This window comes from Microcaecilia unicolor, chromosome 3, assembly GCF_901765095.1.
Source record: "Microcaecilia unicolor chromosome 3, aMicUni1.1, whole genome shotgun sequence".
NCBI classification, from domain to species: domain Eukaryota; kingdom Metazoa; phylum Chordata; class Amphibia; order Gymnophiona; family Siphonopidae; genus Microcaecilia; species Microcaecilia unicolor.
In genome coordinates this window covers 132326569-132470747 of record NC_044033.1, presented here as the reverse complement: position 1 = coordinate 132470747, position 144179 = coordinate 132326569, and the positions used below count along the sequence as shown (strand labels likewise).

At 41.7% G+C, this 144179-nt stretch overlaps 1 protein-coding gene across 3 annotated transcripts; it reads right to left on the bottom strand.

Annotated features, from left to right (window-relative positions):
• Positions 1–42222: 42222 nt before the first annotated feature.
• On the bottom strand, positions 42223–104014 carry ETAA1 (ETAA1 activator of ATR kinase). 3 transcript variants are annotated; one of them, XM_030196368.1, is made up of 6 exons: positions 103546–104014; positions 95925–96062; positions 87980–88056; positions 64987–65105; positions 50648–52812; positions 42223–45222 (listed from the first exon to the last, which is right to left on the bottom strand). In XM_030196368.1, the coding sequence occupies exons 1-6, from the start codon at positions 103817–103819 to the stop codon at positions 45110–45112; spliced, it is 2886 nt and encodes a 961-aa protein (XP_030052228.1). In that variant the 5' UTR covers positions 103820–104014; the 3' UTR covers positions 42223–45109. The 3 variants fall into 3 exon arrangements, with proteins under 3 accessions (XP_030052228.1, XP_030052230.1, XP_030052231.1); XM_030196370.1 differs by having other exon boundaries at positions 95925–96059; XM_030196371.1 differs by lacking the exons at positions 64987–65105; positions 103546–104014 and having other exon boundaries at positions 95925–96057.
• Between the last annotated feature and the right edge of the window lie 40165 nt (positions 104015–144179).

Sequence of the window (144179 nt, the reverse complement as noted above, 5' to 3'; positions counted from 1 at the left end):
TTGGAACTGCAGAACTCTTAAATGATAGTAATAAGAGGTCTTCTGTATATTCAACACAGTAAACATAGTCCCATTTCTAGTCGGGACAAAACTCTACAGTAATATCAATCGTGAAGATGAAAAAAGTGCATAGTATCCTTTGCTCTACCAATGCCGTTGTCAGTGAAAACCCGCCAAAACAATTGTCAATTCTTCTCAGACAGCCTGTCAAGCGTGGATATATGTAGTGTGTGTTTGGAATGAAAGGAGAGTGCTATGGTGCCACCTGCCCAGTTTGTGCATGATAATAGAAAAATTAGCCCAGGACCAGAAAAAAAATCCTTAAAATACTGGCACCTTAAAAATGGGCTTTGCACATGGGAAAGTCCTGAATTAAAATGCACTAAGCCCATATTTTAGCATGTTTTAGTAAAAGGGCCCCTTGATTTCACATGAAATTTCAACCAAGAAACAAATCAAAAGTAACCTTATTTTGATTACCCCAGCTCAGCTTGGGTGTATCAAAGGGTATACCCAGCCACATTTATAATCAGGCTTATCACTTTTAAATTTGTCCAATTTGATCTTCTTAAGGACATTTCTAAAAGTAACCTATTCACGTTAAATTCACAAACTTTGAATGACACATAAGTTATGACAATTTTGTGACTGAAATTTATGTATTTATTTATGCATTCTTGTATCCCACTATTATCCAAAAACAAGTATTGGTTCAAAGTGGCTTACAATTTACGTTCTGGTCTAAATTACATGATTGTTTACAATTGCCAAATTGTGATATTGATTTACATTTAGGAAGTGAGTAACAATTAGGAAATGACTAGAAGTGGGGGTATACAGATAGGAAGTGGAAAGTTCTTGACAGTTGACTACTACTACTACTCATCATTTCTATAGCACTACTAGACATTTTAGTTGTAGAATTTTTTAAAGAGGTAGGTTTTCAGTTCTTTTCTGAACTGGAGATAGTTGGTGATGCTTCTTGTGATTATTGGTATTGAGTTCCACCATTTGGAACACAGGTAATTAGATCCAGCCATGTATATGGTTTTGTAGACATTCCTCTAGTACAGAAGATATGTTGGATTCCTCCTAGTCAAAGGGAAGTTAGCTGGGTTGCCTCCCACGGTCAGATCTGAGCCTGGATATTCAATTCTGGGCCATTTCTGGTGACTGCTATTGAATATCCGGTTTATTTTTGACTGGTTTAACTTTAACCGGCCAAGTCGATATTCAGTGTTGGCCAGTTAAGTTTAAACAAGCTATTGATAGGCCTGCTATTTCAGTGGCCCAATTTGGCCGCCAAATTTACCTCCTTGTTTACTAAGCCGCGCTAGTGGCTGCCATGCGGCAATGCCAACATCCTATTCAAAGAGAATGGGTTGTGTCGGCATTAGTGCATGGTAGCTGCTAGCTGGCTTAGTAAATGGGGGGGGGGGGGGGTTAGTCGGTGATGTGCTGAATATTCAAGGATAACTGGCTATATTGTGCTGTATAGCTGGTTATCCGCTACGTACTGATCATGAATATTCAGCGGGAGATAGGCTATCTATCGCTGTATATTCACAGATAACCAGTTAAGCACTATTTAACAGGCCAGTTAAATAGTGCTGAATATCGGTTGGATTGATTCTCACATCTTAACCTTTTTTTTGGTAAGCAAGGATCTAAAAGAGACTGTGGGTCCTGTTTACTAAGGTGCGTTAGTGTTTTTAGTGCGCCTACACTTAGCGCACACGCTAACCATGTAGGCGCCTATAGGGATATTGTAGGCACATACATGGTTAACGTCCGTATATGGTTAATGCGTGTTAAAAACATTAACGCTAAGCCTATAACGCTGCTTAGTAAACAGAAACCTATGAACTTTAGTTTATCTGTGTTACACAATATGTCTCATACTGAATAGCAAGTCTTGCAGTCTCTTATGTTTGATTGCTACCTAGGGGTCTGTTTACTAAGCCGGACTAGCAGCTTTGCTGACACAGCGCATTCAAAATGAATGGGCTGTGTCGACACTAGCGCATAGCTAGCTGTGTTAGCGGCTTAGTAAATCCCAGAGCTAAAGCCTGGATTCAGTAAATGGTGTTCAAAATTCAGCGCTAAAATAAATCGGTGCTGAGTGGTACTCTATAATGAGTGTTCCAGGATCAGCACCCTTTACTGAATAGAGCATAGCGCTGGGATCCATGCCCAACTTTGGGTGCGAGGAGTTATACCAACTGAAACCAGGTATAAATCTTTGCACAAAATTGCATTTTAAGGGATTGCCCCTGACTCGCCCATGGTCCTCCCATGGTCATGCCCCTTTACAGATCGATGTGGAAACACTTAGGCGTTATTCTATAATTTGGTGCATATGTTTTAGCATGGATCTGTCATTTCTGCCCTGTTTCAGTGCCTTGCACCTGTTAGAATGCTTTTCTGTGCTGAAAATTCAGCTTGGAAGCAGCGCCTATTGTTATTGTAAGCCCATAATTAATGCGACAGTAAAATACAGTAAGGCTTTCTCTCTCTCTCTCTCTTTTTTGTAGGTCATGTTCTAAAGTCAATAGTGTGCGGGAACTATTCAAGAAGCAGTAAGTGCTCCCACATTAAGTCTGTGTTATCCAGTTAGGGCACGCTAATCAGAATGCGCCAGATAGATAACACTTCCATGACCATTCTCTGCCCATGACATGCCCCTTCCAAAAAAATATATTTAAAAAATAATGCACAGTTAGCGCATGGAAAAGGGGAACTTACTACAAAAGGGTTTATTGTGTTTTGCAGTAAGCATTTTCTCATGAACTAGGGCTTAACACCCTTTAATAAAAGGCCCTAAGCTAGCTAACGAGTTGTTATTATATTAAATCAAGATGGCAGTCTCCTGAGCTCTAAATTGCTCTTGCCTAATCTGGCTCCATTCCTAAAATGGCCACCAAGACTTTTAGTGGCAATTTTGAAAAACTGCTGCTAAAGCTCACGGTGGCCAGTTTGGCAGCAGAGATGGACATGGAGACAGCAACAGTTAATCATTCTTACTCTGGTTAGGCCACTAGACCATCAGGGCACCTGAGATAGATATGGGGGGAGCTGGATGACGAATGGGTCCCGGGTGGGGGAAGGGAGGCTGTTAGAGGCAGTGGCAGTGGGAATGAGGGGGGAAAGGAGGCTATGTGTATAGCGGTGAAGGCAATGGGGATTGGTGGGGGGGGGGGGTCAGTTTTGTTGGAATGTAATTGTATTTTACATGCATTGCCTGTCACCTATTATTTCTCTGTGATTACTCTGTGACCTCTGATGTGAATTACTTAGAGAGGTCACACAGCTATGCAACTTCCTGTGGGGGTCAGATGCAGCACATGCAGCACATGGAGCACATGGAGCTCATGATCTCTCCTAACCTGAGAGGATCTATGGTGGTGTGAGCATCCATTACCATCTAAGCACATGGAAGGAGCTGATAATACAAATGTATAGTAATATGTATATATAAGCCTGTCTGATTATAATCTAACTACAAACTGTGAGTAAACAGATGTTTTGTTACTTCAACTTTAAAGTGACTCAGCAGCGAATTATTCAGGGGTGAATGAGAGAGAGATGAAGAAAGAAATTAACATTTCTAAAGCTGAAGCTGTGTGTACTAAAATCTGCTAATTATTTACTACAAATAATCCAACAAAAGGGTTATGGGCCCAGGGGCTCAGGAATTGAAAAAGAAGAGAAATATTACCAGGCAGAAAAAAAGGCCACATTTTTCTCTTAAGTTTTAAAGGAAAGATTCAGTCTGTCTCTCTCTCCCCCCACACAGCAGACAGAAGGCTAAGAAAATGGCTGAGGGAAGAAATTCACCATTGTTCTATTCTCTCAAGGTGCCTAGATTAACTGAGTTTAATTATCAGCAGTGGGAATTAAGATTCATATGTTTCCTTCGAGCAAAAAGATTAGATATATGCTTAGACCAAGACAGAACAGCTGAAAATATGGCTGAATGGGACAATGCAAACTATTATGTGAAGTGCATGCTTTTGGAAGCTCTCTCAGAGAAACAAGCCATATTAGTGGAGGGAAAAGATACACCAAAGGACATTTTATATAAACTGAGAACTATGTATGCAACTACATATGCAAAGCAGCAACCAATTTGGTTGGCAGAGTTGAATGAAACCAAATTAAGGGATAAAAGTAAATGTAATGATCACATTATGCATCTTATGTCTTCATTTCAAAAGTTAGAACTTTCTGGAATTCCCATGTGTGATGCATTGAAAAGAGCATTTCTCTTTACCTCACTATCAAAGAAGTTTGATGTTTTTAGGTCTGTAAATGAGGCCATTGAAGGGCAATCTTTTGAACAGGCAACATCAAAACTAAGGCAGGAATGCATAATAAATGATTCTGAGGAGATGTGTTCTCAAAGTCAGTCAGAGAGAAATGAAACAAATTTCTTGGCAAAGAACAGAGGAAGGCGGAGCTATGGGAAAACTCCACCCAAGGGCAAGCTGATTTGCTACTCATGTGGAAAGGAGGGACATGTATCTAAATGGTGTAAGGAAACACAAAACACTCCCTCTAGCTCACCTAAGCCAATGGAACTAAAGAATTTTCAAACCAGGAAATGTATGAAGGACAAAGATAAACACAAGGGCTTTCTAATGGCAGAAAAATCTTTGACTATGGTAAATAATAATTCAAATGAAAGTACTTGGATTTTGGATTCAGGGAGCACATGCCATTTAACCAATTGTAAGAATTTCTTTCAGGAAATGTGTCCAGAGGAAGGTATTCTTAAAACTGCAAACGCAGGGACTGCTAAGATCCAAGCAAAAGGTATTGGATTCTTAAAATGCAAAGTGTCTAATGAAGTTAAAGAAATTCCTGTAAGTGATGTCTTGTATATTCCCCAAGCAGTTTGCAATATGCTTAGTGTATCTACATTAGATAAGAAGGGATTTGTGATTCATTTTGAAAACAGTAAGTGCACAATCTCTAAAAATGATGAAGTGTATGCTGAAGCTTTTATGCATAATGATGTTTATAAGCTGAACATTTCAGGTGAAGCCTCACATATGGCGCAAGTAAGGAAGAATGATGGTAAATGTAGTCTGGAAATCTGGCATCGCCGCCTGGGACATCGTGATTCTAAGGTGATCCAGGATCTTTACAGTAAGCAACTGGCCACCGGCATTCAGATAAGTGCAGATGCTGGTAAAATGGAGAAATGCATAGACTGTGTTACTCAAAAAGGTGTGAGACCCTCATTTCCTGCATACACAGGAAATAGGAGTAATAAAGTGCTGGACTTAATACACAGTGACTTATGTGGACCGTTTAATATCCCATCATTGGGAAATAACAGATTTGTGCTAATATTCTTGGATGATTTCTCTAGATATTGTGTGGCCTATTTGCTGAAAGAAAAAAGTCAAGTCACAGACATGCTGAAGAAATACGTAGCCATGGTGAGCAACAAATTTGAAAGAAAACCAAAGGTTCTTCAGACCGACAATGGTGGTGAGTTCACTTCACAAAGCATGCGCACATTTCTAGAACAAGAAGGCATTCAGCATATCACAACAGTAGCTTATACACCAGAGCAAAATTCTGTTGCAGAGAGAAAATTTAGGTCACTTGTGGAAATGACCAGATGTATGCTGTCAGATAGCAATCTCCCTAAAAGACTATGGGGGGAAGCAATTCTCACAGCAGTGTACCTACAAAACAGAATGCCAACTAAAGGCGCTGAGCGCACACCACATGAGACATGGCATGGTAGGAAGCCAAACCTGTCACACATAAGAACATTTGGAAGTACAGCATATGCTCATGTACCAAAGCAAAGAAGGCATAAGCTGGATTCCACAACAGAAAGGGGCATTTTAGTTGGCTATGCTCCAGGACACAAAGGATATAGAATTTTGAATCTGAAAACTGGCATTGTTGGCATAAGACATGTTACATATTTTGATGAAAACAAAAGGGTTGATAAAGGCTGGATTATCCCAGATGAGCCTTATCATCCAGAATATGAAACTAGAACCATAATAGACATGCCAGTGTATATAAGTGCCATACCAAGGCAGATGTCTGAAAGCAACTCATCTGTATCTAACGAGGAACAGGCAGAGGAAGCAGACACAGAAAGGATCATTGAAGAAGACAGTACAGTTGGAGAAGGGGAATCAATTGGAGAAGAACTCTCAGATTTAGAGGATGCGGAAAGGTCGGACCAACCTGTAGTCAGACGCTCATCCAGGGAAAACAAAGGTGTTCCACCCCCAAGACTGTCTTACCTAACAAAGTCAGCAGAAGCTCAAGAGCCCTTAACATGGGATGAGATTGAGAAAATGCCAGCAGAAGAAGCTGCTGAATGGCGTAAAGCTGCACAAGAAGAAATTGATGCATTGGATAAAAATAATACTTGGATTCTTACAAAATTACCTCCTGGCAAGAAAGCTATAGGATGCAAATGGGTATTCAAGTTAAAAAGGAATGCACAAGGAAAAGTGGAAAGGTATAAAGCCAGATTAGTGGCAAAGGGATATCTTCAAAAATATGGAGAAGATTTTGATGAAGTGTTTGCACCTGTAGTGAAACACACGACAATTAGAACACTTCTGAGCATTGCAGTCTCAAAAGGCATGCAAGTCAACCACATTGATGTGAAAACAGCATTTCTTCACGGAGAAATAACTGAAGACTTGTATATGGAACAGCCAACAGGTTTCATAAATACAAAACAAAGACAGCTAGTGTGTAAATTAAACAAAGGTCTTTATGGATTAAAGCAAAGTGCAGAATGTTGGAATGACAAATTGCATGAAATATTGACAAATTTAGGATTTAAGCAAGGTGAAGCAGATAAATGCTTGTACACTAGGTGCACAAATGGACAATATGCATACATTTTAGCTTTTGTTGATGATCTGCTCATTGCAAGCAAAAGTGAGCAAGAGTACAAGGACATTGTAAAGTGTTTAAACCTGAATGTTGAGATAAAAGAACTTGGAAATGTGTCATACTATCTTGGTATAGAAATTGAGAAACAAAATGATGGTTCTTATCTTCTAAGCCAGAAGCAGAAAATAAATGAGCTTATTGAAAGTTTAGGTATGCAAGATGCCCAAGTTGTAAGCACTCCCATGATCACTGATTTTCTGAAGGATGAAACAGTAAGAGAACCTTTACCAGATAACATCCAATATAGATCAGCCATAGGTAAGCTTTTATATCTAGCTACCACATACAGGGCTGATATAGCAAATGCAGTAGGAATTTTGAGCAGAAGGGTCAGCTCACCTACCAAATCAGATTGGACTGCAGTTAAAAGGATGGTAAGGTATTTAAAGGGTACCATTGATTGTAAATTAAAGATTTCAGCCAATAGTAATCCAAAACTAATATGTTACTGTGATTCAGATTGGGCAGGGGATCATTCTGACTATAAATCCACAAGTGGATATGTGTTTATGTATGGAAATGTACAAATTTCATGGGCCAGTCATAAACAAAGTATTGTGAGTTTGTCTTCTACAGAAGCTGAATATGTGGCCGTATCGGAAGCGTGCAGAGAACTGATGTGGATTGAAAAACTTTTGCTGGATTTCGGAATAGCTGAACAGAGACCAATCCAGATAATGGAAGATAATCAGAGCTGCATCCGACTGTCACAGAATGACAAGGTTCAGTCACGCACCAAGCACATCGCAACGAAATACCACAACGTGCGAGAGTTGGCGAAAGAAGGGGTCATCAGTCTACACTATTGTCACACCAGTGAGATGACAGCTGACATCATGACCAAACCGTTACCCAGAGAACATTTTGTGAATCTGCGTATAAAGCTTGGACTTTGTATGAATAAATAATTGCATGACAGTTATGCATGAGAAGGGGTTTGTTGGAATGTAATTGTATTTTACATGCATTGCCTGTCACCTATTATTTCTCTGTGATTACTCTGTGACCTCTGATGTGAATTACTTAGAGAGGTCACACAGCTATGCAACTTCCTGTGGGGGTCAGATGCAGCACATGCAGCACATGGAGCACATGGAGCTCATGATCTCTCCTAACCTGAGAGGATCTATGGTGGTGTGAGCATCCATTACCATCTAAGCACATGGAAGGAGCTGATAATACAAATGTATAGTAATATGTATATATAAGCCTGTCTGATTATAATCTAACTACAAACTGTGAGTAAACAGATGTTTTGTTACTTCAACTTTAAAGTGACTCAGCAGCGAATTATTCAGGGGTGAATGAGAGAGAGATGAAGAAAGAAATTAACATTTCTAAAGCTGAAGCTGTGTGTACTAAAATCTGCTAATTATTTACTACAAATAATCCAACAAGTTTCAGCCAAACATGCCCTGCATTTTTAGCTGAAACCCAAATCTGAATTTCAGACTGGTTTTGCTGCCAAAACCGAAATTGAAATTCAGTTGGCCTCTATATGGATATCTAAAAACTGCTTTTCAGATGTCCAAAACATGAATAGAGCTTCTAAAATAAGGGCCTTTGAGTTTGCAAAAACAAAATGATGAAACACGTCTTCAGGATTGCCTATCCAGAGAGCTTGTACAGCTTCATAATTTTGATTTTAGAACTTCAGGTTATATTGACCAATAGACAAGTATATTTTGTATGTATATGTGATCTGCTAATGAATGTCATATTATTGTTACCAATTTAGAAGTACAGTGATAGGATATAAATGAAATAAATGTGTATGGCTATAGATTTCTAAATGTCTAAGGAGCCCTTTTACTAAAGCTTAGCACAAGCTTAGTGCATGCTAACAGATATTAGTGCTAAAAAGCCCATTATATACCTATGGGTTTCTTAAAATTTAGCTAAATAAAAAGTCCCTAAATTAGTATTATATTGTAGAAATTTTTCTGTGGTTATTCTAATTTTCAGTTCTTTCTCTGAACCACTGGAAATTTTAAAAAGAAAAACTTAAATGGCTGCAGGGGGTGGATGTGTGAATGACGCTTGGACAGTTACACCGGCTGTAAAGAACTAAAGGGGTCTTTTACTAAAGCTTAGCTTAAGTTATCTGTAGCAGGGCCTATGTTATTCCTATGGGCCCTGCTGCAGATAGCTCGAGCTAAGCTTTAGTAAAAGACCCCCTAAGGCTGGTTCAAGGCAGACTTCGTAGGTCTGTATCTGAATATGGCAATCTGGTTTAAGATAAGCTGGAAAGGGCTTCAATGGCACCTTCAGTAGCTAGAACCGAGGACAGTGTTGGGCAGAGTTTTATGGTCTTTGTCCCACAAATGACAAAACAGATATGGTTAGGCTGGAGTGGAACATAAGGATAGAGCCGGGTGAATTTCTACAATCTATGTTCCAGAAATGCCAAAGAAAGACTCGTGATAAAGTATATAATATCACATTCATTGTTGATTTAATCATGAATTGATAATGAGTGTGACTGTTGGGTAGACTGAATGGACCATTCAGGTCTTTATCTGCCGTCACTTACTATGTTACTATCCAGCTCATAATCGAAAGTGATCTCCAGCCATTTCCCGACACAAATCGGGAGATGGCCGGCGATGTGGGAAAAGCGGCGAAATCAGTATAATCGAAAGCTGCTTTTTTTGACAGCATCGCCACTTTCCCGTCGCCTCGCCGGCGAAAGTTCAAAGGTGCGTGTCAGCGGCGAAGCAAAGACGGGACATGGGCAGGTATGTGCGTGGCTACCAGATAGCCGGATTTCACCGATAATGGAAAAAAAATACGGCGTTAAGCAGTATTTCGCCGGGTTTACTTGGTCCTTTTATTTTCACGACCAAGCCTCAAAAAGGTGCCCAAACTGACCACATGACCACTGGAAGGAAGCAGAGATGACCTCCCTGTACTCCCCCAGTGGTCACTAACCCCCTCCCACCAAAAAAAACCCACTTTAAACACTATTTTTCCAGCCTGTATGCCAGCCTCAAATGCCGCACCCACCTCCATGACAGCAGAATGTGTTCTGTCCTCCGACAGCCTTTTCCTGCTTGTGATGTGGCTCTGGGGTGAGTGTGGCACCTTTTCTGTTATTTGCACTGCAGAGTCACATCAGCAATGCATTGTGGTGGGTGTAGGTATTGGTAGTTGGTAGGCTCTACGCCCCTGGTGCTTTCCCCCTGCTTACTGGGTCAGAGTGTGCCCTGTTTTGTTTCTTGTTGTAGTCCATGCGGTAGAGGACATTTTTGTAAGCCAGTTTTAGTTCCCTTTCCTGTGTTACCCATGTTACAGAACGTAGTTATTACCTTGAATGGTGCTGAAAGAGGGCATTGTACACCATTGTGCCAGCTCTGACCTACTGCTAATCTTAGTACCAGGGGACTCTTTGCCAGTGGGGCACAACCTCTGATCTGCAGTTAACCGTGAGTAAACGTGCATATTTCAAGAAAGGACTTTTTCAGAGAGATTAGTCTTCAGGTGTGAACTGGTGTGCCAAAGTTATACAGCAGCAATAAGTCCTAGAGACTGTATACAGGTCCCTGGAGCAGTTTTAGTGGGTGCAGTACATTTGTGGGTAGTGGGTTTTGGGGGGGGGGTTGGGGGGTTCAGCTCCCAAAGTAAGGGAGCTATGCATGTGGGAGCTTTTCTGAAGTCCTAGGGAGCCCGGTTGGTGTCCTGGCATGTCAGGGGGGCCAGTGCACTAAAAATGCTGGCTCCTCCCATGGCCAAATGCCTTGGATTTGGCCGGGGTTTGAGATGGCCGACATAACTTTCCATTATCGCTAAAAAACGAAGCCGGCCATCTCAAATCTCGGCCAAATCCAAGGCATTTGGCTGGCCGGAACCGTATTATCGAAACAAAAGATGGCCGGCTTGGCCAGCTGTTTGCAGCACCGCCAAAATACATCGCCGGCCATGTATTTCGCCAGCGCCGTTCGATTATTCCCCTCTATGCTACTATGATTTATTGACTTTGTCATCTCCACTGTTATATCTTCAGTTATTTTATAAAGTAAGCACATACATATGTAGAGTACAGGCACACATTTATACCTTCTTTGGAGCATGTGTAAATTATAAGCAAAAAACGTTTTTGCACCATTAAAGGCAGTTCTGAAAACATATTTGTAAAGGTACATATGATGCTACTTTCAAATGCAGCATTTGCAACCTCTTACTATGTTCCTATATGCTGATAGAAGGTGTGATGCCATTTGACAACTGTGAATTTTATTTAGACATTTATGATATTAGTTGCTGGCTTTCTGTGATATTTGGTAACTAAATCCTTTTTTTTTGTGATATGCCTTTATAAAATAATCATATAATAAGCACTTTACAGATGAGCTGTACAAAGTTGCTGAACAACACAAAAGTGAAAAAAAAATCAAATAAAAAATACAGTGTACAGTCTCAATTATTCAACCTTCGTTAATCTGACCAGCCAGCTTATTCGACAGACCCCCCCCCCCCCCCCTCCCATGACATTGTTGCATCTATTTCTAGTAAAAATCTTAGGGTCCCTTTTACTAAGCTGCGTAAGCGTCTACGCGCACACAATGTGTGCCAAAATGGAGTTACCGCCCAGCTACCATGTGGCTCTTGCGGTAATTTCATCTTTGGCGCATGTCTGATACGTGCATCTGAAAAATCATTTTTATTTTCGGATGCTCGTAATGGACACACGCCAAGTGGCATTTGATGTACATAGGTCATTATCACCCTGTTACAGTGTGAGACTTTACAACTAGGTCAATGGCTGGCAGTAAGATCTCAGACCCAAAATGGATGCATGGCAATTTTGATTTTGCCGCACGTCCATTTTTGGCAAAAATGTTAAAAAGGTATCTTTTATAGGTGCGCTGAAAAATGGATCTGTGCACGCCCAAAACACACACCTACACTAGTGCAGCCCATTTTTCAGCGCACCTTAGTAAACGGACCCCTTAGGGTGTGCTAACCATGTAAATGCCTATAATATTCCTGTGGGCATCTACATGGACTTTACATATGGTTAGCACATGCTAATTTTTAGCATGCACAAAAAATGCTAGCGTACCTTATTAAACAGGGTCTAAGCCTCTGTTTATACATTGTTTGAGGGATTTATGTAGTGTTTTCCATATTCTGACTTTACACTTATTCAACAACGGGTCGGTCCGTTTACATTGGATAATCGAGACTGTACTGTAGTTAAAATAAATTACCCTCCACAAACGCACATACACACACACATAATTGAAGATAGCTTGCTTATTAAAAATTTTTAGTGGTAGCCTGGGTAAAAAAAAAAAAGCTGCATTCAAATGTATTTATTCATTTAAATGTATTAACTGCCTTAATGAAGAAATTCATTCAAGGGGGTGAAGCTGGATATACACAAATTACACTGCGGTAACACTGTAACCATAACTCAGAAAGAAAATGAACACTGGTGACTCTTAACTTTTCCCACAAATATACCTGTCTACACTGTAATTACAAAGATTTGGAAGGTGTAGCTATGATAATATCATATGCTGACCCTAAGGAATCTGATTTTTTACATTGCTGTGTCTCATCGACAATGTAATATCTCGTGAGATTGTTTGTAACATTGGCTAGCCAGTATTTTCATTGGCATTCTTAAGATTGTGATTTATGTTTAAAATGTTTTTCAGAGCTCAAACACACAAGCTCTTTTATTTGCCTTGTGTTCAGGAAGACTATTTCGGCTCCACCCAAGCAAAGTCTCATATTTTGCAAGAAATTAATCATTCCACAGTAAAGTAGCTACTGAAAAACTGCCAAACACCATAAACATTTGGCAAAAATGCATTCAAACCATTTATATAGAGAGCAATTGAAGCTTATGGCTTCTCTAGCCAACTAAATTTTTACTATTAGTTCTAAAGCTTTTCATAAAAAAAAAAAATGGTATCTTAATGGAGAACACATAAAAGCTTCCGATAAACAATGAAAAAAGTAAAAACCTTTTAAAATATGCAGCAGGCATCAACCTTTGATATTTTTGTTTCTACCAGGTGTCACGAACAGTCACTGACTAATGTTGCATGAACTTGGGAGCTGTTCATTCGTATTCTACTATGCTAAGAGATTTTTGAAAGTTTCACACTACATATGCATGTACATTTATGCATATGTAGTCAGTATGCACAAAAGTATACACATATATCAAAGAGGCAATCCTGTGGACAGAACACACAATGACATGGACATTTTTGTGTTTAAAAAATTATGCACATACTATTCTCATCAATTTCCAAAGATTTTACATGCACAGATTGTTTGAAAATTGCCCCTTATGGGGGAGATTTGATAAACCTTTTTCCACATATACAGTGTGTTTCACAAGCTGAAAATGGTTCTTTAAAAAATGTATGTCTTTATACATGTATAAAAATAAGGCATGCCACAAGATTGTGTCTACTTTTATGGGATCTGCATGTAGTCATTGTTGAGGATGTAGTTTGGACAGTTTTGGGACAGACTTGTACTTATGTATTTTATCAAAATACATGTACATACACACAGGATACAAATACTTAACATTTATACTTTATTCCGAGCTGGTGTAAATTTGTGTGAGGGAAAAGCAGAGAAGAGAGGGTTCCAAATACACCAAGAAAACAGAACAAGCCACAAAGCACAAAAGGACCTTCAGGAACAGGACAAAAAGAAGTTCTTTATTGAAGAGACCAGGCTATGTTTCGATGACCAAGTGCCTGCGTCAGGGGTCACATAAACGTTCAGTATTAATGAATTTCACAGCAGCACCACTGTCGGAGGCTACATATTAACACTGTATACTCCTCTCGTTAGTATATGATGCTGCCCTTATAATATTGCAAGCATAACAGTCATGCTAGAGTCCGTGAAATATAAATGCGCTTCTAGACAATGCAACTCCTTTGTCCTGTTATCTGAGACCCCCTTTTACTGAGGTGCTCTCACGTTTTTAGCACACGCTAAAATTGGGCACACGCTAAATGTTAGAGATGCCAATGCATTCCTATGGGTGTCTGTAATATTTAGCATGCTTCCAATTTTAGCGGGCACTAAAAACGTGAGTGCACCTTAGTAAAAGACACCCTAAGAGCGTTATCTGGAAAAATCGCCAGAACTAAGTAAACCGTCCTTTCTGGGCCTGATTTACTAAGCTTTTGTCCTGTCTATGCAAAAAAAAAGTTTTATTATAGATGCCCTAAACATAAAAATGTTACTCACTGCAGTTATTGTTTCCTTTGCTTAATTATAGGAACAAAATTTTCCATTTTTCAAAAATGAAATAAGGATGAGAGAATGCAGTTTTTGGCACTTAAATTTGAACAATAGATTTTTGGGACTGCTCAGAGGACACTTTTATGCCAGACATAGAGGGGCATAATCGAACGAAAACGTCTATCTCCATGGGCGTTTATCTCCAAGAACGGGTCCATGAAGGGGCGGACTGAACCGTATTTTAGAAAAAAATAGACTTCCATGTTTTATTCAACAATTTGTAAGCTGGGCGTTTTTGCTTTTCAGCGATAATGGAAAATGAAAGCGCCCGGCTCAAAAACAAATAAATCCAAGGCATTTGTTCGTGGGAGGGGCCAGGATTCGTAGTGCACTGGTCCCCTTCACATGCCAGGACACCAACCGGGCACCCTAGAGTGTACTTTTACAAAAACAAAAAAAAAGGTAAAAGAGCTCCCAGGTGCATAGCACCCTTCCCTTGTGTGTTGAGCCCCCCCAAATACCCCTCAAAACCCACTGCCCACAAGTCTACACCATTACTATAGCCCTAAGGGGTGAAGGGGGGCACCTACATGTGGGTACAGTGGGTTTGGGGGGGTTGGACGACTAAGCATTAAGCAGCACAATTGTAACAGGTAGGGGGGATGGGCCTGGGTCCACCTGCCTGAAGTCCACTGCACCCCCTAACAACTGCTCCAGGGACCTGCATACTGCTGCCAGGGAGGTGGGTATGACATTTGAGGGTGAAAACAAAAAGTTGTGAAACATCATTTTTTGTGGTGGGAGGGGGTTAGTGACCACTGGGGGAGTCAGAGGAGGTCATCCCCGATTCCCTCTGGTGGTAATCTGGTCATTTAGGGCACTTTTTGGGGCCTTATTCGTGAAAAAACAGGGTCCAGGAAAAATGCCCTAAATTCTAGCTACAAACGCAAACCTTTTTTCCATTATCGGCGAAAGGCGCCCATCTCTGTTCGAGTGATAACCATGCCCCAGTCCCGCCTTCACCACGCCTCCGACACGCCCCCGTCAACTTTATACGCTTCCGCGATGGAGTGCAGTTGAAAACGTCCAAGTTCGGCTTTCGATTATACCGTGTTATTCGTTTTTGTGAGATAAACGTCCATCTCCCGATTTAGGTCGGAACTTGGGCGTTTTTCTCATTCGATTATAAGCAGGATAGTGGCTTCTATTTAAAAATGTCCCTCTAATTGAGAATGTTTTCACACTATTGCACTTGCTTAGGAGTGTAAAATCTAAAATTGATCCTTTGCTCTTACTTATCACCATCCTTCCTAGGGTGCTTTAATTATTCTAGTGATGACAAATGGGCTCACTTTCGAAAGAGAAGGATGTCCATCTTTCGACATAAATCGGAAGATGGACGTCCTTCTCACAGAGATGTCCAAATTGGTATAATCAAAACCCGATTTTGAACGTTTCCATCTGCAGTCCGTCGCAAGGACGTCCAAAGTTCAAGGGGGCGTGTCGGAGGCGTAGCAAAGGCAGGACTTGGGCATGCCTAACACTTGGACGTCTTTGACCCATAATAGAGAAAAACAAGGACATCCCTGACGAACACTTGGACGTTTTCACCCGGATGGGATTTTTTAACGAATAAGGCACAAAACGTTGCCCGAAATGACCAGATGACCACCAGAGAGAATCGGGGATGACCTTCCATTACTCCCCCAGTGGTCACTAACCCCCTCCCACCCTCAAAAAACATCTTTAAAAATATGTCATGCCAGCCTCTATACCAGCCTCAGATGTCATACTCAGGTCCATGACAGTGCATGCAGGTCCCAGGAGCAGTTTTAGTGGGTGCAGTGCACTTCAGACAGGTGGACCCAGGTCCATACCCCCCCCCCTCTACCTGTTACATTTGTGGAGGAAACAGTGTGCTCTTCAAAACCCACCACAAACCCACAGTACCCATATATAGGTGCACCCCTTCACCCTTAAGGGCTATGGTAGTGGTGTACAGTTGCGGGTAGTGGGTTTTGGGGGGGTTTCGGGGGGCTCCGCACACAAGGTAAGGGAGCTATGTTCCTGGGAGCATTTTATGAAGTCCACTGCAGTGACTCTTAGGGTTCTCGGTTGCTGTCCTGGCATGTCAGGTGGACCAGTGCACTACAAATGCTGGCTCCTCCCATGCCCAAATGGCTTGCATTTGGATGTTTTTGACATGGACGTCTTTGATTTTGAAAATCGCTGAAAGTCAGAAATGTCCATGTCTAGGGACGTCCAAATCTAGGGACATCCAAATTTAAGGATTTGGATGTCTCTGACGGTATTTTCGAAATGAAAGATGAACATCCATCTTTTTTCAAAAATATGGGTTATCCTGAGCCTGGATTTCGCCATTTTGCAAGGACGTCCAAATCGCAACTTGGATGTTTCTTTCGAAAATGCCCCTCAAAGTTCTCTATTTTGTTTTAGTGGTATTACTCATAGTCCTCGTTGTTCAATAGTTCTATATTTGCAGTTTTGCTGACGAATGTTTCACTAAAACAATGGATTCTAGAAGATGTAATCTTTCTCAAGCAATACTTCAACGTACAGGAATGGTATAGAAACTGACAACCTACATAAGCTTTTCTAGCAAAAAGGTGCCAGTACTCACATGCAGGGCTACCCTTAAGGGTTGGAGTAACCGCTTAGGGACTCAACCCCACAATAGACACACCTCCTGCAACAGGCCACAGAGTCTATGAAAAGGTTGCATTGCAGATATTATTCCAGTTGTAGGAAACAAGAATAGGCTGGACTGCTGCAAATCCCTATACAGAAGCTACATACTTGCAAAAAAACTTTGCCTTGGTTACATGCAAAATACGGACAAATCCTTACTGACCACAGAATAAAGGGTCCTTTTACTAAGCTGCGATAAAAGGGGGCCTACGCTAGCATCAGCATGTGTTTTGACATATGCGGAGGCCCCCTTTTATTGCAATGGGTAAAAGGCTGTCTTTTTTGCTGGAAAAGAAATGGCCATGCGGTAAGTGAACCACTTGCCGAGTGGCAATTGGGGGGGGGGGGCACTTACCACCACCCGGGTAAGCACCAGCGCAACAAAAATAGAAACATTTTTGTAGTTACAGAAATGGCGCACACTGGGGTTGGGAACTACCACCAGGCCCCTGTGGTAGCCCTGTGGTAGTTCCAGACTGTTACACAGCAAACCTGATGCCGCATGCCAACCCTTTAGTAAAAGGGCCCCTAAATGTTTTCAAATGGTCGCACACTAATGGTCATAACTGATATTTTAGCTGCCTGGTTACCTCAAATTCAAAACCTTCAATTGTTATCTTTGGAGGATGCGGTAAAGAAATGGGATTCCTCGTCTCAAACTTTTGGTCAGGTGGACCCATTGGAGGAGAGGTATAAGAATAGGTCAGTTATTGCTCCCTGGTTTACCCCAGAGTTGCAAGCTTTAAAACAAAATTTGAGGTATTTAAAGTGGGCCTGGCAAAAGCTTTTGTCGGGAGAGGACAAAATGTGGTTTCCAAAAGAATTGTGTCAACATCAAAAGGTAGTGATAGAGGGGCATATTCGAATGGCGCTGGCCAAATAGATGGCCGGCCACCTTCAGGGCTGGCTCTGCAAAGGGGCGGAGCAAACCATATTTTTGAAAAAGATGGCCGGCCATCTTTTCTTTCGACAAAATGGTTGGAGCCGGCTAAATCTCAGCATTTAGGTCAAATGTTGAGATCGCTGGGTTTAGAGATGGCCGGCTTCGGTTTTCGGCCATAATGGAAACCGGGTCCGGCCATCTCAAACCCGGCGAAATGCAAGGTATTTGGTCATGGGAGGAGCCAGCATTTGTAGTGCACTGGTCCCCCTCACATGCCAGGACACCAACCGAGCACCCTAGGGGGCACTTCTAAAAATTAAAAAAAAAATTAAAATAGCTCCCAGGTGCATACCTCTCTTACCTTGGGTGCTGAGCCCACCAAATCCCCCCCAAAACCCACTCCCCACAACTCTACACCACTACCATAGCCTTAAGGGGTGAAGGGGGCACCTAGATGTGGGTACAGTGGGTTTGGGGGGGGTTGGAGGGCTCCCATTTACCACCACAAGTGTAACAGGGGAGGGGGGGGTGGGCCTGAGTCCACCTGCCTGAAGTGCACTGCACCCACAAAAAACTGCTCCAGATACCTGCATACTGCTGTCAGGGAGCTGGGTATGACATTTGAGGCTGGCTTAGAGGCTGGCAAAAAAATGTTTTTAATTTTTTTGGGTGGGAGGGGGTTGGTGACCACTGGGGGAGTAAGGGGAGGTAATCCCCGATTCCCTCCGGTGGTCATCTGGTCAATTGAGGCACTTTTTTGAAGCTTGGTTGTAAAAATAAATGGACCAAGTGAAGCTGGCGAAATGTTCGTCCATTATCGGGCGAAGCCGGCCATCTCGTAACCACGCACCGTCCTGCCCTGCCTTCTGTACCCTGCCGACACGCCCCTTTGAAGTTTCGCCGGCTCCATGACGGAAAGCAGTTGGTGCCGGCCAAAATCGGCTTTCGATTATACCAATTTGGCCGGGTTCAGTAAATGGCCGGCCATCTCCCGATTTGTGTCGGAAGATGGCCGGCGATCTTTTTCAAAAATAAGCTGGTTAGTGACTAAGAAAGAATATTTTGATAACATGATTTCAACTTCTATAGCTGAGTCTATAGAACCTTTTTCAGTGGTGAAGAAGTTAACTGCTAATAAAGAATCGTGCCCCATTTTCCTAAGGCTCTTGGTGCTTCTGTGGTTTTTTGTATATACCACAAAATCAGGAATTTGGTTTCATTGTTTGCAGATGCTTTCCATTCAAAAGTTTTAGACATTACTCAAAGGTTTATAGGATTGCCTTTTCCATGATCAGAGGTGGATTTTACTTTTGGAACCACTTGGGATGAGTTTACTTCAGTGTCCCAGATGCAAGTGTCGACTATAATCTCAAAGTTGATACCTTTTGCAAATTGGATGTTTGTTCTGCCACCATTTTTAAGGCTATGAGAGATTCCATTGCGGGAATAATTAGTGAGTTAGTAAATAGGTCGCTGGCTGAGGGAGTTATGTATTTGGCCTTGAAAAGGGCGTCAGTTACCTCATTATTGGAAAGTAAAAAGTTGGATGTGCAGATGGCAGTTAATTACTGTCCAGTGTCTTTGATTCCGTTTTTGGCACAGGTGTTAAAAAAGATGGTGTTTCACCAGCTGCAAGATTATATTGAGCCTCATAATCTTTTGAATGTTTATCAATTTGGATTCAAGCCAAAGTGTAGTACAGAAACTTTTCTAGTATCAACTCTTGATGTGATTAAGATGGGTTTTAATAATGAAAGCAGTATTTTATGGTCAGATTAGATGTCTTGTTGGTATTTGATATTATTGACCATCAAGTGTTGCTTAAGAAGTTAGAAAAGTTTGGATTGAGCAAAGTGGTGTTAAACTGGTTTCAGTCATTCCTAGAGAACATAGTATTTCAGGTTTAGACACACTGCAATACATCAGCTCGGAAAGTGGTTTTGTCAGGTGTATTACAAGGTTCAGCTTTATCTCCAGTGTTGTTTAATTTATATATTACACCTATTTGTAAAGTGTTGGCTGGTCTTGGATTGCATTATAGACTTAATGCAGATGACTTACAATTTTTCTTCCTGGTTGAAAGCACTATTGATCCTCATTGGTACATCTATCAGATATAATTACATTGATTCAGAAATGGATGACAGTGAATAGATTGCAATTAAATATGGGTAAAACACAAGTTGTGTTGCTGTTAAGGCTTGGGGTGACAAATTGTCCTTTGAATTTTCAGGTTGATGGCTACATGCTTTCTATTTTGAAAGAAATTAAGTATCTGGGGGTTTGGTTGGACACTATACTGTCCATGAAGAGTCATATTGGCTATGTTATTAAGACAGTGTTTTTCAAATTGAGATTATTACGTAGGTTGCAGGATTTGCTTTCATCTGGGAATTTTCAATCAGATTTACAAGCCGTGGGTTTTCCTCATTTTGATTATTGTAATGTGTTGTTATTTGGTTTGCCTTGATATATGTTGTGAGTGCTCCAGGTTGCTCAAAATGTAGTGGTGTGGGTGCTTGTAGGTAAATCAATTAGGGAGCATATTACAGCTACTTTAGTATCACTGCATTGGTTACTGATTGTGTATAGGATTGAATTTAAGGTACTGACCTTGATTTTTAAAGCATTGAGTAATGTAGGTTCCCCTTGGCTGGCATCAGTTCTAACAAAGTACAGGCCTTCTCATTCTTTAAGGTCTGAGAATAAGTGTTTGCTTGATGTCTCAAGTTTTTGATTTATTAGCATATTAGATCTTCAGGCTATGACTTGCCAGTGGAAATATGTAAAGCTGAAACATTGCTTAGCTTTAGACAGCAGTTAAAAACATTGTTATTTTCAAAAGCATTTGTGGAGGTGGGAAGTTTCCCGGGTTTGTGAGGTAGAGGGGCAAGCATGTGGCTATGGAAACAATTTTAATTTAATGTAATTTAATTTTTTGCATTTATCATCAGCTTATCCATTAAGTTCTAGGCAGAGTACAATCAACTAAGATTTAACAACCAAACAATCATTTTACACAGAACTGAAGAAAAAAACTAGATTACAGGTAGGTGCGCATCAACGATGAAACATTTTTACAGAGGACTGAATAGTGGGGACAATTAACCTGGACTCAGTAAGGTACAGTCATTTCCAGAAGGCTGTAAGCACGTAATGTGGTTACATGATTGGGGTAATATGTAAGAGCTGATATATGATTAGGTGTGGGGTGGGAGATATAAGATTTGTTGGTCTTTATCTAGGTTTAGAAGGAGTTCAGATAGTATGTTACTACTACTACTACTTAACATTTCTAGAGCGCTACTAGGGTTATGCAGCGCTGTACAGTTTAACAAAGAAGGACAGTCCCTGCTCAAAGGAGCTTACAATCTAAAGGACGAAATGTCAAGTTGGGGCAGTCTAGATTTCCAGAATAGAGGTAAAGTGGTTAGGAATAGAGGTAAAGTGGTTAGGAACTGAAGGCGACATTGAAGAGGTGGGCTTTGAGCAAGGATTTGAAGATGGGCAGAGAGGGGGCCTGGCGTATGCACTCAGGGAGTTTATTCCAAGCATGGGGTGAGGCGAGGCAGAAAGGGTGGAGCCTGGAGTTGGCGGTGGTGGAGAAGGGTACTGAAAGGAGGGATTTGTCTTGAAAGCGGAGGTTACGGGTAGGAACGTAAGGGGAGATGAGGGTAGAGAGGTAATGAGGGGCTGCAGATCGAGTGCATTTGTAGGTTAGTAGGAGAAGCTTGAACTGTATGCGGTACCTGATCGGAAGCCAGTGAAGTGACTTGAGGAGAGGGGTGATATGAGTATATCGGTCCAGGCAGAAGATAAGACGTGCAGCAGAGTTCTGAATGGACTGGAGGGGGGATAGATGGCTAAGTGGGAGGCCAGTGAGGAGTAGGTTGCAGTAGTCAAGGCAAGAGGTAATTACAGAGTGGATGAGAGTTCGGGTGGTGTGCTCAGAGAGGAAAGGGTGAATTTTGCTAATGTTATAGAGGAAGAAGCGACAGGTCTTGGCTATCTGCTGGCTATGCGCAGAGAAGGAGAGGGAGGAGTTGAAGATGACACCGAGGTTGCGGGCAGATGAGACGGGGACGATGAGGGTGTTATCGACTGAGATAGAGAGTGGAGGGAGAGGAGAAGTGGATTTGGGTGGGAAGACAATAAGCTCGGTCTTGGTCATGTTCAGTTTCAGGTGGCGGTTGAACATCCAGGCAGCAATGTCTGATAAGCAGGCCGATACTTTGGTCTGGGTTTCCGCAGTAATGTCTGGTGTGGAGAGATAAAGCTGGGTGTCGTCAGCATAAAGATGATATTGGAAACGGTGAGATGAGATCAGGGAGCCCAGGGAAGAGGTGTAGATTGAAAAAAGAAGGGGGTCCAAGGACAGATCCCTGAGGAACTCCAACAGAGAGCAGGATGGGGGTGGAGGAAGAACCATGAGAATGTACTCTGAAGGTACGGTGGGAGAGATAAGAGGAGAACCAGGAGAGGACAGGGCCCTGGAACCCAAATGAGGACAGTGTGGCAAGAAGTAAATTGTGATTGACAGTGTCAAAAGCAGCGGATAGGTCGAGGAGGATGAGGATGGAGTAGTGACCTTTGGATTTGGCAAAGAACAGGTCATTGCAGACTTTAGATAGTGCCGGTTCTGTCGAGTGTAGGGGGTGAAAGCCGGATTGAAGTGGAATAAAGGATGGCATGAGAGCAGGGAAAATCAAGACAACGGCTGTGAACGGCGCGTTCAAGTATCTTGGAGAGGAAGGGTAGGAGGGAAATGGGGCGGTAGTTGGAGGGGAATCATGATCATTTCTATGCTGAATAGAAGTCAGAATTCTGATTGCATCGGATCTAATAGTTGGTGTTGATCTAAGTATTCTTGCAGTTGGTATGCTACTATTGCCTCCATTATTTTTGTGATGGTGAAAATGTTGGCTACCGGGCAGTAGTTATTTGGATTGTTTCTGTCAAGTTTCTCCCCTTTGAGCACTGGGGTTAGAATGATTCTGCCTAATTCCTCTGGAAAAGTTCCTTTCCTCAGCATGGCCTGTATCATGTCAATATATAGACTGTTGACTATGAGGTTGCTGTTTTTAGGAGGTCTTCTTGAAAATGTGCCAGAAGCGATTTTCCGGGTAGTTGTCTTCGGTGAGGCCAGGTTTTATAGATTCTGGGTTTGGAGTTTTCGGAATTGAGTTTATTAGTTTTTTTGATTTGGTTTGGAATAATTTAGATTGTTCCTCAGTGGTTAGGTTTGTTCTTGTATGTGATTGTGTCAGTTTTGTGAGCGATTTGACCAGCTGAAATAAGGTGCGAGTAGAGCCGCAGCTTTCTGAGATTCTGCGGGAGTAGTATTTTTGTTTTTCTTGCCTTATCTTTTCTTTGCATTGACTGATTAGTGTTCTCCATGTGGATTTACCTGGGTTTTTTTGTCTTTAGGCAAGTTCACTCGAGTTGTATGCATGATTTCTTCAGTTGTCATATTTCCTGGGTGTACCAAGGATTTGTGGCTGCCCTAGGGATCTTTTTCAGTTGTAGTGGTGCTATTTCATCTAGGGTGTGAATCATTGTTTGATTCCAAGTAGAGACCATTTCTTGGGGAGAGAGGTTTAGGTTCTTTGTGTATTCTAGTTGTTTTTCAGTTAGTTCCCATAGTTTGCTTTCATCTATCTTGCCTCTGGAGAGGATTGTTTTCCTGCTGGGTTTTTCCCCATTTGGTCTGCATGACAGGAATAGGGAATTCTTGGACGTACTGATCAGACCAAATGAGAAATGATTTGGACCACCTGTTTCTTATCTGTTCCTATATTTGTGATGGTGTGGAAATAGCATCAATCATATGGCATCCTTTGTGGGATTGACCTGTTTTGACTAATTTGAGATCTAGCTCTTGTAGGGAGGTTGTGAATGATTATATGTCCTTGCTCTCTGTATCTTCAAGAAGTATGTTGAGGTCTCCTATAATAGTGGTTGAAGGAAGGGATGTGAGGCTTTGTGTAATGAAGGATTGAAGCTCTTCCATAACAGTATAACAGGGGCCTGGCAGTTGGTATAGCACTATTGGGCCTGGGTGTGGTTGTGTGTACGAGAGAGGGGTGGTATTTTCAGAAAAAGTTCTTTAATACCCTTTCCTATTTGACTGTCTATTAGTTCAAAGGAAGAGCGATAAATTACTGAGACTTCTCCTGTTTGTTGTGCCTGTGAATTGAGTGGATAATATAATTCAGCGGGAGTAATTGCTGCTGGATCGTAATGTCTTCTGGTGTTAGCCAAGTTTCCACTATGCAGATAATATCATAGTTCTTCTCTTTGATGATATCTCTAATGGAGTTGGTTTTGTTTTTAGTGGATCTGGTGCTGAAGTAGCCTATGTTGAGTACCTCTTGATCTGTATCTGTGAGTGATTGTAGTGTTACTTTAGTTGTGTGAATTGGTTTGATAAATCTGTAGTTCTCGAGTATGTTGGTTTTGTTCTTAGTGGATCTGGTATTATAGAAGCTTATATTAAGTGCCTCTTGGTCTGTATGAGTGAGAATTTGTTGATTTATTTTAGTTGTGTGAGTCAGTTAAATAAATCTGTAGTTTGTGGACATTTCAGATCTTGTGTTTGGTTCTAGGATCTTTGTTGTGGCAGTGGAGAATGGAATTGGTATCTCTTTGCAGGAATTAGGTTGTGGTGCCTGACGGCTGCCCTATGGTGAGGTGTGTATATTGTTTTGGGTGTGTTTGCTAGCCTAATGTGACTCCAGATTGGTATATGTTGGGCTAGGGTCATTTTGGTGTGTGTTATTGATTTTGCGGTTGTGGGTTGAATTAGTTCTGGGTTGTGGGTAGGGTTGGTTCGGGTTATGAGTCACTCTTGTGTTTGGAGGGGTTGGTCCTAATTAGGTCCAGATTGTGGGAAGGGTAGTATGGGTTGTGGATCACTCCAGTGTTTGGTTGGGCAGTATTGTTATCTCCTCTTTTACAGTTAGGATCATGTGTTGTCTCCTTGTCTGGTTGGTTGGGTGGTATTGTTATCGCCTTGTTTACAGCTGGGATAAGGTGTTATCTCCTTGTGTGTTTGCTGTAGTGGATCTGTGCTCTCACTCGGTTCTGTGCATGGCTCTGTGTCCCACATGGGACTGTGTGATCGACTTCTGTGTAAAGGTCTGTGCGCTCATGTGGATCTGTGTGGATCTGTGTGGATCTGTGTGTCCCTGTGGTTAGTGGGCATGGGGGGGCCTATGTAGGGGTAGGACTGGGTTTTAGCCACCTGTGTAGGATAAGTAGCTCCAGTTGAACAGGAGGGGCTCAGGGATGAGTTGGTCTGGAGATGGATACAATTAAGTTGTTCCACTGGATGCTTTCTATGCGAGCTCTCCATGTGGCCTGGACTGTTGCTTTTCCTGGCTCCTACTTCATCACTCTCGGTTTGCTGTGGTGAAGGCATCTACTTCGCGGTTGAGGGTGAGTTTTGGAACCTTGTTGCACTGAGTCATAGCGAAGAGGATAGTGTCTCAGGTCCTATTGCGCCAGGTCCTGGGTGTGGTTTTCGGTAGCATGCTGGTGTCTCAAGAATCCTATTGTGCTGGCCTTGCTTGGGTGTTTTGGGTGCTGTCTCGGTTCGTGTGGAGGCATCTCGGATCCTATTGCACTGGGTCCTGGGTGTGGCTCACACTTTTGACAGAGTGGGGGTGTCTCAAGAACCCAATTGTGCTGGCCCTATGAGTCCTGGGTTGGGGACTGCATCTTGGGTACCTTGTTGCACTAGGGTTAGGGGATGGTGACATCTACTTACAGTTCAGCTTCTGGTGTCAGGTTTTTCCTGCAGTCTTTCACTGTCCCCACTTTGTTGCTGGGCAAGCAGTGTTCACTTACAGTTCGGTTCCTGAGTTCAGGTCCTTTCTGATTATGTGGACTATGTTATAATATGTCTGTCCGAAGATCGATGTAGGACAAACAGCGAGACAATTTCACACCAGGATGAGTGAACACAGAAGTGCAGAGAAATGTCTCAAAAGGAAAAGCCAATGGTTCAACATTTTGTAACTTGTGATCATCTGGTCTTCTGTCCGGTGCAGTATAGCAGTATATTGGACCATTTACCCTGTTGAGAAAAGGGGGCAATTGTAAATCTCTGCTGCTTAAGCGTGAACAGGAGTAGATTTTTAAACTGGAGGCAGAGGAACCAAATGGACCCAATAAGAAAATAAAGTGGCAGCATTTGTTCTGAAATGCTGGGTGGTTAGATAGGATTGTTTTTTCTATTAGTTCTGTTTGTTGTATAAGATTGGAAAATAAAACATTTTCTTTTTTAGATACATTTTCTGGAGGGTCCTCTAGGTATCAGTACATGGGGTTTCTGATTTACTATAGTTAGCCGTGATTTGATTTTAATGACATCATCCCTGTCAATTCTAAATGGTGAGAGTGAGTCAGCGGCCATGTTTTGGGTGCTGGTTCATCGAGCCAACAGCAGCGCTTTGAGTGAGTTCACATATTCTGAGTGTTTTTGTAATGAGTGCCCAAAGTTTCTTTAAAATACAATACCATTGTATTTTGTAGCAGTCTCATATGAACCCTTGTTAATGGTAATACTTCCAAGGTGGCTGCCATCAAGCCAAATACCTCATGTAACCCTATTAAACAAGAAACAAATTGAAGGGCTTATTTCCAAATAAGTGCTTTAAAAATAAACTCCACAGTGTCCCACCCCATGGAAACTATTGGGCTCAGCCTACTTCTCTTCTATGGCACTTCCCTCAGGTACTGTAGTCATCTCTCTCTCTCTCTTTCTTTGTATCAGTTGCTGGGAAGTCCTCTCTCAGGAGCACTCCCTAGAGATTTCATACCTTGGGGCCTCGCTGATCTGTTCTATGTCAGGGTATTTAACCACATTCTTGCCTGAGCCCTGCCCCCTCTCAGCAGATGTAACTCCACCTACCCTAAGGTGGCTCACTCTGTCAGTGAGAGAGTGATCCTATGGTAACCCCACCATGTATCACCCACTCCCTCACAGGCACTACAAAATAGATGGAATTTCTTCTAAGCCCCTAATAACACCGAGGGACTGGGATCACCACCCCAACTGGAGTAGGGTGGGCAAAGTTGACCTTACCAATGCCAGTTTGTATGGTGCCTTGCAAGGAGATTCCAAGAAATAAAACCTGCAAGAGGGTGGGAAAATTCTACCTGCAACCATCTTGGTTGGTCTCTAAAATCCATTGATCTGAAATTATTTTGGCCACTCTTCCAAACACCCTATGAAGCTTCTGTCTAATAGGATATGGAAAGAGAAGACCTGGACCCATCATTGCAAAGAATGGGAGACATTGGAGGAATAAGGAGCCTCACCAGGTCCTTTCTTGTCACCTGAAAAGATAACTGTTGTTTGATAAAAACCTGGACCTCTGGAATAGAGGTAGACATACCTGGCCCACATCATTTCACATTCCTAAGATGGGATTGGCACTGCCCCAAACAGAAAGCTGTTTTAGACTTCTACTCCAATTTTTCATGGTCTTCACAAAAAATCAATTTGCCACGAAAAGGCAATTTAGTAAGTCTAGACTTAGATGCATTGGCTGCAGCCAGTGTCTGAATCAGAACAGACCTCTGGCATAAGTACATAAGTATTGCCATACTGGGAAAGACCAAAGGTCCTTCAAGCCCAGCATCCTGTTTCCAACAGTGGCCAATCCAGGTCACAATATACCTCGCAAGATCCCAAAAGTACAAAATATTTTATACTGCTTATCCCAGAAATAGTGAATTTTCCCCAAGTCCATTTAATAATGGTCTATGGAATTTTTCTTTAGCAAGCCGTCCAAACCTTTTTTAAACTCCGCTATGCAAACCACTTTTACCACATTCTCTGGCAATGAATTCCAGAGTTTAATTACACGTTGAGTGAAGAAATCTTTCTCCTATTCGTTTTGAATTTACTACATTGTAGCTTCATCGCATGCCCCCTAGTCCTAGTATTTTTGGAAAGCGTAAACAGATGCTTCAAATCTACCCGTTCAACTCCACTTATTATTTTATAGACCTCTAACATATCTCCCCTTATCCACCTTTTCTCCAAGCTGAACAGCCCTAGCCGTGTTAGCCTTTCCTCATCGGGAAGTCGTCCCATCCCCTTTATGATTTTCATCACCCTTCTCTGCACCTTTTCTAATTCCACTATATCTTTTTTGAGATGCGGCGACCAGAATTGAACACAATATTCAAGGTGCGGTCGCACCATGGAGCGATACAAAGGCATTATAGCATCCTCATTTTTGTTTTCCATTCCTTTCCTAATAATACCTAACATTCTATTTGCTTTCTTAGCCGCAGCAGCACACTGAGCAGAAGGTTTCAACGTATCATCAACGATGACACTTAGATCCCTTTCTTGGTCCATGACTCCCCACCCCAACCAGCGTATCTTCCTCTCTCTTGCCTTCCCCTTATGCATCTGGCTCTTTCTCCCACTGTGGGTTCAGCATTTGATCCCCTCTTTCTTTATCCCCTTGTCCAGCATCTCTTTCCCTTCCCTCTAACTCCTCCCACACCCATAGGTCCAGCACCTCTCTCCCTTCACTCCAGCCCTCCTTGCAGGTCCACATCTCTCTCTCGTCCCCTCAGCTATCCCCTGCATATCCAGCACCTCTGTCCCTTTCTCCAGCCCCCTACATCTAGCACCTCTCTCCCTTTCCTCGAGCCCTCCCAAATGTCCATCCAGCACCTCTACCCCTTCTCTTCAACCCCCTGCATATCCAGCACCTCTCCCCTTTTTCTCCAACCGCCTGCATATCCAGCACAAGTCCCCTTCCCTTCAAACCCCTGCACATCCAGCACCTCTGCATCAGTCCCCTTTTCCTTCAACCCCCTGCACATCCAGTACCTCTCCCCTTCCCTCCAACCCCCACCTACATATCCAGCATCTCTCTCCCTTCCCTCCAGCTCCCCTTGCAGGTCTGCATCTCTATCCCATTCCTCCATCCCTCCCCTGCATATCCAGCACCTCTCCCCTTCCCTCTAACCCAATGCATGTCCAGCACCACTTCCCTTCCCTCTAACCCCCTGCATATCCAGCATCTCTATACCTTCCCTCCAACCCCCCTTCGCAAGTCCAGTACTTCTCTCCCTTCCCTTCCCTCCAACCCCCTGCCCTTTGCAAGTCCAGCACATCTCCCTTTTCTTCAGACCCCTCCCCCCCCAGGGCTAGCACACCTTCATGTCTTTCTTACCCCCCCCCCCACAAGTCCAGCACCTCCATGTCTTCCTTATCCCCCCAGTCCAGAACCTCCACGTCTTCCTTAACCCCCTGTGCAAGTCCAGCACCTCTGCATCTTCCTAACCCCTCCCCCAAAGGTCCAGCACCTCCATGTCTTCCATACCACCCCCGAAAGTCCAGGACCTCTCCCTTCCCTTCAGCCTCCTCCCCTCACAAGGCCAGCACCCCACTGTCTTCCTCACCCTCTCCCATCCCCGTTGCAGTGCTTGCATTTAACGCTATCGACACTGCCTGGCAGCAACTCACAGACACAGCATCCTATTCTGGGGCCTTTCCTCTGCCACATCCCGCCCTGCGTAAAGAGGAACTTGCATCAGCAAGGAAGAGGAAAGGCCCCAGAGCAGGACACTGCATCTGCGTGGAATTGCTGTCAGGCAGCACTGATAGAGAAGTGCAAGCACTGTGGCAGGGGTGGGAGAGGGTGAGGAAGACACAGAGGTGCTGGAACTGTGGAAGGGACTGGGAGGCTGGAGGGATGGTGAATCTTATGTGGCTGTGCTTCTGAGTGGGCCCAACCCACCCATAGCTAAGCCCCTGACCAGAAGCGCCCGGTGTTTTCTCTGTCTACTCTGATGTTTTCTGCAACTCTAGGAGGCAGGAGCAGAACTGCCCTTATGCTGACTTCCAAGCTCCATAACAGGAGCAACATTTAACTGCCTCAGCGGCCAGGCTAGAGATTGTGTGAGAAAAGCCATAGCTGAGAGAGGGCGAACCAAAAGCAACACACCATGAAGAAAGCCAGAGGAAAGGATAAGTAATGTTCATTCTTACCCATACGTCTGCAATGTCACTTGAAAGAAATTAACGTGCAGCTCACAAAATACCTTCTTGACTTTTTAGTATAAGGAACACTTGTGCTACAGCTACTTTGTAATTGCTGCTTGTTATTTTTCTTTTATTTTTAAACAGGCAGTAGGATGGAGGAGGAGGGTAGGTTAGGGACTAAGTCCCACAAGGTATACCCCTAAATAGAATACAGAGGACCAAGCCTTTTCCCCAACTCAACTGCACTATCAACACCAGACCAGGCGCAAGCATCCACAGCAGAGACTAGGAACTGCAGTTAGAACATCTACCACCTGCTGGAGATAGAGAAATAATAAATTGGAGCAGCTGCACACCATTCTGTATGACAGAGCTCAGTTTGGTGTTTTCAATCTCCACCTGTTGGTAGAGGGGAATAACCCACAAGTTATGGACTGATCTGTGTGACATTAAGGAAAATATGGTTTGGGTAAAGTAGTATGGAATTGGATGACCTTCTTCCCCAATCTATAAATTGCTGATCAGGGAAATTTGCCCTTACATCTTAATCATACACCTAGGTAGCAATTATACCAGCGATTTAACTGGGAGACAGTTAGTCAATACCATCAGGAACAACTTCGCACAACTCATATAATGGATACCTGGTATATACATTTTCTGGTCTGTGATTGTCCCTTGACCTCAGTGGGCTCCATTTTGCAAAACTTGAGAAACAGATTGGCATATCTGTACAGCAACTAGGTTGTATCCATATAAGGCACAATTGGCCTTTGGTCAAGTGTATCGAAGAATACCATCACTCACTTTAGCTTTGCAGCTATATTAGCCACCATGATGAGCACCAAAGTTAAAACGGGTAGAGTTGTTTTTAGGAGGTGAGGATGTGGCCATGTGTCGTATATTCAGGCCCACCATGAGCAGAGAGAGAAAGTAGGGGATCAATGACTGTTAGCATTCCAGATCTAATGCTGGATTGTCTGGTATCAGGGCTGCAAAGCAGTGGTAAGGCACTACTTTTGTAACTCTCAACTAGAAACTAACCAGGCTCAGAAGGTAGGGGATCTTGTTTGGTTGGGGCAGGTCACTCAATGCCCTGGACACTTCCAGCAAGAGCTACATTTCTGCTTTCATGCAGGGTCAGCCCTAGTACCAGGCAAACTATAGGCAGCCACCTAGTGTTGCTCACGTTTAGGGGCAGCAAAATCACTCCCTCCTATCCCCTTCCCCCCAGCATCTCTCCCACTCTTTCCCTGCTTGCAATCTGGCATCTCTCCCTCCCTTGAACCCCCCTCCCCATATGATGCAACATCCCTCCCTCTCTCTTAATCCCCATTTCTAAGTCTATCTTCAAACGTGTCTTTACTTCTGGAGGTTACCAGCTACAGCAGCAGCAAGTCTCACATGCTACCTGTGGCCAACCCTGTAATTTTTCCTCTGATGCGTCCTGCCCTGCCAGAAATAGAAGTTGCATCAGAAGAGGTGGGATGCATCATAGGGAAGGCTGCAAGCAGTATGTGTGAAATGTTGTTGCTGCTCCTGCCCTCTAGAAGTTTAAAGTCACACCAGGGGGATGGTTGAGCAGGAGAGATATCAGATGGTGGGCAGGGGGAGGGAGAGATGTTGGACTATGGATGAGAGGGAAGGGATGGAGAGATGTTGGACATGGGAATGGATGGCAAGATAGATATTGGACAATAGAGGGGGGCAGGGGGCTCACCATGAGGGGTGGGGAACACAGACATGGGCATCAGAAACTCCTAGGCCAACCCTGCTTGCATGGAACATAGGCACAACATTATGTTAAAATATATGCTACCTGGACTCTCTCCTTTACATGTCAAGTTAGGTGGAAGTAGGGGGGGGGGGAGGAGGCAGAGGCGGAGGCTGTAGTCATGGATACCCCAATTATCTGTTTTGCATAATGAAGCAGCATCCATGTCATCATCTGTATTGTGTAATGAATCAGCCTCTTAAGGCTTCCTGTGATATGAGAAAAATATATTGGAAAGGCAAAAAGCATGTTTAATGATACTTTAAAAATTCTAGTATTATATTCTGATATGTGCCATACAAAATAATTCTTAAAACAAACTCATCATTGAAAAGATCAGCAAATTTAATTCACTGTTAGCAATATATCTTTAATTGTTCATTTTAGTCAAGCATCATTTAAACACAAGTCAATTTGCAGTTTCATTAGTGTACAAAAAAGGCCTGGAGTCTATTCCAATAGAAAAAAAAAAAAAGGAAACGAAGGAGAAAATAATCCTGGCAAATTTTCATATAGAATGTTAATCCATTAATTAAATTTATGTACCAAACAAGAATTAATGTGGTCTGCAATTTGAGCAAAAGTCATCTTGCCAAGAAGTGCATTTTGTCATATCTTCCCCTCCAGGAAAACCTCCTTAACAAGCTTTGTGGTATAATATCCTGGCAACTAATGGAAAGCTTTGAAACAATATTCACAGACCATTTGCTCTGATAACATTTGGAAATTTGTTTTTCCTTATTATACAGTCTACTGTAAGCACAGTACCCTCAATGCCCAGCCTTTGGAAATTAACCATTACAGTTTGATATACCAGGGAGTGGTTTATAGTCTTATGTATCAACATGTTGGCTAGTGCATATTTTTTAACAAACTTTATGAAGAGATTTAAGACACCTTCCATTTACCATATTAATTTACACAGATTAAAATTGAGGCAATATTCATGTGCAAGCTAACCTTCCATAAAACTAAAATTATACCATCGTAATCCACAATCCAATGACTGTTTAAATTGGTCAGAAAGTCACAAATAGTGAGTATGTACTACACATACACCAAGATGACTTATTAAGCTCTAATTGAGCATAAAGCCAGAAGTTTGTGTTCCATGAATTATGTATTTTGATTTTTATATTGAAAGTTAGTTGTCTGAAACTAATCTATTTATTACTTTTTTAATCACGCTCCCCGCCCAAAAAGCATCACTCAAAAAAATTAAATACAAACCAAAACTACATAGATTTTACAATATATGATATAATACTTTGTGCAGTGTATTTCAACCTGCACCTCATCTAATTTCATATAAATTTGACACATCAGTGATTTTGACCTATAAGAGATAAAATAGTGGCTGAATATTGGTAAGCTAATATTCAGAAAATGTTTCCATGCCCAAATCCTCCAATAATCAGAAAGTATCTGTAGTCAAATCCCTACCTCTTCTGCAATAAGTAAAATTCAATATGTACCAGGTAATAAATGGAAATAAAATAACACAAAAGAAGATGATACCTTCAAAGACAATACCTTCTTCTTCAAGTCAGAAAAGCTAAGGAGTCCTTTTATAAAAGAGCAATAGCATTTTTAGCATGAGCCAACAATAAGCATGCGATAAATGCTAGAGATACCCATATTTATTTATTTATTGCATTTGTATCCCACATTATCCCACCTCTTTGCAGGCTTAATGTGGCTTACAATTCGTCGTATATATTCCTATGGGCATTTAGCATGCACTAAAAACTCTACCACACCTTTGTTAAAGACCTCACTAAGTTACTTACCTGTAGAGGGTGTTCTCCAGAACAGGAGGCATATATTCTTACAAGTGGGTGACATCATCCATGGAGCTCGGTGTAGACACAGTGCACTCTCATTTTAACAGCATAACAATAGTAAAATAACCAATAATGAACATAAATACAATAAATGAGGTAAACTTAAACAGTAAATTGAAACCTAATAATAGAACTACCATGAAACAGTATCAAAGATATACACATTTAAAAGCACTGGAATTCAAATACCAGAGATATAATACAAGGTTGGTATAATGCTAATGATACACCTAATAAGCATGCATTAGAACATTCAATTAACATAGATATGATGCTAAAGACTTTTTACAATACTACTTACCATGTAGCTGAGGGACCAAGAGCAGATATATAATGGGAACAAGATGCGTGGTACAGTCAGTTGGAATAATTTGATGGTTAGCTAAACTCAAGACAAGTTCTTTGTATAGTTAAGAGATAAGGAACGGATCTAAGTTACAGTGTGTGTAGCAAGCTAGTCCAGGTGCAAAATGGGTGTATAGTCAGTCAGCTTTGTAGAAGAGCCAGGATTTCACCTGCTTGCTGAAATAAAGGTAGTCTTGAGTTATATGTAGCCCCTCTGGGAGTAAATTCCAGAGCGTGGGGGCTACTCCTGCAAGCGGGTATCACATCGAATAATTTCTTTTGATGAGGTTACAGATAGTGTTGGTCCTTGAGAGGACCTTAGAAGTCTTACAGGTGTGTAAAGGGCTAACATTCTTTAAGTACTCTGGCCCATTTTGTCTGAGGAGAGTTTTAAATGTAGCCCTGTAAGGTACTGGTAGCCAGTTTAGCTTTTGCTGGAAGGGTGTGAGATGTAGTCACACCACTTGCAGTCTTCTATTAGTTGTGCTGCAGCATTCTGAATTCGTTGGAGCTGATACAAACTCTTTTTTGGTTTGGCCAGTGTACAGGGCATTACAGTAGTCTAATCGTGATGTTATCATGGCATGGACCACTGTGGTCTGACTCATCTTTTCAATACATGAAGAAAGATTTTGTAGCTGCCATGATGGAGACAATTTTTGAATGTTGTTTGAATTTGTGGGATCAGAGTGAATGATGAGACTAGCAGTATCCCAAGATTCCTGACCTGTGATTTTAGGAGGAGTTCATGCTTCACAAACGATATTTTGAAGTTGGGTATTTGCCCATTTGTGTTTGGTACTCAAAGAATCTCTGCTTTATTTGGTTTCAGGCAAAGTTTGTTGTTATTTCTGAGTTGCGGTTAGGCAGGCAGTCAGTTTACTCAAAGCTGTGGGTAGATCTGGTTCAATGGGAATGAGTAGTTGCACATCAGCATAGATGTAGAATTTTGTGTCCATTGAAGCAGCTCAGCCAGAGGCTTGAGGTAGATATTAAATAAAATGGGAGACAGTATGGATCCATGTGGCACCCCACAGTCCATTGCCCAAGGTAACGATGTGCTGTTGCTGAAGAGAACTAATTGTTGTCTGACAGATAGGATTTAAACTGTGCCACTGATACCTATTTCTGCCAGTCTTGTAAGCATGATATTATGATCCATGGTGTCAAAGGCTGCCACAAAATCGAGCAACACTAGTATCGAGGCAGATCCCCTGTCACCATTTCTGTGCAGATCATCAAGAAGGGACACAAACTGTTTCTGTTCCATACCCAGGTCTGAAGCCAGATTGATATGGATCTAGGCAATTGCTTTTAATTAGCCAGTCGTTGAGTTGACTGCAGACATATGTTTTGCCATGAAGGAATGCTAGAGACTGGTTGGTAGTTTTCGAGCTTGTCCTGGTCTAGTGAGCTCTTTTTCAGTAGGGGGCGTACCATAGGTCATTTTAGTATTGTTGCCAGCTGCCCTTCCGTAAGAGAGGAGTTAACAATTTTAGTGGCCTCTTCAATGAGGCCTGTGCTCGCTCATTGTACAATCTTTGCTGGGCAGGGATCAAGAGAAAAGGTTGTAGGCTGTAGACCTTACATGATATGTTCAAGGGCCTCCTATGTGACCTGGTTCAATGAGTCCCAGAAGGCTGTGCATAGTGGGGAAGAGGGAGTGTTCTCTTCATTAGCTGGTAGGAGCTTTGATGGGACTATCTGTAGGTCCTGATGGAGACCTTTAATTTAGTTGGCAAAGTATGTGGCAAAATCATTACTGGTTAGTTGTGACTGGGAAGGCTGGTTCTGTTGTGGGATTTGCAGTAGGCTTACTATTTTAAATAGCTGCTTGGTTGAATTTGCAGCTTGTTCTATGTGTTGAGAAAAATATTGGTTTTTGGCTGTTATGTCCTGGCGGTACATTGCCATGTGTTTCTTACAGTTGATCCTGTCTTCATCTAGGTGAGATTTCCTCCATTTTCTTTCAAGTTGGCGTCCTTGATGCTTAAGGATCCATAGTTCTGGGGAGAACCACAGGGAACATTTGTTTGCGGATCAAAGACCTTCTTTAGAGGGACCATTTTTTCTAATGCCATTGCTAAGCATGCATTCCAGATATCAACCTGATCTGACATGGTCATCATCTTTTCATCCACATGGTGGTAGGACAAGGCCTCTAGGAAGTTTTCAGCAATCAGATTTCTCATGTCTCAGATTTCCTTCCAAACTTTGTTTGAGTCCATCTCCATCTGTTTTATGTAGTCCTTAATAGAAAATTTGATTAGGAAATGATCAGTCCATGATAGGGGTGTTATCTCTATGTCAGCAGCCTTGTCCTCCAAGATGTCGACCCCTTTGCAGAACACCAAGTCTAGCATATGGCCCTTTTCATGGGTTGGAGCTTTGATCACCTGAATGACTCCTAGAGCTGTCCTCGTATCAACGAAGGCAGCAGTAGTGGTGTCTGGAGTTTCGATGTGTAGGTTCAAGTCTCCCATGATCAGTAACATTGGGTAGCTCAGGGTTACCTCAGTCACCAGATTCAGCAGTTCTTGCACAGATGATGTGGTGGTGGAAGGTGCTCTGTAGACCAGGAGAAGCCACATTGGTTGTCTCCTAGCTGGATTAGCAGGCATTCTGACTCAGACAGGTGGGGGATGGAGACTCTGCACAATTTGTCTCTCGGATCAGGACTGCTACCACTCCACACCGCTTCCCTTGTTTTGGTTGGTATAAGATAGTGAATCCTGTGGGGCATAGTTCAGCCATTTTCATCCAGCCAGGTCTCAATTATTCCCAAGATGTCTAAGTGGTATTCATTGATGACATCAAGGATCATAGAAAATATTTTATTGGCTGATCTGGCATTTACTAGGTCCAAGTTACCAAGTACTGGTCTGTTTATGGTTGTAGATGTAATTTTAGGGGTTACTTGATGGTGGTAGGCAGGTATTCATATGGGTATAGCTAGACACAAGTTTTGCCTCTTGAGTTTGTTATCTTCTAGGCAGATGGAGGAGTCTATTGATTCTTCTTCCCCAGATCACTGGTATGTCTGAAGATTTTTGGTTTACTAGAATAAAGCACATTCTTGTTTAAAGTAAGATTACAGAGCCCTCTTCAGTATAATCAAAAGCCAGCCTGTCTTTGGTAATAATTAACAGTGGAATGTTAATTAGGCAGACAGTGCTTGATGAAGGTCTGAGTCCCTTTGAAGTATCAGCTTCATAGGAAGAGGTGCTCTGTTTGCTTCAATAAAGACTTCATGTTTAAAATGAGATATGCAATCAGCTAATTCTACCTATATTTTGTGCTTTTAAATCTTGAAACAAGGTAAAATAGTTTTAAACGTTCAGTACCTATTATTTAATATGTAGAAAGACTTCAAGCAGTTTATAGAAGTGATAAACAGTATGGTGATTGCAGCACAAGATGTATGAGAAGAGCCCTGATGACTTTTTTTTTAAATTTTTTATTTATGCTTTACAATATACTTATAAGTATTACACTTGAAGAGAAAATCAGACTTAAATATTTCTATATATTATAGTAACCCATTGAAATACTTGAGGAAAATTAAATATATGTGAAAGAAAAATTATAACAAAGAATATTGTAGTACTAGTCTTCTTTAGACCTTAAAAAGTGGGGGAAGAGTATAGTTCAACATTCTTCAGGAGATAAATTGGGTATGAAATCAAAGAAATGCTTTGCACCCACACAGACTAATTTTTCATATTCTCAATCTAGACATCAATTTGATCTCAGCTTCTTATCATTTATAAAGGTCTTTAAGTGTTCTGGGTCAAAAAATATATATTTGAGCCCAATATATTTTACCACACATTTACAGGGGTAATTAAGATGAAATGAGGCTCCTATAGCCAAAACCTCTTTCCTTAAAGTCAAGAAAAGTCTTCTTCTATCTTGCGTTTGTTTTGTAACGTCCATATAAATCCAAATCTTTTCGCCATAAAACTGAAGTTGGGAATTTCTAAAGTATAATCGCTTAATCGCTTCTAAATCTTATTCAAAAATGAAAGAGGCTATTAAAGTCTTACGTTCCAAAATTTCAAATGAAGAAGATTCTAGATTATCCATTAAGTTCAATTGATCTTGATTTTTTCCTTTTTCAGTCTGTTGTTCCATATTTAGAGCTTCATCCAATTTTTTTTAATTCATTATATAATATACTCGATTAACTGGAGGAATATGTTCTGAAGAATACTTTAAATTTTCTATTAGGTATTTCTTGAAGGCGTCTAGAGGGGAAGCCCCATAAACACAGGAAAATTAAGAAATCGCAAATTCAATCTGCGATTATAATTTTCGATTTGTTCTATTTTCCTGTGCGTCCAATTCTTGTCCTTAATAGATAAAGTTGAAAATTCTTGTAATTTCTTTACCTCTTCCTTTATTTCATTGGTTTGGTTGTAAGAATCTTTTTTTATGGCTTCTAACGATTTGGAAAATAAATCAACAGTACTTACTAACGAAGCAATTTCCTCTGTTGTGCTGGTCAATTTGGTGTCAAGTTGTTGTAACGCCTTCCAGATGCTGTCTAAGGTAACCGCTGTCGGCTTCACTAGTGGCACCTTAAGTTGGTTGAGTGGGCTCGAAGAACCCAATCCTCTGCTGAGCGCCCCTTTCGAGGGTATCTCCTACATCGCTTCCCGACGGAGGAATCACTAGCTGAGATGATGATCCAGTAGGAGGAGGCGGCGGATTGAGAACCGGAGGTGACAAAGAAACGTCCAGCCCTAAATCTCTCAGTTCTCCTACCGAAGAGACAGCAGGGCGTCCTCCGGTTTCTAAGTCTGGGGTCCTCACGGCAAAGCTCTCAATAGTTCGCTGCGATGGAGAGGAGGTTCGAACTGAAGGGGCAGCAGTTCTTACCAAACCTTTACGTTTTGTGTGAGGCATATTGGAAAACAGGAAAATCTTTTTAACTCGCAGCATTCACTAAAGGAGATATGTCGCAGGGTTAGTGTGCCGCCATCTTAAAACTCCGCCCCTATAGCCAGAAAGTTGAGTGAGCCCTGATGACTTGAATATGTATACCCTAGAAGAAGAGATAGGGATGATGAGATACACACATTTAAATATTTGAAAGGTATTAATATACAAACAATCCTTTCCTAGAGAGGGTGTTTTCCAGCACTGCTTCTCTTCTGTTGCTGTCTTCGTGTTTCGTCGGAGGAGTCTCGTCTTGACGCAGGTCAGCTGTTATTTGCCGGCAACCTCTCTCCTGTCAGCTGATCGGCCATGGCATACGATGGGTCCATTGGTGAAGTGGAGCTGCCAGGCTACGTGTGCTGGAGCATGCCAGAGTTGCTGGCCCGGCAGGCGGAGTTCGCGGCCAGGTGCTCTCCATCTCCCTCTTCATCCTCAACACAGCCGGTTCAACGTGATGCCAATCTGCAAGGCCGCAGTTCTCACCTACACTGCTTGTCTCAGGCATGTTACTACTTTCTTGGCTTGATATCCTGTTCGCCTGCCTTACAGTCTCAGCGAGTCAAGACCTGATTTTAGACATTTTCCTTCCTTCCTTCCTTCTCTTTTTTCTTTCCTTTCCCTGCCTACTTATTTGCTTTAAGATTGTATTTATATTCCCTTCCTCCCTCCCTTCCTTCCACCTTCCCGATTCTCATTGTAATTAATTTATTTTATTAGTTCATTGTAAGCCGCTTTGGGGCTGCAAAACTGTGGCAAAAGGCGGGATATAAATGACCTAAAATAAATAAATAAAGCAGTAGAGGACATTGAGAGGTTGCAGGGGGGTCAATTTAAGAGTAACATCAGGAAAGTACCTTTTCAGAGAGGGTGGTAGATGCCTGAATTCCCTTTTGTAGGAGGTGGTGGAGACAATAATGGTAGCGTAATTTTAAAAATGTGTGGGATAAACACAAATGATTCCTATATGGAAAGAGAATAGACAAATGCAAAGTGATGCACATTGGAAAGAATAATCCAAGTCATACTTACTTGATGCTAGGGTCCACCTTAGGAGTCAGTGCCCAAGAAAAAGATCTAGGTGTCATTGTAGACAATACATTGAAATCTTCTGTCCACTGTGCGGAAGACAGTAAAAAAAGCAAACAGGATGCTAGAAATTATTAGGAAAAGGATGGAAAATAAGACGCAGAATATTATAATGCTCTGTATCAGTCCATGGTGTGACCTCACCTTGAGTATTGTATGCAATTCTGGTCACCATATCTCAATATAGCGGCATTAGAAAAGGTTCAAAGGGCAGCAACCAAAATGATAAAGGGGGTGGAATTCCTCTCATATGAAGCCAGGCTAAAGGAGGTTATGCTCTTCAGCTTGAAAAAGACATAGCTGAGGGGGATATTATAGAGGTCTACAAAATCCTAAGTGGTGTAGAATAGGTACAAGTACATTTTTCTTTTTTTTTTTTTTTTTTTACTCTTGCAAAAAGTAGAAAGCCTAGAGGACCCTCAATGAAGTTACATAGTAATTATTTTAAAAAAGAACAGGAGGAAATATTTTTTCACTGAATGGTTAAGCTCTGGTTAGCTCTTTCACCAGAGAATATGGCTACAGTGTTCTGTATATCTGGTTTAAAAAAGGTATTAGACGTTCCTGGAGGAAAAAGTCCATAGTTTGTTATTGAGATAGACATCAGGGAAGCTACTACTTGCCCTGGGATTGGTAGCATGTAATGTTGCTAATAATTGGGTTTCTGCCAGGTATGTGTGACCTGGATTGGCCAGTGTTGGAAGCAGAATACTGGGCAAGATAGACCACTGGCCTGACTCAATATAGCATTCTTATGTTTTTATGTTTATGTAAAACAAACAGTGCTTCACAGTTCAACAAACATCAGTTACAAACATGGCAAAACTGGAGCTCACATTCAAAAAACAACTATCCACAACTAGAAACACATTAAGAAAAGGGGGGTAGAAAGAGGAGGTGGAGAAGTAAAAAAAAAAAAAAAAAAAAAGAGGGGGGGGGGGGTGCTGGAGGATACAAATCCAGACATGGAGCATGCATAGGCCACAAAATACATCAACCTCAGTGTTTATCTCTGTACCGAAGCAAAATAGGACACCAGTGGCAGCCATTTTTCCCTATAGGAAGCGAAGCGAGAAGATTTCTTCGCCAGATGTAATTGAACTGTGGTGCGCTCTTGCTTGTATTATGATAAAATCCAATAAAAGATATTAAATATAAACAAACAGTGCTTAGACGGTGACTCCAGTAATTGGGAAATAAGGCCAGACTTCTACGGTCTGTGCCCAGATTATAGCTAGACAGATCTAGATATGCTGAAGTGGGGCTTTGACAGGAGCGCCAGTAGTTGGGGAATAAAGTCAGTTTTGGGCAGACTTCTACGATCTGTGCCCCAATTATGGCCAGGCAGAACCAGATGAGCTGGAGTAAGCGTCAAAAGCAACTCCAGCACCGGGCACACTTCTATGGTCTGTGCCCCGAAAATGAGAAGGACAGATCAAGATCAAATATGTATATGTTATATCACTTCATACCATATGCTATGAGTTTACCTTGCTAGGCAGACTGGATGGACTGTGCAGATCTTTATCTGCTGTCAGCTACTATATACTATCCCCCAAAATTCTATACATGGTGCCTTAAGCTGCGAGTGCTAATTTGGCAACATGGCCAAATTGCACGCACAACTTAATTAACAAGCTAATCAGCGCTGATAATTGGTACTTAATTAGCAGCCCTAATTGGCTTTAATTAGGATTTACACAAAACTTTCTAGGCATATTGTGTAAATTCTAATGCACACAGTGGAAAAGGGGGCATGGCCATGGGCATGGAATTGTCAGGTTGTGGGAGTTTCAGAAAACTATGTGCAGTATTATGGAATATACCCAATCTGTGCCTGACTTAGGAGCAGGCATTTCGGCTTGGTTTTAGGTGGTCTAAATGGGTGCGCCTAAATTTTAGTTGCAAGAATGGCGCATAAGCGTATTCTATAAACTAACTTTAGGCATAGTTTATAGAAATCATGCTAACCACATTTTTTAATGTCAAATTTTTAGGCGCCATTTATAGAAATTGGCCCTATGTGTATATTGTTAATTTTAATAATAAAGGTAAAACAGGAAAAAGTAGAAATAAATGCAGATCACAAATCACTGCATATATTTGAATTACGAAGCAGGTGTTTATTAATTTTTACAGTTATTTTACAAAACAAAGTTGTTTATCCAGATGGAAAAGTATATTTTTTCAGAAAAAAATTATAGAAAATTACAAATTCAGATAATATGTAGTACCACACACTGCTGCAAGCAAAACTTCACATCAGTTGCACAATATGTTCATCACCAAACCTAGCTTTATATGCTTTAGGACATTCTTCTTATATCCATGTCATAGCAGTACTGTTACAAATTCCAAAGTGTCATGTAAATTATTTTGACTGCTGCATGACTCCCCCACACAGTGTTATACATATGCAAAAGTCCAAATCTGCCAAATATATTAATTCATTTGATTTTTTTTTTTTTTTTTGCTGTCAATATCCCTTCTACACAGATTGATGCTATTTCAGGAATATAGCAGAAAACATTTCAAATTCAGATCTGTATATACAGCTGTACCATGGTTGCATTCAGACTTGATATGTAAGTGAAATATTTTAGCTGCATTTACTAATGCATCTCATTCCATCACACCTATTTATAGTGAAATTTACTAATAATTGCAATATAGGAAATATACACTAATAGGGAATTCTACAACTGGGCACATCTTATTAGGTGCCCTGAGGCTATGCAGTAGGAAGGAGCCTATTATATAATGCAACCTGGCACCTAGCTCAATTATACAATATTAGAGTAACCCAGTATTGGTGAGGCTAACATTTAGGCATCCACAGTTCAACTATAGAACTGGCATAAGTGCAGGTGCCTAAATGCTGAAGGGATGCACATAACATAGTATTCTATTAGCTACACGAATTAAATGGAAACCCTACCTATCCTCCACCCCGTGTACATCTTGCATTTATGTGCTACGTAAAGGTTAAGTGCGTCATTACTGAATAGCACTTAGGCACTCTGCTATGTGGATAAGTGCACAAGCACGTGAGAGCTAATATTCTAGACATTTATGTGCACAACTGGCATGTAAATGAGGGGGCCTAGATTAAAGAATTTACCTTTAAAGTTGCTGATTAGTAGTAGTTACCAGAGAGAAGTTCAACTGGCTTTATTAAATCACAAATCTGCTGAACAAATATAAATTTGTTAGCTAGGTCTAGTACAAAGCAGTTGCTAAAAAGTAAAGCTCAAATATATGTATTTAAGAACGATACTCAACCACTAAAAGTGATCCCGTAAAGCCTTCACCTAGAGCAGGTTTTATTATTAACATATTACAAGATAATTATTAAACAACAAAGGCTGCTGGTAGCATTTTATAGATTAACCAATTTACTAAGGCATAAGCTTTTGAGAACCAAGGGTCCACCTGGTTAAATGAATTTGATGAAGTAGACTCTTATCCTTGAAATCTCATGTTTCAATAAATTGGTTGATAAATAAGGTTCCATCATCTTATTTTTGCTACACAATCAACATGGCTAACCCTTTAAAAAAATAACTAATAAAAGTTCTTGAAAATAAAATTCAGGAAGTATGCACTCTGATTTGTACCGCGAGCTAAATACGCTACCTCACCTTAGTAAAAAGACCCCCTCTGTTTCTGCTCAGTCACTGTATTTGTGCACTCATAAAAATATCAGCAGTACTGACTTTGTTGCATCCCAAAAGCACTGTTCTATGACCAGACATGCTGAATAGCACAGAATTTTAGAATCACTTTTTGATCTTGATGTAGAAAATGAGGATTTAATTTTTAAAGGTTAGAGGACAAAGTGTATACAGTACAGTATCAATGAAGCCATCAATTATTAAAATACCAGTATGTAAACTACGGTATACGTAAAAAAATGAATTACAGTGTAGTTGTGTTTCACGTACATCAAACAAGAAATATTCCTTTGAAAAACTTGTACTACTACCTTTATTCAACAGTCTAATTTTACCCTATGTTAAAATATGCAAACACCAATTTAAGTCACCTTGAATAGTTGGTTTAAAAAAACCCCCACAAACATACTACTACTATAAAGGATTGCTTATAACAGAGACTAGGTTTGACCTCCATCCTTGTTTTTTTTTTCCTGAGATTGCACATCCCATACAACACCAACACCCTCTTTTACAAAGCTGCGCTAGCGGCTGCCATGCAGTAATGCCAGCACAGCCCATTCAAAGTGAATGGGCTGTGCTAGCATTACCGTGCGGCTCTGTAAAAGGGAGGGCAACTTATTTAAAATGCGGTCAAATATCTTGGACCCCAAGGGTCTACAGCGTATGAGAAAAATTTTCCTTGGGTTGGACAGGGGGTATTATAACCACCTTTTCAGCAAATTCACCAATGGACAGCAACTGCAATATTATAGGAGATAAGATTCAGGCCTCTATGACCTGTCACCCTTAAGGTTTGAAAAGTAAGCAGAATAGAACAGACTAAATTTTATTAGCATGTCACCATAGTAGTAAATTAGTAAAATGTCACCAAGGACAAAGGGTGCAGTCAGTGGTTTCTGAAAGAAAATATTAATCTGAAAATACTACACATCTTTTGCCACCCAGTGCTGGTGATTGTTAATAACCTGAATCAAACATTTTAGGTTTGTAACTGGCAAAAAATAGCTCAAAGTTCAGAACATTTTCAAATCCATAAAGGACTCATTATGGACTATTTAAAATACTCAGAAGTAGTTACAAAAATAATAATAAAGCTAATGTCCTGTTTTACCACAGCTTGAAGGGCTGCTGCTTTAACTGATGTAGAAGAGAATACTGTGCAAACATTATTACTGTTGCTAAACATCTTCAAAATCAACATATACTATTCTGACCTTGTTAAAATTGTCTTGTGGTACACATGCATATTAGCTTCAGTTTCCCTGTTTCTGACATTTATACAGTAAATTAAACAGATGATAGCATACATAAACCTGGAAAAGAAAATCAATTACACACAAAAAAATGTTCTCTCAATTAAGTCTGAACGAGATTCTTAAATCATTTTTACAGGAGTTATTTAATACAAATTGCAATACTATACAATGGAACACTAAACAAGTTATATTCAGGACTTTCACACTCCAAACCTCATTTTAGAGATCAAGACAGTTTACAATTGTAAACAATAATTTATTAAACTAGTACATTATTGTGCTTGCTTTCAGTTCTTCATTACATTTCTCACAGAGAAACACCACCAAATGTCAGAGGCAGATGCAATCTTTACGATCTTCATTGCTTTGATACTGATATCTCACTTTCTAGAACTGGTAACATGATCAATCAGGTAGGTGAAGTATCTTTAGGTAGTGTCTGCATTCTCATCTTTCTCCTAGCAAGAGCTTCTTGTTTCTTTCTCTCAATTTCTTCTTGAGAACATTTTTGATTTTTCTGTTCTGTCAAATAGTACAACAAAAATAGCTATTAATTCTGGCTTAAAAAGGCAGATTTCCAGATAAGGAAAAAAAGCTAGGAAGTAGCATATTTGTATACTTGGTGAGTAGATAAAGAACAGATTCATATTGAGGGTGAGGGTGGCAGAAGATGTAATAGGAGGAAGGAAGGGGGTTTGGGATGTGATCTTTTTTGGTGTTCTAGGGGACAATGTTGGCAATTAACTTTAAATGATGGTGTTATCATGTTAATTACTGAATACATGGAGAGCTAAATTCAACAGGCTGATATCCAATTAAATGTTCTAGATATTCAAAGATGTCAGGATAAATTTGTTTGAATATAGTTAAGTAAAAAGATAACTAGATCCCTTATCTATCTTTCTGACTTATTTGGCAAAACCCAGTTAACTTTAACCAAATATCAGTGCTAGCCAGATAATGTTTTTGTCCTCCCCCTCCCCAGCATGCCTCCATTTCTCTTTATTACTAAAAAGATACATTTTGGGTTGGAGAGAGAGGTGTGGCGATAGAGATTTCTAAAGAAAGGCAATAAATAACAAAGAGTAGATTTCCCATCAGAAATAAGCTAAGTATATCAAATTACTAAGGGGCCCTTTCACTAAGGTGTGCCAAAAAATGTGCTGTGCTAGTGTAGGCGAGTGTTCTGGGGGCACGCAGATCCATTTTACATCGCACCTGTAAAAAAAAAAAGGCATTTTTTAAATTTTTTGCCGAAAATGGACATGCAGCAAAATAAAAATGGGCAAACGTCCATTTCGGGTCTGAGACCTTACCGCCAGCCATTGACTTAGCGGCAAGGTCTCATGTGGTAACCATGTGGTAATCGTCTAGCGCCCGGTTTTTGCTGCGCGCCAGAAAATAAAAGTTATTTTCCACCGCGCGTAGCAGACGCGTCTCAAAAATAAAATTACCACAAAGGCCACTCAGTAGCCGGGCGGTAACTCGAAATTGATCTGCATTGGGCGGGCGTAGGCACCTACACGGCTTAGTAAAAGAGCCCCTTAAAGAATTAGATGATCATGTTTTATGGGCATAATGGCAAAACTAGAACATTATATAAAGGCTTTAAGTTTGAAGAACAATATGACACATTATACATGGGGGCTTTATGCTGGAAAAGTATACTTGGATTTGAAATGTTTATTTTCTTTTTCTAAGCAAGCTGATTACTCATCTAAGACTTTACAATAAATAGAAAATATTGTGATTTCTTGAATACTGAAATAGTTTGACTGATCATACCTTTCAAACCCACACATATATACAATTGAATAGTTTTATATAATGAGCTACACAAAATTTTCTAAGTGAATAATCCTAAAATAAGTTTAAGTCAAAAGGGATTTGTCCATATATAAGGAGAAGTTGAATTTTGACATGTTTTCTGCTTACATCACTCAGCTGACAAAAGCACTGATCTGCATAAAGTATAGCACTCTACTGATGCTCTTTTGTCTATGCTAAACATAACATAATATTCAAACTTATTTCACTACACCTCTCAGTTCTTAGCAAAGTACAATCCTAAAAAGCCGGAAATTACCAGGAATTACAAATGATAAAAATAATAACACAATCATAAAACTACTTTAACAGAATATAACCAAAAGTTTGAAATAAAAATATGAACAAAAAGCATTAATTCTCACTGCCCAATAAAATATTGTTGAAAAAGACGTTTTAACATTCTGTCTAAATAATTTATAAGTAGGTGAGGAAACTAAAAAAAATGATATCTTCTTTCCAAATTTTGCAGCCTGAAAAGCCAGTAGCTTTTTAAACAATTTTAATCTCTTTCTATCACCGGATTTTGGAAAAAGGAAAAAGTTAGGATTCCTATGTAACATAGTAGATGACGGCAGAGAAAGACCTGTACGGTCCATCCAGTCTGCCCAACAAGATAAACTCATATGTGCTACTTTATGTGTATACTTGACTTTGATTTGTATCTGCCATTTTCAGGGCACAGACCGTAGGAGTCTGCCCAGCACTAGCCCCGTCTCCCACCACCGGCTCTGCCACCCAATCTCCGCTAAGCTTCTGAGGATCCATTCCTTTTGAACAGGATTCCTTTATGTTTATCCCATGCATTTTTGAATTCTGTTACTGTTTTCACCTCCACCACCTCCCGCGGGAGGGCATTCCAAGTATCCACCGCTCTCTCCATGAAAAAATACTTCCTGACATTTTTCTTGAGTCTGCCCCCCTTCAATCTCATTTCATGCCCTCTAGTTCTACCGCCTTCCCATCTCCGGAAAAGGTTCGGTTGCGGATTAATACCTTTCAAATATTTGAACGTCTGTATCATATCACCCCTGTTTTTCCTTTCCTCCAGGGTATACATGTTCAGGTCAGCAAGTCTCTCCTCATACGTCTTGTAAAGCAAATCCTATACCATTTTTGTAGCTTTTCTTTGCACCGCTTCAATTCTTTTTACATCCTTAGCAAGATACGGCCTCCAAAACTGAACACAATACTCCAGGTGGGACCTCACCAATGACTTATACAGGGGCATCAACACCTCCTTTCTTCTGCTGGTCACACCTCTCTCTATACAGCCTAGAAGCCTTCTAGCTAGGGCCACCGCCTTATCACAAGTGTTTCGTCACCTTCAGATCCTCAGATACTAATCACCCCAAGATCCCTCTCCCCGTCTGTACTTATCAGACTCTCATCGCCTAACACATACGTCTTCCGTGGATTTCTATTCCCTAAGTGCACCACTTTGCATTTTTTCGCATTGAATTTTAATTGCCAAACCTTAGACCATTCTTCTAGCTTCTGCAGATCCTTTTTCATGTTTTCCACTCCATCCTGGGTGTCCACTCTGTTACAAATCTTAGTATCATCCTTAAGATAGGTTGGTAAATAAAAAAATGATCATACCAACAACATGGAGATCTTCCAGTTAGAATTTTAAATAAAAAATATACCAGTTTAAATAAAATTCTTGTCTCTACTGGAAGCCAATGTAGTTTAATATAAAATTGAGAACCCCTATCATAACTTTTTAAAGAAAATATAAATCTTATTGCAGTATTTTGAATGGATTGAAGTTTTATCAATGTGTATTTGGTACTTTCTAAGTAAATTATATTGCAGTAGTCTTAGGGGGTTGTTTACTACAGCTTAGCTCAAGTTATCTGCAGCAGGGCCCCTCAGGAATAAAACAGGCCCTTTTGCAGATAACTCGAGCTAAGCTTTAGTAAACAACCCCCTGACTAAGTAGTAAAGCCTGCATCAATAAACAAATTTGATTCCCTTCAAAGAATTTACATATTGAATGTTTTCTCAATAGTAAAAAAAATGGGGCATTTTTACTAAGGTGCGCCCAAGAGGTGTATATTTTGGACACATGCTGGTCCATTTCCTGAGCATGCCAGGAAAAACGGGGATTTTTTAATGTGCTGAAAAATAGACGTGCGGCAAAATGAAAACCAGCACACATCCATTTCCAGCCTGAGACCTTAACACAACCCATTGACTTAGCGGAAGTCTCACACGATAACTGGGTGGTGAGCGTGCTGTACACGCCAACTGCTGATTACCACAGGGTAAGGGACCCGCGGTAGAAAATATTTTCTACCACATGTTTTGGGGGCGTGCCAAACATGCGATTACCTCCCGGGGCACGAAGTAGCTGGGCGGTAGTGTCAATTTGACGCACTTTGGATGCACGTAGGTGCCTACATGCCTTAATAAAAGGGTCACAATATTTCTCAATTAGAAAGTTAACCTGATATTCTAATAAAGTACTACCTAAATAGATTCCTAAAATATTTATAACTGAAGATAACTTAAATTCAGATTGATCAATATAAATTGAAATTTGGATCAGGAAGATAACATATATAATGGCTGAGGAGTTTAATTGCTATGTGGCAGTAGATGACCTGAAAAACACCAGCCAATATAAACGATGCTGAGATTTGCTCAGATCTGCAGTTTGCGGTTGAGGATGCTGGAAACTCTAATGATAAGCCAATGGGGGTGGAAGTTGGCAGCGAGCATGATGCAAGACCCACTGTGACATTTGGTGCTGTATTATACAGCTTGAACATTGTAAGGGCTTATCTAGAGGGTAATGAGTGCCAGAGCTATGAAAATTGTTATGACCTACTTTGACCTTGTCTACAACACAAATAGACAAAACACTGTACAGAAAACTATTACAGATTTATCCCATTTAAGACAGTGCTTATGCATGACAGGTTTTATTTATACATATATATATTTTTTTTTAGAAAATTGTCTACGCCTTACAACGTTTAGCATGAAAGGAAAACTGTTGACCGTCCTGAAATAATGCCAATCCATGGCTATGCAAATTAATTGACCATGATGCAATATGATCCTTTTCAACACACGGCCTACATGGGACAATGAAAGAAGACATACAGTAGATGTGTGTTTCCGATGGCTTAAGAACCTGGGCATTTTGGCATTCCTTTTCTAAGTCATCAAGTCCAGAAGCAGAGAACCATTGGTCCACTATCAGTTGAAACTCCTGGCTGGATAGCTCTTATTCTCTTGGATCCAAGGACTACTTTCTGAGAAAGTCCACCTCCACATTCAAGGACCCCATGATGCGAGTTGCCTCTGCCCAACTCATGAGGGAGGCTGCCTCCACCACCATCCGTCAACCACAGGTACAGCCTTGCTTGTCGGAGAAAATGCAGACTGGGGCCTCTGCCAGAAAGGGAGCGATCATGTACGGCACACTGCCCTGAGTTTTACTTCCTAACAATTCTACTTTTCCAGTGGAAACTAGGAATTTTACACTAGTGTCCACAAATATAATCAGGTAAATATTCAAAAAGAGTTGCATGCTTACTGGCCACTGATAAATGTTAAACTCCTCTAGATGCCAATTTTCAATGGCATTATACTGAATGTCAGGAAAAGTCATTGTAGAAGAACAAAAAAGTGACTCTTTGCAGCAACACCTGTAAGCCGCAAATCTGCAGCGCTGTGGAAGTTTTGCTGTTTAGTCGACACTACGGTTTCTATATTGAATAGCTTTCTTTCAGGAGTGGTATATTTCAACAGACCCCTGATGCAGGCACAAATACCGAAAACTGCTAGGCCACGCATATTGTGACTGAATATTGCTGCCCTAGGTATAGCCAGCTGCAGTCAACCAATAACACATATATGTAGCAATGTTAACTACACCTCCAACAGCACTGTTGAGAGATATCTATATCTATATCTCTCTCTCTCTCTCTCTCTCTACATATACATGATGGTGTGTAAATATAATTGTTATACACTGTAGGTGGCGACCGCTGCTATTCAGTATTCACCCCAATACTTCTATATATCATCGTACAAGGCTTTTAATTTACTTTCAACATTTGCTTACACATTAAAATGTTTTATGTATAAAAAATATAAAGCATACCTTTTATAGACCATGTAGAGGGCTCAGAGTGATGCCTCTTAAGAGATGAATGTTGACTAATTTGTACAGTCTGATATAAAGGGATAGCTGATTGACACTGGTCTTCACCCATATCCACATCAGGTTCAGTTTGAAAGGTACATCTTGAAGAAGTACTATGAACAGCAGTCAGCTGAGAGCTTTTACTCTTTGTAAAAGTGAACTTTGAAGGTACAAATGATGCTTTCTTAGAAAAACTAGTACTGAGTGGTCTAGCTGTGTTCTGTGAAACACTCTTACCATGGTTGCTGCTAAGTAAAAAATGTTCAGAGGCAGAATCTCCTGAAGAATGCAACCTGTTTAACTTTACTGGAGCTTTATTGACTTTATTCCTCAACACACTAGGAATAGAGTTTTGGAAATTTATAGATTTGTTCATTGCCAGTGAACGCTCAGTAACACCTACAGGACTTGCTGATCTTATAGGTGATTTGCAAGATTTTACTGCAATTTCTTTTATAGTTTTATTGTTTATCCATGAGCTGCTTTTAGAGAAAGAAGTGTCCTGTGAAGAAATGCAATGATTTACATGTTTCACTTGCAGGGGTTTCTGAGACTGTTCTGGCTTACTTACAGACAATCCCATACTTGGATAAGAATTGCAACTGGCAGGTACTTGTTGTATAAATTCATTTGTCGTCTTATTCCCCTGCATAACATCTTGGGTCTGAGTCATTTTTTCTATATTATCACATGCCTGGTACAGCAAATCATCATCATCATCCTCTTCATTTGTTTCCCACAAATTATCTAATTCGCAAAACTTATCTAGAATTTCATCAGAAAATTTAGGATCATTCCAGTCATCCAAAGGGGCAGGATATTGGGTTATGGTCTCAGACTGATTTTGTTTACCTGTGCTTGTTTGGACTGCTAATGTTCCTGGTCCAAAAGATCTTTTGTTAGTGGAATGATTTGACGACAACTGCTTAAAAACAGTATGCATGTTATTACAGTTTCCAGACTGTGAACTATTAGAATTTAAAGGCTCAGAGACTAAAGATGATCCTTTTCCTGACATACTGAGATTGACATTACATTTTAGCAAATTATCAGTCTTTACACTTTTAACTTCAGGGTTGACAGAAATTTGAGATACGGTACTTGAAACTTTGTTTTGAGTACTTCTCCCACAAGGTATTTTTACAGCTTTAAAAGTACTCTTATTTTTCAGAGGGCTACCTTTTATCTTTAGCTTATCTAGCCCATCAATTGAGTTTGAAAATGGCTTTGTAACATTATTTATACCCTTTTTTGCTTTGCTGGGCACATACTGTATATGGTTTAATGGAGTTGAAAGAGTTTCACCAGCAATCCATAAAGAACTTTCATTTGTTTTGGCTTTAATTTTATTGTTTTCATTAGAAGAAAGCAAACTTCTGGATGGTTTAACAGCTGGCAAATCTAAGGAAGTTGAAATCAGTTCAGGGTTTTGAGTAATCTGCATAATAAAAGAATCATCCTTTAGTAAGTCTTCATCCTTACTGCCCCATTCATCAAGCTCATCTTTCTTGGTAGGCTGTATACTCAATTCCGTTATTCCCACCTGAGAAGTTATGTTTTCTTTTGGTGTATGGAGGGTCTTTTCATTCCTTGGAGATTCCATATGGATCATTCTTGGAAACGAAAGCAATGAATTTTGCTTGAAACACGTATCTGTAGAAACACATTCTTCTTCAGTTTTGTTTTGTTTAGGAATGTTCTGGCTGTTCTCTCTTTGAACATATTCATTTTCATGTGAGTTTTTGACTGATGCATCCAACACACTCTGGCTCAACCGTCCACTCAGTTTCTGAGTAGAACAATCAAAAATTGCATTGAAAGCAGCTTCAGCTTCTTGGTTTATAGATTTCGGACTGCTGATTTCATTGGGACCTAACTGAGGTATGCCTGAGCTATGCTTGATTGGCTTCAAAGACAAAGAAATGTCTGCTTCAGGGACATCTTCCAGAAATGCGTGAAACTCTTGAACTTGTGCATCCTCAGGCATATCATTATTTAAAGTTTCTGTCTCTGAAATCAAGGTATGGTCTTCAATGTGTTGTTGCTGGACTGCATCTACCATATTTTTATTAAATTGCTTAACAAGCTGCATCAGTTCTTCTTCACTGTTTTTTAATTTAAGCCTGCCAACCAAAGATAAACGTAAGATTTCAACAATAGAAAAAACATTCTGCTTTATTGAATCAGATTTAAACAATACTATCTATACAGTGAGGTTAAAAAATACTTTATTCATTTAACATTTGACAGGTAGTACTGCTGCTAATGGAGCAAATGCAGATCCAAAAAAGTCAAACCTTATAGCCTCTGTATTAAACTCACACTATTTATAAAATTTAATGGTACCAACTGGCACTCTTAATGGTTCCTGGCACTCTCTTATACATAAAATAATCTGTATTTCACTAAGCATTTCTGAATATCACAGCTTAGAATTGCAAATTAATTTTAAAAAGTGCTCTCTGCACTGAAGAGTAAGAATGAAAAAAATATGGCACTCTCAAAAAGCATGTATACTACTAACTCCAATGGCAATTTTCATAGATATTCTTCTCTGGAACCACGCTTAAAATCACTACTCAACTTCCGGTTCCCAGAAATGTTAAGTGAACATTTCTGGGAACTGGAAGTTGAGTAGTCTCTCCCAAAAAGCAGACATGAAAATATATGAATACTAGTAGCAAACCCATTAAATAGTCAGGGCGGAGATGGCCACCCAACCTGAGCCACTGCAGCTTCTACCGCCACTGCTTTGGCTCTCTCCAGCCTGGGGCATGCGGTGATCCTACTTTAGGAACTGTGCAAGATCGGCAGACTTGCCCCAATGCTGTAAACGTTGAAAAAAAACTAAGCATGAGCTGAGACAATCTAGTTTTCATTGCATTGCAGGACCAGACCCTGAAGCAGGTTCACGAGACATGGATCATGTCAGTGGGGGATCCATTATTGATTATCTAAAGATTCACAGCAAACTAAGCTAAATAGTAGTTTATATTTTATTAAGAAATCTAAGAAACATAAAACATTACAAAAAAAATAACAAAATAAAAAAATTATTGATGGCCGATGATCATTAAAGTGAGCCACTGGACAGTGACCCAGTGTGAGATGAGTCACTGCTGAGGTCATATCTAAAGTAATACCCTTGTGACTTTCCCCTATATAGCACCATGGGTCAATGAAAGAATAATGAAGCACACAAGCTGGCTTCTAGCTGATCATTTACAAATGCATTTAGTGAAACAACAAATATCACCCACCCACAACTTCTTTTCACTTTTGTTTCTATGATATCATCATTTCAGTGTGAAATATCATTGAAGAAGGGCCGACTCAAATTTCTATAGTTAACAAGGATCTCTGCATCACACTAGTCACCTAGAAAACATAACAGATTTACTTTGGACCTTATGAATAAACATGATACACTGCTTCACAAAAGCTTCAAACTGGACCACATGGGTAAGATTGTTTATGGCCTAATTCAAACTCCTGCAGTCAGTATATGCTCTCAATGCACAGAAAAGAAAAGCTAAAACAAGTTTACTTTGCTGATGAAAACTGGAAGCAGACGTACCCTTGGACAGTTTAACAGGTTTACATAATCCAAGAATGTAAAAATAAGTTTGATTTAAGTAATCTAAATTCATTATTTAAAAGAAAAATCTACTATTAAATCCACATCATTTAATGCCCCTTGTTCAGCAAACTCGTAATTGTAAAAGGCAGCCTATAAATGTAAAAATAACATTAAATTGCTGACAGTCATTGTTTCCAGTTTCTCACAGGTCTGTATTAAGTGCTTCAAAATCATAACTTTACTAGGAAACAGGTTCTTCTACCAGACTACTAGGTGACACATCCTCTGCCACACACCTGTCTACACCATGGAAAATTGTATTCCTATTTGATTATTTTCTTTCCTTGAATCTTGCTGGATCAGTCCAGATGTATGGATTTACGCCATTCTGCCAGCAAATACAGACAGAGGACATAACTCTTCCAGTGACATTATCACTACTATAAGGAGTGGTACAGTTGACAAACTTGAGAGTATAATAATATCAAAGTTGTAAAAAACTAACTCATCCAAAGGAAATTAACTCAATGAATTAAGGGACTTATATCTCCAAAAAGGTCATTTGAAAGAAAATCCAACTGTGAAAGGTATAAAGAGACCAACATTACCAACAGACAGAGAGACTTTGGAAACTTCAGAACTCTGATCAAAATATTTCTAAATATAAGGGACAGCAGTCAAGAAAATGATCTAGGTGTCACTGTAGACAAGATGCTGAAATCTTCTGCCCAGTGTGCAGCAGCAGCCAAAAAAGCAAACAGGATGCTAGGAATTATTAGGATCGGGATGCAAAATAAGACTAAGAATATTATAATGCTCCATGGTGCAACCTCACCTTGAGTACTGTATTCAATTCTGGTTACCATATCTAAAACAATAAAAAATATACAGTGGATTAGAAATGGTTCAAAGAACAGCAACCAAAATGATAAAGGGGCTGGAACTCCTCGCATATGAGCAAACGCTACAGAGGTTAGGCCTCTTCAGTCTGGAAAAGAGACAGCTGATGGGGGAGATATGATTGAGGTCCACAAAATCCTGACTGGAATAGAATGGGTAAAAGTGAATCCATTTTTCACTATCAAAAAGTACAAAGACTAGGGAACACTCAATGAAATTAGATTGGAAATACTTTTAAAACAAATAGGAGGAAATATTTTTTCACTCAAACAATAGTTAAGCTCTGGAACTCGTCATCTGAGGATGTGGTAACAGCTGTTAGCATATCTGGGTTTAAAAAAGGTTTGGACAAGTTCCTGGAGGAAAAGTCCATATGTTATTGATATGGACATGGGGGAAGCTACTGATTGCCTTGTGACTGGTAGCATGGCCTAGTGGTTAGGGTGGTGGACTTTGGTCCTGGGGAACTGAGGAACCTGAGTTCGATTCCTGGCAAAGGTAGCTCCTTGTGACTCTGGGCAAGTCACTTAACCCTCCATTGCCTGCCGCATTGAGCCTGCCATGAGTAGGAAAGCGCGGGGTACAAATGTAACAAAAATAAATAAATAAAATAATTGGGCATCTGCCTGGTACCTGTGACCTGCTTTGGCCACTGTCGGAAATAGGATACTGACCATCGGTAAGACCCAGTATGGCTATTCTTATGTTCTAATCCCCTAGCACCTGTGATTTTCACAGGAGTGTTCTGACTTTTCTAGCAAGATTCAAAGAAGGGAAATAGGTAAGATTAAATTCCTCCTTACCATTCTGCTGGACCAGTCCAGATGCATGAGAAGTACAAAAGCCACTGCTTAACTAGGTGGGAGGAAGCCACAGCTGCCCCACAAGAGGAACTCTTACCCGGCTTGCACGTCCAATTTCTAGTGCTTAACAAAAGGATAAACATATAGCCGCTCTACATATATCTTTTGGAGCAACTGCCCTGACTTCAGCCCAGGAAGACGCCTGAGCTCTTGTCGATTGTACATGAAGACCCTCTAGAACCTGAAGGCTTTTCAGCATGTAAGTGCCAAGACAATTATTCCCTTAATCTGACAAGGAGACCTTGTGGGGTCCATTAAACAATATAAAGAGCTTATTGGTTTTCCAGAATGAGTTAGCCATCTTTACGTATCTGAGAAGAAAATCAAGTAGGGATCCATGCAACATACTTGCAACTCAGACATACTTTGAGCTGAAGAGCCACTAAAAAAAACTGTAATGAGGGAAAAGACCTTCAAGATGTATATTTCAGTGATTCAAAGGGGGCCTTTATCAAGACATTAAGCATCAGACTGAGTTCCTATTGAGGGACCAGAGCCTGATAAGGCAGAGGACTATGGTTGAAACCACAAAAGAAATAGTCCACATCTGTGATAAGGCAGAGGACTATGCTTGACCCCACAAAAGAAAGGAATCACATCTGTCTAGTCGGCCAAGAAGCCAACCTGATCCTAGCCCTATAACATGAAAAGCCACATCCTAGACCTTTTAGAGAATTTAGGGCCAAACTTTTGTGCAATACTCTAAATAAATGCTAAAATGGGTGGAATGTCCATTTTCCACAAGAAAATCTTTAAATCTTGACATCAAACAAATGCCAGAGGTGAACATATATCATATAGGTCAAGCTTTTGCACACAAGGAGGGGCATTTTCCTTATGACATCTAAGTCCGACTTTGGACGTTTTGCAAAAAAAAAGTCCAAAATTTGAATAGGAAAGAAGGTCATTTCAAAAAAAAGAAAAACATCTACCTTTCTCTCCCCCCCCCCCCCCCCCCCCAATACTGTTTTGAACAAAGTTTTGTGATTTGGACGTTTTGTTTTTTGGTCCATAAAAAAAAAGTCCAAGTGCAAAATGCACAAAATCAAGCCATTGGGATGTGGGAGGAGTCAGCATTTTTAGTAGACTGGATCCCCCAGACATCCCAGGAAAGCAAAAGGGCACCCTAGGGGGCACTGCAGTGGACTTCTTTATCTTGTCTGCTGAGCCCCCCAAACCCCACTACCCCCAACTGCACACGACTACCATAGCCCTTATGGGTGAAGGGGGCACCTATATGTGAGTACAGTGGGTTTCTGGTGAGTTTTAGAGGGCTCACAGTTTCTACCACAGGTGTAACAGACGGGGGGGGGGGGGGGGGGGGGGAAACGTAAGGGCCTGGGTCCACCTGCCTGCAGTGCATTGCACCCACCACTAGACTACTCCAAGGACCTGCATGCTGTTCTAATGGACCCAAGTATAACATCTGAGGCTGGCAAGTAATGTTTTTAATCACATTCTTGGGGGGTGGGAGGGGGTCAGTGACCACTGAGGGAGTAAGAGAAGGTCATCCCTGATTCCCTCCAGTGGTCATCTGGGATACCTTTTTGTGCCTTATTCGTAATAAAAACAGGTCTAGCTCAAGACATCTTAGTTTTAGTCCTGGACAGTTTTGTTTTGTTCCATTATGGCTGGAAAACGTCCACGTGTTAGGAAAGCCCCGATCCTACCCTTAACATACCCCTGACAAGTCCCCTTGTGATTTGAATGCTCTGAGGGACTTCATAGAAAAAAAGTCTAAAAATTGGTTTTGAAAATACCAATTTGGACGCTGTTGTGAGAAAAATGTCCAAATGCAGATTTATGACACTTTTTAGACATTTTTCTCTTTTGAAAATGAGCTCCTAAGTCACTGTGAAATCACTGTGGAGGAATAATCTTTCTTGCTTGGCCAGTCCTCTCAAGGGTCAGGCTGTAAGTCAAATTAAATCCGTGAGTTCTATCAGAATTGGGCCTTAATGTAGTAATCCGCAAACAAATGGGATCAGAAGAGGCTCCCCACTGGGAGCCTCAGCAGGTCTACATGCCATAATCTCCATGCCATGCACAATCCAGACAGCAACAACCGTAACTAGAAAGGTACGGGCCCCCATCCTCCTAATAATACTGCTTATGAGGGAACCACAAAGAAGCAGGCCATTCTGACTTTCGCTCTGGTGACTCACCCGCATGGTTGCCTGGGCTTGAGGCTTCTGTGATCAGTTTTAATTCCTCACATGCTCCTCTTAAGTTTGCAGTTTTGGGTGAGATACTTAGTGGATATGTCTGGCACCAGCAAAATAAAACTGACATGGTTTTTGCAACAGCTGGGGGCACCAAAAGACAAACAAGAACTGACGAATCCGATTAAAATGGCGATACTCAAAGATCTGTTGGAGTTACTGGAGCAAATTATGGCAGAGTTTTTGCAGGTCAAAAATGTGATTAAAAACAGTGTGCAAAGCATATCTGAATTAAAAATGGAGATGGTGCATTTGAATATGCCAATGAAAACTTTTGGTGAATTACATGAGCAACTGGAAGCCTGGGTGATGAGTACTGGAAGTCCGGGTGATGACTGCAGGGCCTGTAGCACACGTGTAAGGGAATAACGGCCTTACAGGAAGGGCTGGAAGAAGCAAACAACAGTCACCTAAATAACATTAGACTCCATAGTCTCCCAGAGGGGGGCCGAAGGATCCCCATCCAATGGATTTTATTCACAAGATGCTCCTGCAACTACTGGGTAAACAATTTCAATTCCCCTTTGAAGTAGAAAGGGCTCATCGAATTCCAGGAAGACACTCTGTCTCCATGACTGGCCCTCACCTGTTTATCTTAAAAATACTCCGTAAGCAATATCTCACAAGCAGTGGATAGTCTTCAGAAGGCCAAGGCCAAGCCAACTCTAGAATGACAAGTAGTGCTTATCACAATTTTACCAGATCTTGCACCAGCTAAGGCATAAAGGAGGAACCAACTGCTTGCATTTTGTTCTTAACTCAAACAGCTTGGCATGCAATATGGAATGTTTTTACGCGGCACAGTTTCAAGTCATTCTACATAAATTTATAATTTTGAGAAGCCGGAGGCAGTGAAAACATTTCTTGCTGAATGTGTATCCCATGACCTGAGCCTGGAGTGTGTGTATTCTTCCGAGACCTTGTTTACCACTGAGTTGGTGTCAGATGCTTCAAATATGGACAAAAAGAACAATGGTACTTGAGCTATTAGAATGCATGGATATTTGTTACTGTATGAGTGTATTGCCTGAAATGTTTTACTATACTTCCCACATATTGTGTATGGAAATGTGTGTGTGAGGATAGCCTGGATCAGATGAAGGAATGTGAATTGTTTGTGTGGATGGTGGGAAGGGGGAGGGAGGTGATTTTTTAGGTTATATGGGTAACTGTGAAGACCGTGCACAAAGTCAGCTTTTATTTCTAAAGATTAGGATTAGACTCAGAATATATCTTTTAAGTGGATACGGGTGCTCTTTTTTTTCTCTTTAAATATGAATGGCCTACACTACACCATAAAGAGAAAACTTTTATCCTACTTAAAAATCAATGTCAAATGTAAAATGCATCAGTCAGCCATAAAATCCAATAAACAAGGGGGGCTGGGTATCGAAATGTTTTTATGCTCTAGCTTTGGGTGACAAATGTGGAGTAGCCACACTCATCAATACATACTCTGGTACTCGAGTGCCAAACCTCAAAGCTGACGCATTGAGAAGATGGGTTGTAGTGAAGATACAGTTAGATGGTACGGAATTAGTACTGATAAATATAAATGCTCCAAACAGTAATGCTAAATTTTTCATTCAGGAGATCACCGCATTACTGGTGGAATTTTTGAAACAAGATCTAGTGGCTGTAGGTGACTTTGACTAAATACTGGACTCCATACTAGAGTGTCTAGAAAAAAGTGAGCCCCCAAATATTTTGCAATAACCTCAAACCTGCACCGAATAAATTAAACTTTTATGTGCACAAAGTGACATCCATTTGCATCACCAATACCAAATTACACAGGAATCCCTCATCCATTTTAAGAGATTTTTAATTTTTACAAACTGCTGTCACAAATCTCAGTTTCCGACACAACTCAATTATTCGCGGACATCATGCTGTCAAAAGAAGATTGAGTTTTAATTAAAATACACAGAGTTGAAAAGGATATGGCACTAAAAGATTAATGGCTGAAAATCCAAGAAAAAGCTGGTCTCTTGCTTCTGTGAAATGTAGTGTTATTTAAAATTTGACACCTCACTAATGTTAAGGTAGATTTCTATGAAACCATACAACACTGTTTGAAATAGATGTCACTCTGTGCATGTAAAATTTTAATTCAGTGCAGGTTTGTGGTTGTTATTGCAAAATGTTTAGGGGGCTCACTTTTTTCCCTGACACAGTGTAGATTGACAATCTAGATCCAGAAACAGATTGAGATAAAAAGATGTGAAATCTTTCAGAGATACTATGGGTCTTGTGGATGTTTGGAGGATTCTGTATCTTATGATTTTATGTCTCAGGTTCATTGTTCATCTTTTATGACTATTACTTAATATCTGGATCCTTAATGGAAGAGGTAGAAAATGCAACTATTGCAAGTATTTTGTTCTCAGATCATGCTACCATGAGCTTATCCTCTCATGACTTCCAACCTGAATTAGTATTATAGAGGTTTTACAACCTCACTGAAGGAACCAGACCTTTGGCCTTTAATAAAAAACACTATTTGGGAATTTTTCTATTTAATGACCCTGAACAGGCCCTCCGAGCCCTGAACTGGAACACATTTAAAGCGACTTTGATGGGAGTGATGATAGGGTACACCACAAACAGACACAAGATTCAAAATAAAGAACTACAAGAGTTAGAGCACAAAAAGGAACCAAGTAAAATAAACAGGGCTGAAGTGAAATAGAAAAAAGAAAAAGAAAACATATAATGAACAAAATAAATCAGACCCATTCAAGTACAAAAAAAGTTATGTCTGAAATTAAAATATGTAAGGAAAAATTATGTCTTACCTGATCATTTTCTTTCCTTTAGTCCATTAGTTATAGCAGACAAATTCAGAAACTTGTGGATTATGACCATCTACCATCAAGTGGAGATAGAGAGTAACCAACTGAACTCTACACATAGGATGGTATGTACCTTGGTCAGTCAGAAGCACAGAGACATCCCCTCTCCTCCAGAATGCCACATAAGCAGAAATCTGCTCTCTTCCATCATTTTTTCTCTAAATTCTGTGAAGAGGAGGAGGAGAATATGGCAGGAGAGGGGTGAAGGGAGGGGGAGGATTTGGCACCACCAGGTGTACTCTAAATCAGGCACCTCTACCAGCCTAGACACCCTCAAGCTCAACTGAACCAGGGAACCTGGAACAGGAGCCACAGAAGCAGGAGACAGAGTACCAAACTGAACTCTGCTGCATAGGACAGTATGCTACTTGGTCAGTCAATATTCTCTATTTCCACCTGCTGGTAGACGATCATAACCCACAAGGAAAAATTATGTCTTACCTGATAATTATCTTTCCTTTAATCACAGCAGATGAATCCAGAAATTAGTGGGTTGTGTCCATCTACCAGCAGGTAGAGATAGAGATCACTGACTTGAATACAGTGATATAGGATGGGTAGCTCCCCAGCATGTCAGTATATCGTATACCAAAGCAGAGAACTGAACAAGTCCTTAACTTGCTCACCACACACTGGGCAGCGTTTGCTCAGTTTCTGTTGGCCATGCATTAGCCCTCTGTGTCATCACCACCATGTGTCTCGTGGCATAACTGTCCAAGGTATCCCTCGTCACACAATGTGATTTTCTTTTTTAGAAACTCATGTAGAACAAGAAAAAGAAACTAAGAGCTCCCAAATACAACACAGCAGGGAGGGTGGGGTGCTGGATTCATCACCTGAGATTAATGGAAAGAAAATTATCAGGTAAGATATAATTTTTCCTTACTTGTCATCAGCTGCTGATGAATCCAAAAACTAGTGGGATGTAAAAAAGCAGTTCCTACATGGGAAGGGGGGAGGGAGGGAAGCCACTGATCCTGTGGACAGAACCGCAATGCTGAATTGCAAATCCCGACGCACCGCCACATCCAATCGATAATAATGGAATTATGAAGAAAGGCCCAAGTAGCTGTCCGACAGATGTCCTCCAGAGAAAAGACCCTAGAATCCTCACAGGAAGTCGCTAAAGCGCATGTAGAATGACGGCCTACCAGCTGATACACTAAGGAAACAGTATTGTTAATCCACCCTGCAATGGTCACCTTTGAAGCCATGAGGACCTTTTGGGGTCCAAAGAAGAGCACAAAGGGTCCAATCGCCAAAACTCATTATTTTGTGCAGACAGCGCAAGAGAACGACTGAAATCCAGACACCGCAGAGCAGCAAAATCCCGCGGGTAATCATCTTCCACGAACAAAGGGAGAAGCAGTGGTTGATTCAGATGAAACACTGACACCATCTTAGGTATGAAAGATGGTATTCTCCAGATTGGAAAACCGGCCTGCAAGAACTGGAGAAATGGATCTTTACACAATAAAGCCCGTAAGTCTGAAACCATATTTGCCGAAGACATCACTACCAGAAACTCAGCCTTTAGAGTCAGGTCTTTCAAAGACACCTTCCGCAAGGGCTCAAATGAAGCCCAATGCAGGGTCTTGAAAACCAAATTAAGGTTACAATCCAGACAGAGAAGCAAAGAGGAGGTTTTAACTGATTAACTCCTCACAAAAAACGAACATCAGGATGAGCTGCCATAGAAGAGTTCGCAATGTGCCCCCGATAACATATTAGGGCCACCACCTGAACCCAAAGCGCATTCAGCGCTAGTCCATTTTGAAGCCCCTCCTGCAAAAACACCAAGATCTGCGGTAACGAGGCCACCCCCTGACCGGAGCACCACAACTCGAAAGTAGTCAGACTCGTGCATAAGCCGCAATAGTCGAGCATTTGCAGGCCTGCAGAAGAGTGGCAATAACCCCTTCCGAATAACCCTTTTGTCTTAATTTCGAGCCAGGCCCAAGACCAAAGCAGGATGGCTCCTCCCATGGGTACTGGACCTGACAGAGGTGATCCAGAACGAGCGGAAGAGGAAATGGATAGTCCATGAGCTGACCCATACCACGGACATCTGGGCCAATCTGGAGCCATCAGACCCTGATGGCGCAGGATATGATGTAGCACCCGACCTATCAATGGCCAAGGTGAGAAAATATACAGAAGTTCCGCCACTGGCCAGGGCTGCAGCAGCACATCCAGATCTTCCCATCCGATCTACTGGTCGCTGCTGAAAAAGCGCAGCACCTTAACATTCACTTGCTTTGCCATCAGATCCATAGACAGCATGCCCCACACGCCACAATGGCTGTGAATGGCATCGAAGACAGATCTCACTCCGCCGGATCCAGAGCACTCTGGCTGTGAAAATCCGCCTGCACATTGAGGCATCCCACAATGTGAGCCACGAAAAGCAGCTGCAGATGGTGCTCCACCCACGAGAGAAGGCGCATTTCCTCTGCTAGTGCAGCACTGCGTGGGCACTGCAGCCAGGAGGGCCCACAACATTTCCATGCAGAAATGCTGAACCTTGGAAAAAAAAAAAAACAGTTCACATGCTTGAGATCCAAAACCGGCCATTAAGCTTGACTCTATACTAAACTCCTTTGTAAAGATGCTGAAAAAGGGAAAGCCTGTACTGCAAATATAAATAGAATTCTGGTAAAAACAAATTTCCAAAAATGAAGTGAGGGAAACTTTTAGGGTGTTTTTTGTTTTTAAGTAACTGTCCTCTGTCAAAAAACTGAGGGGGCTCAAAGCTCTGTAAATTAAAGGTATATAAATATGGCAACTCTAAATAGGCACTTTCAGAGAACCTAACACACATGGTGTGCTGCACTGATATTTTTGCTGGCTCCAACACCAGGAACAGCATTTAACCAACTTTGGAACTATAAGTAAAATTTTAACTCACCACAGTGAAGAAAATAGGCAACTGCTGATTTCCAGGCACAAAGCACAGCAGTGAAATACCTTGGCAGAGAATACTCACCAAATAAAGTCTCTAAAAAGAGAAACCGCAGGCTCAGATGACAACAAATTTTTTTAAGAGGCAGGATAAGCCGCAGTGTGGCGGTGTGTGTGTGTGTGGGGGGGGGGGGGGGGGGGGGATCTGGCACCACCAGGTTCACACCCAAAAGGCTGAGTGAAAGCTTTTGCCCCAGAAGCTCAACTGAAGCCCCAAGAAAAGGCCAGCAGCACACCACAGGAAGAGGAAGAGGTGGTGGAGGGGAAGGTAAGGGACCTTGCACCACCAGGTTTACACCCAGGCCAATTTATAAAGCCTTTACCCCAGCAAAACTGAAACCTCAGAAATGAAACAGGAGGCCACCACAAGAATCTGAGACAGAGCTGCACAGCAGGGTTCCACCGCCTGCTGGAACCTAGTGGCAAAGTTCAAAGTTCTAATTTGCTCTCTACCTCTACCTGCTGGTAGATGGACACAACCCACAAGTATGGACTAATCCTTTGGAGACGCTAAGGAAAAGGAAATTCTCTCCAGTGTGTTTGTTAGGCTTGTGTGGAAACATAGCAAGTGACTTTAATCTATAATGCAAATCTATAAAAAAAACATTCTAGCTACTTTTTGATCCATTTATATATATTGTAATTGCACTACTTGTTCTCTTCCACAATATTTATTTTCAAGCAATTTGTTTTTTTAAATAATCCAGGTTTCAAATGATTCTTATAGATTTTCATACAATACCACACAAAATGCAACCTAGAACACTACATGTATTATCATTTAGTAAAAGATCATTTAGTAAAAGATTGCACACATTTGCTTATAAAAAAAAGAATAAAGCAGAATTCATTTTAACTTCCTACTACTACCTTCTACAGCACTAGTAGAAATATGTAATGCTGGACAGATACTTACTTTGTTTCACTGAGCTTTGTCCTTCCTCGCATTTTTACTACGCCTGGTGTACATGGAATTGCATCCTCACCAATCCACATTCTCAAATGAGCCACATCAGAGTTGGCTTCTTTTTTATCCTTAAAAAGTAATTTTATAGTATCCATAAATCTGGCCCAATTAAAAACATAACGCATTGTTGTACACATTAACAAACTAGAGTCTCATTGGATTAACACAGGAAAGAGGTGGACCTTGAGAGCAGCGAGCCAACAAAGATGTCTGTAGAGATTGTGTGTGTGTGTGTGTGCTCACTCAGGGTACAAGAAGCAGAGTCGTGGCTACTGTGCTGAGAGCAGGATTAACCCTTTGGCAAGCCCTAGACATATAAACATATTGGGTCCTCCAATCGTAATAAAAATAAATGTCAAAACTCCCATAACTGAGGACATGCATGGTTCTTAGTGCAGAGGAGGAAGCAGCAGATTATAAATGCTGCTCGCCAACTCCTTTTGCCAGCTGGAGGATAGTGCATGGTGAGTTGTGTGTGGGGGTAGGGGGGTAGGGGCGGGGAGAATACACAAACTTCTGTGGGCAGTAAGTCTCCCCTCTCCAAATTTTTCTTACTGCTGGCAATTGACTTACTTGGGCAAAAATCTACTTTGGGAGTCACTGAATTAGCACATCTAAGGAGGGCCTTTGGACCTTAGGCACATGCCTAACTGCCTATGTCTTAATCCTGCCCTGACTGAGCCCAGATGCTGAAGATAATTCTAAGATCTAGGAGCTTGCTGAGAGCAAAATCCATAGATCTGGGTGAGCAACTCGGAGCTACACCTGAGTAATGAAAGTCCAGCTGTCAAATAGAACTCCTAGATACTGAAAGAGGACCTTGTTTTTCACAACATTCATTACCCAGCTAGTCATTTAAGGGAGAGAAATAATGCCAGATAATCATCAAAGAGCAGCCATAACCAGGTGTAGAAACAATTGGGTGTCAGGCTGACTAGGCACCTAAAAATTAGTGCTGCTGGCCTGAGCCTAAAGAGAGCTGAAATGGCAGGCCAGGACCAGATAGCTGTTCCAGCAGTGGGACTGGGAAGAGTTACTGCCACTGAAACAGGCCAAGGTGGAGCCACTGCAACCTGGGTCTGCTCCTTGACCACTAAGAAAAGGGGGATGGAAAGGGAGAAGAGCTAGATTGAAGGCAAAAGATTTTTTGTTTAATCCAAACACAAGTTTATGTATTTGACAAAACAAAAATACACAGCAAAAAAATTAAATGATTCCATCCCTTGATCCACCCCCCAAATAAATAAATAAAAAAGCATAACTGAAAAAGAAATTCCAAAATAATAATAAAAAAAAGAAATAAGCACAAAAGCAAACAAAAGTCAAAACTGACAAAACAAACTTTAAACACAAAAGAGGGTTATGCCCTGACTCCATAAACTGACTGGTATTCAAGTTTTCTAAACTTTTCCACATCCTGTCATGAGTAATGCTTTTCTGCTATTCTTTTCTAAAGAGAAATCAGACTCTTTCTTGCACTATCATATGATTTCAGGAAAGTTCCTGAAAATGAAATGCATGCCATAAAGAGCACAGAACAGAAACCAAATATTACTTTCAGGATGAGGTAAAAGACTGTCAGTTAAGTGCCTTCTACGCCAATGGAGCAATGAACTTCATTATTTTATTATATTCCAAGAAAAAATAACTTACCATATTGTTTTTAATAAACGCCTCTCCCTCTCACAAACACACTTCAGGACCCGAAAACCCTGAAAAATTTAGTCTTAAATCCAAAATAAGATTCCATCCCCCAGAATTTATTGGAAAATTCCTGTCCTCCACCCTCCAAGATAACCAGCACTGCTCTCCTCCCCACCCCCCTCCAATGATTGGATCTCTCTCCTTACCTCTCCTCAAGGTTATGGTGCTGGGCCAGTGCAGGGCCTGATAGTGCATTGGTGGTCTGTACTGCTATTCAGTGGCACTTACCAGTTAATACTGGTGGCAGAATTGGCCAGTAGGATTTAGCCAGGTAGGAGCCTTCCTATCAAGATAAATCCCACTGAGTAACCATCTATTCTTTTAGAAGGTTACATTAAGTTATGGTATTATTTAAATGTCACAAAAAACAGTTCACTGTCAAAAGTAAAATCTAGTTAAGATGCAAAACCGAATACATTTTTAAAAATCATTTCTACCAAAAGGGAAAATCTTTAGAATAACTAATGCATTAACATATGTCTTGTACACCAGTACATTTCCATCAGAGGTCAAAAATCCCTTCAGTTTCCTCCACCTCCCAAAATATTAAAGCAATGAAGAACTGTTTTTGTACTCAATAATATTATTGTTCCACATATTACTGTGCTCTTGATTAACACATACAAAAGAGAGCAAAGTAATCCTTGATGGAGATCTAACTCTACATTTGACTATATGTTCAGTTGTACAATCCAAAACAGCAACTATCTTTGGAAATAATATAAAAAGAATTAGTTTATCAGATGACACAGCACCTACAATAAATCTAATGCCTAAACAATTACCACCCTCATACTTTAACAGTCATCTAAAGTTACGCACTAATTTGTACACATAAGCCGAAGAATACTAACCCTTACATGCATGACTTTTACAGTTATGCACCTAAGTGCTAGTTGGGCACTAACCCAACCAAGTTACATAACTTTAGCATGCAACTCAGTGTGTAAATGCAAGGGGGGGGGGATTTGCTGAGGGAGGGACATGGGTGGGGCATGCATTACACATACAACTTATAGAATACTATAAGCTACATGCTAACGTGCCGCATTTAGGCATGTGCATTTCCACCTGCTACTGACATGGTGTAAGTGGGTACACCTAAATGTTGGAGCAGAAATGCCATCTTATGCTAGCATTCTGTAACAAAATCAGGTGACTAAATGCTGTTACAGACTTCGTGTTCAGCACGCTGCATTTTGGTGCCTGTTTAGTGCCCTGTAATACAGCTGAAAGCATTATTGCTCACGTGTAACAGTTATTTTCCCTATACAGCAAGACTTGAACAGATACACAAGTGGGTGACATACTGCTGGGACACCACAGTTCACCCACAGCCAAATGTAAATTTCTAAGCATGCAGCAGCCTTAGCACCACAGTTAGTTCCACAACTCAAAAAACAGTGCAACTCTTGGGATGAGGACAGATTTGCGACTGATCAATCCTACCATCTACAGAAAACTCCTACAAGTGAGCAATAATGCTACTTCTGTCAACAAAAATGACTGATGCATATGAATAAGTTTCCATCATCCTCGGCAGATATATAGAGATACCTTGGAAGACACTCGTAGCATCTCCCTTTTGTTCTTCCCCCTCCCCCCCCCTCTGGCTTATCAATTACCCTAATAATGTCTATGTTTTTGATTAAAATTTTTATTTCTACTGTATTTTTACATTGTAAGCCGCCCAAAGGGTGGGGTAGTAAAACTAAAAGAAACTTGAGTATAAAATTAACCTGCTGTAGAACTCCACAGTTCTCAGAAAGGAAGTGGAAGAAAAAGGTGACTGTGTATCAAGTTTTGATCTCCCTACATTTCAAATGCCTCTGCTACATTGTCCCTGGGGGTCTGGCATCTACCCAGTTTTTGAACTAAACTATTATTGTGGTTCAGAACACATCAACATGTAGTCTGCATTTATTTGAGAACTGAGTGACTAAGTGTGTGGAGCACAGCTTTATTCAGTCTCCTATGGAAATTCTCCATTCACGGCCTACGCCCTAAAACAAAATATTTTGCACCTGGCCAACTCTCGTGCCTAGAGAACATTGTAGGTGACTGCCTAGATTGACCCTACATCGGCCAGGGCTCACATGAAGTTACTGGAATCGATGGATTGCAGAACTCAAGGCAGTCTTGCCAAATAAAACTGATTAATTTCTTTGACTGGGTGACCAGAGAGTTGGATTGAGGGAGAGCACTACAAGTGGTGTACTTTGATTTTAGCAACGCCTTGGTATGTGCCCTAAAGTGACTAACTGGGTTAGGAACTGGTTGAGTGGAAGAAAACAAACGATAGTGGTAAATGGAGTTCATTCTAAGGAAAGGGAAGTTAAAAGTGGTGTGTCACAAAGATAAGTTCTTGTCCTGGTTCTTTTAACCTTTTTATTTATTTATTTTTATTTATTTATTTGCATTTGTATCCCACATTTTCCCATCTATTTGCGGGCTCAGTGTGGCGATATCATTGAAGAGCTGTTTGGAAAGGTTTTCCTCTCTGCAAATGATACCATAGACACCCCTGATAACATAGGTAACATGAGGAGGGACCTAGCAAAGCTTGAAGAATGGCCCAGAATTTGGAAGCTAAAATTTAATATTACAAAATGCAGGGTCATGCATTAGGGCTACAAAATCCCAAGGGAGCAGTGCAGTTTAGGGGCTGAAGTACTTCTGTGCACGAAAAAGGAACAGGATTTGGGTGTGATCATATGTGAAGATCTTAAGGTGACAAATGGGTAGAAAAGGCAATGGCAAAAGCCAGAAGGATGCTTGGAAACACAGGAAGAGGAATGGCCACAGGAAAAAGAAGGTGATAGTGACTAAGTCTCAGGTAAGACCTCATTTAGAGTACTGTTTACAGTTCTGAAAACTGTATCTTCTAAAAGATATAAAGAAGATTGAGTTGGTCCAGAGGGTAGATATTAAAATAGTTAGTGGTCTGCATTATAAAGCGTTTGGGGACAGACAGAGATCTGAATATGTATACTTTGGAAGAAAAGTGGCAAGAGGGGAGATACGATAGAGATGTTTAAATACCTCCGTGGCATAAATAAGTTAAGCCTCTTTCATTTGAAAGGAAGTGCTGAAATGAGGTGGCATACGATGAAGGTGAAAGGGGACAGACTCAGGAGTAACATAATAAAATACTTCTTCATGAAAGGGAGGTGACTGCATGGAACGGCCTCCCAATGGAAGTGGTGGAGATGAAGACTATCTGAATTCAAGAAAGCTTGGGATAAGTACATAAGATCTCTATGCAAGCATAAGGAATAGTACTGAATGGATGGGCAGACTGGATATGCCAATTGGTCTTTATCTGCCTTTATTTTCTATTTTTATTTATTTATTGCATTTGTATCCCACATTTTCCCACCTCTTTGCAGGCTCAATGTGGCTTACAATACATCATGGATTGGCTCTGCAGAAAGCTAAAGACTGAGGAGGTCCTGCATAACAGTGGCAGTCAGGAAGTAACATGCAGGAGTGGTAGGCTTCTCAAAAGCTTCTTGATGTATCCAAGCTGGAGAAACTTAGCCACACTGGGCTCCATCAGTGACAATCACCCACTTTGTAAAGACTTGCCATCGTCCTTGTCCTTGGAGAACTTCTCCATTTGTGCTCACCATCCACAATTTGAGAACCACTACTCTACTCAGATCTGTAACCTCTTCATTGTAGACGCATTTAAATGACACTATGAGTAGAGAGATGTGGTAGCCGTGCTAGTCCACTTTTAAAGGTAATCAACAGAAATAAAACAAAATAAAACATGGAAAAGAAAATAAGATGCTACCTTTTTTTATTGGACATAACTTAATACATTTCTTGATTAGCTTTCGAAGGTTGCCCTTCTTCATCAGATTGGAAATAAGCAAATGTTGGTAGGTGACAGTATATATAAGTGAAACATCAAAGCATTTCAATGACAGTCTAACAGGATGAGGGTGGATAGGTAAGAGACAGGAAGAGTCGGGTGGATGAGGGACAGGGAGATATGAATGGAGATAAGAGGGTGACAAAGCAGTATAATTTTATGGTTTATAATGGGCTAGAAAACCCAGATCTTTATTAAGTCCTGTCTGGTGGGTGTCAAAATATTTAATCATTCTGACTTCTAAGGTCTTACGTTCCTGTATTGTTGTAAAGTTCCCTTTCAGGATTCTTACCATGAAATTACTGGTACAGTGTTCTGGTTTTGTAAAGTGCTGCCCCACAGAGGTGACAACCTGATTGGTACTAGCATTTTTCATATGGTGTCTATGTAAATGACACTATGAAACCGTTATGTTAATTGAAAGCAAAGAAAAACTAATAGAGCTAATCAGTGTGTTGTTTCTAGCAAAAAAGTTGCCGGTACTCAAATGTTAGGCCACCCTTCAAGGGTGGGGTGATCACTGAGGGATGCATTTCACAATAACCAGGCTCCCTGCAACCAGTCACAGAATCTATGACAAGGCAGAATTGGTGTGTAAAGCCTGAGCTCTCATTAAAACTTGGTGTTTATGGGTCAATTTTAGCAGACAATGGAAAAGGTGCCGGTACTCAGTACCCCCTCAAAAAAAGCCCTGGAGCTAATATTCTCTACTGCAGAAATGTACTAAACTGTGTATATTAAGACATCAGTATTTTTGAATTTCTGCTAGTTCCACGCAAGTCACAAAAACTGATATAGTTATGATATGATATGGTATTTATAGTCCGTATCTTAGTGAAACAAACATTCCCACAGCATCAAGAGTATGATTCCAACACATCCTGTACTACATTTACTGAGAACATTCACTAAACAGGTAGTCTTACCGCATCAAAGGTCTTGGATCTCATTAACAACTTGTTCGATACAAAAAGGATTCAACTGCAGTGAGATTGAAATTGTCTTAAAAATCTAACACCACATCACAAACTCTCAAATCAAATCTTAAATAGAGATTATTCAGAACCATCAGAAGAGCACGAGAGCACGCTTTTATTAAAATGGGGACAGACTTCCTATGAAATCAAGAGAGCTTATAAAGACAGCACAGTATACTCATCGCAAATACCTTTCATTAAATCAACAAAGAGAATCACCTAATGGAATGATGTGTCTTGCCATATATGATTCATTGTTGGTTTAATTATGAATTGATAATGAGTATGACTGTTAGGCAGACTGGATGGCCCATTCAGGTCTTTATCTGCCGTCACCTACTATGTTACTATGAAAGAAACGACTTGAATGGTTAAAATCATGCATAAATTCTGGCATGTAGTTGTCTCCTCAAAATATAATTTTAGATGAACCTTTAATAGATTATCGATGTGGTTGTAATATTGGAGAATTGTTGTCTTCAAAATTGGATTCCTCTGAGATTTCCTATAGTCATAAGTCTTGAGGAAATAGTGCTTGGTAAACGTCAAGTACTGAAGGATATAGATGAATGGTACCAAATTCAAACCAAACATTAATATCTAGAATTAATAATGATAGTACATTATTTTATGTGATTTATGTTCTGGTCTGACCATCTACTGTTACATGTTGGATGGGCCAAACCAGTAATGCATTTCTCTTTAAATAAACACAAAAGTAGACTATGAATTAGAACATTGGTAACACCTTTGGTACCTACTGGTAAGATAAGAATCATATGATAGAAGCTTTAGTTTGGTGTATTACAGATCACGTTCCCCCTTGGGCCTGAAGGTGGCGATTGTGATTTTCAATTAAATTACTGTGAACATTTTTGGATTTACATGCTTGGGCCAGTGGCACCTAATGAACTTAATGATGATTCTGACTGGATGACACTGATCTGATTTCATTGAACAGAGTTGGTCAGAGCTGGTCATGTCATATCTTCAAAGAACATGAAAAACAAATAAAGAACAAATTCCCCACAGAAAAAAACATACAAAAAAGTAGGGATAACTCTCCCCCCTCCCCCAAAAAAAGAAGGAAGTCCGGTTCTAAAAAAAAAAAATGAAGGCTCAACAAAGACATCAAAGAAACTCGTCCTCAAAACATAGGAGTTTTATTATGGGTCCGACAGATATTTCTTGGCTATATAATCAAAACAGATTAGACTCATGTATTCAACAGATTTTATTTTGCTGTGTATACAACAGATAAAAATCAAGGACTTGTCACAGGGTTGTGTTTTGGCGGGACTGCCTGCTTCGGGAGTCACAGTCTAAATATACAATAAATATATAAACTAACAAAAAAATTTACATGAAGTAAAAAAAAAATAGAAAACATCAATAAATGAGCATGTAAATTTTATTTCTAAACTTGATTTTTAACCTGTTATATAAACTCTTCATATTATGTTCATACTTTAAAATATAACAGTATGGAATATGCACTCTTTATTTATATTCGTTGACATTGTACATTTTTAATGTTCATTTGAGTCTGATTAGCCAAGAAGTATCTGTTTGATGTATAACAAAACTCTTAAACCTAGATTCAGCGGAGAAGTCTCTGACTCCCCTTTTGCTGAAGAGCCTTTGGGGATCATTTTCAAAGCAAACTTATAAAGTTCCATAGGTTACTATGGAGCTCATTTTCGAAAGAAAAAAAAAGTCTAAAGAGTGGCATAAAGCACTATTTGGATGTTTTTCTCACAAACACGTCCAAATCAGTATTTTCAAAACCTATTTTTTAGACGTTTTTAAATGCTATTCGTCTGCAGTGCATCCAAATCTCGAGGGAGCGTGTTAAAGGCGAGATCTGGGCGTTCCTAAGACTTAAGACATTTTTCAGCCATAATAGAACAAAAACTAAGATGTTTTGAGCTAAACTTTTTATAACGAGGCACAAAAAGGTCCCCTAAGTGACCAGATGACCACTGGAGGCATCAGACATGACCCCCCCTAATAATCCCCCCAGTAGTCACTGACCCCCTCCCATCCCCTAAAAAATGTGAATAAAAATATGACTTGACAGCCTCAGATATTTTAGCCAGGTCTATTAGAGCAGCATGCAGGTCCCTGGAGTAGTGTAGTGGTCGGTGCAGTGCACTATGGAGTGGGGGACCCAGGTCCCTATCTCCCTCTAGCTGTCACAATTGTGATAGAAACTTTGACCCCTTCCAAAGTCACCAAAACCCTACTGTACCCACATATAGGTGCCCCCTTCACCCATAAGAGCTACTGTAGTGCTGTACCAGTGGGGGGCAGTAGGTTTTGGGTGGGAACGGAGAGTTCAGGTGAGATGTGTACCTGTGAGCAATTTTATAAAGTGCACAGAAGTGCCCTCTAGGGTTCTCCATTGCTCTCCTGGGATGTCTGGAGAAGCAGTCTGCTAAAAATGCTGGCTCCTCCTATGTCCCAATGGCTTGATTTTCCACGTTTGCACTTATTCAGCTTTATTTATTTATTTATTTTTTTCGAAAATGGACCAAAAAAACAAAACATCCAAAGTACAAAATCTTGTTTAAAAACAATAGTTTGGAAAAAAAAAAAAGAGAGAGATGATTTTCTTTTTTGAAAATGACCTTCTTTCCTATTTGGATTTTGGACATTTTTAGCAAAACGTCCAAAATCAGACATCATATCGAAAATGCTCCTCCACATAACTTTGTAAGTCTAAGTGCTTTGAAAATATGCCTCTATCGTTTTTTTAAGAGCCAGGATTCCTCCCGTGCTTTAATTTTTGGGGTCATCCTTACTTTATTTTTTCTTTTTTAATGTTTTTTATGACTGTGTAGTAGTGTGCAGTGAAGTAATAGAGGGGTCCATTTATTTAGTGGCTTTAGTATGCACTAAATAATAAGATGCCCATTATATTCCTATGGGCGTCTTGTCTTATTTAGCGAACGCTAATCATTAGCACGTGTTAAATCCATTAGTGCCCCTTAGTAAAAGGACCCCAAAATGCCTGGACAGAACATTAAAACAGTTTTACGTGTCCTTTTACAAAGGCGTACTAGCGTTTTTAACTCGCGCTAAAAATAAGCATATGCTAAATGTCAAGAGATGCTCATATATTTCTATGGACATCTCTAGCATTTAGCGTGTGCTAATCATTAGAGCACACCAAAACTGGTAGCACGCCTTTGTAAAAGAGAGGTAGTTACTAAGCTACAATAAACACAACAGATTTATTATTTGTTACATTTATATCCCCCATTTCCCCACCTATTTGTAGGCTCAATGTGGCTTACATAGTACCGGAGAGGCGTTACAGACTCCGGTGTAAACAAATACAAAGTGATGTTGTGGTACGATAAGGTTCATGTGGCACAGCCACACTAAGGAATTGTACAGCGGAAGAGTTATATTATTTATTTATTTGTTGCATCTGTATCCCACATTTTCCCACCTATTTGCAGGCTCAATGTGGCTTACAATATTACATCATATCTAGCGTCATTCAAGAGTAGATACACAATTAATTACATAGAGAACAATTGTAACAGAATGGATATAATCAATTCAGTAAACAAGAAAACAGTCAGAATATCAAGTGACTAGCGATGTGTTAGAAGTCCTATTATTGATTATTATGGTAAGTCTTGTTGAAAAGATAAGTCTTTAATGATTTTCTAAAGTTGATTAGGTCGTGAATAGTCATTGCGTGCCAATGTAGGAAAAGCTAGACGCATTTACTAGCTTGTATTTTAGACCTTTACAGCTTGGGAAGTGAAGTCCCAGGAATGTGAGTGCTGATCTTTTAGTGTTCCCGGGTGGGAGATCAAGGTCTGACATGTATGCCGGAGCATTTCCATGAATAACCTTATGAGCCAGAGTGCATACTTTGAACACAGTACGTTCTTTAACTGGAAGCCAATGCAGCCTCTCTCTTAGGGGTTTAGCACTTTCGTATTTTGTCTTTCCAAATATTAGTCTAGCTGCGGTGTTCTGAGCTGTCTGAAGTTTCTTGATGATATGCTCTTTACAACCAGCATAAAGCGCATTGCAATAGTCTAGATGGCTTAGCACCATCGATTGTACTAGGCTGTGAAAGATAACTCTTGGGAAGAAAGGTTTTAATCTCTTGAGTTTCCACATTGACTGAAACATCTTCTTAGTTGTATTCTTCACATGGCTTTCAAGTGTGAGATTTCGATCAATGGTAACTCCAAGAATCTTCAGGGTGTCTGAGATAGGAAGGGAAAAGTTTGGTGTGGTAATGGAGGAGAATTTACTTGTGCTATGTTGTGATGCAAGTATAAGGCATTGTGTTTTTTCAGCGTTAAGCTTTAATTGAAAAGCATCCGCCCATAAATGCATAATTTGGAAACTGTGATTGATGTCGTCCATAATTTCCATTAGATTATATTTGAACGGGATGTAGATCGTGACATCATCTGCATATATGTACGGATTAAGGCCTTGACTGGATAGCATCTTAGCCAAGGGTGTCATCATTAGATTGAAAAGGGTCGGGGAGAGTGGCGATCCTTGGGGAACTCCACATTCCGGTATCCATAAAGCTGACGTATTCAAGTTAGTCTTCACTTGGTATGATCTTGTAGTTAGAAAGCCTCTAAACCAATTAAGAACGTTGCCTCCAACTCCGAAGTATTCCAGAATGTTCAATAATATATTATGACTTACCATGTCGAATGCACTGGACATGTCAAATTTTAGAAGGAGTATGTTGTTGTCAGTTGCAATTGCTCATTTGAATTTAGTACACAAAGTAGTTAATACTGTTTCAGTGCTGTGGTTAGCTTGAAATCCTGATTGGGAGTCGTGAAGAATTGTGAATTTATCTAAATATTCAGTAAGCTGTTTGGTTACCATACCTTCCATTAATTTGGTTATCAGAGGGATAGACGCTACTGGACGATAGTTGGTTAAATCATTTGTGCTTTTTTTTTTGAGTCTTTGAGTAAAGGGGTGAGTAAAATGTTTCCTTTATCCTTTGGGAATAGTCCATTTTGTAACATATAATTCAAATGGAGCGTGAGGTCAGATACAAATTGTTGAGGAGCTAATTTTATAAGGTTGTTAGGGCAAATATCTAATTTGCATTGGGACTTGGCAAACATTTTGAGGCCTTGGGAGATGGAATCAACCAAGAGTGTGTCAAAGTTAGTCCAGGTTCTGTCTACCGGATGTTCACCAGGGAATGGATCTAGACAGTCAAGAAATCTGACGTATTCCGTGGAATTGATATGTAACGTAAGTCGTAACTTAACAATTTTCTCTTTGAAGTAATTCACAAGATTATCTGCCGAAGGGGTGTTTGTGCTGTTAGAGGTAATCGGTGTGGTATCTAATAGTTTGTTCACAAGTTGGAAGAGTTTATGTGTATCATTATAGTCTGGCCCCATTTTAGTTTTGTAGTATGCTCTTTTGGTTTGTCTGATGGTGTATTTGTATTTTCTCTGTAGATGTTTCCAAGCGTTGAATGTGGAGTCATCTTTCTTTTTATTCCATGCTCGTTCTAACCTTCTAACTTGGGTTTTTAGTTTTTTCAGTTCTTCATTAAACCACAGTACTGAGTTTTTTCTTCGTGAGGTTCTAGTTTGTAATGGTGCTATATTGTCTAAAATGGTTCTGCATCTGTTGTCCCATTCTTGAAGAAAGTGAATTGAATCTGTTTGAGCTGACCAATCATCATTATAAAATTGCTGCCAAAATATGACCGGGTCAATTTGACCTCTTGTGGTATAAGATAGACGTTCTTTAATATGGTGTAAGTCGTTTTTTCGCTATTGGAGGTGAAAATTGAATTTGTAATGATCAGACCATGGCACAGCTGTCCATTTTGTAGATGTTAATAGAAGATTAAGGTCTAATGAGAATTTATGCGTGATGATGTCAAGTGTGTGCCCTTTTATATGGGTTGGTTCCATATTTGGCCAATAAAGATCCAATAATAGGAAGAGATCCATACATTCACATACATTGATAGAGTTAGGGTCTTCAAGGTGAAGATTAATATCCCCTAATATAATAAGGTTGGAGGTGGAAATACATGTGTTCGATATGAAGTCCATGTGTGTTTGGCAATCAAGCCAATTTCCTGGAGGTCTATAAAACAGGACTACATTAAGGTGGTTAGGCAAATTTATATGATTAATTCTGACTGAGGCAATTTCGAGTTGCGGCAGTATGGACTCGGTTATGGTAGTACCATTAAAGTGGGATCTATGGATTATCGTTATTCTTCCTCTTCTTTTTCCATTCCTCGTCCAGTGGATAATTTTGTAACCAGGGGGCACAAATCTAGAATTATAGGGTCTTTAGGATCATGAATCCAGGTCTCGCTGATAAAGAGAAGATCAAGATTGTCTGATACGATCCAGTCTGTTATAGTTGGTGTTTTTTTGTTTGTTTTTTTATTTTATTATAATAATTCCAACATTACATTTATGTAATAACATAAATCGCACACATCAAATAATAATATTACTGAAAAACTCACAATTTAAAGGAAAAGAAAAAAAGATTTTAGTCCCCAATTGTTAATCCAAGAACAGGAAAATAACATTAACGTCAGGTATATCAAAGTAAATTACTTCTTACTCAAGCAGACAGAACCAGGAATATCACTAGCAGGTATAACGCTCTACAATCCAAGATTAGTGCAGTATTATTCTTTTGTTACAATAAATGCTTTTAACTTCTCTGTGTCATGTCTCCCGCTCCTACCTGTGCCCCCGTTGGGGCAGGCGATGGCCCTCGGGCGGCGCAGCATCCAGGGGGGCAGAGACGGACCTCCACGGCAGCCGATGCTGCCACGGGTCAAACCGAGGCTGGCGGTCCGCTGGACCGAACGCCGGCCTCGGAGGAGGAGGCACGCCGGCCAAAATGGCGGCTCTGGCGTCGGCATCACCCTGGCTAGGGGCGGATCAGCGCAGAAGCTCCGCCCCTCGCGCCGGATTGGAGCACCGGCGCTGGGACTCCGCCTGCAGGGCAGTTCGGCCAATCGGGCCCCCTATTGTCTGCCAGGACTCGGGGATTGGTCCTCTCTCCGTGGGAGGGGCGGATTGGCGCTAAATTTAAATGGACAGGCTGGAAGAGTCCAGTGCTTCCGGTTCTTTTGTCCGAAGCCGACGCCACGGATCTGGGAAGCTTGAGTCTTCAGAGACTGTGTTCCTTTGACTTGCTGGCCGTCCTTGCCAGCAGCCTTCAGAGACTGTGTTCCTTTGACTTGTTGGCCGTCCTTGCCAGCAGCCTTCAGAGACTGTGTTCCTTTGACTTGCTGGCCGTCCTTGCCAGCAGCCTTCAGAGACTGTGTTCCTCTTCGGGCTAGCCGTCCTTGCTAGCCACCTCCAAGGGATTGTGTTCCTCTTCAGGCTAGCCGTCCTTGCTAGCCACCTCCAAGAGATTGTGTTCCTCTTCAGGCTAGCCGTCCTTGCTAGCCACCTCCAAGAGCTTGTGTTCCTCTTCAGGCTAGCCGTCCTTGCTAGCCACCTCTAGAGACTGTGTTCCTCGTCACGCTAGCCGTCCTTGCTAGCCACCTCCAAGAGATTGTGTTCCTCTTCAGGCTAGCCGTCCTTGCTAGCCACCTCCAAGGGATTGTGTTCCTCTTCAGGCTAGCCGTCCTTGCTAGCCACCTCCAAGAGCTTGTGTTCCTCTTCAGGCTAGCCGTCCTTGCTAGCCACCTCTAGAGACTGTGTTCCTCGTCACGCTAGCCGTCCTTGCTAGCCACCTCCAGTGACTGTGTTCCGCTTCGAGCTAGCCACCTTCAGAGACTGTATTCCCCTTCAGTGCTAGCTGCCCTTCAGAGACTGTGTTGCTGACTACCAGCCAGGCCGGCCGTCATCCCGCGGTTCCAGCAGTCCTGCTGACCGCCTGCAGCTGGGGGCTCAACCTTTGGTGAACGGCGGTCGCCGTGGGTGAAGATTCGGGGTGCGCGGCTGTCCTCGGAGGTCTTGCGGGGCCTCAGGGAACCTAAGGGCTCACCAATAACCGAAACAGGACAGGAACCGGAAGCCATGAGCTCGCCTACGCAGCCTGATCTGCGGGACCTGGCCAAGGTACTTCAGCAACAGCAGGAGCAGCTGAACGCCCTATCGGGGGCGCTCCAGAACGTGTGCTCTCAACTTTCCACGCTTCAGGTACAGAACCAGGCCGCAGCGACTCCCCGTTCGGGAGGATTCCGCACGGGACCTCGGTTCCCTGAGCCGGCACGATATGATGGGGCTCCCGGAGGTTGTCGGGGGTTCCTCAATCAGTGCAACCTGGCCTTCCGGATGCAACCGGAGGCATTTGCTTCAGACCAAAGTAAGGTGGGGTTTATCATGGGCCTATGCGAAGGGAAGGCCCTGGCATGGGTGTCACCGCTAAACGAACAACAGGACCCCGTCTTGGATGATTATGGCGAATTCCAACGGCGCTTCCGCATGGTGTTCGACCTCCCAGGCAGACCGTCTTCCGTGGCATCGGAGCTGCTGCGGATTCAACAAGGGGAGGGAACGGTGGCTGATTATGCCATTCGTTTTCGGACCCTGGCCACGGAACTGCGTTGGAATCAGGAGTCCCTGGTGGCTATGTTTATGGAAGGACTACAAGAGCGAATTAAGGATGAAGTGGCAGGACGCGAGGTGCCGGTGCAATTGGATGCCCTGATTTCGCTCTGTGTTCGGGTAGATACCCGGTTCCAGGAGCGAGCTAGAGCCCGGGCTGAACGGCAAAAATGGGCGCAGGGAGCCTCCCGGACCAGTAAAAGGCCGTCTCCTCGCCGGTGGAACCGGGACTCCAAGGGGTACGGGGAGGAGCCGATGGTAATTGGCCGTCAGCGGCTGGCTCCCGCTGATCGGAAAAAGCGCCTGTGGGACGGACTGTGCCTTTATTGTGGGGAGGCGGGGCACTTTGTCCGTACTTGTCCCGCTCGGGCGGGAAACGCTCCCCCCAAGGCGCCTTGAGGGGAGGGGTCTTGGGGCACTCCGCTCCCCTACCGGATTCCCTGCTAACATTGCCAGTAACACTACGTTGGCACGAGACGGTGATCCAAACCCAGGCCCTGGTAGACTCCGGGTCAGGGGGCAACTTTATTGGCCACGAACTATTGATACAAATGGGCTGGGCCTACACTTCCTCATCGACCGGCGTTGCAAGTAACCTCCATTCAGGGAACCACCCTACCGCAGCCAGTCACGGAGATCACCCCCTTTTTGGGACTTCAGGTAGGGGAGAATCACCGGGAGGAGGTTCAATTCCTGGTACTATCCCGGACCATTCACCCGGTGGTCCTAGGCTTGCCCTGGCTACGGTGTCATAGTCCCGTTATTGACTGGACTGGGGGAAAGATCCGGTCTTGGGGTGTCACCTGTCGGGAGACCTGTTGTAGGGGCCGAACTAGCGGCTGCCCTGCATTAACTATGACACGCGAGGGGGCACGGGCAGAACTGGACTCCCTACCGGTGGCCTATCGGGACTTCGCAGATGTGTTCAGTCCCGTGGAAGCGGAGAGTCTACCGCCTCATCGGTCGTTTGATTGCGCCATTAGATTGATGGCAGACACGACGCCACCCCGGGGCCGATTATACACTTTGTCCCGGGAGGAATCCAAGGTGATGCAAGAGTACATCCGGGAGAATTTGCAGAAGGGGTTCATCAGACCCTCTACGTCCCCTGCCGGGGCCGGATTCTTTTTTGTTACCAAGAAGGATGGGTCCTTGAGACCCTGTATTGATTATCGAGGGTTAAATGCCATCACTGTAAAGGATCGGTTTCCCCTACCGCTCATTCCTGAACTTTTGGATAGGCTACAAGGAGCCCAGATATTTACTAAATTGGATTTGCGGGGGGCTTACAATTTAGTTCGGATCCGGCGGGGGGACGAGTGGAAGACCGCATTTAATACTCATGAGGGACATTTTGAGTATCGAGTGATGCCCTTCGGTTTATGCAACGCACCGGCAGTGTTCCAACGACTCATCAATTCTGTGCTCGAGGATTTGTTGAACTCCACGGTGATAGTGTATCTGGACGATATCTTAATTTTCTCCAAAGACCCCGCCGAACATGTGAGGCATGTCCGGGCAGTGCTGCAACGCCTACGGCAATCCCGCCTGTTTGCTAAGCTCAGTAAGTGCGCTTTTCATCAGCGGTCTCTGCCGTTTTTGGGACACATTCTATTACCCGAGGGGTTGAGGATGGAACCTGACAAGCTCCGGGTTATTCGGGAATGGCCGCAGCCGCTGGGATTGAAGGCACTGCAACGGTTTTTGGGGTTCGCGAACTACTATCGCCAGTTTATCCCTCACTATTCCCAACTGACAGCGCCGTTGACGGCGCTCACAAAGAAACATGCGAATGTCCGGGATTGGCCGCCCGAGGCGCAAGATGCTTTCTGCCAGGTCAAAGAGGCGTTCAACTCAGCGTCCATCCTGTTGGCCCCGGATCCAGAGAAACCCTTTATCGTAGAAGTGGATGCTTCCGCTTTGGGGGCCGGGGCGGTTCTCTCCCAAGTTAACACCAGGGGCCGGCGCCAACCTTGCTCCTTCTTCTCTCGGAAATTCTCCTCGGCGGAACGTAATTATACGGTTGGGGACAGAGAACTATTAGCCTTAAAATTAGCCTTGCAAGAATGGAGGCATCTGTTGGAGGGAGCCGAACACCGGTTCACGGTGATTACCGACCATAAGAATCTGCTGTATCTGCAGGAGGCCCAACGGCTAAATCCCCGACAGGCCCGTTGGTCATTGTTTTTTGCCAGATTTCACTTTCAACTGGTATTTCGGGCTGCTGCTCAGAATACCCCTGCGGACTCTCTCTCCCGAGCATTCGAGACTCCAGAGGAGACAACGGAGATCCATCCCATGCTGGACCCGGCATGCATCAGCGCGGCCGTGGGAGGGGTCGCTCCTACGAAGGAAGTAGTGGCAGCCGCCGATCGAGAGAAAGTAATGCAATGGGGGCATTCGTCCAGATGGGCTGGGCATTTTGGGTATCACAAGACCCTTCGTTTCATTGCAAGACAGTATCGGTGGCCTCAGATGAGGCAGGACATTCTTCAATTCGTCCGCACCTGCCCGGTGTGCGCCCGGACTAAGCCAGCAAGGGGGCACCCTATGGGGGAGTTGCAACCACTGCCGGTGCCGACAGCTCCCTGGACAGAGTTATCCATGGATTTTATCACCGACCTCCCCAGCTCCCGGGGACACACGGTGATTTGGGTGGTAATTGACCGTTTTTCCAGAATGGCCCATTTCGTCCCCTTGCCCGGACTTCCCTCAGCGACCTCTTTAGTCCAACACTTCATTCAACACATCTTCCGGCTTCATGGGCTACCCCTTCGGATCATCAGTGACCGAGGACCCCAATTCACCTCCCGCTTCTGGAGGGCCTTGTGTACGGCATTGGGGGTGGAGACCCACTTCTCATCGGCCTACCATCCTCAAACCAATGGCATGGTCGAAAGGGTCAACCAAACCTTGAAAGGGTTCTTGCGGGCCTTTGTCAACCAGCGTCAGGATAACTGGGCCGCTTTGCTTCCTTGGGCTGAGGTTGCTTATAACCACAGCGCCCATTCGGCCTCAGGAGACTCTCCATTCTTCTTGGTATATGGACGACATCCTCGGCTTCCAGCACCTCTTCCATCGGGATCTCCGACCCCCATGGTAAAGTTAACTCTGGCAGATCTGCGGAGGGTCTGGGAGATGGCCCGAGAACAACTGCAGAGGACAGCTGCCAAATACAAGGTCTTCGCAGATCGCCGTCGGCAAACCGCACCAGTATTCCAACCAGGGCAAAAGGTATGGCTAAGTACGAGACACCTAAGACTCCGAGTGCCCTCGCGGAGATTGGGGCCTCGGTATATTGGACCGTTTGCTGTCCAATCACGAATTGGAGCGGTGACTTACCGATTGCGGTTACCGAGTACTCTACGGGTGCATAATGCCTTCCATATTTCCTTATTGAAGAGTTTTCAGGAGTCTCGATGGCACCCTCGACGGCAGGAGTCCGAGACGTTAGAAGCAGAACCCGATCCGGAGTATGAGGTGGAGGAGGTTCTGGATTCCAGGAGGCGGCGGGGAAGGCTATATTATTTATTATCCTGGAGGAATTATGGTCCCGAAGATAACTCCTGGGAACCCGCGACGAATGTACACGCGCCAGAATTGATCAAAGCCTTCCACGCCCGTTTTCCTTCCAAACCCAGCCCCGGGGAAGAGGGGGCATCCGGGGAGGATACTGTCATGTCTCCCGCTCCTACCTGTGCCCCCGTTGGGGCAGGCGATGGCCCTCGGGCGGCGCAGCGTCCAGGGGGGCGGAGACGGACCTCCGCGGCAGCCGATGCTGCCACGGGTCAAACCGAGGCCGGCGGTCCGCTGGACCGAACGCCGGCCTCGGAGGAGGAGGCACGCCGGCCAAAATGGCGGCTCCGATGTCGGCATCACCCTGGCTAGGGGCGGATCAGCGCAGAAGCTCCGCCCCTTGCGCCGGATTGGAGCACCGGCGCTGGGACTCCGCCTGCAGGGCAGTTCGGCTAATCGGGCCCCCTATTGTCTGCCAGGACTCGGGGATTGGTCCTCTCTCCGTGGGAGGGGCGGATTGGCGCTAAATTTAAATGGACAGGCTGGAAGTGTCCAGTGCTTCCGGTTCTTTTGTCCGAAGCCGACGCCACGGATCTGGGAAGCTTGAGTCTTCAGAGACTGTGTTCCTTTGACTTGCTGGCCGTCCTTGCCAGCAGCCTTCAGAGACTGTGTTCCTTTAACTTGCTGGCCGTCCTTGCCAGCAGCCTTCAGAGACTGTGTTCCTTTGACTTGCTGGCCGTCCTTGCCAGCAGCCTTCAGAGACTGTGTTCCTCTTCGGGCTAGCCGTCCTTGCTAGCCACCTCCAAGGGATTGTGTTCCTCGTCAGGCTAGTCGTCCTTGCTAGCCACCTCCAAGAGATTGTGTTCCTCTTCAGGCTAGCCGTCCTTGCTAGCCACCTCCAAGAGATTGTGTTCCTCTTCAGGCTAGCCGTCCTTGCTAGCCACCTCCAAGAGATTGTGTTCCTCTTCAGGCTAGCCGTCCTTGCTAGCCACCTCCAAGAGCTTGTGTTCCTCTTCAGGCTAGCCGTCCTTGCTAGCCACCTCTAGAGACTGTGTTCCTCGTCACGCTAGCCGTCCTTGCTAGCCACCTCCAAGAGATTGTGTTCCTCTTCAGGCTAGCCGTCCTTGCTAGCCACCTCCAAGGGATTGTGTTCCTCTTCAGGCTAGCCATCCTTGCTAGCCACCTCCAAGAGCTTGTGTTCCTCTTCAGGCTAGCCGTCCTTGCTAGCCACCTCCAAGGGATTGTGTTCCTCTTCAGGCTAGCCGTCCTTGCTAGCCACCTCTAGAGACTGTGTTCCTCGTCACGCTAGCCGTCCTTGCTAGCCACCTCCAGAGACTGTGTTCCGCTTCGAGCTAGCCGTCCGCTAGCCACCTTCATAGACTGTATTCCCCTTCAGTGCTAGCCGTCCTTGCTAGCTGCCCTTCAGAGACTGTGTTGCTGACTACCAGCCAGGCCGGCCGTCACCCCGCGGTTCCAGCAGTCCTGCTGACCGCCTGCAGCTGGGGGCTCAACCCTTGGTGAACGGAGGTCGCCGCGGGTGAAGTTTCGGGGTGCGCGGCTGTCCTCGGAGGTCTTGCGGGGCCTCAGGGAACCTAAGGGCTCACCAATAACCGAAACAGGACACTCTGGGTCAAAATAAACATAATTTACTGAATTCAAGGAAATATAACATTTACATGGGAACCTTAACATAAAGGTCCCACCTATACGCAAAACTCTCTCTTTTAATAACAGAAATTGTTTTCTCTTCCTTTGAGTTTCTAGGGCAAAGTCTGGAAATACTTGGATTTTTGAGCCAAAGAATGGTGAATTAATGTGGCGGAAAAAGAGTTTAAAAATATTGTTACGATCTAATTGCAGAGCAAAAGTAACCAATAGCGTAGTTCTTTCTGTTATAGTCTCTGATGAGGATTCTAAGAGTTCTGTTATATTCAGATCATCTTGAGAGTTAACAGGCAATGATTTCCCTTGTGCTCCAGAAATATACATTGCTCGAGTAATCGGAGGGTACATCTCAGGGGGTATTCCTAATACTTCATTAAGGTATTTCTTAAGCATGTCGATTGCTGGAACCAATGGGCTTTTAGGAAAATTAAGGAAACGTAAATTGTTAGCCCTCATTTGATTTTCTAAATATTCCGTTTTGCGTTGTTGGAAATTACTATCTCTCATTAGAACATTTATTGAGGAATTGTTTTCACTTCTTTGTCAAAATTCTCCATTTTTATAGTTTGTTCTGCATTTTTCAGTTGTAAATCAGATTGTAACCTCTTTATGTCTACCACAGCACCAGACAAAGTACCTGAAATTTGCTGCAAGCTGGTATTCAATCTTTGGATTGCTTCCCATATAGAATCCATCGTGACGGTAGCTGGTTTCATAACTCCAAGATTCAAGGGCGATTCCCCAGGGCTTGAGTTCTTTGCAGCTTGGGTAGTGCAGATTTAGGTACGTTCGTGTTGATTTGGATGTGTTTCTAGTTGGTAGGTCGATCAAGTCTGTCATGTACCCCGCAGCTTCACCGTAGATAATCTTGTGAACCAGAGTGCAGATTTTGAAAGCAATGCGTTCTTTGATTGGGAGCCAGTATAGTTTTTCGCGAAAGGGTTTTGCACTTTCAAATCATGTTTTTCTGAAGATAAGCCTAGCTGCCGTGTTTTGAGTGGTCTGAAGTTTCTTTAAGGTTTGTTCTTTGCATCCCGCATAAATTCCATTGCAGTAGTCTACATGGCTTAGTACCATTGATTGTATCAGGTTGCGAAATGTTCCCCTCGGGAAGAATTGTCTCACACGTTTGAGTTTCCACATTGAGCGGAACATTGTTGTGGATGTCACTTGGCTCTCTAGTGTTAAGTTGCGGTCCATTGTAACGCCAAGGATTTTCAGGCTGTCTGAGATAGGGAGGGTGTAATCTGGGGTGTTGATAATAGTGGGGTTGTCCGCGCTGTGTAGGGATTTTACTCCAGGAGTCACTGACCTGCAGTACTAAAAGATACCACAACTCAGTGACTCTCACACTAAATATAAATTTGCATTGCTGCTCCCACGTCCAACCCCTGAACCATACATCTTCATCCCTGGCCCACTCTCCCAATATCGAATCCATAACTCCGCTACCCCTCCCTTGACCTCATTGCCTCAGTCTCCTCCCTGAAACCGGGGGTTTTTCCTACTGTCTAGCTGGTAATTGGACTGATCTCCAGTACCTCATGCTCAACTGAGCACCTGGCGTTCAAAATGGCACGTTCACACCTAGCGGTAGTGTTTTAGTACTATCACTAAGGGTCAAGCTGCCAAATAAGGCATTCGAGTATGTTACATGGTATTCTCTGTGCATCTTTCCCCTGCATGCCCTCTGTTAAAACCTACCCCTTCCCGGATATGAGTTTCTATTTATGACCTTTAGATTCTTATAAAATCAAGGAGGATAAATTCTCCATAGGTAATTTTCTAGGAAACACAAGAAAACCAAGTCTGGATTTTTGATTTCTGCATAAGATACTGAAATATGTATGTTTTTTATGGTTGTATAATTTATCAGGGCATGTCTACAAGTGTTATCACCTGCAGGAAAAATAATCATCTAAACAAAATCTAAATTTAGCAAGTACAGTAATGGTCAATGATTAGCCACTAAAAATGTTTTTCAGTATTCTGTGCTCAATTTTCAGAGTATTGAAAAAACACATGCTTTGAACTCAGAGGCTTACTCTTAGAACAGTGCATCCAACAACTGCATTTTAAAAAGTGCATCTCCTTTTTTTCTCTCTTCCACTAATAAAACAATTGAAAAACAGCCTAAGGGTTGCTTAAATATATAAGATGGCATTCTCTGCAACTAATAAAATGAAGCCAGGTGTATTTAGACATTTTAAAAAAGCCCCTCAAAACATTCAGCTCCCATTTTCACTCTCCTCCTGTTAGATTCCACAATGACTTCCATTTTGATCAAAACAAAAATATTACAATTTATTGACAAGCCATTTCTAAATAACACAAGCTTTAAATATACAGAGGTAATATGTGTGTGTGTGTTTTTTTTTTAATAGGATTATAGTGCTAATGGCCCATTTGTTAACACCCTTTAAATTTAGCCTTTTTAGTCAAAGTTCAATAAAAACAATATAACACACTGTCAATTTGGTGTCTGGGGTCACTTAACTGTATAGAAACGACCACCAAGCATAAATTTCATGTATGTCCTAGGGAGCTGTATAAATGAATGCTTTTATTGTTGGATATGAATCAGGCTCTGTCATAACACCCCCTTTTGTCATGGTTTCTGCAGAAGTCTTAATGCTTACCTGAGGAGGAATACGATTAACAATCTCTGAAATTTCAACAGTACATTTTCTGCCAACTCGTTTCCTTTTTTCATTTCCTGGGAGTGGGGGAAAAAAAGCTGATATAAAATTGGAATAATAAAGCATATCATTTGCATTAAGCTTAATTACAGTAGAGCGATATTGCCAAAGCTAATGAAGCAATAATTACTATTACTACTTGTATTTTGGCACTTATATAGTGATGTAATGTATGGAAGTTTACAACAAAATAAAATACAAGTGCAAATTCCTATACAATATAGCATATTATCTAGGTGGCTACTTAAAGAAATACAAAAGGGGCATAGGATGGGCAAGGACCGCGTCTGCCAGTTAATGCAAATGTAATCACTGCACTGACCAATTTACTTCAATTCTTTGAAGGAGTAAACAAACATGTGGACAAAGGGAAGAAAGTTGATATTGTGTATCTGGATTTTCAAAAGGTGTTTGACAAGGTACCTCATGAAAGGCTACAGAGGAAATTGGAGGGTCATGGGACAGGAGGAAATGTTTTATTGTGAATTAAAAACTGGTTGAAGGATAGGAAACAGAGAGTGGGGTTAAATGGGCAGTATTCACAATGGAGAAGGGTAGTTAGTGGGGTTCCTCAGGGGTCTGTGCTAGGACCGCTGTTTTTTAATATATTTATAAACGATTTCGCGATGGGAGTAATAAGCGAGGTAATTAAATTTGCTGATGACACAAAGTTATTCAAAGACGTTAACTCGCGACAGGATTATGAAAAATTACAGAAGGACTTTACAAGACTGGGAGACTGGGTGGCTAAATGGCAGATGACGTTTAATGTGCGCAATTGCAAGGTGATGCATGTGGGGAAAAAAGAACCCAAATTATAGCTACGTCATGCAAGGTTCCACGTTAGGAGTTACGGACCAAGAAAGGGATCTGGGTGTCGTCGTCGATAATACACTGAAACCTTCTGCTCAGTGTGCTGCTGTGGCTAGGAAAGCGAATAGAATGTTGGGTATTATTAGGAAAGGTATGGCAAACAGGTGTCAGGATGTTATAACGCCGTTGTATCGCTCCATGGTGCGACCGCACCTTGAGTATTGTGTTCAATTCTGGTCGCCGCATCTCAAGAAAGATATAGTAGAATTGGAAAAGGTGCAGCGAAGGGCGACTAAAATGACAGCGGGGATGGGACGACTTCCCTATGAAGAAAGACTAAGGAGGCTAGGGCTTTACTCCTTGGAGAAGAGATGGCTGAGGGGAGACATGATAGAGGTATATAAAATAATGAGTGGAGTGGAACAGATGGATGTGAAGCGTCTGTTCACACTTTCCAAAAATACTAGGACTAGGGGGCATGCGATGAAACTACAGTGTAGTAAATTTAAAACAAATCAAAGAAATGTTTTCTTCACCCAACGCATAAACTCTGGAATTCGTTGCCAGAGAAAGTGGTGAAGGCGGTTAGCTTAGCAGAGTTTAAAAAGGGGTTAGACTGTTTCCTAAAGGACAAGTCCATAAACCACTACTAAATGGACTTGGGAAAAATCCACAATTCCAGGAATAACATGTATAGAATGTTTGTATGTTTGGGAAGCTCGCCAGGTGCCCTTGGCCTGGATTGGCCACTGTCATGGACAGGATGCTGGGCTCGATGGACCCTTGGTCTTTTTCCAGTGTGGCATTACTTATGTACATCATGTTACAATGGAGAAGTTAAAGCCAGGGTATGCTATAATCTTTATGTATTTATAGTGTATTGTGAGTAGATGTTTTTGTAAGTTGCTATAGGGTGAATGGTAGTAGCATCTGCAAAGTGCAATAAATGAAATGACGTTAATTGTCATCTGAACAGGTGCAACTAACTGCATCACATTATCTGCAGTACAGTTAAAAGCACAGTAATTGCAATCCCTCTGTATTAACTGAATGGGAAACTGCTGGGACATTCCCAAAAGTCAACAGAGATCTGACCATTAATGTATGGTAAATACAGTATTACTATACTTTAATAAATAGGGATCTTGACTTGTTCAAGATCACAAGATACAGATGCAAAAGATAAAGAAGCAAATCTAAAGTATTCTCTTTTCCAGATATTACTGTAATTATTATTCCATCTGCATTGACATGTTTTGGGGGAGCACTTCATTTAATGCTGCATAGGATGAAAGAATAGTTAGTTATGACCCTAGAATCTTAACAGGACCCTTTCTCAAAGATCTCAATATTCACCTTTACTTCTAAAGGGGTTGAAATTGTATCTAGCCCCAGAGGCTACCTCTTCAGCACAGCCCCATGTTACTAAGTAGGACAGGAGGCAAAGCCGTTGGGGGTGAGGTCACTGGAAACATGCAGCACCAGCAGCAGCTAAACTGCTACATGGCGGCAGACCACCACAGAAGTTAAAGAAGAACCATTATGGGAATTATTAAGCAACATAAAATATGAAAACTAATGAATGGCAGCAGAGAAAAATATAAGAATGCACATATCCTTCAGTTGCCAGATAAAAGTCCACCAACAAACTTTATTTTTTATGGCGTGGAACAGACAAGAAGCTAACGATCTCCACAGCTCACAAAACAGTTTCTGACTTGAATTCTCAAGGGAGTCCAACTGGAAATAAAGAAGCTCAGTAATATGCCGGGAAGAGAAACAGAGGACGGGAGGGGGGGGGGGGGGGGGGGGGGGGGTCCCCAACTGACATATCAGAAGATCCACAGCCGATTAGAATCATGCAGGCCATTCATTCCCAAAACTGTGCTTACCACCGTGGCAAGGAAGATGTTGTCAGAGAAAGGCATGGAGCTGCATGGAGAACACAACACCGAAAATACTCTAGCAAAATTTAGCCTAAAAAAAAAAAAAATCAGAGAAGGCCTGAAAGGGTGAATAAGAAAAAAGTGTGCCCAAAAGGAAGATCCTGAGGAGTACTGAGCAAATAATTCCCGCCATTGGACGACAGACTGAAAATATTGAAATTCTGGCCAAAGGGAATGAAACAGCAGAAAAGCTTAGCAAAAGTAAAAAAGACCGGCTTACTTCAGCGAGAGACAGAAACAAAGGTTTGTATACTTGCTAATCTGTAGACTATCCAACACACCAAATTTAGAAGAAGCTTCTTCTGTCTTATTGACTCCTTTCAGCCATAGCACAGAGAAGGAGGTGGGGGGTGGGGCAGGAACCCGGCACTACTGAGTATCACACTTGCTGGGGATGAGGGACTCAGCCTCACTGAGTGTCATCCAGGCTCAGATAAATTCATCAGAAAACAAAACGAGCATATTTGACCAGCATTACCCCCTGCTCAACTTCCACATGGAACCAGAAAGCACAGGAGCTACAACACAAGTACATTATTGTCATACTGGGACAGACCAAAGGTCCATCAAGTCCAGCATCCTGTCTCCAACAGTGGCCAATCCAGGTCACAAATACCTGACAAGATCCCAAAAAAGTGCAGAACATTTTATACTGCTTATCCCAGAAATAGTGGATTTTCCCCAAGTCCAATGTAATATGCACTTTTCCTTTAGGAAGCCATCCAAACCTTTTTTAAACTCTGCTAAGCTAATCGCCTTTACCACATTTTCTGGCAACGAATTCCAGAGTTGAATTACATATTGAGTGAAGAAACATTTTCTCGGATTAATTTTAAATTAACTACTTTGTAGCTTCAGCGCATGCCCCCTAGTTCTAGTATTTTTGGAAAGCGTAAACAGACGTTTCACGTCTACCCGTTCAACTCCACTCATTATTTTATAGACCTCTATCATATATCCCCTCAGCCACCTTTTCTCCAAGCTGAACAGCTCTAGCCTCTTTAGTATTTCCTCATAGGGAAGTCATCCCATCCCCTATCATTTTCATCGTCCTTCTCTGCACCTTTTCTAATTCCACTATATCTTTTTTGAGATGCAGCAACCAGAATTGAACATAATATTCGAGGTGCGGTAACACCATGGAGCGATACAAAGGCATTATAACGTCCTCGTTTTTGTTTTCCATTCCTTTTCTAATAATACTTAACATTCTATTTGCTTTCTTAGCTGCAGCAGCACACTGAGCAGAAGGTTTCAACGTATCATCAATGATACCTAGATCCCTTTCTTGGTCCGTGACTCATAACGTGGAACCTTGCATGACGTAGCTATAATTCGGGTTCCTCTTTCCAACATGCATCACTTTGCACTTGCTCACATTAAACATCATCTGCCATTTAGACACCCAGTCACCCAGTCTCATAAGGTCATCTTGTAATTTTTCACAATCCTTCCGCGATTTAACAACTCTAAATAACTCTGTGTCATCAGCAAATTTAATTACCTCACTAGTTACTCCCATCTCTAGGTCATTTATAAATATGTTAAAAAGCAGCGGTCCCAGCACAGAACCCTGGGGAACCCCACTAACTTCCCTTCTCCATTGAGAATACTGACCATTTAACCCTACTCTGTTTTCTATCTTTTAACCAGTTTTTTACCCACAACAGGTCACCACCTCCTATTCTGACTCTCCAATTTCCTCTGGAGTCTTTCATGAGGTACTTTGTCAAACGTCTTCTGAAAATCCAGATACACAATATCAACCGGCTCAACTTTATCCACGTTTGTTCAACCCTTCAAAGAAATGTAATAGATTGGTGAAACAAGATTTCCCTTCACTAAATCCATGTTGACTTTGTCTCATTAATCCATGCTTTTGAATATGCTCTGTAATTTTGTTCTTTATAAAATAGTCTCTACCATTATGCCTGGCACCGACGTCAGACTCACCGGTCTATAATTTCCCGGATCTACTCTGGAACCTTTTTTAAAAATTGGCTTCGGAACCAGACAGAAACAATATTTTTCGAGCTTATTTCCGCCATACTAATGCACTTTTTCTGGGAAATAAAATTCAAGTTTTTCCAGAAGAGAATTCTCGGCGCTTAAACAAAGAGTAATTAATTTAGGAGCTTTGTTTACATTAAAATTTCCTTGTAGATGTTTAGTGTCCCTAGAAACTAATAATTATATTTTCTTTGATTCCCAAAATTTGTTGCAATTTAATATTTCCAAAGAAACTGATAGGGAAGCTTTGCATACTCCCACAATTTAACGCTATAGGTTGATTGCGAGTACTCTTAGTTCCTCCTTGCTTTTAAGACATTTTTTTCTTTTTGTCATTAAATTTATTTGCCTGGTACTTGGTCCTAGTTGTGGACAAATTAAAAGGAAATTGCTTACATTGTATTACCACTGTTTGTACTAACGGTTATTTCTTAGACATTTATATGTGAATGTAAATGTTAAAAATTTCAATAAATATGCAAAAACTAAAAAATCAACGTTACATTGGCTACCCTCCAATCTTCAGGTACCACGTCCGATCTTAATGATAAATTACATATTACTAACAATAGCTCCGTAAGTTCATTTTTCAGTTCTATCAGTACTCTGGGATGAATACCATCCGGTCCAGATTTTCTACTCTTCAATTTGTAGAACTGCCCCATTACAACCTCCAGGTTTATAGAGAACTCAATCAGTTTCTCCGTCTCGTCAGCTTCGAATACCATTTCTGGCACTGGTATCTCTCCCAAATCTTCCTCGGTGAAGATCAAAGCAAAGAATTCATTTAATCTCTCTGCTACGGCTTTGTCTTCTTTGATCGCCCCTTTTATTCCTCGGTCATCTAGTGGTCCAACCAATTCTTTTGCCGGCTTCTTGCTTTTAATATACCTAAAAAACTTTTTACTATGTGTTTTTATCTCCAATGCAATCTTTTTTCGAAGTCCCTCTTAGCCTTTATCAATGCTTTGCATTTGACTTTAAATTCCTTATGCTGTTTCTTATTATTTTCAGTCATAAGTACATAAGTATTGCCATACTGGGAAAGACCAAAGGTCCATCGAGCCCAGCATCCTGTCTCCAACAGTGGCCAATCCAGGTCACAAATACCCGGCAAGATCCCAAAAATGTACAAAACATTTTATACTGCTTATCCCAGAAATAGTGGATTTTCCCCAAGTCCATTTAATAATGGTCTATGGACTTTTTCTTTCGGTAGCTGCCCAAACCTTTTTTAAACTCCGCTAAGTTAATCGCCTTTACCACATTCTCTAGCAACGAATTCAGGTTTCATTACACGTTGAGTGAAGAAAAATTTTCTCCGATTCGTTTTAAATTTACTACATTGTAGCTTCATCGCATGCCCCCTAGTCCTAGTATTTTTGGAAAGCATGAACAGACGCTTCACATCTACCTGTTCAACTCCACTCATTATTTTATAGTCCTCTATCATATCTCCCCTCAGCCACCTTTTCTCCAAGCTGAAGAGCCCTAGCCGCTGTAGCCTTTCCTCATAGGGAAGTCGTCCCATCCCCTTTATCATTTTCGTCGCCCTTCTCTGCACCTTTTCTAATTCCACTATAACTTTTTTGAGGTGTGGCGACCAGAATTGAACACAATATTCGAGGTGCGGTCGCACCATGGAGCGATACAAAGGCATTATAACATCCTCATTTTCTAAAGGATTTTCTTTTAGCTCTAATAGCTTTCTTCACCTCACTTTTTAACCATGCCGGCTGTCGTTTGGTCTTTCGTCCTCTTTTTTTTAATAAGCGGAATATATTTGGCCTGAGCTTCCTGGATGGTGTTTTTGAACAGCACCCACGCCCGAGGTAAATATTTGACCCTCGCAGCCGCTCCTCTAATTTTTTTTCACTGTTCCTCTCATTTTTATCATAGACTCCTTTTTTAAAGTTAAACGCTAATGTATTTGATTTCCTATGTATATTTACTTCAAAGCTAATAATATTATGATCACTGTTATCAAGCGGCACCAGCACCATTACCTCCCACACCAGATCATGTGCTCCACTAAGGACTAGGTCTAGAAATTTTTCCTTCTCTCGTCGGCTCCTGTAACAGCTGCTCCATAAAGCAGTCCTTGATTTCGTCAAGGAATTTTACCTCCCTAGCGTGCCCTGTTACAGTTACCCAGTCAATATTGGGGTAATTGAAATCACCCATTATTATTGTGTTGCCCAGTTTGTTTGCGTCCCTAATTTCCTTTAACATTTCTGCATCTGTCTGTTCATCCTGGCCAGGCGGACGGTAGTACACTCCTATCATTATCCTTTTCCCCTTTACACATGGAATTTCAATCCATAGTGATTCCAAGATGTGTTTTGTTTCCTGCAGAATCATCTATTTGATTCAAGGCTCTCCTTAAAATACGCTACCCCTCCACCAATTCGATCCACCCTATCACTACAATATAATTTGTACCCCGGTATGACAGTGTCCCACTGGTTATCCTACTTCCACCAGGTCTCAGAGAGCTGCATGATCCGTCCACCATCTGCTTGAGGACAGAGAAAATATTGAACATGCTAGGCTGCACAATATCCTTTAAGGGTGAATTATCTGGAAAACTTTTTTTTCTGTCTCCAACCGCCGGTATACTCAACCCATTATCTGGACTGGTCTGGTATGGATGAAAAGGAAATGAATGATTTACTAAAGACAGATCCTTATCATTAGCATATGGCCAGGACAAAACGTATTTGCAGTTCACACATTTTTATACAAATATATAAAATGTATATGTGAAATATCTACTAATGAAAAAAAATTATAACCATTGACAATAACAAACAGAAAATTAAACATGAAATAATAAAAATGACAAACTCCATAAATTGGGTTAAGCTGTGAAACTTCAGTTCACTGTGCACATTTGTGGAGGGGTGGAGAGCAGGCATACAAGTGAAGTGGCATACTTGAAGACGGACAGCAGTGTTAGCTGATATGCTGAAAACACATCAAGCCCAACAATAAATAAATGTGTTTACATTTAGCATAACCAAAACAAACAAAAAAAAAAGCTGGCATTAAACTGTTAGGCCAAATGTGTCTGAATATTGCTATTGCTTAAACAGCACACTGTATTTACACATTACCCAGTGCATACGACGTTGGTGACTGCGGATCCCAAAAGATTTCCTCCTGTAGTTCTGCATCACTGGAAGGGGAGCTGAAGGCAGACAGCAACTGGTCTCTTTTTGAAAGTCGTTTTGGAGTCTTATATGAATGCACTTCTATGTGGACAACAGAGACAATTAGCAACACAAAAACTGTGGTCCACAGGTACATTTTGTTTCATACAAGAAAAAAATATATATATTTGATAGATTTTATCATATGTCCCTTGGAGGCTATACAATTCTAAAAACAAGAAGTAGTAATTTTATTTCTAAAATAAGTTTTTGGTATTTCTTTCCTCTGATTGTTTCCCCCCTAAAGATCTTTAATATTAGGTTTTGATAAGCTTTCTGCACTGACCTCAGCCCCTTATACAATTTCCAAAGTTCGCTGTCTTATCACACAGTAACAAAGCAAAGGATGGCAGATAAAGAGCACAATGATTTATCCAGACAGTCCAGTTGGCAGTCATCTAATTTGGGAAAATGCATATGCAACTAAACACCAACTACCCTCTTCTCATGTGATTAAACTCTTTTATTATCACTCTGCCTTGTCCCTAACATGGTCAATATATTTTATTTATTTATAGCATTTATATCCCACAATTTCCCACCCATGGGCAGGCTCAATATGGTTTACAACAGTCTGTAAAAACATACATCAATTCAGCAAACAATCAATTTCTTAGAAGTATAAGAAAGAAAGGGATAGCAAGGAAGGGAAAACGAGAAAGAAGAGTGCTCCTCTTACTAAGCCATGGTAAAAAGTGGCCTGCAGTAGTGCGAGTGTGTCTTTTGGGCGTGCGCTGGGCCATTTTTTTACCGTGTCTAGGTAAAAGGGCCTTTTTTTAAGGGGGCTGGAAAATTAATGTGTTAAAACTGAAACCAGCAAGTGTCCATTTTTGGCCTGAGACCTTACCGCCACCCATTGATCTAGTAGTATGGGCTCATGCGCGGTGACTGGTTGGTACGTGTCAACTGCTGATTAACGCTGAAAATGTGCGGTAGGAAATAAAAACAATTAGCTGCTGATTAACACCGAAAATGTGATGTAGGAAATAAAAAAATAATTTGCCCCAGCATTATGGGCACGCGCCAAATCTGAAATTACCGCCAGGGGGAGCACTAGCCTGGCAGTAGTCTCGTTTTGGCAAGCGCATAGAGCCTACCACGCCTTTTGTAAAATGGCCCCTAATTGCTTCCACTACCTCTGCTACAAGGCTACTGGAGGAGTTACCATCTTTCAACTTTACACCTAATCAAACCAATACTCAATCCAACACCTGCCCCCCCATCCCTAAACTCTCCTTTCCTGGTTAAGGCTACAATAGGGGAAATACTGTACTTAGCTATAATGCTATGAGATCTCAGAAGACTCGGACCTGGTCAGTACTTCTCATGCAGGGCTATTATGTTTAGTAGTAAAACTAAATTGCAGCAAAAGTTCTACAACTTGGCCTGTCAAAACCTTTTCCTGAAGAAATTTCACAACAGAATCAGGGCTTATAAATAAAGTCTGATTCACTCTATAAAATTTAACCCCTGATTCAAGCATACAAGAAACACAAATTAAAAGTATTACTGAAATAAAAGCAAAAGGAAATAAGCTTTATGAAAGTGGATGGTAATTGCTTTCCACAACTCCTGTAAAAGTTAGCAAATACTTCTCTAAATGTTTAGATCTGGAAAATAAACAGTAAAAAGGGCAAAGTACAATACAAACAGGCTTCATCTAACTTCTAGCCCTATTTTCCATATATAATAGTGCCAATTTTTTTACATTTCATGGAAATATGTTGTTTTTCTGTTATATATACACCATGCGTTATGTATTTTGATACAAAAGCATGCAATCAAAGCCAATGTAATATGAAATGATGTAATGCCAAATTTTAAGAGAGTTTTATTAGGTTACTTAAAAAAAACAACAAACCTCATTAATACACTCAATATACGCCAATATTTGCAATATGCTATTCAGCTGAACATACATTTTGGACAATCTTCAAACAAACTCAATATCAACTTTCCGGGGAGGGGGAATGTTATTTTCAGGACAGACACAATGGGCACAGTTTTCATGTCCTTCTTTTAAAAGGCAGCTATGATACCAGCGTGGTGTGAATGTTGCAAGCGCTGGTCAATATATATATAAGGGCTCATTTTCAAAACAGAAAAGCATCCAAAAAGCAGCACAGAGCGGCAGATGGACTTTTTTGTCCAAAATGTCCAAATCACTATTTTCGAAACACATTTTAAAGACTTTTTCTATGCAGTTCGTCTGTAGTGGATACAAATCACAAGGGGGCATGTCATGGGCAGGATTTGGGCGTTCCCCAAATTTGGAATTTTTCTATCAAAATGGAACAAAGCAAAAACACCCAGAGCTAAAAGTTAGACCTTCTAGTCTAGACCTGTTTCAATCATGACTAAGTCACAAGGTGCCGTAAATGTCCAGATGACCAGTGGAAGGATCAAGGCATGACCCCTTTTACTCCCCCAGTGGTCACTGACCCCTCCCATCCCCAAAAAGGTGAAAAAACAGTACATACCAACCTCTGTGACAGCATTAGATGTTATAGCCAGTCCTATTAAAGCAGCAAGCAGGACCTTGGAGTAGCCTAGTGGTCGGTACAGTGCACTGTACCGACCAGGCCTATATCTCACTCTGTCATACTTGTGGTGTAATGTGTCAGCCCTACAAAACCCACCAAAACCTACTGTACCCACATATAGGTGACACCTGCAAACATAAGGGCTATTGTAGTGGTGTATAGTTGGGTACAGTAGGTTTTTGTTGGGTTTTGAGGGCTCCCCAATATATTATAATGAGGTAACAGTGAGAGGTGTACCTGGAACCTTTTATGTGAAATACACAGCAGCACCCACTAATGCCCCATTAGGATGTCTGTGTGGCCAGTCTACTAAGAATGCTGGCCCACACACATCCTAATGGCTTGTTTTTGTGCATTTTTCCTTTGGATTTTTTTTTTTAATGGTCACAAAAGAAAAACACACTGAGCACAAAACATCTAAGAAATGGCCATTTTTGAAATAAAAAGATAGATGTTTTCCGTTTGAAAACTGGTACGTTTGCCACTTGATTTTTGGACACTTTGAGCAAAACATCCAATTTAGACATGATATTGAAAATGTCCCTATAATGTCTATTCACTTATTTCTTGGTGAATCAAATTCTGCCGAGCAAGTGTGGTGGTTTTCCATTGCAGATTGTGGAAATGGTGAAAGAACCACAACACAAAAGAAAAACAGCAGAACAACAGAAAGTACGGAGGCGGACGATAAAAATTAATATAGGTATGGACTGGCTCCTTTATGAAAAAAGGCTAAACTGTTTATGGCACTTCAGCTTGCAGAAGAGATGACTTCAATGGCATAGAAGAGTAAATAAAATGATGTGCAACATGGAACAAGTTAATAGGGGAGGGGAAAGGAAAGAGAAAGTGGATGGGACTTTATATACTGCTTTTCTGTGGTTACAACTAAAACAGTTTACATATTACATACAGGTACTTATTTTGTACCTGGGGCAATGGAGGATTAAGTGACTTGCCCAGAGTCACAAGGAGTTACAGTGGGAATTGAACTCAGTTCCCTAGGATCAAAGTCTGTTACAGTAACCACTAGACTACTCCTCCATGCTATCCATGAAATTAACTAAAAGCAGGTTTCAAATTGGGTGAATCTCTTCATAAAGGTAGTTAATAAATCCCAATAAAGAAATATTTTCAGTCAAAGCAACAATTAAGCAATAGAATTTATTGCCAGAAAATTTAGTTGCGGTTAATACAGCTGAACTAAAAAAAAAGTTTGGGCAGGTTTTTGAAAGACGGGCCCATAAAAAATGTATTAACCAGACTTGCCACCTCTTACTTTGAGAAAACAGCAACATAGAACAGACATTTATACTGACAGTTGCTGGGTAGTTGCAAATAACTCAGACTGACCACAGTTAAAAACAGTATGTAGGACGTGATAGACCATTGATCTGACCCAGCATGGCATTTGATGTACAAACTGCTGCTGGTGAGTAGTGCACATTTGAAGCCAGCTTTCTGTATGTCTTTTTCTTAATGCAAAACATCCAGCCAAAATGACAATGGTCATAATTTGCACTTTGAGGAAACCGAGAACAATCATTTTCTTTATTAAGCAGTACATGCAAATTATTTTATCATAGGTAAAATGATTCTATTCCACTACAAAATAGAATTTTAAGCTATTCATAGCATGAGTTTGCAGAGTTCACTTATATTGTGAATTAATCATGAAACCACAAAAATATTTTAATTAAAAGTACATTTTTAACATTGTGGAAACTAGTAAGACTAACCCCTCTGTTTACAAAAACGCGCTAGTGGCTGCCGGCATGCTAATGCCAACACAGCCCATTCACTCTGAATGGGCTGTGACAGCATTAGCGCATTGCAGCTACCAGTGCGGCTTTGTATACGGGGGGGAGTAAGAAATTATTTGCAACCAGAATTGTTTAGACTGGTAGTGCAATCTTTATTGTTATCCCAGCTTGATTATTGTAATATAATACACTTAGGGGGATATAAATATCTACTTCAGAAACTACAGATCTTATCAAATGTATCAGCCCAATTAATTTTTGCGGTCCACCAATCAGAGAGTGTGTTTCCCTTCTCTTAATACAGCTGCATTGCCTACCGGATAAAGCCAGGATTTTACTTAACTACATACCATGGTTTTGAAATTTTTTCACGGCAGAGCTCCACAATATCGAATATATTGCTTCTACCTCAAAATATAACCACTTGAGATATGCAGAAGAAACTAGATTTACACTTTTTGAACCCGAGGGATATTTTGATCTAAATGATTAGTTACCTTATTCTTTTTAAACCAAGCTGCTTAAATATGGAATCTTTTACCATTAGAAATAGACAATTAACAAGCTACCTGTTATATAGGAAGGCCGTTAAACCATCCCTGTTCAAAAAGTATTTACTGACTATATTATGATTACACATTATGTTCTTTTCTAGGTATGCCTATTCTCTTTGGGCTCTTTTTACAAAGCCGCTCTAGCGATTCTGGCATGACAAATGTGAGGAAGCCCATAGGAATTGAATGGGCTTTGTCACATTTGCCGTGCAGGAATCGTTAGTGTGACTTTGTAAAAGGAGCCCTTTATTTGTAATCTGCATAGAACTTTTTAGGGTAGATGTGGGATGTGATAGTAACATAACGTAATAGTAGAGGTAAATGAAGTTGACTACAGCTAAACAAAATCATGATAGGCCAAAATTCCCAATTTCTCTCATGGTCTGTATATTTCGTATTCAACTACATAAGGTATGTTAATGGGTAAAAACTAATGCATTAAAAAAATGCCTTTGTAATACAGCAGGAATCTTTATATCAGGAAATGAGCTAGAAATAGCTGAACCAAAAATATAAAAAAATTTTGAAAGCTCTCACGGAGAAGATCTAAAGAGTTAAAGAAGGAAAATATAAGATCTTAACCTCTCAATAAAAACTGAACTTAGTTTCTGGTACCAGCAGTGATCTTGTAATTTTGAGTTTCCAGTTTAAGTGGCTCTAGCATGTTTCAAAACCCACCCATTTCCAATTTCTCTCTTTGGCACTGGTATATATAGGAGGAGGCCTTGATCTGCAATCTCATCTATAAGACAGTGTTGACAGTCCTTTATGGAATTCCTTGCCATTGCAATAAAAAATGATTTGTCTTGCTTTGGGAAGAATGTGAAGGCATATTTATCCAACAGGTCTTTAGAGGAGTAGCCTAGTGGTTAGTGCAGTGGTCTTTGATCCTGGTGAACTGGGTTCAATTCCAGCTGCAGCTACTTGTGACTCTGCCCCAGGTACAAAATAAGTACCTGTATATAATATGTAAACCACTTTGTAACCACAGAAAGAAGGTATATCAAGTCCCATCCCCTTTCCCTAGTATATATATTTTTTCTATTGTATTTTTATCTTTGCTTCTGGTTACAAACACAAATGAGGGGACCCTACAGAAACAGCTTTAAGCAAGTGTCAAGTTGAATAGCAGCTGAAATCAATCAGACCCAGTGCTAGCAAATACCACTACTGCATGAATGGGAGGGTTAGAAAATGGGCTCTGAAATCCAAAAAAGTTCTTCCTCAGCACTTCCACTGATCACCAAACTAGACACCGACCTCATTTACAACTTTCTTTAAATTAGTACCTTATTTTCTTGTTCCTGTTACTCTCTTATCTCTCTATATGTTCTATCTTTGCTTAGACCATATGTTGGCTATTGAAATATTTTATTGTGTATTGTGTTGACACTGTCAATGAAGCATACTATGCCATGCTTGGTAGTGTTGTTTGAATATTTTTACTGCTGTAATTATCTATTGCTTATGTTTGACTTATTTTTGCTGTACAACACCTTGAAGCCCCGATGCTCAAAACTCTAGCGCTGTTCCAAATAGCGCCTTAACAGTGCAGAAAAATAATGCTCCAATGATCAACGCTAATGAGATGCAACTATAGGTGAACTCATTGAATTGAGCATTAGGGAGTTCAGTGGGAGGATTGTGCTTGGTGCATGCACAGAATTTCTGCACTAAGCTCAGCTCCCGTGCATATGCACCTGGTAACATGAATGTGACGTACACGTTGGTGTCTGTTTTCTGTGGTTTAAATATAAGCGTTTCAAAACTTTTTCACATATTTAGATGCAGGAGACAGACACCTACGCGTGCTACAGGCATTTTTGTTAGCATGCCCACTTTAAATTTAGACGCAGGAAAGATGCCAGTGGCATTTTTGCTAGCTTGGATGCTTTAATTTAGACACAGGAAAGAGACACCAATGTGGGCTTTCTCACAACCAGCCCATAAGAGCTTGCACGGACTTCCTTTTGCTTCCAAACACAACCAAAACCAGCAGATTTTGCAGAAAAAATCATGAGAAGCATGAGAATCATGGGAAACGCTCTCTTTCAGCACCCTAATGCCTGCTCTGTTCTGGCTTTATTTTTTTTTACAGCGGTGCACCCGTGCTTATTTTTGAACAATGGGGCCAAGTAAATTCCTTCAAAAAGGTGGTAATTAAATCCTAATTAAGGAGAACTATACGTTGCTTTTTCAGCAAGGTAAGGGAACTGATACATCACTGCAAACAAGTGAATTTTAAATAATTTACTAGTATCTGCAAATAGCAGGTCTAAGATTAAAAGTTCGAGTTTCCCCCACGTAACGGTACTATGTAAGCCACATTGAGCCTGCAAATAGGTGGGAAAATGTGTGATACAAATGTTGCAAAATTAATAAGTACAATTGATCTCAGTCTACCTAGGTATTATAAGGGAAGGTGAAGTTCACACTAGGGGTAATTGTTCTTACACATACAGGCACCTGAACTATTTCCATAGTAATCAGCCCTAGAAGTTGTCTTAACTCAGCTGCTTTGAATCGCTGCTCAATAACATCACTTTTGTAAGTGCGGGGAAGACACGTTTTTAAGAAGGCAATTTACGCTCTTCCTCTTATATTTATGAAACTTTTACAGTTAGGAAAGTATGTTGTAGGCCAGCTTTGAGGAGTGATAACCTACGGCAGAAGTCGCTCTCGGGTCCAAAGGCCTCAGCCTGAGCTTCAGCCGAGGTGCCGGTGCCTGTAGAGGAAACCGAAGGAGGGGAAAGGGGTTGATCCTCCTTCCTAGACCGCAACCCCCGTTTCAGTTTGCTGCTGCTGCTGCTGCTGCTGTCGCCGCGGGGAGTTTTGACTGGGGTCGCCTTTCTATTGTCCCCTCCGCGCCTTTTCGCCTCCTCATCCGGGGCCGTTTTTATCCGAGATTTCTGTCCATTCTGTTTCTTCTTGCTAGTCATGGTCCCGAGCGGCCGTGCATTCTCCGGGTCGAGAGTTAGCAGCAGCAGGTACCAGCTACAAACCCCAAACCCGCACTAAGCGGTTTCGCTTTCCAAGAGAGCCGCCATTTCGCAGAGTGGCACACACTCCTCCCCGGATTGGTGGGCTGAGAGACCGGACATAACTGTGATTGGCAGATGGCGGCAGCACAGAGGTCTGGGGGACTGGGTACATACGTTCGCGCTGTACTACGTAGCTAAGCTTCAGCTCAAGGAGGTTTGATAGACTGGAATGGAAGTGAGCCTGTGTAGTCCACTGTAAGCAAGGAAGCCAATTTGGTTAATCTCTGTTTCCACGCCCCCGCAAAGCCGTCATTGCTGGACACTCAAAACAAAGCAAGCAGACTTATGATGAGCTGCTGCATCCACGTTGTCGTTCCTCCTTGTTGGTCCATAACATCAGTTGGATAGGCAGTGCCAAAGGTGAAGGAGAAAAGAAATAATAACTGAATATCACTTACACAGCTTCAAAAATTATTGTAGCTGGTAGAAACAGCAAACTCTGTAGAAACAGTAGATAACTCTAGTTTGGGCAGTGCTCATTTTTCTTCACTGTTCTTTTATACAATACAGATGGCCAGATTTCAGTGAGGATATCCTGTTTCCTGATGGGTTCATCTTAACTTTTGTTGTAATCTGCCTTGGGAAGCCTGGTGTTATAAAGATGATGGAATATATTGAAATTAAACGGAAGTAGAATTAAACTCTCCTTTCATTGGGACACATGGAATCACATCTTCATTTGTTTTGTAGAAGTATACCTTTTAGATACACAAATGGATTAATCTGTTTTGAACAAGTTACAGGGGCAAGCGGTTTTATAAGTCAAAATAAATATTTTGTTTCATGCAAATCTCTTTTGCTTAAACATAAATGGGCTATAAGCCCCTAATGCAGCTCATTGGTTTTGTTATATTTTGTTCTTGTGATGACTTATAATGTGGCAAAACTGAAAACTCATCTCGCTTATCTGGTCGATAATAAAATGAGCTCATTGTGAACACTATCCACCCTAAAAGGTGTTTTGTGGCTGTATTTGAGGAATTGTGATATTGAATAAACAAGTGTATGTTTGTGTCCCTAATCATGCATCCTAGGTAGAAAATGTTCTACTCAATGCGGAAACTTAAAAGAGTCAAACCATTCTTCCCAAGGGAAGTACATAAAATCGTTTACGGGGAAGCCCCGACCTACATGTCAGACCTTATAGACCTACCTATTAGGAACGCAAAAAGATCATCACGCACATTCCTCAATCTCCACTATCCTACCTGTAAAGGACTAAAATATAAATCCACATACGCGACCAGTTTCTCATACATCTGCACGCAACTATGGAACGCACTACCGAAGGCCATAAAAACAACACAAGATCTAACCATCTTCCGAAGGCTACTGAAAACAGATCTCTTCAAAAAGGCATACCATAAACATCCATCTTAAATTCTGAATAATAATGCTATACACGATCCATGCTAAACCGAAATTTCATCACAAGACTGATTAACCTTCTTCTCATTTATGATCAAGCACTACCACTTTAAACCTTATGCTGAATAGGGTCTCTCTACAGTCAAAGACCAAATGTACGTTCAACCAACGTAATCTACATGTTATACCTTCGTATATTCATCTTTACCATTCAAGAAATCTAGACTGCTCCAAATTGATTGACTTCACATTTTGTCCTTTAGATTGTCAGCTCCTTTGAGCAGGGACTGTCCTTCCTTGTGAAATTTTACAGCGCTGCGTAACCCTAGTAGCGCTTTAGAAATGTTAAGTAGTAGTAGTAGTATGTATGCACATGGTATATATATATATATATATATATATATATATATATATATATATATACCATGTATATATATACCATGTTCCATATATTTATTTTATTTTTTTATTTTTTTTGTTACATTATATGCTATGTGCCATGTATTTTGTTACCCGGAAATGGCAACCACCATTACGGCAAATGTAAGCCACATTGAGCCTGCAAATTGGTGGGAAAATGTGGGATACAAATGCTACTAATAAATAAATAAATGTAATCCTTTCAAGAAATCCAGTTAGCAGTTGACAGGAATAATTTGCTGTCTTTATTTTCTCTATATGTTCTTCCCTTAAAGGCACCTGGCTTTTGTGTGTGTGTGTGTGTGTGTGTGTGTGTGTGTGTGTGTGTGTGTGTGTGTACACCTAACTCCCTGTTTTCAGGGCTTTTTTTGAGGGGGTACTTGGGGGTACTGAGTACCAGCACCTTTTCCATTGTCTGCTAAAATTGACCCATGGACCCCAAGGTTTAATGAAAGCGCTCAGGCTCTACACACCAATTCTGCCTTGCCATAGATTTTGTGACTGGTTGCAAGTGGCCTGGCTATTGTGAGGTGGGTTCTTCAGTTATAACCCCACCCCTGAAGGGTGGCCTAGCATTTTAGTACCGACACCATTTTTGTAAGAAAAAACGCACTGCCTGTTTTGATAGTATTCTTTAAAGATACCTCACTCCAAACCATGAACTCATGAGCAACTGTCAGCTCCCTCCCAGGTTCAACTTTCAAAGCTGCTTTTACTAGCGTTTGAGTATTTAGACCTGATAAGCTATCATTAATAGCTTATTTTTGACTGCTTTAGGCTCTAACAAATCTAAACTAGGGCAGAAGAATTTTAGACTTTTAAAATGCTGATAACTAGTATTTGCATGCAATTAAAATATATTTTATCAATAAACCTACAAATTCTCTTCTATTTCAAGCTTAAATCACCATATTTCCCAGCAAAGCAATATGTACTTATCCAAAGAGACTTTCTCTAATCTCAGAACTCCCTCAGAGCTATGTGTGGGTGTTCCTATAAGCATAGTTTTGATGGAACAGAGGTGGAGGTGATAAATGCCTGTACTTTATAAAATACACATATAGATGCATAGGGGCTGATATTCATCCAGCAGGAGGAAGACCGCATAAGTGCCGTGGTCGGTGCTGACCCCAGATATTGAATGCTGGGCAGTTTCCTGTGATTCGCACTGAATATCCAGGTTTTTGTTTTGTTTTGTTTTGTTTTTTTTGGGTCAGAGCTAACATAACTGGCTAAGCGAATATTCAGCACTGGTCAGTTCAGTTAATAGTGGGCAAAGATAGGACTGCTATTTATGCGGTCCAATTTGCCCGCTAAATTTAGCTGGTCAGCACTGAATATTGCTGGTTATCGTGCGGTAAAGACAGTTAACTTTTTAGTACTGACCGTGAATATTCAATGAAAATAATTAATTATCTTGTGTAGAATATTTGTGGTTAGGCACCGAAATGCTATTTAACTGGTCATCAGCAGTTTCTGGCCAGTTAAACAGATTTAAATATCAGGAGGATAGAATACATGAACACATTTGCATCATTTTCCGAGCAATTGTAAAGTTGTGTGCTGATAGGGCTGCCTAGTTTATAAAAACACATAAGCTCCTATGTTGTCTTTTTTAAATAGGTGCCTTTTTCGACTTTCCTGTTATAAAATTACTCATTAGAGGGTAATTTTGAAATGCATTTCTGCACGCAAAATGTACCATATGTGCAGATATAGACTTCTATAAAGCCCTGTGCCCAGTGCGTGTAAAGCTATGGGGCTCATTTTTGAAAGAGAAACATGTCTAAAATGTGTTATTATAAAGCACCATTTAGACAAATTTCTTCTCAAAATGTCTAATTCGGTATTTTTAAAACCTGTTTTGTAAACATCTTTCTATGCAATGCATCTGCAATGCATCAAATTACAAGGGGGCAAGTTGGGGGTGTTTTGAAGGTAGGATCATGGTGGGCTTAGGGCATGCCTAACACTTGGATGTTTTATAGCCATAATGGAACAAAATGGAAACTTCCAGGGTGAAAATCTAAACAATTTGGTCTAGAACTTTTTTTTATAAAGAAATCAAGGATGACCCCCCCTTTACTCCCCCAGTTGTCACTAACTCCCCCGCACACACACACACACAAAAATGTGAATAAAGATAGTACTCATCAGCCTCTATAACAACCTCAGATGTTATAGCCAGGTCCATTAGAGCAGCATGCAGGTCCCTGGAATAGTGCACTGGTTGGTGCAGTGCACTGTAGACAGGTGGACCCAGGCCCATACCTCTTCCTACCTGTTACACTTGTGCTGGAAACTGTGAGCCCTCCAAAACTCACCAGAAACCCACTGTACGCACATATAGGTGCCCCCTTCACCCATAGGGCTATTGTAGTGGTGTATAGTTGGGGTGGTGGGTTTTGGAGGGCTGAGCAGACAAGATAAGGGAACAACAGTGAGATGTGTACCTGGGAGCATTTATATGAAGTTTACAGCAGTGCCCCCTAGAGGGCCCCATTGCTCTCCTGGGATATCTGGGGGATCAGTCTGCTAAAATTGCTGGCCCCACTTACATCCCAATGGCTTGATTTTCTACTTTTTTTTTTTTTTTTTCAAAAATGGCCTGAAAAGATAAATGCGCAGAGCACAAAAAACCTTCTTACAAATAGTACTTTTTGAAAAAAAAAAATCAACATTTTGCGGTTTTGAAAATGGGCATATTTCCTATTTGGAGTTTGGACGTTTAGCACAAAATGTCCAAAGTCCGACTTAGACATCATATCAAAAATGCCCCTCTACATGTGCACAGCTGTATTCACATCATTTTATTTGAACTTAGCAGCAGTGTTCCTGGGGCAGGGATGGGGAGGAGTTTGTATTTTTTTTTTTTTTAAGTTGGGCCTATTCTTGTAAAATAATCTGGAAACTTTCTGCATTATTACAGAGCTGGTGTCCACGGACACACTCGAATTCCCCCTGGGGTAATTTTCAAAGTTGAAATACGTGCATACCTTTGCTTTGAAAATTCATGGACGTAACCCTTGGATTCTATATAGGTTGTCTAAAGTTGGGCAGAGAGCCCAGAGGTGCGCGTAAACTAATTAGTCACTTGGATGCTAACCACCAATTATTGAGGTTAATTGGAGTTACTTGGCACTAATTTGGATTTACGTGTGCATCTGCCTATATGCTATTCTATATCGCTGGGTGCCCGAAGTGTCTCGTGTGCAATCCAAAAGGGGGCATGGCCATGGGAGGGGCATGGGTGGGTCAGGGGTGTTCCAACTATTAGGTGCAGTGTTATAGAATAAAGGAGTTATACAGCTGGTGTAAGTCCTTACGCTCAAAGTTGGGTGCAGGAATCTGCTCTAAGTGCTACTCTATAAAGGGCAATCAGCCTGGCGTGACCTTTATAGAAGAGCATTTAGCTTGAATTTTTCCTGGTGCCTAAATTTGGGCACCATTTACTGAATCTGGCCCTTAACCTTTGTGTATGTGTGTTTGCAGCTATGAAGTTACCCTCTAAGGACTAGATTCTATATATCATACTTTAAAAAATCAGCACTGAAAAAATAAGCTTAGGCTTATTCTATAAAGTACATCTAAATTTAGGCGTAGACCAGGTGTATTCTATAACAATGTGCATAGATTTTTGAAATGCCCATGACCCAACCATTCTATTCCCATGGCTATGCCCCCATTTCAACTATGCGACTTAGTACTTACGCACATCATGTTACAGAATATGCTTAGACTGTTGTGTATGGAAATTCTAATTAATGCCAATTAGTGTCAATAATTGCTTGTTAATTGGCAATTATTTATTTATTTATTGCATTTGTATCCCACATTTTCCCACCTCTTTGCAGGCTCAATGTGGCTTACAATATATCATGAGTAGTGGAAGTATATAAGAAAATAGACATTTAGTATTGCAAAAAAATCTTGGGTAAACATGATAATGATAAAGCATGATAGTATAACAGCAAATATCATAAGGCAGTTCTGGATAAATGTGTAGGAGTTCACATTTGTTGATCTTTGTGGTATGCCTTGTTAAAGAGATGGGTCTTCAATAGTTTGCGGAAGTTAGTTAGTTCATAGATCATTTTTAAGTTACGTCGCAGTGCATCCCAGAATTGTATGCTCAAGTAGGAAAAGGTTGATACATGCGTTAGTTTATACTTTAGACCTTTGCAGTTGAGGAAGTGAAGATTAAGGAATGTGCGGGATGTTTTTTTAGCGTTCCTGGGTGGTAAGTCTATCAGGTTTGACATGTAGGCTGGAGCATCTCCATGAATGATTTTGTGAACTAGGGTACATATTTTGAACGTGATGCATTCTTTGAGTGGGAGCCAGTGTAGCTTTTCTCGTAGGGGTTTAGCACTTTCATATTTTGTTTTGCCGAATATGAGTCTAGCTGCAGTGTTCTGGGCTGTCTGAAGTTTCTTGATTATTTGCTCTTTGCAGCCAGCTTAGAGTGTGTTGCAATAGTCTAGATGGCTGAGTACCATTGATTGTACCAGGTTACAGAAGACGGTCCTTGGGAAGAAAGGTCTTACTCTTTTTAATTTCCACATTGCATGGAACATCTTCTTGGTTGTATTTTTCACATGATTTTCAAGTGGTAGGTGACGATCAATGGTAACTCCAAGAATTTTTAGGGTGTCCGAAATTGGAAGATTCAGTTTTGGTGTGTTAGTTATTGGTACTGATTGGCTTAACTAATTATATTGTGTGTGCAAATCCAGAATATGACCGGATTTGCACAAATCATGCTATATAGAATGCAGGGGTAAATCTTTTTGTAAAACCAGTAAACTTGTAACTATGTTCCAAAGACGTGACAGTTTCTTTAAAGGCAAGTTTGCTTCAGTTCTGTAAAGCTCTGTGTTCTATCTAACAAAAGAAAAATAACATATATAAATATACTATGGACATTATTTGTTTCTGACAATTTCTCCTTTCATATCATTGTTACCATTTTACTTAGCAACTACTGTAATTGCATCCTCTCACTAGCTCACACAGTTGCTATAGCAGGGAGACACCCACACATACAGCCTGTCCCTGTGATCACTCAGGCAAACTGAGCATAGAGCCCTTAGAATATTCTACTACTGCGCTTTTAGAAGGTTTTAAATTTGTCATCAGAATTCTGATTTGAGGGAACAACTCTCACAAATCATACATAAATTTCCACTGGCTTATGTCCCTACGTTCCAAAATAAATGGTACTGAGTAGCCTGATACAGCAAGTGCATCACAGGATTCCAACAAGTCAAATCATTCTACTCTCAGTAGAGCTGCTAGATGGAGCCCCCTGAGTGAGAAAGCTTAAAATTCTTTTATCTAGTATTGAAAATGAATCATGGCCAGTGCAATATCTTTTGGGTTAGAGTAGTCAAATAAACCAGTCTCCAAGCACTCTGCTGGGCAAAAAATTTGTGGGGCCATGGTGTCTGTGGCCCATCCTATTCTACTGTTAACTCCTGTGGTCTGAAAAGCAGGCCCAAGGATCTAGTCCTACCATATAAGCTTCCTATTACACATTTTTAAAAACCCTATCCTCCACAGAGAAATGTATTAAACCACCACAACAAATAACATTATTATCTTGCAAGCTATACTTGAGAGAAATGATGTTTGTATCCATCAAGCCAAGCTGTGTTCCAGTGACCAGTTCCATCAGCGGTGTCAGCAATGCAGCGCAAAGCTCCACCCAACTGTAACATCATTTACCTGGCAACTGTCCCTCAGTGGGAGTATTTGAACAGATTCATTTTGAGGCTATCCCTGTCATCTATCTTGCTAGCTCTACTTGAGGTATCCATCAAGCCAAGCTGTTTTCCATCAGCAGTTCCATCAGCAGTTTCAGTGGTGTGGCGCGAAGCCCTGCCCAACTGGGACATCACTTGTGAGGTGATTTTCCCTCAGCAGGAGTATTTAAACAGAAACTCTTTGAGGTATGTCGCCAAAGGGGCACACCAAAGGGGCGTGTCCTTCACCTTAGCGTGCACTTGTGGGCAACTTGTGGGTAACTAAGGAGATATTCTGGTTTAGTTTGTATTAGGAATGTATTATGATTAGTAGGACATTAGAATGTTTCTTAATTGTTATCTTATTTTATGGAGTATTTTAGAGGGAGGGGTAAGGGAGGGGTTGTTGGTAGAGACAAAGTATAACATTTTAGAGTTAACCATTTCTAGTATTCAATCTTGCTAGAGTTATGGTAGGTATGATAATGGTGTGCATTCACCACTTTTGATTAGTTATCTACAGTCTTCTAGATGGATTGAACTTCAGTTAAGTCATAGGCCAAGGCAATGAAGCCATTATTGTCCTCCTAGATGAAAATCAGGTGTTAGTCCAGGTTCCTGTGGTGACTGTTCCTAAATGTGATGTTGATTTAATACCAGTTCCAGTATGTTATGTAAATGCATGCATCTGGGTTTAAAAAAAGGTTTGAGCAAGTTCCTGGAGGAGAAGTCCATAGTATGTTCTTCAGATGGACATGGGAAAAGCCACTGTTTGCCCCAGGATTGGTAGCATGGAATGTTGCTACTAATTGGGTTTCTGCAAGGTATTTGTGATCTGGATTGGCCACTGTTGGAAGCAGGATACTGGGCTATATGGACCATTGGTCTGTCCCAGTATGGCTGTTCTTATGTTTTATGTGTTTAATAAAATTGATATTATTAGAGATTTGATAGAAGAGAAGGAAGATATTATAATTCAAAATTTTTTATGTCCTTGGGGTTATTCTGTATGTTCGTTGTCTAGGAGGGGAAAGTGGGGAGGAGGTATTGCTATAGTATGTAAAAATATTCTTGAATTAGAGATGATGGATTCTCTTCAACTCCCAGCGTTGGAATGTTTGTTTGTTTGTATGTATGTATGTATGTATGAAATTTTTACCTTCCTTAAAAATTTCTAGATCTAGAGGTGATAATGGTAGAAGCCGACTTGGATTTAGTGGTACTCACGGAGATGTGGTTCATGGAGAACCATGACTGAGATATAGTTATACCCGGCTATAATCTATTCAGGAAAGATAGGTAGGAAAAAAGGTTGGAGGAGAGGCACTATATATTAGGAATGATATTAATTTGATAGAATTACAGGACATACGGGGTAAGGAAGAAACACTGTAGGTTAATCTTGAAAGAGGGAATGGTAAAAGTATTTACATTGGCATGATATACTGGCCTCCCTCATAATCAGAAGAAATGGACAGAGATTTTATTGAAAACATTGACTAGATAGCTATGAAAGGGAAAGTGCTACTGATAGGTGATTTTAATAAGCCAGATGCTGATTGAGGCATCCCTGCTGCAGGGTCATCTAGAAGCAAGGGAACATTGGATTTTCTACAGGAAGAATTCTTCCAGCAGTAGAATGTACCCATGTAGAAGAAAGCTATTCTGGACCTGGTGCACAAATGGGGAGAGTGTTTCTGATGTTATGATGAGACTCATTTGACATCTAGTGATCACTGGATGGTGTAGTTTAATATTAAGATACATAAGAAGAGGGGTTGTTCAGGACTGAAGGCTCTAGACTTTAAAAGAACTAATTTTGCCAAGATGAGGGAATATATAAAGGAAGAGTTAGTTGGATGGGAACAGCTGAAGGAAGTAGAACAGCAGTGGACAAAACTGAAAGGAGCTCTTAAGGTGACAAAGCTTCATGTTAGAAATGTATGTAAAAGTAAGAGGAAAAGACGACTGCTTTCATTCTCAAATGTAGTAGCTGAAAAAGTAAGAGAAAAAAAGGTTAGCCTTCATAAATATAAGATTGCGTAGAAAGAGGAAGACATTCAAAAATACCTAGAAAAGCTAAGAGAAGATGGAAAAGCTGTCAGGAAAGCAAAGATACAAATGGAAGAAAAGATAGCCAGTACTGTAAAACTGGGGGACAAGACATTTTATAGATATGTAAGTGGTAGGAGAAAGTGTTATATTGGCACAGTGAGACTCAAGGGTAAAGAGGAGGAATATGTAGAAGCTGATAAGAATAAAGCTGAACTGCTTTACAATAATTTCTGTTCTGTGTTCAGATGAAAGGCTGGGAGCAGGACCACAGAAGACAAATGCTAATGGAAATAGATGTTTGGTAGACCAGGACCAATTCTCAGAAGACTGTGTTCATGAGGAGGTAGCTAAACTAAAAATAGACAAAGCGATGGGGCCCGATCGAATATATTCGAGGGTGTTCAAAAAACTCAGGGAAATTTTGGCAGCTCCATTTTCTGACCTTTTTCAATGCTTCCTCAGAGTCTGGAGTAGTCCTGGAGGACTGGAGAAGGGTAGAAGTAAAGAGGAGGTTTGGAATTACAGACCTGTTGGTCTGACCTCAGTGGTGAGTAAACTAATGGAAATGCTTCTAAAGCAGAGGATTGTGAGGTTTCCAGAACTGAATGGACTGCAGGACCTGAGACAGCATGGTTTCACTAGTGGTCTTGTTAGACAAATCTGATTAATTTCTTTGACTGAGTGACCAAACAGTTGGATATTGGATGGGCGCTAGATGTGGTGTACTTGGATTTTAGCAAAGCATTTAACACGGTTCCACATAGGCGACTGATAAACTGAGTGCCCTCGGTATGGGCACTAAAGTGACTCACTGGGTTAAAAACTGGTTAAGTGGAAGGACACAGAGGATAGTGGTAAATGGAGTTTTCTCCTAGGAAAAGGATGTTATCGGTGGTGTACTGCAGGAATTGGTCGTTGAGCTGGCTCTTTTTAACATCTTTGTGAGTGTTATGGCAGAAGGACTGTCTATAAACTTTCAGGCTCATTTTTTAAAGAGAAGGACGTCCATCTTTTGACATAAAACGGAAGATGGACGTCCTTCTCACAGAGACTTCCAAATCGGTATAATCGAAACCCGATTTTGGACATCTCCAACTGCAGTCCGTCGCAAGGATTTCTAAATTTCAAAGGGGCGTGTCAGAGGCGTAGCAAAGGCAGGACTTGGGCATGCCTAACACTTGGACATCCTTGACCCATAATCGAAAAAAGCAAGGGCGTCCCTGATGAACACTTGGACATTTTCACCCGTATGTGGTTTTTTTACGAATAAGGCACAAAAAGTTGCCCAAAATGACCAGATGACCACCGGAGGGAATCGGGGATGACCTCCTGTTACTCCCCAAGTGGTCACTAACCCCCTCCCACCCTCAAAAAACATCTTTAAAAATATGTCTTGCCAGCCTCTATGCCAGCCTCAGATGTCATACTCAGGTCCATGACAGCACATGAAGGTCCCAGGAGCAGTTTTAGTGGGTACTGCAGTGCACGTTTGACAGGTGGACCCAGGCCCATACCCCCCTACCTGTTACATTTGTGGAGGAAACAGCAAGCTCTTCAAAACCCACCACAAACCCACTGTACCCACATATAGGTGCCCTCCTTCACCCGTAAGGGCTATGGCAGTTGTGTACAGTTGGGGGGGGGGGGTTTAGGGGCTCAGCACACAAGGTAAGGGAGCTATGTTCCTGGGAGCATTTTATGAAGTCCACTGCAGTGCCCCCTAGTGTGCCCGGGCATGTCAAGAGGACCAGTGCACTACAAATGCTGGCTCCTCCCACCTCCAAATGGCTTGTATTTGGACATTTTTGACATGGACATCTTTGTTTTCGAAAATTGCAGAAAATCAGAAACGTCCATGTCTAGGGACGTCAGATCTAGGGATGTCCAAATTTAAGGATTTGGACTTCTCTGACGGTATTTTCGAAACGAAAGGTGGATGTCCATCTTTTTTCAAAAATACCGCCTCTGGATTTGGACGTTTTGCAAAGACGTCCAAATCGCAACTTGGACGTTTCTTTCGAAAATGCCCCTCACATCTCTTTGCAGATGATACCAAACTTAATAATAGAGTAGACACCCTGGAGGGCATGGATATTATGCGGAGGGATCTGGGGAAGCTTGAAGAATGGTTCAGCAATTGGCAACTCAGATTTAATACTGAAAAATGTAGGGTTATACACTTAGGTTTCAAAAATCCAAGGGAAAGGTATAGTATAATGGGTGAAGTACCTCTGTGTACGAAAGAAGAGTTAGTGGTGATTGTGTCTGATGATCTCAAGGTGGCCAAACAGGTAGAAAAGCGACAGTCAAAACCAGAAGGATGCTCAGGTGTTTAGGGAGAGGAATGGCCAGCAGGAAAAAAGAGGTGATAGTGCCCTTGTATAAGTCTCTGGTGATGCCCCATTTAGAATAATGTGTGCAGTTCTGGAGATCGTACCTATGAAAAGATATAAACAGTGTAAACCCCCTGGTGGCGGAGCAAGGTATTGCAATGATGGTACCAAATATGTCACACTGTTTCCCCAAAATGACTCAACGCCAACCAGGGAGTTTAACAATAAAAAGAAAATATTTTTTTTTTATTATTTGAATTATATTTAAATGTTAATGAAATTTTACCAACTTGCAAATTTAACATATGTATTTCAATTACAGGTTTGCATCACAAATCAGTTTAGTCTCTAGAAACATTGAGAGCGTTTTCAGATGAGTATAAATATTAGCTACATAAATCATTTAAGCACATTCAATTTTACAAAACACTAGATTCTTTAAAGTTTCTTCAAGGATCTCAACAGGTAAGTTTTCTCCTACTCTTTTTTTTCTTTTAATTATCTCTCATTTATTGTTCAGGTTTCCTTTACTATTTTCTCTTATGTAAACTTTTTTTAATAGTTTCAGTCACTTAGCTGTTCTCTTTGTTTTCTCTCTTGCTCTCTTGAATCGTGGGTGCCTTTTCTTTCAGATGATGATCTCCAGCATCAATTTTCTTCCAGTCTTTCCCTAGTAACATGTTCTCACCAATACAGCTCCCTCCCAACTGCCAGCCTGAGCTGTTTGTCACTCTCCTGAGAGTTCCATCAGCATGCGGAACACTCAGCGCATGCACACAAACTACTAGTTTCACTGCACTGCTCACTGCCTCTACACCAGATCTAGAAGGAGCCAGGTAATCTTTTAAAAGTTAATCCATAGGGTTGCAACAGGATAGAGTCGGTCAAGAGGGCAGCTATAAAACTGGTGAGTGGTCTCTTTCATAAAGCATATGGAGACAGACTTAAAGATCTCACTATATATACTTTGGAAGAAAGGCGGGAGAGAGGGTATATGATAGAGATGTTTAAATACCTCTGTGGCATTAATGTACAGGAGGTGAGCCTCTTTCAAATGAAGGGGAACTCTGGAATTAGAGGGCATAGGATGAAGTTATAGGCTCGGGAGTAATCTAAGGAAATACTTTTTGACGGAAAGGGTGGTGGACGCGTGGAATCGCCTGCTGGTGGAGGTGGCGGAGAAGAGGTCTGTATCTGAATTTAAGAAATTGTGGGACAGGCATGTGGGATTTCTTAGGAAAAGGAGGAGATAGAGTTTGCTGTGGTTGGGCAGACTTGATGGGCCATTTGGCTCTTATCTGATGTCAACTATGTTTCTAAGTGTTGGTCTTATCTTGGTTTATAGGCCACCAGGTGTATGGTCAGCAATAAAGGAAGAGTTCTATGCTTTTGTTTTACAGGCAAAATTGAAAGAGGGTTATTTGGTACTTTTAGGGGATTTTAACTTTCATTTTGAACTGACCTCTAATGGTGATGTTAGTTTTTTGAGGCAATTTTACTGTGATTTGGGGATCTCTGTGATTAATCAAGGGGAAACTCATAGCAGGATTTATGCTAGGCATAATAATGTCTGCTAGCTTTGAGTCGGGTAAATTGGGTTTCCCAGAGAATTCAATGGTCAAATCACATGTTGCAAGAGTTTAATATCTATCTTTTGACAATATCTGTAACAGCCGCATAAAAGGAGAGATTTATCTCGACGAGAGGGTGTATTGGTGCTGTACATTTACGGAGGGGTGTAGATTCTCAATTATTCTTTTCTTCTTTGAATTGTTCATCAATGATGAAATTCCAGACTTGAAATAATGCTGTTCGTAATGTATTAGATGTGTTTGCCCCTGTAAGGTTGAAGAGGGTAAGGAAAGGTCGAGATCCCTGGTTTTCAACAAGTTTTGCTGTGTTGAAGCATAAATGTAGGCAGTTGGAAAGACGTTGCCTAAGATCCCAGGAGGAGGAGGAATATCAAACCTGGAAAGCCTTTCATTATTCATATAAAGGGCAGATAAAGTTAGCCAAAGGAAAGTTTTATTCAGAATGTATTTGTAGGAGTGTAAACCCTAGTATGGAACTTTTTCAGTTGGTGCATCATCTTACTCAGATTCCATCAAGTAGTTCTGTTAATACCCTTTCAGCTCAGGGCTTTACAGAAAAGGTATTGTCATCTATCCCATATATTCCCCTTCTAATACTGAGGTATCCTTGAGTGATGTGCCTGTTGATCGTATATGTACTTCTTTCAGATTAATGAATAAAACCACTGTGAACATATTTGCTAAAGGATACTGTATTTTGGATCCTTGTGCAGCTGATCTTTTGAGATCATTATCTGATGTATTGTATTACTGGCTCACAAATTTCATTAATTCTGTGTTTACTAGCCGTTAAGCCCATAAAAATGGGCGAGTATTGCAACCCTCCTCTCTCCCCTGGCCTCACCCCGTCCACCGATCCTCCCCCCATATCCAGCGACCCTCCTCTTTCCCTTGGCCTCCCCCCATGTCCAGCAACCCTCCTTTGTCCCTACTCTCACCCCAAGCCCAGCAACCATGGCCTCTCCCCCTGCCCTCCCCCCATGTCCAGCTACCCTCATCGCTGCCGCTCCCTCCCCCCTGCGTGCCGGGCACCCCTGCATGCCGGGCCCCCTGCACTGACCTGACAGCGTCTCTCACCTCCGTGTGAAAGTGCTACAGGCAGCAGCAGATCGCTCTGCTGCTGCCTGCAGCGCTTCCACACGGAGGTGAGAGGCGCTGTCAGGTCAGTGCAGGGGGCCCAATACGGAGGGGGGCAGGAGCGGCGGCGGGGATGGGGGGAGGGTGGAGGTTGTTTCGTGCAATGTTCCTTTCCAGGCGGCAGCGGTGGCATCCGACAATTCGACTCCGTTTCCCTCTCTGTTCCGCCCTCTGACGTCATGACGTCTTGACGCGAGGGCGAGGCAGAGAGGGAAGTCTGTACTGCACATTTGCAAGTGAGTACGGTCACTTGCCGTTTATATGTTTGATAGATGGTGATTATTTAGAGGAGATGGGAGTTATTACTTGTAAATTGTTGTTGAAAGGAGATACTTTGGATTCCATGGATTATAGTAACTATCACCTGGTGGTGAATGTTCCTACTCTGAGCAACACAACTCATTTAGTCCAAAAGATTATATATAAATTGAAATTATTACATTTTTTTGGAGAGATGTTATTTTCAAGTGATTATTCAAGCAGTTATTCTTATTGTTGGAATGTAATTGTATTTTTACATGCATTGCCTGTCACCTATTATTTCTCTGTGATTACTCTGTGACCTCTGATGTGAATTACTTAGAGAGGTCACACAGCTATGCAACTTCCTGTGGGGGTTAGACACAACAGATGCAGCACATGAAGCACATGGAGCACATGGAGCTCATGATCTCTCCTAACCTGAGAGGATCTATGGTGGTGTGAGCATCCATTACCATCTAAGCACATGGAAGGAGCTGATAATACAAATGTATAGTAATATGTATATATAAGCCTGTCTGATTATAATCTAACTACAAACTGTGAGTAAACAGATGTTTTGTTACTTCAACTTTAAAGTGACTCAGCAGTGAATTATTCAGGGGTGAATGAGAGAGAGATGAAGAAAGAAATTAACATTTCTAAAGCTGAAGCTGTGTGTACTAAAATCTGCTAATTATTTACTACAAATAATCCAACAAAAGGGTTATGGGCCCAGGAATTGAAAAAGAAGAGAAATATTACCAGGCAGAAAAAAAGGCCACATTTTTCTCTTAAGTTTTAAAGGAAAGATTCAGTCTGTCTCTCTCTCCCCCCACACAGCAGACAGAAGGCTAAGAAAATGGCTGAGGGAAGAAATTCACTATTGTTCTATTCTCTCAAGGTGCCTAAATTAACTGAGTTTAATTATCAGCAGTGGGAATTAAGATTCATATGTTTCCTTCGAGCAAAAAGATTAGATATATGCTTAGACCAAGACAGAACAGCTGAAAATATGGCTGAATGGGACAATGCAAACTATTATGTGAAGTGCATGCTTTTGGAAGCTCTCTCAGAGAAACAAGCCATATTAGTGGAGGGAAAAGATACACCAAAGGACATTTTATATAAACTGAGAACTATGTATGCAACTACATATGCAAAGCAGCAACCAATTTGGCTGGCAGAGTTGAATGAAACCAAATTAGGGGATAAAAGTAAATGTAATGATCACATTATGCATCTTATGTCTTCATTTCAAAAGCTAGAACTTTCAGGAATTCCCATGTGTGATGCATTGAAAAGAGCATTTCTTTTTACCTCACTATCAAAGAAGTTTGATGTTTTTAGGTCTGTAAATGAGGCCATTGAAGGGCAATCTTTTGAACAGGCAACATCAAAACTAAGGCAGGAATGCATAATAAATGATTCTGAGGAGATGTGTTCTCAAAGTCAGTCAGAGAGAAATGAAACAAATTTCTTGGCAAAGAACAGAGGAAGGCGGAGCTATGGGAAAACTCCACCCAAGGGCAAGCTGATTTGCTACTCATGTGGAAAGGAGGGACATGTATCTAAATGGTGTAAGGAAACACAAAACACTCCCTCTAGCTCACCTAAGCCAATGGAACTAAAGAATTTTCAAACCAGGAAATGTATGAAGGACAAAGATAAACACAAGGGCTTTCTAATGGCAGAAAAATCTTTGACTATGGTAAATAATAATTCAAATGAAAGTACTTGGATTTTGGATTCAGGGAGCACATGCCATTTAACCAATTGTAAGGATTTCTTTCAGGAAATGTGTCCAGAGGAAGGTATTCTTAAAACTGCAAACGCAGGGACTGCTAAGATCCAAGCAAAAGGTATTGGATTCTTAAAATGCAAAGTGTCTAATGAAGTTAAAGAAATTCCTGTAAGTGATGTCTTGTATATTCCCCAAGCAGTTTGCAATATGCTTAGTGTATCTACATTAGATAAGAAGGGATTTGTGATTCATTTTGAAAATAGTAAGTGCACAATCTCTAAAAATGATGAAGTGTATGCTGAAGCTTTTATGCATAATGATGTTTATAAGCTGAACATTTCAGGTGAAGCCTCACATATGGCGCAAGTAAGGAAGAATGATGGTAAATGTAGTCTGGAAATCTGGCATCGCCGCCTGGGACATCGTGATTCTAAGGTGATCCAGGATCTTTACAGTAAGCAACTGGCCACCGGCATTCAGATAAGTGCAGATGCTGGTAAAATGGAGAAATGCATAGACTGTGTTACTCAAAAAGGTGTGAGACCCTCATTTCCTGCATACACAGGAAATAGGAGTAATAAAGTGCTGGACTTAATACACAGTGACTTATGTGGACCGTTTAATATCCCATCATTGGGAAATAACAGATTTGTGCTAATATTCTTGGATGATTTCTCTAGATATTGTGTGGCCTATTTGCTGAAAGAAAAAAGTCAAGTCACAGACATGCTGAAGAAATACGTAGCCATGGTGAGCAATAAATTTGAAAGAAAACCAAAGGTTCTTCAGACCGACAATGGTGGTGAGTTCACTTCACAAAGCATGCGCACATTTCTAGAACAAGAAGGCATTCAGCATATCACAACAGTAGCTTATACACCAGAGCAAAATTCTGTTGCAGAGAGAAAATTTAGGTCACTTGTGGAAATGACCAGATGTATGCTGTCAGATAGCAATCTCCCTAAAAGACTATGGGGGGAAGCCATTCTCACAGCAGTGTACCTACAAAACAGAATGCCAACTAAAGGCGCTGAGCGCACACCACATGAGACATGGCATGGTAGGAAGCCAAACCTGTCACACATAAGAACATTTGGAGGTACAGCATATGCTCACGTACCAAAGCAAAGAAGGCATAAGCTGGATTCCACAACACAAAGGGGCATTTTAGTTGGCTATGCTCCAGGACACAAAGGATATAGAATTTTGAATCTGAAAACTGGCATTGTTGGCATAAGACATGTTACATATTTTGATGAAAACAAAAGGGTTGATAAAGGCTGGATTATCCCAGATGAGCCTTATCATCCAGAATATGAAACTAGAACCATAATAGACATGCCAGTGTATATAAATGCCATACCAAGGCAGATGTCTGAAAGCAACTCACCTGTATCTAACGAGGAACAGGCAGAGGAAGCAGACACAGAAAGAATCATTGAAGAAGACAGTACAGTTGGAGAAGGGGAATCAATTGGAGAAGAACTCTCAGATTTAGAGGATGCGGAAAGGTCAGACCAACCTGTTGTCAGACGCTCATCCAGGGAAAACAAAGGTGTTCCACCCCCAAGACTGTCTTACCTAACAAAGTCAGCAGAAGCTCAAGAGCCCTTAACATGGGATGAGATTGAGAAAATGCCAGCAGAAGAAGCTGCTGAATGGCATAAAGCTGCACAAGAAGAAATTGATGCATTGGATAAAAATAATACTTGGATTCTTGCAAAATTACCTCCTGGCAAGAAAGCTATAGGATGCAAATGGGTATTCAAGTTAAAAAGGAATGCACAAGGAAAAGTGGAAAGGTATAAAGCCAGATTAGTGGCAAAGGGATATCTTCAAAAATATGGAGAAGATTTTGATGAAGTGTTTGCACCTGTAGTGAAACACACGACAATAAGAACACTTCTGAGCATTGCAGTCTCAAAAGGCATGCAAGTCAAACACATTGATGTGAAAACAGCATTTCTTCACGGAGATATAACTGAAGACTTGTACATGGAACAACCAACATGTTTCATAAATACAAAACAAAGACAGCTAGTGTGTAAATTAAACAAAGGTCTTTATGGATTAAAGCAAAGTGCAAAATGTTGGAATGAAAAATTGCATGAAATATTGACAAATTTAGGATTTAAGCAAGGTGAAGCAGATAAATGCTTGTACACTAGGTGCACAAATGGACAATATGCATACATTTTAGCTTTTGTTGATGATCTGCTCATTGCAAGCAAAAGTGAGCAAGAGTACAAGGGCATTGTAAAGTGTTTAAACCACAATGTTGAGATAAAAGAACTTGGTAATGTGTCATACTATCTTGGTATAGAAATTGAGAAACAAAATGATGGTTCTTATCTTCTAAGCCAGAAGCAGAAAATAAATGAGCTTATTGAAAGTTTAGGTATGCAAGATGCCCAAGTTGTAAGCACTCCCATGATCACTGATTTTCTGAAGGATGAAACAGTAAGAGAACCTTTACCAGATAACATCCAATATAGATCAGCCATAGGTAAGCTTTTATATCTAGCTACCACATACAGGGCTGATATAGCAAATGCAGTAGGAATTTTGAGCAGAAGGGTCAGCTCACCTACCAAATCAGATTGGACTGCAGTTAAAAGGATGGTAAGGTATTTAAAGGGTACCATTGATTGTAAATTAAAGATTTCAGCCAATATTAATCCAAAACTAATATGTTACTGTGATTCAGATTGGGCAGGGGATCATTCTGATAATAAATCCACAAGTGGATATGTGTTTATGTATGGAAATGTACAAATTTCATGGGCCAGTCATAAACAAAGTATTGTGAGTCTGTCTTCTACAGAAGCTGAATACGTGGCCGTATCGGAAGCGTGCAGAGAACTGATGTGGATTGAAAAACTTTTGCTGGATTTTGGAATAGATGAAAAGAGACCAATCCAGTTAATGGAAGATAATCAGAGCTGCATCCGACTGTCACAGAATGACAAGGTTCAGTCACGCACCAAGCACATCGCAACGAAATACCACAACGTGCGAGAGTTGGCGAAAGAAGGGGTCATCAGTCTACACTATTGTCACACCAGTGAGATGACAGCTGACATCATGACCAAACCGTTACCCAGAGAACATTTTGTGAATCTGCGTATAAAGCTTGGACTTTGTATGAATAAATAATTGCATGACAGTTATGCATGAGAAGGGGTTTGTTGGAATGTAATTGTATTTTTACATGCATTGCCTGTCACCTATTATTTCTCTGTGATTACTCTGTGACCTCTGATGTGAATTACTTAGAGAGGTCACACAGCTATGCAACTTCCTGTGGGGGTTAGACACAACAGATGCAGCACATGAAGCACATGGAGCACATGGAGCTCATGATCTCTCCTAACCTGAGAGGATCTATGGTGGTGTGAGCATCCATTACCATCTAAGCACATGGAAGGAGCTGATAATACAAATGTATAGTAATATGTATATATAAGCCTGTCTGATTATAATCTAACTACAAACTGTGAGTAAACAGATGTTTTGTTACTTCAACTTTAAAGTGACTCAGCAGTGAATTATTCAGGGGTGAATGAGAGAGAGATGAAGAAAGAAATTAACATTTCTAAAGCTGAAGCTGTGTGTACTAAAATCTGCTAATTATTTACTACAAATAATCCAACACTTATGACTCTCAATTATTGTTTACTAGGGGTTTCTGTAAAGCAATTGCATAGATTGCAAGTATTATAGAATGTGTCTGCTAAACTGGTACTGAATGGTAGTAGATATGATCATGCCACACCATTTTTATGGGATTTGCATTGGCTGCCTATTCACAGTTCACAGATTGCGTTTTGACTTTTTGTCATATTGGTTGTTTCCAGTCTTGACTATTCTTGTGTCAGCTGATAGCACTACTTCCTTTTGATGGTGTTTATTGTATTTTTTCCTGTATACTGACAACTATATAAGTTGATATACTGATTCATCCCTAAGATTCCTGAAGCAAGTGCCTTCTGCACCAAAATGCAGGACTGCATCAAATCATATTTAGGGTGTTTCTTTTCTATAGTTTTGATTTGTTAATAAATACCCCAGAGTTGGAACTTCAGTGGTCATTCTCATAATGTTTTGAAGAGTTTCAGCTGCCAGGTAGTTCTTTTATTTTCTCATTACTGTTTTCACCAGCCTTCATGGACTTATCTAATTTTCCTGTCCAGATGTGGCCCAATTTCTGCCTCTGATTGCCATGGCCTAATAACCTACTTTAAAAGGGACATACATTTACTGTAAAATGCAAAATTAGAAAAACTTAGTTCAATGAGCTGCTGTCCACAAAAGAAAGTTAGTGAACTCAGGGGAAAAATAGGAAATGTTTCTTAGGCTAGAATACTGAGAATCTAGTGGGCCTTTCAGGTGAAGAAAGTGCTATAGTTCTCATTTTATTTGGGGGGGTTGGGAGGAGAGGAAAATGAGACCCAGGGAAATTTGGTTAAAGCTTCCATTTCCTGTAGGTTAAAATATATTGTGGTTCCTGCCGCTTGAAAAGTATTTCATAGTACAGTGGAGTAGGGTATCAAAGATGTCATGCTTCCTAGCTAGTATAAACAAATCCAATAGCTTGTTTCAAACTGAATGGCATCGTTACCTTTTCCTGATTCCTCTTTTCTTTCAGAATGAAATGGGCAATAGACCCTAATGCAGTGCATTGTGTGTGAAATGATGACATCACACACATAAATATTATTGAGATATGTAGTAGAATGTGTTGACAATCAAAGAAATATATGAGACATTCCTTGGTAAATTGCTTCCAGGTGTAACTATTAAAGCAAGGACTGTAATGCATTTTTGACTCTTATGGCATGTGTAATGTCACTGCATTTTGAAGCCATGTGGGCTATATGTCTACTGTTTTTTAAGACATTATTTTCCCCAAACAGAATAGAAGAGTTTGGGATTTAGAAAAATGTCTTGGGTTAGCTGCACCAAGCTTGTATTCCATGGGCACAGCACCATAGCCAGTAAGTTTACCCCTGGAACGCCCAAAGGTAGGCCAATAATTGGCTGCTAACAAGCAATTATTGGCGTTAATTGACATTCATTTGGAGTTGGATGCGCAACTGCCTAGGCGCAATTTTATTTAAAAAACTTCTATAATAAACTTACTTCAAAGAAACACTAAATATGAGGCAAGAAACAATCTCACACTACACATCCCAAACTGCAAAAAAGTGATGTACAAAACTGCCCACTCTGCAGACTTCACTTTCCTAGGTACCAAATAGTGGAACTTTTTACCACCCAAAATAAGAAATATACAGGAATATACTAGATTCCACAAAATCCTCAAATCATTCCTATTCAAACAAACCCTCACAAAGAAAAGCCATATCTCAAACAATTAAATATTACCATAAGTACTTAAGTACATAAGTAATGCCATACTGGGAAAAGACCAAGGGTCCATCAAGCCCACCATCCTGTCCACGACAGCGGCCAATCCAGGCCAAGGGCACCTGGCAAGCTTCCCAAACGTACAAACATTCTATACATGTTATTCCTGGAATTATGGATTTTTCCCAAGTCCATTTAGTAGTGGTTTATGGACTTGTCCTTTAGGAAACCATCCAACCCCTTTTTAAACTCTGCTAAACTAACCACCTTCACCACTTTCTCCGGCAACGAATTCCAGAGTTTAATTATATGTTGGGTGAAGAAAAAGTTTCTCCAATTTGTTTTAAATTTACTACACTGTAGTTTCATCGCATGCCCCCTAGGCCTAGTATTTTTGGAAAGCGTGAACAGACGCTTCACATACACCTGTTCCACTCCACTCATTATTTTATATGCCTCTATCATGTCTCCCCTCAGCCGTCTCTTCTCCAAGCTGAAAAGCCCTAGCCTCCTTAGTCTTTCTTCTTAGGGAAGTCGTCCCATCCCCGCTATCATTTTAGTTGCCCTTCTCTGCACCTTTTCCAATTCTACTATATCTTTCTTGAGATGCGGCGACCAGAATTGAACACAATACTCAAGGTGCGGTCGCACCATGGAGCGATACAACGGCATTATAACATCCTCACACCTGTTTTCCATACCTTTCCTAATAATACCCAACATTCTATTCGCTTTCCTAGCAGCAGCAGTACACTGAGCAGAAGGTTTCAGTGTATTATCGACGACGACACCCAGATCCCTTTCTTGGTCCGTAACTCCTAACGTGGAACCTTGCATGATGTAGCTATAATTTGGGTTCTTTTTTCCCACATGCATCACCTTGCACTTGCTCACATTAAACGTCATCTGCCATTTAGCTGCCCAGTCTCCCAGTCTCGTAAGGTCCTCTTGTAATTTTTCACAATCCTGTCACGATTTAACAACTTTGAATAACTTTATGTCATCAGCAAATTTAATTACCTCGCTAGTTACTCTCATCTCTAAATCATTTACAAATATATTAAAAAGCAGCGGTCCTAGCACAGACCCCTGAGGAACCCCACTAACTACCCTTCTCCATTGTGAATACTGCCCATTTAACCCCACTCTCTGTTTCCTATCCTTCAACCAGTTTTTAATCCACAATAGGACATTTCCTCCTATCCCATGACCTTCCAATTTCCTCTGTAGCCTTTCATGAGGTACCTTGTCAAACGCCTTTTGGAAATCCAGATTCACAATATCAACCGGTTCCCCTTTGTCCACATGTTTGTTTACTCCTTCAAAGAATTGAAGTATATTGGTCAGGCAAGATTTCCCCACACAAAAGCCGTGCTGACTCGGTCTCAGTAATCCATGTCCTCGGATGTGCTCTGTAATTTTGTTTTTAATAATAGCCTCTACCATTTTCCCCGGCACTGACGTCAGACTCACCGGTCTATAATTTCTCGGATCTCCCCTGGAGCCTTTTTTAAAAATCGGTGTTACATTGGCCATCCTCCAATCTTCCGGTACCAGAATTGGTTATTACTCTGTTTACCATTAACTTTCTCTTTGCTTCATGTACAATTTCTCATTCATAATAGATTTTCTAAATGTTAAACATCCATAGCTATCCCAGTATGTTTATGATATTGTAGTATAATATTGGATTCTTACAACAAATTACTTTCTTATGCATTATTCTTTGTTATGTATCCTATACTGTTTATTGTAAACCACATTGAACTATAATGTGGGATATAAATGTCACAAATAAATAAATAAACCACACCTAAATCGTCTCATGCTCAACACAAAAGGGGGCGCAGCCATGGGAGGGGCATGGGTGGGTCAGGAGTGTTGCAAAATCTTTTATCCAGTATTACAGAAGTTAGAGGAAGCACAACAGGATTTACACCTGGTTTCAACAGGCATAAGTCCAGGCACATTTGGGCACAGAACTTGGCAGTACATGCTATTCGATAAAGGGCACTCGGCTCGGAGCGCCTTTTATTGAATAGCGTGTAGCGCCGATTTTTCTCATTGCCCAATATAGGGCACCATTTACTGAATCTGACCCTTAGTGGTGACAAAAGGCAGAGACTAAGCTGTTAGTGGGAGTACCAAATCTGCTATTACCTCTCACATGGGAAAAGGAGCAGGAGGAGGACACATCACTGTTTACGTACAGGGTACAAAATTCTCTCTAGGGCACTGTATAGTCACACAGTGAGAGAAAGCCCAAAGTGATTCTGGCCATTAATGTGTCATGTTGGATTGCATTAATGCTTGTTTGGCTAATCTTGATCCAAAACGTAGGAAAACTGAATACACTTTCTGTATAAAAAGAAAGGGAACAAAGGGGAATAGAACAACTATTACCTGACTGTAATCCAAATATCCACTTAATCGCATATGTATATGTGATAATAGTTTTTTTTCTTTTCGCAGAGCTTTGTTATTTTGTCTCCACCTGCTGGTAGATGGACATAACCCACAAGTTCTGGATTGATCTATTGGTACTAAAGGAAAGAAAATGTGAGGTGAAAACTAATTTTCCCTTTTTAGTGTGTAACTTTAGTTGTGATCATTTATGCCATGTCAAAGACTGATGTAAATGCTTGAGCCTAACTGCTATCAGTTACACAAGTAAATGGCAGTATAACCTGGGCATAATTGCTGGGCATGCCCCTGACCCTCCCATTCCCTTCCCATACGCACCTATCCCTAGTAGTTGTGTGTTAAAGGAATTACATACTATGGTTATAGAATAACTACAATTATTGGTTGTTAATACCAATTAGCACTTAATTAAACAATTAAGTTACACACGTAACTGTACTTATTCTATAACATTTATATACAATTTTGAATTCTAAACCTCAGATTCTGTATATGTTGCCCAAGTCTGGGCACAGATCCCAGAAGTGCATGCAAACTAGTCAATTAGACACTAACAATCCATTATTGGTGTTAATTGGCACTAATTACGAATTTAACTGTGCATTTGCCCTATGCCGTATTCAATAACATCTGCGCCTAAATTTCATAGTGTAGAACTCAAAAAGGGGTGTAGCCATGGAAGGGGTACAAGCAGGTCAGGGCGTTCCCAGAAATTAGGTAATAATGTTATAGTCCGATTTGGCCACTAATCTTATCTGGCTAGCACAGAATGTTGCCGGTTATTATGCGATTTGACCTGTTATCTTTTCACTGATAACCAGCAATATCCAGCAGAGATAACTGGTTTTCGTGCACTGAATATTAGTGGTTAGACCCCAAAATGTTATTTAACCAGTCAGCGGCCATTCCTGGCTGGTTTAATAAGACTGAATATTGGCGGGTAAGTATATAGTGAATGTCCATATTTGAACATTCTTTTGCCACTTAGACAACCAGTGCAAAATCAGGCTTACGGGTATCCAACAAAACCTTTTGATCTGCCCTAATTACAAGCACATGTAACTTCAGTGCTTTTGCTGTGTTTCTCTGCAATTATATTACCATGGGGTTCATTTTCAAATAAGAAGAACGTCCAAAAAGTGGCATAAATCTGCATTTGGACGTTTTTCTCACACAATCATCCCAAATTGGTATTTTCAAAACCAATTTTTAGATGTTTTTCTCCAAAGTCCGTCAGAAGTGCGTTCAAATCACAAGGGGGCATGCCAAGGACATATTAAGGTAAACCAAGGCTTAAAAATTAATCCCAAAATAACCTCTGGTAACAATAATCAAAAATCTACAACGAACCAGGGTATAATCAGGAAAGAGCAAATGAGAGAACAAACAATCCAGAGTCCAATGAACTACTTTGAAAATATTTTTATAATAAATGGAGAAATCTCAGAGTAAAGACTCACCCAAGCGGGACTACACAAAGTGATTTATGCCCCAGAGGGTGGACAAGCTTCTCGATCATGGAATATCTCCAATATTTTTTTTCTTTTTATTTCATGTGAGCAATAACCCTCATGTGCTCCAAAATAAACAATGTGCCATTTAAAATATCTGGATATGTTCCCTCATTTGCTCTATCCGGTGTCCTGCATCTAAACAAGCGCTACTTGTCTCATATAAAAAATATATGTAGTTCTTGCTTTTACATTATCAAATGTTATGTTGTACTATCAGTCACTGTAATCTACTATATTTTCATAGCACTGTATAATGAGACAGTACTTAACTTATGAGTCAATGGTCCGCCTCTGTTACAGCTTACAGCTTGCGTTGACCTCTCTTCGTGATCTCCAATATTGCAGTGCCACTTTTCTTGATTGTAAGCTGTGACGTGCCCTCTCTGTAAGCTGTCCAATATTTCATTAGGCGTTTCCACGCTCTGTTTTGTAGTGTCCCATTTCTCTTCTGTCCATACTTTTCTGCCGCTATCAACCTCATGAGTTAAGTAAAGCAAGAACTATATATATTTTTATATCATAGTAACATAGTAGATGACGGCAGAAAAAGACCTGCATGGTCCATCCAGTTTGCCCAAGACAAACTCATATGTGTATACCTTACCTTGAATTTGTACCTGTCCTTTTCAGGGCACAGACCGTATATGTCCCGTTTGTGGCCGTGCCACCCTTCAGACTTACCCTGTTTCTGGGAGTCAGTGTCTGTGCTGGCTTCTGCTTGTCTCTGTGTCTGTGTTTGTCTTAGGTTCTCTCTGGCTCTGTGTGCTGATTGCCCTACTGAACCTCACCTGTGTGGGCTATGCCTCTTCCAAGATGGCTGCCGCCTCTTCGTCTCTGCCAGTATCCAAGATGGCTCCCGCTGTTACTTTCTATGGGATGCCTGCTCTGAGTGTCAAGCCTCTGTTTGGTTGCAAGGTGATTGCTGCACCTGTGGCTCTGGTGTTGCTGGGCTTTATTAGTCACCTGAAGACTACAGTCCTGGCCTTTGTATCTACTAACCTCTACTCACCTCATCTAATCTCATGCAAAGGTCCTGGAGTATAGAGTGCTGTACCCGGTGTCAGTGTTTGCTCTGTGTGAGTTTCTATGTTTGTTTGACTAGCTAGCTTAGGCACCGTGTAGCTTATAGCCTGTGTATAGCTTTGCTAGTGTTTTATGTTTGTTTGACTAGATAGCTTAGGCACCGTCTGGCTTGTTGCCTGTGCCTAGCTCTTCTAGTTCTCTGTGTTTGTTTCCAAGGTATGACTAGTTAGCTAGGGCATCGTCTGGCTTGTTGCCTGTGCATAGCTCTACTAGTTCTCTATGTTTGTTTCCAAGGTAGGACTAGTTAGCTTAGGCACCGTCTGGCTGGTTGCCTGTGCTTAGCTCCACTAGTTCTCTATGTTTGTTTCCAAGGTTTGACTAGTTAGCTTAAGGCACCGTCTGGCTTGTTGCCTGTGCATAGCTTTACTAGTGTTCCATGTTTGTTCCTCGTGTCAGCTAGCCGTCCTGCTAGCCATTTCCAAGTCTGTGTTTGTTTCTAGTGTTAGACTAGCCGCCCTTGCTAGCCACTATTCCAAGATTGTGTTTGTTCCTAGAGTGAGACTAGCCGCCCTTGCTAGCCACTATTCCAAGACTGTGTTTGTTCTTAGTGTAGACTAGCCAGCTTAGGCCCCGCTGGCGTGTAGCCTGTGTCAAGCCGTGCTAGTCTTCTGCGTTTGGGTCCAGGGCATGACTTGTTAGCTGGGGCACAGCTTAGTTGTTAGCTGGTGTATAGCCTTCCTAGCCTCTTGAGTCTGCTCTGTGTATGTTCTTGTGTATGACTGGGTTGCCCGGGTACAGCGTCTCTATGCGCCTGGGTCCAGCTTACTTGTCATTGTGTTGATTCCTGCTGACTACCAGAACCCGGATAGTTCCTGATTGTCTGCCTTGCCTTCGCCTAGGTGCCAGGGGGCACTCCTGGATCTTCATTCCTGCTGTTCCTGTAAGTCCTACCGGCTGCAAGAACCTGAGGGCTCAACCCGAGGGGGAAGGCAGTCAAGTGTAGGTGAAGCCTAGGTCCAGGGTGTTCCAGTTCCGTGGGTTCCGCTCCAGTGTGTTCCAGTCCAGCGGGTTTCACTCCTGTATGTTCCAGTCCAGTGGGGCCACTCCAGTGTGTCCAGTCCAGTGGGCCCCACTCCAGTGCGCACCAGTCCGGTGCGTTCCAGTTCCGAGTGTTCCGGTGTACAACTCCAGTCCGGAGTTCCGGTTCAGTCTTTCCTGCTTTCTACCTGGAGGGTGATTTTGCCTTAAGGACTCACAAACCCCGCGCTCCCGGGGACGAAGCCTGAAGGTATGCCAAGGTCCTCGAGAGCGCGTCCAGCGCGTGAGGCGCGACAGAATACAAAGGCCATGAGTTCGGCGAGATCATCAGTCCAGGTGGGTTTCATGCCCATAAGTTCGTGCCCTACGGACCATCCCAGGGGAACTGCCAAAAAATCTTTTTTTCCCAAGGACAGTCCAGTTTCTATTTTTGATCCCGATTTAAGCCTGTGGGAATACCGACAGGAACTTCTGTGGAATCCAGCCTTTGCGGCTACTCGTGAAGCAGCAGCGGAGATAGAGCGTATCGACTGGAGTCGGTGCCACTATGACCCAGTTTCTGCCATGGATTCGGGCATCACGCTCCGGGAGTACCGCCGCAGACTTCGGGAAGACCCTGCTCTGTGGGAGACTCTGGAGTCTGAGCTCGAGAGAAGGCGCCGGGAACCTTCGTCACCCGGGTCTTTTCGTCCTCCTCAGCCGAGTAGCTGGCTGTACCATGGTGGGGTAACTTCTCATCGGGATCATAGTCCACAGATGCTGAGTCCAGTCCAGGGGATGCTTCATACTGAACCTCCTATTCCAGTCCAAGTAACGAGGGGGCTTAAGTCTCCGAGACCAGTTCGAGGAAGGCCTTCGATGGAGCCTCAGATTCCTGTGCAAGTGGCACTTCGGGTCGAGCCTCCAGTCCTCATGCAAGTGGCACGCCCTTTGAAGTTTCCAAGTCCAGTCCGAGGGAAGCTGTCGATGGAGCCTCAGATTCCTGTGCAAGTGGCACTTCGGGTCGAGCCTCCAGTCCTCATGCAAGTGGCCCGCCCTTTGAAGTCTCCGAGTCCAGTCCGAGGGAGGCCGTCGATGGAGCCTCAGATTTCTATGCAAATGGCGCTCCAGGTCGAGCCTCCAGTCTTCATTCAAGTGGCACGCCCTTGGAAGCTTCCGAGTCCAGTCCGAGGGAAGCTTTCGATGGAGCCTCAGATTCCTGTGCAAGTGGCGCTTCGGGTCAAGTCTCCGGTTCTTGTTCAAGTGACCCGTCCAGTCAAGCCACTGAGTCCAGTTCGAGGGGGGCTTCTAACCAAGCCTCCGGTGCCAGTCCACAGGATGGTTCAGGTGGCACCACCACTTCCAGTCTTGAGGGCACCTCCAAGCAAGCTCCGAACCCCAGTTCAAGGGGCGCTTCAGATTGAGCCGCCGATCCCTGCCCTAAGGGTGTGTTCGGCCAAGCCTCAGTTAAAGTTCCGTCCCTGCCAGGAGGCAGAGGGCGTCTCGAGTTGCAAGTCCAGTCAAGATGCTGAGCCTGGATCGAGTTGCAAGTCCAGTCAAGATGCTGAGCCTGGACCGAGTTGCAAGTCCAGTCAAGATGCTGAGCCTGGATCGAGTTGCAAATCCAGTCAAGATGCTGAATCTGCACCGAGTGCAGAGGTCAGCCACGATATTGAGTCTGCTATTGAGGAAGAGATGATGTTCCCAGAGGACTGTGATAGACCTTGTGTTGATTCAGCCTGGGAGAAGATCTCCGAAGCTATAGCTGAGAGAGGGGGTGTTCAACGGCTTGGAGCCCGGAGAAAACCCTTTTCTGCATTTCAGCCTGCTAGCATGCTCTGGGGATACCAGGGCCGTCTCCTCTTGAACCCTGCTCGGCAGAGGCCGCCCGAAGCTAAGGTTAGAGAGACGTCCCAGTCCGGCCAGAGAGGGGCGTCCAGCCCTGCAGCTGAATCTCTTCCAAGTTCCAGTTCTAACCAAGATGCTAAGCCTGTTCCGAGTTCTAGTTCCAGCCAGGAGGCTGAGTCCATGTCTAGTTCCAAGTCCGACCAAGATGTTGAGGTCGTCCTAAGTTCCAGTGTCCGTCAGGAGGCTGACTTTCTGTTGAGTTCCCGTTCCAGTCAAGCCCCTGAATCCAGTTCCAGTCAAGGGGTTGAGGCCAACCCGGGTGCTAGTTCCAGATCCATTTCTGTTCAGACTTCTAGCTCCTGCCAAGATGGGAATGCCACCTGGAGCCTCAGCCCAGCTTCTAATGTCAGCTGGAGTAGTGACTCCAGCCCTGTTCCTGTCATTTCATGGACTTGCCAAGAGGTTCAGGACATTGGGGGTTCCCTCAGGAGAGGGTTACTTTTGAATTGTGTTCCTCTTGATGTCTCCATGTTCCTGAGGTTGCCCCATGGTGACTCAAAGGAGCTTCCTGGTCACAAGTGCTACTTTTGTCTGCCAGTTTTGATCATCCTTGTGACTTCCAGCCCAGTGATCTATGTCTGGCTTTTGAGACCTATCAGGAAGTTTCATCATAGTTACCCCTGGATACCCGACCGTCTCCGGGAGACCGAGAGGGGGGTCTTGAGGAAGGGATACTGTCCCGTTTGTGGCCGTGCCACCCTTCAGACTTACCCTGTTTCTGGGAGTCAGTGTCTGTGCTGGCTTCTGCTTGTCTCTGTGTCTGTGTTTGTCTTAGGTTCTCTCTGGCTCTGTGTGCTGATTGCCCTACTGAACCTCACCTGTGTGGGCTATGCCTCTTCCAAGATGGCTGCCGCCTCTTCGTCTCTGCCAGTATCCAAGATGGCTCCCGCTGTTACTTTCTATGGGATGCCTGCTCTGAGTGTCAAGCCTCTGTTTGGTTGCAAGGTGATTGCTGCACCTGTGGCTCTGGTGTTGCTGGGCTTTATTAGTCACCTGAAGACTACAGTCCTGGCCTTTGTATCTACTAACCTCTACTCACCTCATCTAATCTCATGCAAAGGTCCTGGAGTATAGAGTGCTGTACCCGGTGTCAGTGTTTGCTCTGTGTGAGTTTCTATGTTTGTTTGACTAGCTAGCTTAGGCACCGTGTAGCTTATAGCCTGTGTATAGCTTTGCTAGTGTTTTATGTTTGTTTGACTAGATAGCTTAGGCACCGTCTGGCTTGTTGCCTGTGCCTAGCTCTTCTAGTTCTCTGTGTTTGTTTCCAAGGTATGACTAGTTAGCTAGGGCATCGTCTGGCTTGTTGCCTGTGCATAGCTCTACTAGTTCTCTATGTTTGTTTCCAAGGTAGGACTAGTTAGCTTAGGCACCGTCTGGCTGGTTGCCTGTGCTTAGCTCCACTAGTTCTCTATGTTTGTTTCCAAGGTTTGACTAGTTAGCTTAAGGCACCGTCTGGCTTGTTGCCTGTGCATAGCTTTACTAGTGTTCCATGTTTGTTCCTCGTGTCAGCTAGCCGTCCTGCTAGCCATTTCCAAGTCTGTGTTTGTTTCTAGTGTTAGACTAGCCGCCCTTGCTAGCCACTATTCCAAGATTGTGTTTGTTCCTAGAGTGAGACTAGCCGCCCTTGCTAGCCACTATTCCAAGACTGTGTTTGTTCTTAGTGTAGACTAGCCAGCTTAGGCCCCGCTGGCGTGTAGCCTGTGTCAAGCCGTGCTAGTCTTCTGCGTTTGGGTCCAGGGCATGACTTGTTAGCTGGGGCACAGCTTAGTTGTTAGCTGGTGTATAGCCTTCCTAGCCTCTTGAGTCTGCTCTGTGTATGTTCTTGTGTATGACTGGGTTGCCCGGGTACAGCGTCTCTATGCGCCTGGGTCCAGCTTACTTGTCATTGTGTTGATTCCTGCTGACTACCAGAACCCGGATAGTTCCTGATTGTCTGCCTTGCCTTCGCCTAGGTGCCAGGGGGCACTCCTGGATCTTCATTCCTGCTGTTCCTGTAAGTCCTACCGGCTGCAAGAACCTGAGGGCTCAACCCGAGGGGGAAGGCAGTCAAGTGTAGGTGAAGCCTAGGTCCAGGGTGTTCCAGTTCCGTGGGTTCCGCTCCAGTGTGTTCCAGTCCAGCGGGTTTCACTCCTGTATGTTCCAGTCCAGTGGGGCCACTCCAGTGTGTCCAGTCCAGTGGGCCCCACTCCAGTGCGCACCAGTCCGGTGCGTTCCAGTTCCGAGTGTTCCGGTGTACAACTCCAGTCCGGAGTTCTGGTTCAGTCTTTCCTGCTTTCTACCTGGAGGGTGATTTTGCCTTAAGGACTCACAAACCCCGCGCTCCCGGGGACGAAGCCTGAAGGTATGCCAAGGTCCTCGAGAGCGCGTCCAGCGCGTGAGGCGCGACAGTATAAGTCTGCCCAGCAGTATTTCCCGCCTCCCAACCACCAGTCCCGCCTCCCATCATCGGCTCTGGTACAGACCGTATAAGTCTGCCCTCCCCTAACCTAGCCTCCCAACCACCAACCCCTCTTCCCCCCACCTGCTCTGCCACCCAATTTCAGCTAAGCCTCTGAGGATACATTCCTTATGCACAGGATTCCTTTATGCATATCCCACGCATGTTTGAACTCCGTTACCGTTTTCATCTCCACCACCTCCCGCGGGAGGGCATTCCAAGCGTCCACCACCCTCTCCATAAAAAAATACTTCCTGACATCTTTCCTGAGTCTGCCCCCCTTCAATCTCATTTCATGTCCTCTCGTTCTACCGCCTTCCCATCTCCAGAAAAGATTTGTTTGCGGATTAATACCTTTCAAATATTTGAACGTCTGTATCATATCACCCCTGTTCCTCCTTTCCTCCAGGGTATACATGTTCAGGTCAGCAACTCTCTCTTCATACGTCTTGGAACGCAAATCCCATACCATCCTCGTAGCTTTTCTTTGCACCGCTTCCATTTTTTTAACATCCTTCGCAAGATACGGCCTCCAAAACTGAACACAATACTCCAGGTGGGGCCTCACCAACGTCTTATACAGGGGCATTAAAACAAGTAGCGCTTGTTTAGGTGCAGGACACCGGATAGAGCAAATGAGGGAACATATCCAGATATTTTAAATGGCACATTGTTTATTTTGGAGCACATGAGGGTTATTGCTCACATGAAATAAAAAGAAAAAAAATATTGGAGATATTCCATGATCGAGAAGCTTGTCCACCCTCTGGGGCATAAATCACTTTGTGTAGTCCCGCTTGGGTGAGTCTTTACTCTGAGATTTCTCCATTTATTATAAAAATATTTTCAAAGTAGTTCATTGGACTCTGGATTGTTTGTTCTCTCATTTGCTCTGTCCTGATTATACCCTGGTTCGTTAAGGACATATTAAGGGCAGGGACTTGGCAGGACTTGGCGTTCCTGACACTTGGATGTTTTTCTGCCATAATGAACAAAACAAAAACATCCAGATGTTTTTGTCTAGACCTGTTTTATTAACAAATAAGCCACAAAAAAGTGCCCTAAATGTCCAGATGACCACTGTAGGAAAAAAGGAATGACACCCCCTTACTCTTTCAGTGATCACTGACCCCCTCCCACCCCGCAAAGATGTAAATGAAACAGTATATACCAGCTTCTCTGACAGCTTTGTTATAGCCAGTCCTATTAGAGCAGTAAGCAGGTTCCTGGAATAGCCTAGTAGTTGGTTCAATGCACTGTAGATAAGGTGACCCAGACCCATAATCCACTCTATTACACTTGTGGTGGAAAGTGTCACCCCCCCCCCCCCCCCCCATAAAACAACAAAACCTACTATACTTACATATAAGTAATACTTACAGCTATAAGGACTATTGTAGTGGTGTATAGTTGGTACAGTAAATTTTTCGTGGGGTTTGAAGGGCTCACCATACAATATAAGGGTGTAATGGTGAGATGTGTATCTAGGACCTTTTACCTGAAGTTCACTGCAATGCCTATTAGGGTGCTTCAGTGCTCTGCTAGGATACCTGTGTAGCCAGTCTACTAGGAAAGCTGGCTCCTCCTACGTCCCAATAGTTTAATTTTGTAGGTTTTTCACTTGGATGGGTATTTTTTGAATGGTCCAAAAAGATAAACATACTAAGCACAACAGCATTTAGGAAATGGTCATTTTCAAAGATAAAAGATAGATGTTTTTCTGGTTTGAAAATTATCATTTTCACTATTTGATTTTTGGACGTTTGTAGCAAAACATCCAAAATTGGATTTTGACATCATATTCGAAAATGCTTCTCCACGTTAATATTCTCTTCTGTAGTACCCAGAGTTTAAAAAGGTTTTAAAATATGGTTTCTATTAAAATTGGCTTTTGTTGGGAGCAGGTTGATATGTACCTTGGCACTTTGGTTCTCATAATTGTTAAACTGTTGCTTGCTCACAATGCTACTTTTGTAGGTTTGACAGAACTTGCTGTGCCAATGAAAATTGTTTCATAAACGAGTATTCCTTCTTTCAGTCATTTGCTATTGATCTGTCTCTCATTCTTGCCTTTAAAGTCAGAATAACACTTTTATAAAATGAAAATAATATCACTGTAAATAAATATGAGAAACACTTATGTAGGAAACTGTGATTTTAGAAGCGGCATCTGTTTTAAAAATCTTCCCATTTATACATAGTTTCTGATGTAACATCTTGATGACGGGGATCCTAGTTTCAAATGTTATTGCGTTAATGCATTCCCTTCAGCGATAAAGAAGTGCATTCATAAATTATTTCTAAGCCAAATTCCCACTATCATAGTGGTACATGAGCAGAGCACCAGCCTTGAGATCCAGGGGTACCTGGTTCAAATTCCACTGCTGCTTCTTGTGATGTTGGGCAAGTCACTTAATCCCCTCCCCCCATTGCCTCAGGTAAAAACTTAGGGGCCCTTTTACAGAGCAGCGGTAAGCCCAATGTGAGCTTATTGCTTGCTCTTTCGGGACTTCCGCCAGCCCAAAGTAGCTGCCGCCAGTAGTTCTACCCTGAGCGAGCACCATTTCTGGAGGAAAAAGACCCCCCCCCCCCCCAAGAAATCACTTGTACGGCAATAACCCAGCAGTAATCATACATCACCACATGCTGCCCGGTTACTACCAGGTTAGCTTGGGAGCCCTTATCGCCACCTCAATGGGTGGCGGTAAGGGCTCCCTTTCACATGACCACGCGGTAAGAGATCTCTTACTACATGGCCATGTGTGTCTGGGGGCTTTTTACCCACTTTGGTAAAAAGGGCACTGGCGCATTGGAAAAATGGCCCCTGCTCCTAATGCAGGGCCCTTTTTCCTGCTGCTTGGTAAAAGGACCCCATAGATTGTGAGCCCTCCAGGGACCGGGAAGTACCCAGTGTACCTGAATGTAACTCACCTTCAGCTACAACTGAAAAAGGTGTGAGCAAAATCCAAATAAATAATAAATACATTAAGCTTCCTATATAATAATTCTCACCTCCAACGCTCTGACGCTGCCTGGGACCGTGGCTCCCTCGGATGTGGTCTGTTACCTGCGGTAGATAACACTGACGTAGAATTGGAAAAGGTGCAGAGAAGGGCAACTAAAATGATAGCGGGGATGGAACGACTTCCCTATGAAGAAAGATTAAGGAGGCTAGGGCTATTCAGCTTGGAGAAGAGAAGGCTGAGGAGAGACATTATAGAGGTATATAAAATAATGAGTGGAGTGGAACAGGTGGATGTGAAGCGTCTCTTCACACTTTCCAAAAATACTAGGACTAGGGGGCATGCGATGAAACTACAATGTAGTAAATTTAAAACAAATCGGAGAAAATGTTTCTTCACCCAACGTATAATTAAACTCTGGAATTTGTTGCCGGAGAAAGTGGTGAAGGCGGTTAGCTTAGCAGAGTTTAAAAAGGGGTTGGACGGTTTCCTAAAGGACAAGTCCATAAACCGCTACTAAATGGACTTGGGAAAAATCCACAATTCCAGGAATAACATGTATAGAATGTTTGTACGTTTGGGAAGCTTGCCAGTTGCCCTTGGCCTGGATTGGCCGCTGTCGTGGACAGGATGCTGGGCTTGATGGACCCTTGGTTTTTTCCCAGTATGGCATTACTTAAGTATGCTGCTTTCCCTTCTCTTCGCTCTGACTCTGGTCCCGTCCTTGTACAAACAGGAAATGAGGGCGGGACCAGAGTCAGAGCGAAGAGAAGGAAAGGCAGTAGACTCGCTGAGTCTGTTCGCTCTTCAATGCTGCCGACAGGACCCCGGCAAGAGGGGGGGAGGGGGGGGTTGGCGATTTTGGAGGGGGGGAACTGGCACTCGGGGGGGAGAACAGAGTGAAGGAGAGTGACGGAGGGAGGAAGCCATGGAAAACGGAGGGGAGGAAAGGGGGACTTGGGGGGGCAGAGGGAGAGAGCAAGGGGGGGGGGGAGAGGAAAACCTTGCTAGTGCCCGTTTCCTTTCATACCGAAATGGGCCTTTTTTACTAGTATAATTATAAAACGACTGATCTATAAGGCAAACACTGAGTCCATAATCAGAACCTTCTATGGTGTTCTTAAGAAAGAATGCATTCTGGTTCCCTGTAAACCCCAGCATTTTCCACTCCATTGTACTGCAGTAGAGTCATGGTTTACTGTACTATACTTCTAGGTTACCATCAGAGATCAAACAATTTATGCAAGCCCCAGCAGAGATAATACATTTGCTGCAGGTCTTAAAGATACTAGTTGAAGCCAAATAAAATATAGTGTCTTTTATGTTGTTAGGTGTGTACAATGAAGTGAATTATTAGTGTGATTCATCATTAGTAAATCTTAACCTGCTGATAAAAATCTTAACAAGCTCTGACTAATAATTAAAGGAGGCTCATTAATGTTCATGTACATGCTTTTCTACTCCAGGTGTACTTCTGAGTCAAGGGTTCAAGCTTGGGTCTGAAGCTAAGTGGCATGAGTGATTGCTTACACTCATTTGTGATTAGACAAAAACCATAGCAATGATTGTTTGTAATATTGGAAGTGTAAATCACTGAGTGGAAGGTAAAGTTAAATAATATAATATGGTCCCTGCATGTAAAAACCCACAGTTCTCAATTCTCATCTACTCCACCAAAAACATAGCTTCACACCTACACATTGGTATAGTTAGCACAGGCATTGTAAAATTATACATTAATAACCCCAGAAATGTGCTGAATTAGAGACTGATTCACTTCTCACTCATTATAGAGTCTATATCTAAACAACTATGCTCATACTGAAAAACTTTATTAAACATTCAAACCACTTAAGTTAAAAAGTAATTAGAATATTCTCACCTGGGCTTCTCATAATTAATATAAAACCTTTTAACACTCAAATATAACTAGTACAGCATGTTTGCCTGATTCAAAATTATTACACAAACACTTATAGAGTGAGATACTAGCAGGTTGACCTTAATTTTATAAATTAGAGCCACTGTTTTCTGGCTTCTGGATAAAAGTTTTAAGAACATATTTATGGTTTCTTCCAAATCCCTCCCAACCTTTCTCCTTGCACAAATGTTCACGTGTTACGAGGATGTGATTCAGTTCTTATTCTGATCCAATCAACTCCAATGGTATACCATAGCTGTTGTTCAGTTGTGTCTTATAAATGGTGTAAAGTTTCAGCACCAGAAAAAGAGTAAAATATGGCCCAGCGCACGCCAATTTCACACATCCACACTATCACAAGCCACTTTTTACTGCAACTTAGTAAAAGGGCCGCTGAGGGAGCAAACCCTCCTAATCCCTCCACTGGAGTGCTGCCCAATAGCAGCTGATTACCAAATCCTATACGTGCTTGGTAGCAGGTGTAACTTTCAATGTTGATCTATTAGGACACAGACGTTTAGGACTAAATTCTGTATATGGTGATGAAAAATTGACGCTGAAAAAAATAAGCACTAAGCATTATTCTATACATGGTACTCCAAACTGGATTTACACCAACTACAACCTGGTGTAAATCCTCGTGCCTAAATTGGGCCTTGATCTTCCTAATTCTGTAAAATTGCACGCAAATTTCAAAAGAATGCACCTGACCAGCTCATGTCCCTCCCATGGCCACACCCCCTTTTTGGATCTGTATTTATACATTTGCATGCATCTTTATAGAATAGTGACTAGAAGATGCATGTGTAAATTTTAATTTAGCACCCAATTATTGGTGCTAATTGAGTCATTATACAATTAAATTGGGCATGTGCCCAAATTTGCATGCACAATTTTTAGCGCCATAATTAGGGATTTAGTCCCCTTCCCCTTCTGAAATAGGGAATACATTTCTATCAGCTTGCCACACCCTTGTCCCATCCAAAATATAGAAACAAAAAAGCAACACTGGGCCTTCAGGATTGAGATGATCAAAGTCTCTTGTTTATTAATTGACAAATAGACCCGACATGAGCCGTGTTTCGGCGCACTGGCACCTGCCTCAGGGGTCAGCTAATCCTGATCAAAAAATTGTAGGTGGTACTGTCACAGTGTAGCACCTTTGATGTGGAATGGAGTCTCAATTGCTCCGAGAGCCTGATCAGCATGGACAACGCTGTCAGTCTAAAAAACCGCCAAAATATACACAGACCCATACCCCCTTGCCATTTGCATGCACTTGTGTTTGATGCATGCATATCCCAGCTTTGTTAAATGGGAACTTAGATGTATATGTAAGGTAAACATTTAAGTGACAAATTATACTGGTATGAAATGGGAATAGGTCTTCTAAAATGAGGGCCATTGTGAAACATAAAGGTGCTGAATCCTAAATTTTCTTTGCATAGACAGAGAAGAAGAGAAAAGCCTCAGCAATTCAGACCTTTAGGGGGGAATGGCTACCATTAAGATGTACTAAAATAGAATGGGTTGAGTTAAAATAACTCAAATCCCATATTATGCAATGAGAACTAGTTACTAATAACCTGGATCTCACTCATGCCTTCTCAGAAGAAATACTAGATAAGTTACTTCTAGGTACAATATATATTCCCCTATCCCAAGTGGGTTTATAATCTAAAGGCCCTGTTTACTAAGCCATGCTATAAATGTGCTCTAAATATTATCGTACCTTAATGCTAGAGAGACACCCATTGGAATATATGGGTGTCTCTAGCATTTATTGTGTGCTAAAAATGCTAACGCACCTTAGTAAACAGGACCTTAAGGGGTCCTTTTATGAAGCTGCAGCAAAAGGAGGCCTGTGCTGGCAATGGCATGTGTTTTTGATGCTTGCCGTGGCCCCCTTTTACCTCTGTGGATAAAAGGCAGGGCTTTTTTTTCTCAAGAAATGGCCATGTGGCCAATGTGTGTATGTGTGTGGGGGGGGGGGGGGGAGCACTAACCACCACCCATTGAGGTGGCGATAAGGGTTCCTGCGCTAACCTGGCGGTACCACTGGGTACCCACCGGTGCTACAAAAAAGTAAATATTTTTGCAGCACCAGAAATGGCATGCGCTGGGGAAGGGAACTACCGCCGGACTGCTGCAGTAGCCCGGTGGTACTTCCCTTTTAGTAAGCAGTAAGCCCACGTAGGGCTTACCGCTGCTTTGTAAAAGGGCCCCTAAGTTTTTATATCTGGGGATGGTGAAGTTACCATGGATACTCTAGTTTTCTGCTCACTGCTCTAAGTACTGGCCTACTCCTGCAGTTGACATTCTGAAATGGCAGATAACAACATAGTAATTTCTATGTGAAGTGGGGCGCACAGTGGTCTCTTTACGTTTACTTTGCCTTGCTTTTTTGATATACTATCTTTCTTTGATTCATACCAAAACAGCCTACAGGCTGGAAAAGAAGCAGCAGGAGAGTGGATCATCTGCTAAGAAAAGGCTTGGTTAAAAAGCCATGTTTTTAACAAAGTGTACATAAGATGAGTCAAACCTAGGCTTTGGTGGCAAGGAATTCCATGAAGCTAGAGCCTCATAACTGAAGGTGGAATGCCATGTAATGTTTAGTCAGATGTGGCATGGTGTCAGAATGAGGAATGGGTGATGTTGGCTGGCTCTGAGGAAGCAAGAAGAGGTGTAGGGGGTAATCTGGTTTGAGAGATAATGTGAAATTCATATGAATAGTGCAGACTGGGTGAACAAGAGTATCTTCTTTGAACTGGAAGTCAATGATGCTTTTTCAACAAGGGGTTGATATGGCCATATAACATTCTTAAAACAGTATTTCCTATCTTCTGAAGGCATTTTATAGATGAGAACTTAAGGCCAGACAGAAGAGGATTATTGGTGTACAGCGCTGTGTATGCCTTGTAGCGCTATAGAAGTGATAAGTAGTAGTAGTAGTAGTATACTAGTTGAGATAATTCAATTTAAGTGAAGAGATGAAGGTTTGTCGTAGATCAAGAAGTGAATAATGGAATGGCTTCCAAAGAGGGA

Excerpts from the sequence above, each read along its gene's own strand:
- ETAA1 (XM_030196368.1), bottom strand. The coding sequence starts at position 103,819 with ATGACTAGCAAGAAGAAACAGAATGGACAGAAATCTCGGATAAAAACG. Across the intron at positions 96,063-103,545 it reads ACCCGAGAGCGACTTCTGCC|AAGTGCATTCATATAAGACT; the intron begins GTAGGTTATCAC and ends TTGTCCACATAG. Across the intron at positions 65,106-87,979 it reads TTAATCGTATTCCTCCTCAG|GATAAAAAAGAAGCCAACTC; the intron begins GTAAGCATTAAG and ends TTACTTTTTAAG.